Raw genomic sequence first — 135,000 nt, 5'->3', positions numbered from 1 at the left:
CAGATAGAAAAAATCAAGAACTGTATGATTTCATTGATATGTGGTATATAAAACTGAAAACAACAAAGGAACAAGAGAAACAAATGAAGAAACAAAAAACTCATAGACACAGACAATAGTTTAGTGGTTACCAGAGGGTAAGGGGGGTGGGGGGTGGGGGGTGGGAGATGAGGGTAAGGGGGATCAAATATATGGTGATGGATGGAGAACTGACTCTGGGTGGTGAACACACAATGGGATTTATAGATGATGTAATACAGAATTGTACACCTGAAATTTATATAATTTCATTAACAATTGTCACACTAATAAACTTTAATTTAAAAAAAAAGAAAGAGATGATTTATTTTTCAATTGTTAAAGTGAAGCTCAAAGGGCAAATACACAGGATGTGGTGGGCAGTGTCCTAAGACCAGATTGCACCGTCCACAGGGTGTTGTCACACAGGAAGAGGACCAGCTTCTTCTCACCCTAAAAATAACAGGTGCCGAGGATCTGACTTGAGCTACATCACTGAACACACCCAATGTCTAAGGCATCACATTTAGTTTTTCTAAACTCTACAATCATATAAAGATTTTAACATAACATATTTTATGTCTATTGAAAGTCATAACAATTAACATTTACTATTTCCTGGCCAAGCTAATGTATAAAAATGGTTAATGATATGAAATTATTTTCTGAAGAAATATGATATCTGTCTCCCACCTAATATTTTTTAGGCCTAGTACAAGCTGTGTATTTCTTATTCTCCTTACAAACAGAGAACAGTGAGGTGGACAATTTGATTCTGCAATTCTAGAAGAGAATAAAACCTACAAAATCTGTTTTTTTGTTGTGTTAGCTGAAATCATTTCTTGTGTATGAGTCAGAATGCAGTTCCTTTTATCTCTATGGAGAGAGAAAGAGAGAGAGAGAGAATGAATTCGTTTGGCAAGCTTACCATAACAAATTACAACTAAGTGGGTGGTTTAAGACATAATAAATAAATAAATAAATAAATAAATAAATAAATACATAAATAAATAATAAAGCATTATTTTATTGTCTTAGAGTCTGGAGGCCAGAGAGATAGATATAGATAGATAAATAGATAGATAGATATAGATATAGATAGACAGACTGACACACACAGACAGATAGACATACAGATAGCAGATAGATACAGGATAGGTAGATAGATTAGGAATTCATTACCTTTAATACATTTATATATTAACACATTTATATATGCAATATGACCCTACCATATCATTAGCTAACACTTTCCTCATTTCACATAATTCTCATTTATTTTTTTTTATTTTTATTTTTTTCTAATCATAATGATTTTATTTTATTTTATTTTATTATTTTTTTTATTTTTTTTTTATTAATTAGTTTCAAGTGCACAAGACAAAGCAAAACTTAGACATTTATCATTTATATCCCTCACACTGTGTGAACCCCCCTCCCCCCATCCACTATCCCTCTGTACGTTCCCAAAACCTCTCACCTTCCCCTTATCCCCACCCCCCCGCCCCTCTAGCAACCCTCTGTTTTTTCCTCCATGTTTCCAAAACTGTTTCTGATTAGTTCATTCACTTATTCTTTTCTTTAGATTCCGCATATAAGTGAGATCATATGGGTTGCTAGAGGGGCGGGGGGATGGGGATAAGGGGAAGGTGAGAGGTTTAGAAAATAGTCGGTGACCACAAGATGGCCACGGGGCTTTGAAAATTAATTTGGGGAACGTACAGAGGGATAGTGGATGGGGGGAGGAGGGTTCACACAGTGTGAGGGATATAAATGATAAACGTCTAAGTTTTGCTTTGTCTTGTGCACCTGAAACTAATAATAATAATAAAAAAGATACAACCTCTTCACAACCGTCAAGTATATAATGCAGTATGTTAAGTGTAATCACCATGCTGTACATTAGATCTTCAGGAGTTGTTGATTTGTTGATCTTATAAGTGGAAGTTTATACTCTTTGGTCAATACCTCCCCATTCCCTGCCCGCCCCCAACTCGTGGTAACCACCATTTTATTCTCTGTTTCTGTGAGTTTGGCTATTTAAGATTCCAACTGAGATCATACAGCATTTGTCTTTCTTTGTCTGACTTATCTCACTTAACATAATATCCTCAAGGTCCATCCATGTTGTCGCAAATAGCAGGATTTCCTTCTTCCTCCTGGTTGAATAATATTCCATCATTTCCATATCTTGGCTATTGTGAATAATGCTTAGTAGGGGTGCTAATATCTCTTTGGGGTCCTCTTTACATTTCGTTTGGATATATACTCATAAGTGGGATTGCTGGATCACATGATAGTTCTATTTTTAATTTTTTGAGGGATCTCCATACTCAGAAGACAAATTAATGGATAAAAATTAGTTGAGAATCACTCTGCCAAGATGTAATGAATCAGGCTGCAATATAATTATGAACAGTGCTGAGAATTTCTTTAACTTTTGATTAAGCTCTTTAAAAAATTAAACATAATTCAAATACTAAACTGAGTTCTGTGATTCATAAAAATTGAGTTATAAGATGAGTGATATAGACATGGATGCAAATATATCAGGATGGATGTCAGTAAGTGGAGTCTATTGTAAAGACATTCGCCAAAGATATACAAGAAACAGGCGCTTGGTTACAATGATGGTTTTATTGAGGGAAAATGTAAAGAGGTTATAGACTTTGCTAAAACTTATAAAGGTGTTTTTTTCTGCAGGAAAATTTGGGCAATGGTGTGTATGTATTTGAATCAACATACAAATATGTGAAGTATAAATGTCCAGAATGACAGAGTAAAGGGGTGGCAAACTGTTTCCCTAATAATCAACTGTAAAGTTGGACAAAATGCTTCAAAGAAGCACGTCAGGACTCCAAGAGCAATACATAGTGATCAGCGTTCTTTCATGGACTCAACTGAATTTGAATATTGATAGTGATTTCAGGGCGTTTTGCTGGGTGCTCTGCTGTGCCCTGACAGAGTGCATTACCTGCCCTGCCAGGAGGGGCACCCTTCATCTGGAGGGAGGCCATTTGGGGGCATGTGTGAGCCTATTGGCTTTTCAGGCTTGGAGCCAGGCACATATCTCTTTTGGAATCGTGGCAAAACCCTTTACAAAATGCGGGTTCTGCAAGATTTACCTCAATGGGCTGATGTTCAGGGTTCCCAAGTTTACAAGCATACATTGCACTCAAGTCTGAGGTGGGTTGTGAGGATCCACTGAGAAGGAGGGTGGTCATAGGAGCTGGGAGCATTTGGTGATGGGGTTGAGCTCCCGAGTCCCATCTCCAGTTCAGACTCTGGTGGGAGACACTTGCCCACCCTGTTTCCCCAGGCACTGTGCCCAGGGAGCAGTTTGAGGAGGACTCAGTGACCCCATAATGTCTCTGTTTGCCTACAGATCCTGTCACATTAAGCTGCATTTAGAACTAAATATATGGATTACTCATTAACTATTCGTAAAACCTGTTTAACCAAATGCCTTCCAGTTTGCGGCCTCTGAAGCACCTGCCCAGGTGTCAGGGTCCTGACTCTTACACTGAGAATGCCTCCAGATGTCTGGGTGCAGGTATGAAGGAGGTATGAGCAGAGGGTCTGTGGTCCTGTGCAGGTCATCACACCCACCCCAGGACCAGTCTGTCCTTTAAAGGACTATAGCCACAGAGTGTTCCTTGTACTAGAACCAGGCTGAGGTGAGCTCTAGTGGACACCACTTTTCCAGGCCAAGTAGGGGATGCATTCGAGGTCCCTAGCACCACTGCAGCTCAGGATGCCTAGTTGTGGGGCCGAGGAGGAGGTGACAGGGTCTTACAGAAACATCAGGTCCCCAGGCTTGTATTCCTAGGGCATCGACTAGATGTCTCGCCACTGACATGGTCACATGGACAGAGAACCATGCTCTCCCAGGACCATCTGCTATATTGTGCCCAGACGCATCCCCTGCCTTCCACATACACCCATGTATGTATGTGCACGTGTGCACACACACACATACACAGAAACACGGACACACAGACAGACACTCACACCAACACCCAGTCCTACATATGCATCCAGTATAAAGCAAGCTTACTTTTTCCGTGGTTTTACCTTTAAAGTAAAAATAGAGATGTTTGTAGAGAGTTCTTTCTGTGGGGTTTCCTCTGTGAACACAGAGTAAACTGTCGTCCTTATAAAGTACACCATAATTTCTGAAAATGTCACTCCTCAGAGACAAGGGATTTGAGTGTACACTGTCATTTACAGTAAGTTTCCACAAATGCCTTTAATAATGAAATTACTCACGTCCCAGCACTGCGTGCACTTCCTTCCAGTTTAATATCACAGATCACCATACGAGGCATGTAACCCAAAGTGGGATGAGTTCCAGGTCATGCTGTGCTTGGTACTAAGCTCCGGGCTCTGGTTAGACCCCAAATAGGAGACTTGCTATTCCTGGATGGGATGCGCTCACGGGGTTCGTTCAAATAGTCTGTTAAGGCAGATGATGGGGCAAAGAAAAGATGTTAAGATTGCCAACATCTTCTGAAAAACAGTTACAGGACCCAACTGCTTTTTCTAGAAGGTAGGCTAATAAACCAATAAAAAAGTGAAAGGAGATTGCAGTAAAATAGCCATCGTGACTTAGAAATGCTCCGTGGAGAGATAGGCAAGAGTCTGTCTCTGGGTAGCTGATAATAAACCGCTCCCCTCAGCACGGTCAAACCCACATGGACCATTTTAAAACGTTTCCCTTCTAGAAAATTTAGGGGCATCTGAGATACCTGCTCTGGGTGGAATCACTCAAAACTTCCGTTTCACCCCAAGCCCGTCCTATAGCTGACAGGTGAATCTGAGCTCAAATTACACAAAACGATTCTGCCGAAATGTGAGATTCCAGACTGTGATCCATATTTTGGGCTTCCTCTTTCTAGCAATTGTGTCCAGTCAACCTGTTTGTTTTGCATTTCAGCAATGGTGGACCACGAGCCCTCATGCACATCCCAGGGAAATGAGAGTGTCACACTGCTCACTGATCCCCTCACCTCAAGGTTTATTTGCTGCAGGGCTATTGATTTTGTGTCTTCCCAGAAGCCTGTGGGGAGTCAAGATGTTTACTGCAGCAGTCAGCAAAGCTCAGAGCACAGCAATTCCACAGGAAGAAGGGGAACTCGGGTGTATGAACACTCCTGTGTCCTGATGAAGTGAGAGTTAGCAGGGGTCCCACCTCTGGGGAGAGAACATGTACAGAGAGATTCAATCAATGGCTATCCCTTGCATCCCAGGTGTGTTAAGAACTTCTGCTCACTGGACAAGCCCTAAACTTGACAGGAGCTTGGTAACTTCAAAGACCTCCACATTCAACCTTAGAGCAGAACATGTTTTGTGTGTCTTTGTAGCTGGCAATGCTGGATGCACTATGCCTATGTTTACCTCTGTGTTAGCCTGGACCCCAAAGACCCCACACTGGTCCCACCAGAAGGATTCACAGGCAGAGGTGCTTCTGGATCACAGAGTCTCAGAGAGTAGTCATACTCCTCTTTCAAGAAGTTCATGGTCCAGACATGACATACCAGTAGAGAGCCAGATATTACAGCTCAGAATATTGTGCATGTAGCAGTAGTGGCACCGACACTGTGGGGACAAAAGTGCCATGCAACTAAGACCATGAGATAAAGATGCTGGTATGAAAGTGGTGTCTACATTGAAATGTTCAAGAAATCCAGGAATTTGCCCAGTGGAGGAATATCTGGGTGACAGTTTAATTTTTAAATTATTTTTTTATTAGTTTCAGGTGTACAAAACAATGTAATAGTTTGACGTTTATATCCCTCACAAAGTGATAACCACCCACCCAGTCTACTGCCCCTCTAACATCATATATAGCTGTTATAATTCCGGTGACTATATCCCCTACGCTGTACTCTACATCCTGTGACTCTCTCTCTCTATTTAATCATAGTTGACATTCAATATTACCCAACTTCAGGTGTATAGTGCAGTGATCAGGCACCTACACAGTCTATGAAGTGGTCTCCCTAATAAGTTCAGAGTCAATCTGGCACCCTACCTAATCTTTACAACATTATTGATTATATTCCTCAAACTGTCTTTCATATCCCCATGGCAATATTGTGGCTACTAATTTGTATCCCTACCCCCCTCCAATCTAGCAACCATCAGTTTTTCCCCCCTATATCTCTGAGTCTATTTCTGTTTTGTTTGTTCATTTATCTTGTTCTTTAGATTCCATATATAAGTGAGATCATATGGTATTTGTCTATCTCTGTCTGATTTATTTCACTTAGCATAATATTCTTTAGGTACATCCATGTTGTTATAAATGGTAAGATTTCTTTTTTTTAAATTTTAATTAATTAATTAATTTATTTATTTATTTTTAGTTTTACTTTTTAAAAAAAATAATTGGGGTGACGATTGTTAGTGAAATTACACAGATTTCAGGTGTACAATTCTGTATTACATCATCTATAAATCCCATCGTGTGTTCACCACCCAGAGTCAGTTCTCCTTCCATCACCATACATTTGATCCCCTTTACCCTCATCTACCACCCCCCACCCCCCAACCCCCTTGCCCTCTGGTAACCACTAAACTATTGTCTGTGTCTATGAGTTTTTGTTTCTCATTTGTTTATCTTGTTCTTTTGTTGTTTTTGGTTTATACACCACATATCAGTGAAATCATATGGTTCTCTGCTTTTTCAGTCTGACTTATTTCGCTTAGCATTATACTCTCAAGATCCATCCATGTTGTCACAAATGGTCCTATTTCATCTTTTCTTATAGCTGAATAGTATTCCATTGTGTATATATACCACAACTTCTTTATCCATTCATCTATCGAAGGACATTTTGGTTGTTTCCATGTCTTGGCCACCGTAAACAAAGCTGCAGTGAACATTGGAGCACACGTGTCTTTATCTCTAAATGTTTTCAGATTTTTTGGGTAGATACCCAGAAGAGGGATTGCTGGGTCATATGGTAATTCTATTCGTAATTTTTTGAGGAACCTCCACACTGCCTTCTATAACGGAAGTCTGCATTCCCACCAACAGTGTATGAGGGTTCCTTTTCATACCACAGTTTCTTTATCCAACATCTATTGATGGGCATTTTTGTTGTTTCCATGTCATGGCTATTGTGAGCAGCCCTGCAATAAACATGGGGGTGCATATATTTTTTTGAATTATTATTTTTATTTTAAAGTATGCATCTTTATTAATTCATCAAAATAAGAAGATGTAGCAACAGGTCTAGCAATAACCATAATGGTGAGTGCAACTGTTTTTCACAATGTCTGCACACGGTTATCTAAAATCCAAATACCTGTAAATTGTTTGGCTGACAGAATTACAGTTGTTGCTGATTCCTGTGGATTCTTTTTTTTTTCCATTTTATTATGGCAAAATATACATAACATAAAATTTACCATCTTAACCATTTGTAAGTGTACAGTTCAGTGGTATTAAATACATTCATAATGTTGTTCAACTATCACCACCACCCATAACTGTTACACCTTGTAAAACTAAAAGTCAGTACTCATTAAACAATAACTCCCCATTCTCCCCTCCTCCATTCCCCTGGCACCCACCATTCTACTTTCTATCTCTATGAATTTGACTACTCTAAGTGCCTGATATAGGTGGACTCATACAGTAGAGTTGACCCTTAAACAACATGGGGGTTAAGTGAGCCAACCCTCACACAGTCAAAAATCTGCATATAACTTGACTCCCCCCAAACTTAACTACTAATAGCCTACTGTTGACTTGCAGCCTTACTGATAACATAAACAGTTGATTAATACATATTTTGTATGTTATGTGTATTATATACTATATTCTTACACTAAATAGTCTGGAGAAAAGAAAATCTTATCGAAATCACAAGGAAGAAAAATACATTGATAGTACTGTACATATTTATTGAAAAACATCTGTGTATAAGTGGACCCATTCACTTCAAAGCCGTGTTGATCAAGGACCAACTATATATGTCTTTTTGTATTAGCTTCATGTTTACAAAACACTGTAATAGTTAGATATTTATCATTTATACCCCTCACAAAAAGATAACCCCCTACCCCCAATCTACTATCCCTCTGACATCGCATATAGCTGTTACATTTCCACTGTCTCTATTCCTTATGCTGTACTCCACTTCTTGTGAATATATATATATATATATATATATATATATATATATACACATATATATATACATATATATGTATATATATAAAATTATAGTTGACATTTATTATTATTCAGCTTTAGCTTCAGGTGTACAGTGCAGTGATCAGGCATCTACATCATCCCTGAGGTGGTCTCCCTAATGAGACAAGTATCCATCAGATACCCTACAAAATCTTTACAACATTATTGATTACATTCCCCAAATTGACTTTCGTATCCCCGTGGCAACCTTGTAGTTACCAATTGTGCTTTCTAATCCCCTCACCTTTCCCCTTATCCCCACCACCCCTCCCATCAATTATTTCCATATTTATTTTCCATCTGGAGAACCTGTCCCTTGTAGTCAGAGGTGTGTTGAAGTCCCCTAGTATGATAGTGTTACTGTTGATCTCTGTCTTTATGTCAGTCAATATCTGCTTTATGTATAGGTGCTCCTATGTTGGGTGCATAGAGGTTTACTAGGGTTATGTCCTCTTGTCGGATCGATCCCTTTATTATTGTATAGTGCTCCTCTTTGTCTTTTAATTCATTCTTCATTTTAAAGTCTGTTTTGTCAGATGTAAGTATTGCTACTGCAGTTTTTTTTCTCATTTCCATTTGCATGAAATATCTTACTCCAACCCTTCACTTTCAGCCTGTGTGTGTCTGTTGATCTGAGGTGAGTCTCTTATACACAGCATATGCAAGTGTCTTGTTTTCTTATCCACTCAGCCACCCTTTGTCTTTTGATTGGAGCATTTACTCCATTTACATTTAAAGTGATTATTGATAGGTACATAGTTATTTTCATTTTGTTACTATGGTTAGATTGTTTTCATCTTTCTTCTGCTTACAGAAGCTCTTTTAATATTTCCTGCAATGCTGGCTTGGTGGTAATGAATTCCTTTAAATTATTCTTTTCTGGGAAGCTCTTTATCTCTCCTGCAATTTTAAATGATTGCTGGATAAAGCAATCTAGGTTGTAGGCCTTTGTTTTTCATCACTTTGAGTGTCTCCTGCCACTCCTTTCTGGCCTGCAAAGTTTCTGTAGAAAAGTCATTTGATAGTCTTATGGGAGTTCCCTTGTATGTAACCTGACGTCTTTCTCTTGCTGCTTTTAGGATTCTCTCTTTGTCTTTAACTTTTGCCAATTTAACTATAATGTGTCTTGGTGTGGGCCTGTTTGGGTTCATCTTGGTTGGAACTCTCTGCACTTCCTGGGCTTGTATGTTGGTTTCCTTCACCAGGATAGGGAAGCTTTCAGTCATTATTACTTCAAATATGTTCTCAATCCCTTGCTTCCTCTCTTCACCTTCTGGTATTCCTATGATGCGCATGTTGTTGCGCTTGATATTATCCCAGAGGTCTCTTAAACCATCTTCATTGTTTTTTATTCTTTTTTCTTTTTGTTGTTCTGCTTGGGTGATCTCTGCTAACTTGTCTTCTAAGTCGCTGATTCGATCCTCTGCCTCATTTAACGTGCTGGTAATTCCTTCAAGTGTATTCTTTAGTTCTAACTTGTTGTTCATTAAGATTTCTCTATCCTTCTTTATGCCGTCACTAAGCTCTTTAAACATTCTTATAATCAGTGTTCTGAACTCTGTCTCTGATAGGTTGGTTACCTCTATTTCATTTGGTTCCAATTTTAGATAATTCTTCTGTTCTTTTATTTGGGACGTGTTTCTTTGTTTCCCCATTCTGGCTGACTCTCTGTGTTTGCTTTGGTGTATTAGGTAGATCCCCTAGGGTTCTCGGTCTTTGCTGGGTTATTGTATGTAGTATGTGTCCTTTATATTTGACTTGCACCACTTCCCTATTCTGTGCATGTGCTACAAAGGTGACCCTTGTGTTGTGTGTATTCTCCTGTTAAAGTTGAGCTTTAATTGCTTTTGTCTTGTCAGTAGATGGGATTCACTCTTAGGCTGACTAGTTGTGAGAATTGGCTCTGCCGACAGTGGATGAGCTGCTGCGTGAGGGTTGACCGCTCAAAGGAGGCTTGGCCCCTGTGGGCTCTTGTGCCTGTAGAGAATTCCCTCTGCGTGTGTCACCTGTAGGTCAAACCAGGTCATACTCTGGATTGGTCTGGAGTTGGCCTCTGGATGTGTTGAATCTTGTGCTTCTTGGGCTGGGCCCTGGTGTAGGACAATTTCAGAACAAAACAAATCAACAAGCACAAGAGCAACAACAACAACAAAGAAAAAAACAGATACACTCACGTGGAAAAACAACCGATAACAAACATTCAACACAGTCAAAAATATCAAAAATACAAAAAAAAAAAAGCTGCGCCAGTCTTGCCTTAAGTCCACCAAATAATCTCCAGGTTGTCCTCTGCTGTACAGAGAGTCTCTGCATCTTGTGGAGGCACAACCGGCCACCTGGTGCCGAGCGTGACCCTGGCACTGCAATTCTAGATGAGTGGGGCTATGGGGTGTGAATGGTAGTTTTTACAAAGTCAGTGCAGCTTCTGCTCTTGCCTGCACATACGTGCACTGAGAGTACCACAGCCAGCCCTGTGCCCAGGTCTCCTGCTCTTAGGGCACTTCTTCTGTCAGGGGCAGGGTGTTTGTGTGGTGGGTGCAAGATTTCTGAGCTGCTAAAAGAAGGGCTGCCTCTGCCACCTGCTGTTGACCTCGGCCTGTGTCTCCATAGCTGTAATTGTCCTGTGCTGCAGCCCAGAAAAGGTGGGGCTGGGAAGGGTGGTGTCTTCCATTCCCAGCCCAGTAGTGTCACACTCTTCCCAGCTTCTTCCCTAGGTCACAGGTGTAAAGCGGCTTTTTCTGGGTCCTAAGCACTACAGCTCCTCTGTAATCTGACAGTACTCTTCAGTTCAGGGACCAGCTTGAGACTCTGGAAGGGTGGGGGTAGGATTGCTGTGGGAGAGTGGGGGGAGGGGCCCAGGGATGGAGTTTGCCTTTTGTCTTTTTTGTCTGACCTAGGGCCCAGCTGGAGATTTCAGCTGAGGTCACTGCCTCAAAGGCTGGATGCGCTGCTCAGCAGGAGAGATCAGCTGTGGGCCACAGTGAAAGAGCCCACCTCCTGGCTCTTGTGATCTCTGGTTTGTGTCCTGAGGCCCCTGAGGCCCAGCTGCCACAGATGCTGGCTGCGTCTCTGTACCGCTCCCTTCCTTTTTCCCCTGTTCACCCGGTTTGCCCACCTTCAAGAAATCCAACTCCTACGAGTCTCTTAGCTGTTCTGTGTGATGAGCAGAAAATGCTTTGATGGGTTATAGATGTTCAATTTGTGGTAAGTTCTGGAGGAGAACTCAAGAAGACCACCTCGCTGCCACCATTACTATCTTGAATAAGTGTTTTGGATTTCTTTGGATAGATACCCAGGAGTGGAATTGCTGGGTCATAAGGCAGTTTGATTTTCAGTTTTTTCGAAGAACTTCCATACTGTTTTCCATAGTGGCTGCACCAATCTGCAATCCTACCAACAGTGTATGAGGGTTCCCTTTTCTCCACATTCTTGCCAGCACTTGTTGTTTGTTGATTTATTGGTGATAACCATTCTGACAGGAGTGAGGTGGTATCTCATTGTGGTTTTTATTTGCATTTCTGTAATGATTAGTGATGTCAAGAGTTTATTTTATGTAGCAGTTTGTGGCTTGTTTGTGTAAATACTGATTTGATTAGAAATTAAAAGAATAAAGGTAAGATGGAGAGATCAACAGAAGCCAACACCCCTATGTATGCTGTTTGCTAAGAATAGATGTGTGATTTCTCTCTAGAAGACGATGGGTACAAAGAAAATGTGCAAGCAGGAGGTGGTAATCTCAGAGTTTGGGTGATACTATAACTGGGAAAATTTTTCATGAATTTAAGAGGTGATAAGACATTTCAGCAGGAGATTCAGCTTGTTACTTAATATCCACTACACATGGTCATCTCGTAATAGATGGCAAATACTCTTATTACCTCTACCTCTCTTCCGTCAGACTGAGATCCATGAGAGTATGGACTCTTTCTTTAGATGGGCATCATCAGTTGAGAATAACTATCACATTCTGCAATGATAAAAATATTGTGTATTTGCTCTGCGGTATATGGCATTCAGCAGCTATGTGTAGCTCCTGAGCATTTAAATTTAGGCAAGTATAGCTGGGGAGATGAGTTTTAAAAAATTATTTTCAGTTGTACAAAACAATGTAACAGTTAGATATTTATACCCCTCAAAAAGTGATAACCCCCTTCTCCCAATCTATTGCCCCTCTGACATTGTGTATGACTATTACAATTCCATTGACTCTACTCCCTATGCTGTACTCCATATCCTGTGACTATATGTATTTAATTATAGTTGACATTCAATATTATTCAGCTTCAGCTTCAGGTGTACAGTGCAGTGGTCAGGCATGTACACCGTCCATGAGTGGTTTCCCTAATAAGACAAGTGCCCATCAGATACCCTACAAAATCTTTACAACATTATTGATTATATTTCCCAAACTGTCTTTTGTATCCCTGTGGCAATCTTGAGTTTTTAAATTTTAAATTATTCAATTTGAGTGTTTACCCAAAGAATGGGAAACACTAATTTGAAAAGACATATGCACCCCCATGTTCACTGCAACATTATTTACAATAACCAAGATATGGAGGCAACCTAAGCATTTATCAGTGGATAATTGGATAAAGAAGATGTGGCAGATATATACAATGGATGTTACTTGTCCACGAATAAGAATGAAATCTTGCCATTTGCAACATGGATAAGCCAAGAGGATATTATGCTAAGTGAAATAAATCAGACTGAAAAAGCCAACTTCATTCTTTTGCATTTTTTTTTTCATTCAGTTATCCAACACCATTCATCAAAGACACCAGATCTTAGTGATAATGTGTCTGTTTTTCAAGGATAAGCATCCAGTGCATTTCCTCTGGGAATGGTCATGACAAGGCTGACCTGAGTGTCTGGCACTGCCTGCACACAGCTGTCTCTCTCTGATTCCTTTTCAGTGGGCTCCAAGGAGAGATCAGGCATCCAGAGTATTGTTAAGTCTGTAACCCAAACCTGTGTGATCCCTAAACCTACCTGATGAAGCTGAACCCCACCTCTGAAATAACCCCAAGTCCATACTGGTGTCCCCCAGCTTCAGTGGGTTCTCTCTGTCCCAGGGTGCTAAATTTCCTTCTTTATCCAGATGGAACTCCTGGGTCCCTAGGGTTCCCTGAAACCAGATGGTCATGGTGTCACCCAGAGGATCACAGAGCCTGGCTCAGTCCATATGGTGGGTTTAGGGAGGGTTGCTGGAAGAAAACCAGAGTCTGGGTCACAGACATTTCCCACCTCCAGTCTCCAGTTCTCAGCTCTAAACCTCCCAGATGTCCCCAACCTGTCAGCCCAGAACTGCTGTTCTTTATACCCTGTTTTCTCATTGTGGCCCCTTGTCCCCCATGAGGCCATGTGAGGACAGACTCACCTGCCTGCACTTGCGTCCTCAGCCCCACACTCAGTCCTGGAAGAGAGACCCTGTGAGAGATTTGCCCTGAGTCCTGAGCAGAGCCCTCCTCCCCATGAGCCTCTTGAGTCCTGGGGTCTCCTGACTGACCAGGGCCTGGCTGTGGGTGGGGTCCCTCCCAGACCAGGGCTTCCATCCTTTCCTTATTCTCACTGAGACGGAACAGGGCCATGACAGTGGGGGTCATGGCATCTTCTCCTTCTGGTCCCCGCTGTGCAGATGGAGGAAACCACACAGCCCTCAGAAAACGCAGACACACAGGTGTGGCCACTCAGAGGTGGGTCCTCTAGGGCACAGGGTTTTCATGTCAGCAGCTCCACATGAAGAGGAACAGCACCTCCCCAGGAGCCTGGCTTTCATTTCCATGATGGACCTACTAATAGACCTGGTGACTTCCTGGATGCCCCTTCCAGATAAAAGTGACCCAGGGTACGTCCTTTCCTGTCATAGCCTCCCCTAGGGGTCTCCTTCATCTTCATCCTATCTATCAGCACCTCCTTGTGGGGTCCTCACCATGGAACGTGGTCACCCAGGTCCCTGGTGATACTTCAGGAAGATGCAAGTTTTTACTGCCGTGTTCAGAGCAGCAGATACACATATTTACCACCTCACTGTGCAGTTCAGGGAGCATCACTGTGACAATAAACACAAAGCGGCAGGTCAGATGGGTGGCTCAGTTGGTTGGAGCGCGTCCTCTCAACCACAAGGTTGCCAGTTCGACTCCTCAACTCCTGCAAGTGATGGTGGGATGTGCCCCCTGCAACTAACAGCGGCAACTGGACCTGGTGCTGAGCTGCGTCCTCCACAAGTAAGATTGAAAGGACAACAACTTGACTTGGAAAAAAGTCCTGGAAGTACACACTGTTCCACAATAAAATCCTGTTCCCCTTCCCCAATAAAATCTTAGGAAAAAAAGGCCAAAAAAACCACACTACACAAACAAACAAACAAACAAACAACAAAAAACACACACCAACAAAGCGGAAACACAGGGATATAGGGAAGAAAACACAACCCTTCTCCTGGACACAGAATATGGATTTCTTTCTATCACAGTCTTCTCTTTTTCTTAGTGACAGGATCCACTCACATTCCTGGGAATAAGCCTCTGGGTCATTCCTGCTTCTCAATGCCCCTTGTCCCTCAGGCAGAGCTGTCCTCTCACTCTGTGACCCTCTGATTTAGGGATTAATGAATGGATTAGTGCTCTAATTTTGGGGACAAAGCTGATTCTTATTTAAATATTCTTCCACCATGCACTGCCTGTTTGACTTTGAGAAGTAATGTCCAATTCTGAGCCTCAGTATCCCCATCTGCAGCATGTTGTCATGAACCCCACTCCTTAGAGAGTTTGTGGGGTCAATTTGACTCAGAAGATGAAGAGATCAATCCTTGTTTAATTTCCAGAAGTGACTAACACATTTGGTGAGACACGAGAGGATCAAGACATCTGACTCCACAGGCAAGGTGGGTGATAGCTGTGGTCATGCAACAGCCCCCATCTGCACCTGAGGTGGAGAAATGCTATTTATAATATTCATGATATACCCAGTCACATTCAATCCAGAAAAAGAGAAAGTTTCCAAAATCCAGAGGCATCCACAAGAAATAAAGGAGGCCAAAGCTGAGTGGCCCCTGGTATCTGGGTCCAGCAAGGGGTTATTAGAGTGGAGGTTCCACTTCTGTGTTAACATGAGAGGTGCTTCAGGGTCTTCACACCTCCAGAGAGAGGATCTGAACTCAAGATGAAAGTTGGAAACAGTGTCGCCCCCTCCTCATGTTTTGGGGATGGGCACTGGGACATCTCTGCACACTGGCCCAGCCCTTGGACACAGCACTGAGCTGTGCCCTCTCTGTGTGTGTGAAACAGATTCAATCCTGTCTATTCCCACTCAGGCATCCGTCCAGGTATGAGTGTGAGGCTCACATTGGCGCCGTCCCTGCCGGGCACATCACAGTCAGATGCTAAGATTGGGAAGGTGGATGCCATGGGTCAGGACAGCTGTAACTATCCACCCCTTTCAGGCCGGGACGTCAGGACAGCCCTGGGAGAAACTCTGTATGAACAATCAGGTGTGTGGCAGGTGAGCTCCCAACAGGAATGGACATCAAAGTGAAAGCCTCATCGTGACAAATAATGCTATTAAATACTGTCTACAGTATTAATGAATGGGGTTATCATATCTGAGGAAACAGAACACTAGGAATATATGAAACTCATTCTAATTTAAGCATGTTTAAATATCTGAAAAAATAAAGAAGGAAATTGATGTAACTTTTCTTGGATCGAGGATTACCACAATTAACATACACTGTTCATTCAGTGTGTACTCTAGGTAGAGATATTAATAAGAAATAAGCAAAGAGATAAAAGATAATATTTAGATAGACACATAAACAAAGATACAGATATCTATAGACATAAGATAGGTTCTGATAATTTTTTCTTATTAGTTTCAAGTGTACAAAGCAACATAATAGTTAAATATTTAAACCCCTCATAAAGTGAAAACCCAACCCCCAAGCTATTACCCTTCTGACATCTTATATACCTGTGTCATTCAGGAATTTGTGCAGGGTCTCTGGTCCCTCTCCCCACATAGGAATGCAGGACATGGTGAGGCCAAAAAGGAACACCCACGGAGCCATACATAGGGGAGTCGTACCACTATATTCTCGCTGGCGGCCAGGTGAGACACACGCAGTAGGATCCACACCATCCGCAGTCAGCCATTCACTTTTTCTGCCTGCCAACCAACCAACCAATCAATACACTCCTGGCAGTTATATCAATAGCCAATTGGCTAACCAGTACAGCTGACAGCCAACCAATCACAGTCAATGGTCATTCACCACCCGAGCCAGCACTTCCCCACCTGAGGCCAAGAGCCTGGGACTTGCTCTCTGGGACTCTGTCTCCACAACCTGTTACAACACCATCGACTATCTTCCCTATGTTGTACTCCACATCCTGTGACTGTATATACCTACTGTGTCTCCCCCAAAATAAGACCTAGCCAGAAAAGAATCCCTAGCATGATTTTTGATAAGCCATCCCCTGAAAATAAGTCCTAATGTGTCTTTTTTTTTTTTTTTCCTAATGTCTTTTGAAGAAAAACTTAATATAAGACCCAGTCTTATTTTCAGGGAAACATGGTAGGAACTTATTTTCAAGGGATGTCTTATTAAAAATCATGTTAGGGCTTATTTTCCAGTTAGGTCTTATTTTCAGGGAAACATGGTATATGTTTAGTTATAGTTGACATTCAATATTATTCTACTTCAACTTCAGGTGTATAGCTCATAGATCAGGCATCTACACAGTCTATGACAAAATCACTCTGATAAGTCCAGTGCCCATCTGGCACCTTACATGATCTTTACAACATTATTGATTATATACCCCATACTGTATTAACTACCAATTTGTATTTCTTAATGACTTCACCTTTTCACCCTGCCTGCAACCCCATTCCCACCTATCACCCTGTTAGATCTAGTACCTATCTGGCACCATACCTAGTTATTACAATATTATTGACTATGTTCCTTATCTATACCCTACATCCCCATGACTACAGTATGACAACCAATTTGTACTTTTTTTTATTAGTTTCAGGTGTACAAAACCATGTAATAGTTAGACATCTATCATTTATATCCCTCATAATGAATGTCAACTACAATTTTATATATATGTGTTTATATATATATAAAACCCCTCCCCCTTTCACTCATTCTTAACCCCCCCTCCTATCTTAAAGAAGTTACTCTATAATTCCTTCTAATACTAGGTTAGTGATGATGAATTCCTTTATCTTTTTCTTGTCTGGGAAGCTCCTTATTTGTCCTTCAATTCTTTTTTTTTTTTTTTTTTTAATTTTTATTTATTTATTTATTTATTTATTTAATTAGTTTCAGGTGCACAAGACAAAGCAAAACTTAGACGTTTATCATTTATATCCCTCACACTGTGTGAACCCCCCTACCCCCATCCACTATCCCTCTGTACGTTCCCAAAACCTCTCACCTTCCCCTTATCCCCACCCCCCCGCCCCTCTAGCAACCCTCTGTTTTTCCTCCATGTTTCCAAAACTGTTTCTGATTAGTTCATTCACTTATTCTTTTCTTTAGATTCCGCATATAAGTGAGATCATATGGTATTTGTCTTTCTCTTTCTGACTTATTTCACTTAACATAATGTTCTCTAGGTCCATCCATGTTGTTGCAAATGGTAAGATTTCTTTCTTCTTTATGGCTGCGTAATACTCCATTGTATAAATGTACCACAGTTTCTTAATCCAGTCATCTACTGATGGGCATTTCGGTTGTTTCCAGGTCTTGGCTATTGTATATAGTGCTGCAATAAACATAGGAGTGCATAAAGATTTTTGAATTGGAGTTTTGGATTTCTCCGGATAGATACCTAGGAGTGGGATTGCTGGATCATAAGGTAGTTCCATTTTCAGATTTTTGAGATATCTCCAAACTGTTTTCCATAGTGGCTGCACCAATCTGCATTCCCACCAACAGTGCACCAGCGTTCCCTTTTCTCCGCATCCACGCCAGCACTTGTTGTTTGTTGATTTATTGATGATAGCCATCCTGACTGGGGTGAGGTGGTATCTCATTGTGGTTTTTATTTGCATTTCTCTAATGGTTAGTGAGGTTGAACATTTCTTCATATGTCTGTTTGCCATCTGTGTGTCCTTTTTAGAAAAATGTCTCTTCATGTCCTCTGCCCATTTTTTAATTGGGTTGTTTGTTTTTTTGGAGTTGAGTTGAGTGAGTTTTTTATAAATTTGTGATATTAACCCCTTATCAGATATATCATTGGCAAATATCTTTTCCCAATCAGTAGGATCCCTTTTTGTTTTATTGATGGTTTCCTTTGCTGTGAAAAAGCTTTTTAGTTTGATGTAATCCCACATGTTTATTTTTCCTCTTACTTCCCTCACGCGAGGGGATATATCAGTAAAAATCTTACTCCGGGTAATGTCTGTGAAGTTTCTTCCTATATTTTCTTCTAGGAATTTTATGGTTTCAGATCTTACATTTAAATCTTTAAGCCATTTTGAATTTATTTTTGTATGTGGTGTAAGGAGGTGATCCAGCTTCATCTTTTTGCATGTGTCTGTCCAAGTTTCCCAGCACCATTTATTGAATAGACTGTCTTTACCCCACCGTACATTCTTGCTTCCATTGTCATAGATTAAATGGCCATATAGGCATGGATTTATTTCTGGACTCTCTATTCTGTTCCATTGATCTATGGGTCTGTTTTTATGCCAGTACCATGCTGTTTTGATTACTGTAGCCTTGTAGTATAATTTGAAGTCAGGTATTGTTATACCTCCCACTTTGTTCTTATTTCTCAAGATTGTTGAAGATATCCGGGGTCTTTTGTTATCCCATATAAATTTTAGGATTATATGTTCTATTTCTGTGAAAAATGTCGTTGGTAGTTTGATAGGAATTGCGTTGAATATATATATTGCCTTAGGCAGTATGGACATTTTAACTATATTAATTCTTCCTATCCATGAACATGGTATGTGTTTCCATCTATTTGTATCTTCTTTCATTTCTTTCTTCAGTGTCTTATAATTTTCTGAGTACAGATCTTTTACTTCTTTGGTTAAATTTATTCCCAGGTATTTTATAGTCTTTGGAGCAATTGTAAATGGAATTGCTTTTTTAATTTCTCCTTCTGATGTTTTATTATTGGTATATACAAATGCAACTGATTTCTGAATATTAATTTTGTATCCTGCTACTTTACTAAATTCATCTATCAGCTCTAATAGTTTCTTGGTGGAGTCTTTAGGGTTCTCTAAATATAGTATCATATCATCTGCATATAATGACAGTTTTACTTCCTCCTTACCGATTTGGATGCCTTTTATTTCTTTTTCTTGTCTGATTGCTGTGGCTAGAACTTCCAGCACTATGTTGAATAGAAGTGGAGAAAGTGGGCAGCCTTGCCTTGTTCCTGATTTTAAGGGAATGGTTTTAGTTTTTCCCCATTGAGTATGATGTTAGCTGTGGGTCTATCATATATGGCCTTTATTATGTTGAGATATGATCCCTCTATTCCCACTTTCTTAAGGGTTTTTATCATGAATGGCTGCTGAATTTTATCAAATGCTTTTTCTGCCAATTGATATGATCATATGATTTTTATTTTTCATTTTGTTAATGTGGTGTATCACATTAATTGATTTGCGGATGTTGAACCACCCTTGCATACCAGGGATGAATCCCACTTGATCATGGTGTATGATCTTTTTAATATATTGCTGAATTCTGTTTGCTAGTATTTTGTTGAGGATTTTTGCATCTATGTTCATTAGCGATATCGGCCTGTAGTTTTCTTTTTTGTGGTGTCTTTGTCTGATTTTGGGATCAGGGTGATAGTGGCTTCGTAAAAAGTGTTTGGGAGTCTTCCCTCCCTCTGGATTTTTTGGAAGAGTTTGAGGAGAATAGGTGACAATTCTTTTTTGAACGTTCTGCAAAATTCACCTGTAAAGCCATCTGGTCCAGGGCTTTTGTTTGTTGGGAGATTGTTGATTACTGATTCAATTTCCTTGGTGGTAATCAGTCTATTCAGGTTTTCTGTCTCCTCTTGAGTTAGCCTTGGGAGGTTGTATGCATCTAGGAAATTGTCCATTTCTTCCAGGTTGTCAAATTTGTTGGCATACAGTTGCTCATAGTAATTTCTTAGGATTTTTGTATCTCTCGGTGTCTGTTGTCACTTCTCCTCTTTCATTTCTGATTTTGTTAATTTGGGTCCTCTCTCTTTTTTAATGAGTCTGGCTAAAGTTTTGTCAATTTTGTTTATCTTCTCTAAGAACCAACTCTTGGATTCATTGATCTTTTGTATTGTTTTTCTGGTTTCTATTTCATTTATTTCCGCTCTGATCTTTATTATCTCCTTCCTTGTACTCCTTTGGGCTTATTTTGTTGTTCTTTTTCCAGATCCCTTAAGTGTGAAGATAAACTGTTGATTAGTGATGTTTCTTGTTTCTTTAGGTAGGCCTGCAGTGCTATGAACTTCCCTCTTAGGACTGCTTTCGCGGCATCCCATAGATTTTGGGTCGTTGTATTTTCATTTTCGTTTGTCTCGAGATATCTTTTGATTTCTTCCTTGATCTCCTGTTTGACCCATTCATTATTTAGTAACATATTATTCAGCCTCCATGAATTTGTGTGTCTTCCAGTCTTTTTCCTGTAGTTCATTTCTAATTTCATAGCACTGTGGTCAGAGAAGACAATTGGTATGATTTCAATTTTCTTAAATTTATCCAGACTTGCTTTGTGGCCTAACATATGGTCTATCTTGGAGAATGTTCCATGTGCGCTTGAGAAGAACGTGTATTCTGCAGCATTGGGGTGGAATGCTCTGAAAATATCGGTTAAATCCAAGTGGTCCAATGTGTCATTTAAGGCTGTTGTTTCCATATTGATTTTCTGTCTGGAAGACCTGTCCCTTGTTGTCAGAGGTGTGTTGAAGTCCCCTACTATGATAGTGTTACTGTTGATCTCCATCTTTATGTCAGTCAATATCTGTTTTATATATTTAGGTGCTCCTATGTTGGGTGCATAGATGTTTACTAGGGTTATATCCTCTTGTCGAATTGATCCCTTTATTATTATATAGTGTCCATCTTTGTCTTTTAATATTTTCTTCATTTTAAAGTCTATTTTGTCAGAGATAAGTATTGCAACTCCAGCTTTTTTCTCATTTCCATTTGCATGGAATATCTTACTCCAACCCTTCACTTTTAGCCTGTGTGTGTCTTTTGATCTGAGGTGAGTCTCTTGTATACAGCATATACAAGGGTCTTGCTTTCTTATCCATTCAGCCACCCTATGTCTCTTGATTGGAGCATTTAAACCATTTACATTTAAAGTGATTATTGATAAGTACATAGTTATTGCCATTTTTAAATTTGTGGATAGATTGTTTTCGTCTTTCTTCTATTTACAGAAGTCCTTTTAGTATTTCTTGCAATGCTGGCCTGGTGGTAATGAATTCCTTTAGCTTATTCTTTTCTGGGAAGCTCTTTATCTCCCCGTCAATTTTAAATGATAGCCTTGCTGGATAAAGCAACCTAGGTTGTAGGCCTTTGTTTTCCATCACTTTGAGTATCTCCTGCCACTCCCTCCTGGCCTTCAATGTTTCTGCAGAAAAGTCATTTGATAGTCTTATGGGAGTTCCCTTGTATGTAACCCTCTGTCTTTCTCTTGCTGCTGTTAGGATTCTCTCTTTGTCTTTAATCTTTGCCATTTTAGCTATAATGTGTCTTGGAGTGGATCTGTTTGGGTTTATCCTGGTTGGAACTCTCTGCACTTCCTGGACTTGTATGTTGGTTTCCTTCATCAGGTTAGGGAAATTTTCAGACATTATTACTTCAAATATGTTCTCAATCCCTTGTTTCTTCTCTTCACCTTCTGGTATTCCTATGATGCGCATGTTGTTGCGCTTGATGTTATCCCATAGGTCTCTTAAACCATCTTCATTGTTTTTTATTCTTTTTCTTTCTGTTGTTCTGTTTGGGTGATCTCTGCTAACTTGTCTTCTAAGTCGCTGATTCGATCCTCTGCTTCATCTAACCTGCTGTTAATTCCTTCAAGTGAGTTCTTTATTTCGGTAACTGTGTTCTTTAGTTCTAACTGGTTGTTCGTTATGATTTCTACATCCTTCTTGATGTCCTCTCTAAGTTCCTTAAACATTCTTATCATCAGTATTCTGAACTCTGTCTCTGACAGTTTGGTTACCTCTGCTTCATTTAGTTCCATTTCTGAAGGTTTCTTCTGTTCTTTTATTTGGGATATGTTTCTTTGTTTCCTCATTCTGGCTGACTCTCTGTGTTTGCTTCAATGTATTAGGTAGATGCCCTGGAGTTCTTAGTTCTTGCTGGATTAGTATATAATAAATGTCCTTTATATTTGACTTGCACTACTTCGTTCTTCTCCTCGTGTGCTCTAAAAGTGACTCTTGTGTTGTGTATATTGTCCTGTTAAAGAAGATCCTTAATTGCTTTTCGCTTGTGAGTAGGTGGAGTTAACTCCTAGGCTGACTAGTTGTGAGACTTGGCTTTGCCCACGCAGGGTATTCTGCTGCGTGAGGGTTGACCGCTTAGATGTGGTTTGCCCTTTGGCCTCTATGTGCATGTAAAGAATCCCCTCTGAGTGTGTCACTTGTAGGTCAACCCGGTAGTACTCTGGCTTGGTCTGGAGTTGGCCGCTGGGTATGTTGAATCTTGTGCCTCTTAAGCTGGGCACTGGTAGGGCAATTACAGAACAAAGCAAATCACCAAGCACAACAATAACAACAAGGAAAAAGTCAAATACATTCACATGTAAAAAAAACAATCGACAACCCCCACTCGACATAGGCAAAGATGTCAGAAATATAAAGACAAATCAAAACAGAACAAAAAAAAACAGCGCCAGTTGTGGCTTAAGCCCACCAAGTAATCTCCAGGTTGTTCTCTGCTATAGCACAGAGTCCCCACTCGACACAGGCAAAGATGTCAGAAATATAAAGACAAATCAAAACAGAACAAAAAAAAGCAGCGCCAGTTGTGGCTTAAGCCCACCAAGTAATCTCCAGGTTGTTCTCTGCTATAGCACAGAGTCCCCACTCGACACAGGCAAAGATGTCAAAAATATAAAGACAAATCAAAACAGAACAAAAACAAACAAACAAAAAACAAACAAACAAACAAAAAACAAACAAACAAACAAACAAAAACCACAGCGCCAGTTGTGGCTTAAGCCCACCAAGTAATCTCCAGGTTGTTCTCTGCTATAGCACAGAGTCCCCACTTGACAGAGGCAAAGATGTCAAAAATATAAAGACAAATCAAAACAGAACAAAAACAAACAAACAAAAAACAAACAAACAAAAAACAAACAAACAAACAAACAAAAAACACAGCGCCAGTTGTGGCTTAAGCCCACCAAGTAATCTCCAGGTTGTTCTCTGCTGTAGCACAGAGTCCTCACTCGACACAGGCAAAGATGTCAAAAATATAAAGACAAATCAACACAGAACAAAAAAAAACAGCACCAGTTGTGGCTTAAGCCCACCAAGTAATCTCCAGGTTGTTCTCTGCTATAGCACAGAGTCCCCACTCGACACAGGCAAAGATGTCAAAAATATAAAGACAAATCAAAACAGAACAACAACAACAAAAAAGACAGCGCCAGTTGTGGCTTAAGCCCACCAAGTAATCCCCTGCGTATTGTGCAGGTAGAGCCGGTCACCTGATGCCCAGAGTGACTCTGAGGCTGCAGCTTTAGATGCGTGGGGCTGAGGGGTCTGGACAGTAGGTTTTACAAAGTCAGTGCAGTTTCTGCCCTTGCCGGCACATATGCACACCGAGAATAGCACCACCAGCCCTGTGTCCAGCTCTCCTGAGTCTTAGGGCACCTCTTCCCTGTGTGTGTGTGTGGCCGGCAGGGAATTCCTCAGCTGCTGAAAGCTGAGTGCTGTATCTGCCACTTACTGCTGATCCCTGGGAGTGCCTCCACCGATGTAATTGTCCCGCCCTAGGCAGGCCAGAAAGGGTGGGGGCTGGGGATGGAAAGAGGGGTCTTCTCTTTCCCAGCCCAGCTGTGTCACACCCCACCCACAGGCCAGAAACGGTGGTATCTGGGGGTGGATGAGTCTTCTGTCTCCTAGTCCAGGGCAAACCACACTCTTCTCAGCCTCTTCCCTGGGCCAGAGCCAGCGGCCAGTCTTCCCTTAGCCCAAACCCCAAGGCTCCTCTGTAATCTGACACTGCTCTTCAGATCAGGAGCCAGTTCAAGTCTCTGGAAGGGTGGGGGTAGGATTGGAAGAGCGGGGGGAGGGGCCCAGGTATGGAGTTTAATAGCTTCAAATGCTAGATATCCTCTCTCTGTGGGTGGGAGAGGTCTGCTGTGGGACGCAAAGTAGAGTCCGCCACCTGGCTTTTGTGTTCTCTCTTTTGTCCTGGGAACCCCTGCGTCTCTGCAGCTGGGGATGTGTTTGCCCCGCTCTAGGCTGGCTAGAAAGGGTGGGGGCTGGGGATGGAAGGAGGGGTCTTCTCTTTCCCAGCCCCGCCACCCACAGGCCAGAAACGGTGGTATCTGGGGTGGATGAGTCTTCTGTCTCCTAGTCCAGGGCAAACCACACTCTTCTCAGCCTCTTCCCTGGGCCAGAGCCAGCGGCCAGTCTTCCCTTAGCCCAAACCCCAAGGCTCCTCTGTAATCTGACACTGCTCTTCAGATCAGGAGCCAGTTCAAGTCTCTGGAAGGGTGGGGGTAGGATTGGAAGAGCGGGGGGAGGGGCCCAGGTATGGAGTTTAATAGCTTCAAATGCTAGATATCCTCTCTCTGTGGGTGGGAGAGGTCTGCTGTGGGACGCAAAGTAGAGTCCGCCACCTGGCTTTTGTGTTCTCTCTTTTGTCCTGGGAACCCCTGCGTCTCTGCAGCTGGGGATGTGTTTGCCCCGCTCTAGGCTGGCTAGAAAGGGTGGGGGCTGGGGATGGAAGGAGGGGTCTTCTCTTTCCCAGCCCCGCTGTCTTAACACTCTTCCCGCAGGCCAGAAAAGGTGGTGGCTGGGGGCGGAAGATTCCCAGCTCCTAGCCTCCTCCCTGGGCCCGCCTGTCTTCCCGGAGCCGGGGCTCCAAGGCGCCTCTGTAATCTGCCGCTGCTCCTTAGTGCAGGGGCTAGATCAAGTCTCTAGAAAGGCAGGGGTAGGGTCGGAAGAGCGGGGGAAGGTGCCCAGGTACGGAGTCTGTGTTCCTTGTCCGGCCCAAGGACCAACTGAGGTTATTAGCTGAAGTTAATGCTGGATATGCTGCCCCTGCAGCGTGAGAGGTCCGCTGTGGGACGCAGGGCAAAGCGCCCACCTCCTGGTTTCCGCGCTCTCCTCCGTCCTGGGATATCCTGCGTATCTGTAGCCGTGGGTGTGGGCTGGAATTTCACAGGCACAGGTGCGGAGCAGATTTCCACAACCCAAGGGTGGGGGCCGAATTTCTACCGCCACAGGTGTGGACCGCGATCCCAACCCGCGTCCCCACCGCCGCCGCAGGTGCGGCGTGTCTCCGCTCCGCTCCCTTCCTTCTTCCCCTGCTCGCCCAATTTTTCCCCACCTGCAAGAAATCCCTGCGCGAGTCTCTTCGCTGTTCTGCGTGATGAGCAGAGAGTCCTTTGATGGGTTATAAGCTTCCCGTTTCTGATAAGATCCGACGGAGAACTCAAAAAGTGTGCCCCGCTGCCGCCATTCCTATGATGTCACCTGTCCTTCAATTCTAAATGATGGCCTTGCTGGGTAAAGCAATCTTGGTTGTATGCTGTTGCTTTTCATCACTTGGAATATTTCCTGCCACTCCCTACTGGCCTGCAAAGTTTCTGTTGAGAAATCAGCTGACAGTCTTATGGGGGCTCCCTTGTAGGTAACTAACTGCTTTTTTCTTGCTGCTTTTAAGATTCTCTCTTTGTATTTGACCTTTGGCATTTTAATTATGATATGTCTTGGTGTTGGCCTCTTTGGGTTCATCTTGTCTGGGACTCTATGTGCTTCCTGGGCTTAAATGTCTACTTCCTTCACCAGGCTAGGGAAGTTTTCTGTCATTATTTCTTCAAATAGTTTTCAATTTCTTGCTTTCTCTCTTCTCCTTCTGGTACTCCTATAACATGAATGATGCTATGCTTGATATTGTCCTCGAGGCCCCTTAAACTCTCCTCAATGTTTTGGATTTTTTTTTCTTCTTGCTGTTCTGGCTGGGTGTTTTCTGCTACCTTATCTCCTACATTGCTGGTTGGATGCTCTGCTTCATCTAATCTACTATTGATTCTCTGTAATATATTCTTCATTATATCTTTATTTCTGAGTCTTTTTTTATGGTTTTCCTCTCCATATTTATGCTTCTTATCTCTCTGTTGAAGTTCTCCCTGAGATCACTGAGCATTTTTATATAGTGTTTGAAAATCTGCACCTGATAGATTGCTTATCTCCATTTTGCTTAGTTCTTTTTCTGGAGTTTTGTTCTGTTCTTTTATTTGGGACGTGTTTCTTTGTCTCCCCATTTTGGCTGCCTCCCTGTGTTTGTTTCTATGTATTAGGTAGGGCTGCTATGTCTTCTGGTCTTCGTAGAATGACCTTATGTGATAGGTGAGCTGTGGGGTTCAGTGATGCAGTCTTTCTAGTCATCTGAGCCATGCACTCCAGGTGTGTCCCTTGTGTGGGTTGTGTGTGCCCTCCTGTTGTAGTTGAGCCTTGGTTGACATCTGCACATCACTGTGAGGGACTGACCCTTGGGCTCAGTTGTTGTGAGGACTGGCCTTCACTATAATGGAAGAGTTGTTGTGCAGGGGCTGACCCTACCGCTCCATCTCATTTTGAAGCAGGTCACTGGGGTGCCAGCCCCAGGACCACCTTGGAGGGGATCTGTTGTAACTCTACTTCAGCCACAGCCTTTCCCCCACTCAGGACCACTCAGTAGGAGCCAGGAAGAAATCCACAGATGGCTGCTGCTGTGCTGTGCTTGGAAGCACCTTGAGGGGCCAAGCCACAAACCAAGGCCAGCTGCTTCTTGTGCCAGCTTAGGGCTGCTCGAATCACACAGGACACACTCAAGCCAGATGCTGCTTGTCTGGGTTCCGTGAACCTTTGAGAGTCTAGGAAACTCTGCAGCTTGAGTCAAGGCAGGTGATCTGCATTAAAAAGCCACTGGAAGCGGCCTGGGTTTGCCTGAAGTTTGGGCGGGGTGGGGTCTCGAATCACCTGGGCAGGGCGAATGAACTGCAGAGACTCAGATACGGCAGCCACCTGTGTTCACATGCCAGGAAGGGGGAGGGCACAACAAAGAAAAAATGGCCTCCACCAGTTCCCCCATCCAGGAGAAAGCTGTCTCTCCAGCCCCCATCCCAAGCTAGACAACTCAATTCCCCACCATTTGTCTCTGCTATCTTTCAGCCACTGCCCCAGCACTGGAGCTCAGAGTGAGTGATTCCACTGGTGGGTAAGTCTGCATGCAGTCCCTTTAAGAGGAGCATCTGTGGGTGAAGCTATATTCAGTCTAACTCAGTCACAATCTCCACTGGTTTTCACAGCCAGAAATTATGGGGACCTCTCTCCCCAGCACTGGAACCCTGGACTGGAGTGGGGCTTGGATCACTTGCCCTTCTAGGAGATGAGGGGGACCCCCACAGCCAAAATAGCCCTCCCGATTTGAATGGTCACATGTGAGTATGGGACCAGCCTGTTTCATGTCTCTGGCCTTCCTACCAGTCTGGAGGTGCACATTCTTCTGCATGTCCTTAGCTGAAAAACTTCAGTTCAGCTTGATTTTAGGTGATTCTCAATAATGGTTGTTTTGTACATTAGTTGTAATTTTGATGCAGTTGTGAGAGAAGGTAAGCACAGTGTTTATCTACTGCGCCATTTTGGTTCCTCTGAAGTTGACCAGGCTCTGATAATTTGACAAAAGAAATACTAGGAAATGCCAGAGAGCTCTAGCAGTGGGAGGGGAACTCTAACACGAGTTTTTTGTTGTTGTTGGTGTTGCTTTTCTTTTTCTTTTTTTTTATTAGTTTCAGGTGCACAAGACAAAGTAATACTTAGATGTTTATCATTTATATCCCTCACACTGTGTGAACTGTGTAATTATTGATTACATTCCCCATATTAATTTTCAAAAACCCGTGGCAATCTTGTGATTACTGACTGTTTTCTAATCCCCTCACCTTCCCCCTTATCCCCACCCCCTCCCCCATCTAGCAACCCTCAGTTTTTCCTCCATGTCTCCAAAACTGTTTCTGATTAGTTCATTAAATTATTCTTTTCTTTACATTCCACATGTAAGTGAGATCATATGGTATTTGTCTCTCTCTGTCTGACTTATTTCACTTACATAATGTTCTATAGGTCCATCCATGTTGTTGCAAATGGTAAGATTTCTTTCTTCTTTATGGCTGCGTAATACTCCATTGTATAAATGTACCACAGTTTCTTAATCCAGTCATCTACCGATGGGCATTTCAGTTCTTTCCATGTCTTGGCTATTGTGTATAGTGCTGCAATAAACATAGGGGTGCATAAATTTTATTTAATTAGAGTTTTGGATTTCTCCGGATAGATACCTAGGAGTGGAATTGCTGTATCATAAGGTAGCTCCATTTTCAGATTTTTGAGATACCTCCATACTATTTTCCATAGTGGCTGCACCAATCTGCAATCCCACCAACAGTGCCAAAGGGTTCCATTTTCTCCACATCCGCGCCAGCACTTGTCGTTTGTTGATTTACTGATGATAGCCATTTTGACTGGGGTGAGGTGGTATTTCTTTGTGGTTTTAATTTGCATTTCTCTGATGGTTAGTGAGTTGGAGCATTTTTTCATATGTCTGTTTGCTATCTATATGTCCTTTGTAGAAAAATGTCTCTTCATGTCCTCTGCCCATTTTTAAATTGGGTTGTTTGTTTTTATGGAGTTGAGTTGAGTTAGTTTTTTTTTAAATAAATTTGTGGTATTAACCCCTTATCAGATATATCATTGGCAAATATCTTTTCCCATTCAGTAGGATACCTTTTTGTTTTATTGATGGTTTCCTTTGCTGTGAAAAAACTTTTTAGTTTGATGTAATCCCACATGTTTATTTTTTCTCTTACTTCCCTCACGCAAGGAGATATATCAGTAAAAATCTTATTCTGGGTAATGTCTGTGAAGTTTCTTCCTGTATTTTCTTCTAGGAATTTTATGGTTTCATATCTTACATTTAAGTCTTTAAGCCATTTTGAATTTATTTTTGTATATAGTGTGAGGAGGTGGTCCAGCTTCAGTTTTTTGCATGAGTCTGTGCAGGTTTCCCAGCGCCATTTATTGAATAGACTGTCTTTACCCCACTGTACATTCTTGCTTCCATTGTGTAGATTAAATGGCCACATAACCATGGATTTATTTCTGGACTCTCTATTCTGTTCCATTGATCTATGGGTCTGTTTTTATGCCAGTACCATGCTGTTTTGATTACTGTAGCCTTGTAGTATAATTTGATGTCAGGTATCGTTATACCTCCCACTTTGTTCTTATTTCTCAAGATTGTTGAGGCTATCCGGGGTCTTTTATGGTCCCATATAAATTTTAGGATTATATGTTCTATTTCTGTGAAAACATCGTTGATAGTTTGATAGGAATTGCGTTGAATATGTATATTGCCCTACGCAGTATGGACATTTTAACTATATTAATTCTTCCTATCCATGAACATGGTATGTGTTTCCATCTATTTGTATCTTCTTTCATTTCTTTCTTCAGTGTCTTATAATTTTCTGAGTACAGATCTTTTACTTCTTTGGTTAAATTTATTCCCAGGTATTTTATAGTCTTTGGAGCAATTGTAAATGGAATTGCTTTTTTTAATTTCTCCTTCTGATGTTTTATCATTTGTATATACAAATGCAACTGATTTCTGAATATTAATTTTGTATCCTGCTATTTTACTAAATTCGTCTATCAGCTCTAATAGTTTCTTGGTGGAGTCTTTAGGGTTCTCTATATACAGTACCATATCATCTGCATATAATGACAATTTTACTTCCTCCTTACCGATTTGGATGCCTTTTATTTCTTGTCTTGTCTGATCGCTGTGGCTAGAACTTCCAGCACTATGTTGAATAGAAGTGGAGAAAGTGGGCATCCTTGTCTTGTTCCTGATCTTAAGGGGAATGGTTTCAGCTTTTCCCCATTGAGTATGATGTTAGCTGTGGGTTTGTCATATATGGCCTTTATTATATTGAGATATGATCCCTCTATTCCCACTTTCTTAAGGGTTTTTATCATAAATGGCTGCTGGATTTTATCAAAAGCTTTTTCTGTGTCTATTGATATGATCATGTGATTTTTATTTTTCATTTTATTAATGTGGTATATCACATTAACTGATTTGCAGATGTTGAACCACCGTTGCATACCAGGGATGAATCCCACTTGATCATGGTGTATGATCTTTTTAATATATTGCTGAATTCTGTTCACTAATATTTTGTTGAGGATTTTTGCATCTATGTTCATTAGCGATATTGGCCTGTAGTTTTCTTTTTTTGTGGTGTCTTTGTCTGATTTTGGGATCAGGGTGATAGTGGCTTCGTAAAAAGTGTTTGGGAGTCTTCCCTCTTTCTGTATATATTTTTTAAAATTTATTGGGGTGAAAAATTTTTAGTAAAATTACATAGATTTCAGGTGTTGGAAGAGCTTGAGGAGAATAGGTGACAATTCTTTTTTGAATGTTTTGTAAAATTCACCTGTAAAGCCATCTGTTCCAGGGCTTTTGTTTGTTGGGAGATTGTTGATTACTGATTCAATTTCCCTGGTGGTAATCAATCTATTCAGATTTTCTGTTTCTTCTTGAGTTAGCCTTGGAAGGTTATACGCCTCTAGAAAATTGTCCATTTCTTCCAGGTTGTCAAATTTGTTGGCATATAGTTGCTCATAGTAATTTCTTAAAATGTTTTGTATTTCTGCGGTGTCTGTTGTCACTTCTCCTCTTTCATTTCTGATTTTATTAATTTGGGTCCTCTCTCCCTTTTTTAAAATGAGTCTAGCTAAAGGTTTGTCAATTTTGTTTATCTTCTGTAAGAACCAACTCTTGGATTCATTGATCTTTTGTATTGTTTTTCTGGTTTCTATTTCATCTATTTCCGCTCTGATCTTTATTATCTCCTTCCTTGTACTCCCGTTGGGCTTATTTTGCTGTTCTTTTTCCAGATCCCTTAAGTGTGAAGATAAACTGTAGATTAGTGATTTTTCTTGTTTCTTTAGGTAGGCCTGCAATGCTATGAATTTCCCTCTTAGGACTGCTTTTGCAGCATCCCATAGATTTTGGGTCATCGTGTTTTCATTTTCGTTTGTCTCAAGATATCTTTTGATTTCTTCCTTGATCTCCTGCTTGACCCATTCATTATTTAGTAACATGTTATTCAGCCTCCATGAATTTGTGTGTCTTCCAGTTTTTTTCCTGTAGTTCATTTCTAATTTCATAGCACTGTGGTCAGAGAAGACAATTGGTATGATTTCAATTTTCTTAAATTTATCAAGACTTGTTTTGTGCCCTAACATATGGTCTATCTTGGAAAATGTTCCATGTGTGCTTGAGAAGAACGTGTATTCTGCAGTTTTGGGGTGAAATGCTCTGAAAATATTGATTAAATCCAAGTGGTCCACTGTGTCATTTAAAGCTGTTGTTTCTATATTGATTTTCTGTCTGGAAGACCTGTCCCTTGTTGTCAGAGGTGTGTTGAAGTCCCTTACTATGACAGTGCTACTGTTGATGTCTGTCGTTATGTCAGTCAACATCTGTTTTATATATTTAGGTGCTCCAATGTTGGGTGCATAGATGTTTACTAAGGTTATGTCCTCTTGTCGGATCGATCCCTTTATTATTATATAGTGCCCATCTTTGTCTTTTAATATTTTCTTCATTTTAAAGTCTATTTTGTCAGAAATGAGTATTGCAACTCCAGCTTTTTCCTCATTTCCATTTGCACGAAATATCTTACTCCAACCCTTCACTTTCAGCCTGTGTGTGTCTTTTGATCTGAGGTGAGTCTTTTGTATACAGCATATACAAGGGTCTTGCTTTTTTATCCACTCAGCCACCCTATGTCTCTTGATTGGAGCATTTAATCCGTTTACATTTAAAGTGATTATTGATAGGTATATAGTTATTGCCATTTTTAAATTTGTAGTTAGATTGTTTTCGTCTTTCTTCTATTTACAGAAGTCCTTTTAGTTTTTCTTGCAATGCTGGCTTGGTGGTAATAAATTCCTTTAGCTTATTCTTTTCTGGGAAGTTCTTCATCTCTCCATCAACTTTAAATGATAGCCTTGCTGGATAGAGCAATCTAGGTTGTAGGCCTTTGTTTTCCATCACTTTGAGTATCTCCTGCCACTCCCTCCTGGCCTTCAATGTTTCTGCAGAAAAGTCATTTGATAGTCTTATGGGAGTTCCCTTGTATGTAACCCTCTGTCTTTCTCTTGCTGCTGTTAGGATTCTCTCTTTGTCTTTAACCTTTGCCATTTTAACTATAATGTGTCTTGGACCTGTTTGGGTTTATCCTGGTTGGAACTCTCTGCACTTCCTGGGCTTGTATGTTGGTTTCCTTCATCAGGTTAGGGAAGTTTTCGGACATTATTACTTCAAATATGTTCTCAATCCCTTGCTTCCTCTCTTCACCTTCTGGTATTCCTATGATGCACATGTTGTTACACTTGATGTTATCCCAGAGGTCTCTTAAATGATTTTCATTGTTTTTTATTCGTTTTTCTTTCTGTTGTTCTGTTTGGGTGATCTCTGCTAACTTGTCTTCTAAGTTGCTGATTCAGTCCTCTGTTTCATCTAACCTGCTGTTAATTCCTTCAAGTGAGTTCTTTATTTCAGTAATTGTGTTCTTTATTTCTAACTGGTTATTCATTATGATTTCTCTATCCTTCTTTGTGTCGTCTCTAAGCTCCTTAAACATTCTTATCATCCGTGTTCTGAACTCTGTCTCTGATGTGTTGGTTACCTCTGTTTCATTTGGTTCCATTTCTGGAGGTTTCTTCTGTTCTTTTACTTGGGACATGTTTCTTTGTTTCCCCATTCTGGCTGACTCTCTGTGTTTGCTTCGATGTATTAGGTAGATCCCCTAGAGTTCTTAGTTCTTGCTGGGTTATCTTATGTAGTATGTGTCCTTTATATTTGACTTGCACTACTTCGTTCTCCTCTGTGTGTGCTCCAAAGGTGACTCTTGTGTTGTGTATATTGTCCTGTTAAAAAAGATCTTTAATTGCTTTTCACTTGTGAGTAGGTGGGGTTAACTCCTAGACTGACTAGTTGTGAGACTTGGCTCTGCCCACCGCAGGGTGTTCTGCTGCGTGAGGGTTGATCGCTTAAATGTGGTTTGGCCTCTATGGGCTCTTGTGCCTGTAGAGAATTCCCTCTGGGTGTGTCACTTGTAGGTCAAACCCTGTAGTACGCTGGTTTGGTCTGGAGTTGGCCTCTGGGTATGTTGCCTCTTAAGCTGGGCCCTAGTAGGGCAATTTCAGAACAAAGCAAATCACCAAGCACAACAACAACAAAGAAAAAATCAAATACATTCACAGGTAAAAACAATCGACAACCCACACTCAACACAAGCAAACTATCAAAGATAGAAAGACAAAACAAAACAAAACAAAAGCAGTACCAGTCTTGGCTTAAGCCCACCAAGTAATCTCCAGGTTGTCCTCTGCTGCACCGAAGAGTCCTCTGCGTATTGTGCAGACAGAGCCGTTGCCCCGAGTGACGTTGGGACTGCAGATTTAGATGCGTGGGGCTGAGGGGTCTGGATGGTAGTTTCTACAAAGTCAGTGCAGTTTCTGCCCTTGCCTGCACATATGCTCACTGAGAGTAGCACCACTAGCTCTGTGTCCAGTTCTCCTGAGTCTTAGGGCACTTCTTCCATGTGTGTGTGTGTGTGTGTGTGTGTGTGTGTGTGTGTGTGTGTGGTGGGCGGGAGATTTCTGAGCTGTTGAAAGCCCAGAGCTGTGTCTGCCGCTTACTGCTGATCCCTGGGAGTGCCTCCGCAGTTGTAATTGCCCCGCCTATGCAGACCAGAAAGGGCGGGCGCTGGGAATGGAGGGGTTTTCTCTCTCCCAGCCCAGCTATGTCACACTCTTCCCGCAGGCCAGAAAACGGTGGAGGCATCTCTTCTCTCCTAGCCCAACAAAAGTCACACTCTTACCAGCCTCTTCCCTGGGTCAGAGCTGCACACCAGTCTTCCCAGAGCCTGAGCACTAAGGCTCCTCTGTAATCTGACACTACTCCTCAGTTCAGGGGCCAGTTTAAGTCTCTGGAAGGGTGGGGTAGGATTGGAAGTGTGGGGGGAGGGGCCCAATTATGGAGTTTGTTGTCCTTTGTCTGACCTAGGGTCCAGCTGGAGGTCTCACTGAGGTTATTGCCTCAAATGCTGGATATGCTGCTCCCTCGGCGGGAGAGATCAGCTGTGGGACACAGGGAAAGAGCCTACCTCCTGGCTTTTGTATTCTCTGTTCCGTCCTGGGATCCCCTAAGTCTCTGCAGCTGCAGATACCGGCAGCGTTTCCACCACCGCAGACACGGGCCACGTCTCCTTAGCCTCGGATGCGGGCCGTGTCTCCACTCTGCTCCCTTCCCTCTTCCCCTGCTCGCCCAATTTGCTCACCTTCAAGTAATGCTTCCATGAGTCTCTTAGCTCTTCTGCGTGATCTAACAGAAGTTTTTATGGGAGATGTTTTAGAGGATGAACTGATTCAGCTGACAACCTGGTGTTCATGGCAACTGGGTAGAAATCCTGCCTTATTCTTTGTTCCCCCACATAATGACAGTGGTTCCTGGAAGAGTCAGTACGTGCTCAGAGTAGGCTGCAGTCTGTGGAGAAGATTTTATGGACCTTCTTCCACAGAAATTCCCTGACAGAGAATTAAGATCTAATTGAAAACTTGGAAATCCAGGACAGAGTTCTGATTTGATAGATAAGAGAATACATTTCCAGATATGGATAGAATTTTGTCATTGTCTCAACCAAGGCAGGCTGAGCAAACTGACTCCCAGTGAATCCCCAATCACCCTGACCCAAAATAAGAGGTCCCCTTTACTCTACTCTAAATATATTAGCCTGATTCCACAGGTGCCATGATGACTCTCAGGGGCCCTAGAATCAGCATCACATATAGCGGCAGGCATTGCATCTGCTCTTTTCTCCCTACCTCAGCTGGGCATGTTCCCCTTCATGCCTTTCCTCTCACATTGCCCACCCGACAGACAGCAATGATTTCTGTGCTATTTGAACATGAGGCCCCGTCCTTTCATCTCCACCTCGCCCTGTCAGGTACTTTTCAGAAACAGTTGTATATGTACATGTTTGAAATGTCAACGGATAAGCTGAGAAGTTCAGGCCAGGAATGGGGAGATGTGTCTTCTCAAAGCTAAGCAAATTCTGTTATTCAACAGACATGAAGTTTGTTCACGTGGGAGAGTGTGTGAAGACTCCCAACCGCTGCATGAAACAGGTACAGGAGGGGGATGTGAGGCTGCACCTACCTCTCCATGCTGTCTTTAGTCTCATCTCTTTTCCCCAAAGGTCAGCCCTTCACACTATTCAGTCTCCCTGCACATACCCAGCATGACCTGGACCCTCAGGTGAGGTAAGGCATGGTAAAGGGTGTGGGACTCCCCATCTTTTCCATCTCTCCATGCAGAGGGATCCCCCTCTGGGTGACCTTCCTATTGCTCCTTCCTTTCCATCCCAGCCCAGAGCTCTCCTGGGACACGCCTGTGAGCTGAGAGTCTGATGTCTCACTGGACATAGGGTGAGAGCTCCTCACCTGACACCATGAGCTCCAGGGTGTCACTAGGGAGTGACAACAGGTAGGGAGTGGTGCTGTGTGAGCTTCAGTACCTGTGAGTCCTCGCGTATTCTGAAGTCACATGATGGTGAAGTTAGCCAGAAAGGGTACAGCTGTTTTGCAGATGAAGGTGCTGGTGACCCTTTCTTGTGTAGATGGAAGATATCAAAACAGATCTCAGAGCGACCCACTCTTGGCCAAGAGGGACGGTTTCTCATATATTCCTGGGGGAAAGGAAAATTTTGGGGTGTAGAGAGCCACTCTCTCCCACTTGCCCTTGACCCTGAGTTGCGGGACCACATCCCTCTCCAGGGGTTCCGGTTGTGAGCCCATCTCAGCTCCTCTCAGTCCCTCTGGGTGGGGCTCTTATCTCCATGTCCCTTACTCCCCTTTTCTCACTCCCTCTCCCTAGAGCACACCACATCTCAGCCTCCGCTCCTGGACTCTCTCCCCGCACCCCATCACCACCAGGTGACCCTGGGCACAGCGCCCTGAGCCGACTCTCATGTCCTGGGGCAGGCAGGGCCCCCACTTGTGATCAGCATGTCCAGGGGGGCGCTGGGGGCCGACCATGCATCTGACAGGCTGTGTCCACTGTAGCATCTGTACCGGCCCCCGTGGGCACGTGTCACACGGCCCAGGGGGAAGTCGGGGCTGTGCTGCCATCAAGGCGCTGGGGGTGTGTGAGCCCCATGTCCTTGGTCAGAGCGAATCTGTCATAGCCGGCCTCCGAGTGACACTGGAGGGTCAAGTTGTCTCCAGGCAGAACCAATGGGCCTGGCTGGGCCGAGAGGGTGGGCTTCCTGTACACGCCTGGGGAGAAGGGGACAGTGGTATCAAGGGGACACACCCCACATTGCCCACTGGGCTGCAGTGAGAGTTCTCACTGGTCCCTCCCTAAACCTGTGCTTCTGGCCCCAGGATATGTGCTGACAGTCCCCATCATCCCAAAGGCTCCACTGGGCACACGACTAAGGTCAGTCATTTTGGGCACAGGAAAGAATTGAGGCTAGGTATGGGCCACCTCACCTGTGACCTCCTGAGGCAGAGTCACTGGGGTGTCACCTGTTGTTGGGGTAGGAGCTGGATGAAATGTAGCATCTATAGGTTCCACCCCTGGGTGGTATTCACGTTGCTGACAGGGAAGTGAGCCTACTACCCCCCAAGATCCTTGATTCCACGTGTCAGGGCGGGTCAGCTCCTCCGACCTTCAGCAGACGGAAAGTGCCTGATGTAAACTGTGAGCTACATGAAAAGTACATGTTCCCTCCTGAGACCACCACAGGGCCTGGGTGGGCTGAAAAGAAGGGTGCGCTGTACACATCTGAGGGGGGGGGGTCTGTGTTACATGGGGACCATCAGCCCATATATCCCCCTGGTATGGACTCTGAGGGATGAGGTCTCCTTGAGGCCATACTGTTTCTTCTGCTTGTAAGGAGGAGCACACAGGGGGAGGAGGCCTGGCTCCTTCTTCTTACCTGTTGTCACCAGGTCTGGGGGGCCACTCACTGTAATATATACATTTGTACCGTCCTGCAGTCTGTGAGCTCATGGATGCAATGGAGACATCAGTCTTGTTGCTGGAGTCCTGTGGGGTCCTCATTTCTGATGGTCCAGTGACACTTTCTTTATATAGATGGTAGACATAAGCTGCAGAGACCCCTGATACCACATGGTCATAGGACTCTCCTTGGTGACCATGGGGCCTGGGTCAGACAAGATGGAGGGTTTGGGGAGGACTCCTGGAAATGAATCAGACATGAAGTGTCAGGGGTGCCCTTCTCCCTCTGTTTTCCAGCTGTTACTCCAAGGCCCTTCCCAGACTGGTCATCATCAGCCCAGACCCTCTGCATTTCCCTCAGCTGCCCAGGGGGCTTATTGCTCTGAAGTAGGTCTTGGGGGTGGGACTCACCCACCTGTACCTATTCCCACAGGATCTGACACAGCCCTGCAAGACAGTTCCTGTGAGAACTGACCCCCGCCCCCACACACCAACTGGCCCAGAGAAGCTACAGGCCTGGCCTGGCCACCTAAGTGCTGGGGTCAGATCTTGGGCTGAGAGTATCTCTCCTCCCCTCTTGAGCCTCTTGAATCCTGAGATCTCTCAGGGACCAGAACTTGAGAGAGAAGGGGATCCCATCCCTCTCTTTTCCCCAAAGCTCACCAAGGCAGAGAAGGGCAGTGAGAGTTGGGGTCATGGCACTGCCTTCCTTGGTCCACAGGAGTGCAGATGATATATAAAATGCACAGAGCCCAGTAGGACAGACAGATGCATGGGGTGTGACAAGGTCCAGACTCCATGTGACACATCACAGCTTTCTCATCAGCCCTCTCTGGTCTCCCTGAAGGATGGGCCAAGGAGACACCAGCCTCTGGGATCATTCAGACCAGACCTGAGTCTCACCAGAACACACACACTCTGCCTCCACTTCATGCCAAACCCAAATCCAGAGGGGGACACTGGTTCCAGAACATGAGGGAGAGGACGCAGGGCAGGAGATGAGCCAGCCCAATTTCTGTTCCAATTCTGACTCTGTCTTTTCTAGAACCTGTGTGACCTTGGAAAATCTACTTTCCTTTTCTGAGCTTCTGCAAGTGTTATTCATTCATTCCTTCTGTGATCTAGTCAATCAACTGATGTTTATTGAGCAGTTACCATGTCCAGCTATGGTACCAGTCTGTAGAGGGTCATAGTGAAGGAGAACAATCCCTTTCCTGGACTTGTGGAGCTCAGATTAATGAAAACAGACATCACAATTATTTAGATCAGTTTGGGCCTGTTTTAGAAAGTGATCAAAGCATGGGAATTTAGATTTAACAACAGATGAGCATCCTACATCTGAGTCGTGGGAGAGAGGAGGCCTTCTTGGCGATGGAGAGAGGCCCATGGCACGGCTAGTGGACAGCCCAGCATGGTGCTAATCATAGGGTATCATGGAGCAGAAAGCGCATGGTGTGTCCTAGGAGTTTAGAGCACTCTGGGGTATACTGCGTCCTGCTCACAGAACTTTGTTCACCGGGCACGTATTTGGATTTTATGTTCCAGGGAACAGGTCACTTGTAAAAAAGGGAGTGTGGAAACAGACTTCAAGTTTTAGTGACCGCCGCTATGCATGCAATGGACTATAGGAGGAATACACTTATACTAATCCATAACAGCAGCCCAATAGTCATCCAATGCATACATGATGTGCTTCTCAGTGTTCTAAGTGGTTGATGGGGACTGCTCTGTGACACCCTCATACAACCCTATGACACAAATACGTGTACAGCTGAGTGGGACAAGGCAGGAAGACATTTTGTCATTATCATCGTTTAGGAGGTTGGAAAGGGCTCTGCTATGTCCAAACTGGCTCAGTGGGCAGTGTAGAGAAGGCACAAACACGTTGACTAGCTCAGGTTGTTTGCGTGAGTATCAGGGAGGGGGAGGTGGTCAACTGTGGTAAGTTTGGTTGAGGAGCCGGGAGCCGGGTTTGCTGGCCCTGGATAGTGTATCTCGGGCAAGCTCATCATTTGCCTTGAATGTCAGATAGAGGAAGTTGGACCCCTTTGCGCATGGAGAGTCAGGCCAGATAGGGCTGTTAGAAGAGGCCCCTAGAGGTAGTGAGAGGAATGAACTGGAGCAGGGACTGGGAGCCTGGATTAGGGCAGGAGAGACACCGACGTGACCGCACAGACTAGATATTTTGCGTCTTCAACTGGGCGTGGCCTGTGGTGATGGCCGGGGGACATGGATAAGGAGGGTTCAGAGGACAGAACTTGAAATTTAATGATTGGATGTAAAGGAAAAGAGGATGAGGGGTTGAGCATTTCTCCAATCTCTTCTTTGTTTCACAGGAGGGGCCAATGGGGCCATTCCATAAAGGATGACCCCACCGGCAGACAGAGGCAGGGGGAGATGCTTATTAGACTGTTAACCGACTTGGAGAGGAAAGCAAAACCTTCCTCCGGGCCTGGTCTCTTTCCCCCAAACACTTCCCTTCAGTGACTTCCTTGTTCTGTAAGTACCCCCTCTTTCTCTTCATCGCCCTCCTTCTAAATCTCTGAGTCATTTCTGCCCCTTCAGTCATTTCTGCTTTTTCTCTCGGGTAGAACGCTTCCTCTGGCACTGAACTCTCTCCACACAATGCATGAGAGACAATTCAGATTTTAATTAAAATTAAAGTTGTAACGTTCATGGGCTGCCCATGATGAGCAGGAGTTTCCCTTTTCTGAGCCTCCTTTCCCTCCCTCTAGTAAGACGACAGTGATGTCTGCACTCAGCGCTGCTGTGAAGAAGCAGTGGTCCCTGAGAAACACAGGGGTTCAGTGTGGCATGGATTCAGGGGCCAAGAAAGACACATGCAGGTGGAGACACTGAGAGGATCCTGGTGTAGACATCACACGAAGGGGCTGATTGCAGGCACAGCCCACGGCTCATTTCTACTCCAAATACGTAGAAATGCTGGATTATTGTTTGTAAAACATGTGGTCACAGGCAGAACAAATGAGAGAATTGAAAGCGACAGAAAGGAAGGGGTAACTCGTAGGAATAAGCAGAGGCCTATAGTGAGTGGGCCTCGGTGGTGTGGGACCAGAGAATGGGCCACAGAGCCAGGTTTACTAAATCTGCAGATACAGGGGGTGAAGTTCCTGGGGGCAACACTGGATTCCTGGTGTGAAGCCTCCACTTTACCACACCCCAAGTTGGGGACTCCTGTTGGCGTTGAATTGGAGGTGACGATCTTTGGAAGACAGTGTCAATACGTTCCTAGCCTGATAAAATGTGTTAGGGTGTATTTCTTCTTTTTCTATTCTTAGGAAAAGTTTGTGCAAGTTTGGTGTGTGTGTGTGTGTGTGTGTGTGTGTGTGTGTGTGTGTGTGATAGTGTTTTGAAGCAATCTCCAGTAAAATATCCTGAATAGGAGTTCAGTTGTGGGGCAATTTTTGATCACAGAGTCAATGTATTGAATCTATATATAAGGTGATACAGATTTTCTTTTTACCATGTCTGTTTACAAATTGTACATTTGAAGGCGTCCATTCTAAATACATTTTCTAATACATTGGCATCAAATTGTTCAGAACATCCTGTTGCTATCTTTTCAGAGTCTGTAGGATTTGTAGTGCTGTTTGTCTGCAATTTCATTTTTAGTGTTAGAAATGTGCACATTCTCCCTTTTTCCCTTGGGCCGTGTGGCTAAGATTTATGAGTGTAATTAATGTTTTCAAGAGTAAATTTTTGGCTTTATTGATTTTCCTCTGCTTTTTTTGGTTCTTCATTATAGCTACACTTGTCATCATTACTTCCATTCTTACACCTTCATTTAGAATAATTTGCTATTCTCTTACTAGTTCTATTTTTAACTAAAGATAGTTTTTATTGAAATCTAGTTGGCATACAGTATTATATTAGTTTCAAATGTATAGCACAGTGACTAGACGTTTATGCACCTTGCGATGTGAGCACCACACGAGGCCTAGTACCCATCTGTCTCTGTGCAAAGTTCTCACACTGTTATTGACTATATTCCCTTCACTTTTCACCCATCCCTCTACCTCCTCCCCACTGGCAACCATCAGTTTGCTCTGTTTCTGTGAGTCTGTTTTGTATTGTTTTGATTGTCCATTTGGTTTGATTTTTTTTGTATTTTTTAAAGATTTTTATTAAAATATAGCTAACATACAGTATTATATTAGTTTCAGGTTGTGGTTTTTTCTTCCTGAATTTTAATTATTTATTCATTTATTTATTGTTTATTTTTTTATTGTTTTCAGGTGTACAAAACAATGTAATAGTTAAACATTTATCATTTATATCCCTCACACAGTGATAACCCCCGTCCCCCATCTACTACCCCTCTGATATCGCACACAACCATTACATTTCCACTGTCTCTATTCCTAATGCTGTACTCCGCTTCTTGTAACCATATATATATAATTGTATTTGACATTCATTACTGTTCAGCTTCAGCTTCAGGTGTACAGTGCAGTGATCAGGCATCTACATCATCCCTGAGGTGGTCTCCCTAATGAGACATGTGTCCATCAGATACCGTACAAAATCTTTACAACATTATTGATTACATTCCTCAAATTGACTTTCGTTTCCCCATGGCAATCTTGTGGTTACTGATTGTGCTTTCTAATCCCCTCACCTTCTCCTTTATTCCCACCCCCCCATCTAGCAACCCTCAGTTTTTCTTCTATATCTGAGACTGTTTCTGATTAGTTCGTTTATTTATTCTTTTCTTTAGATTCCACATATAAGTGAGATCATATGGTATTTGTCTTTCTCTGTCTGACTTATTTCACTTAGCATAATGTTCTCTAGGTCCATCCATATTGTTGCAAATGGTAAGATTTCATTTTTGTTTATGGCTACGTAATATTCCATTGAGTTTTTTTATGTTAGAAATAGTTACAGAAAAGTTTCAAAAATAGCAAGAGTTCCTGTATACCTTTCACTCGTTGCCCTTAATGTTAACATTTTAGGTAACCATGCTGTGTTTATCAAAGCTAGGAAATTTCTGTTGGTTCAATATGACTGAACTATGGACTTTATATGAATTTTCTGTTTCCCCTAAAGTCTATTTTTGTTTCAGGATGCCACATTGCTTTTATTTGTTGTGTCTCCTTAGTCTCCTCCCATCTGTGACAGTTGTTCAGTCTTTCCTTGTCCTTCATGACCTTGACACTTCTGCAGAATACTGCTCATTATGTTGTAGACCAGCTTTCAGTTTGGGTTTGTCTGGTGTTTTTTGTGTGTTTGTTTGTTTTGTTTTTCATGTGTACAAAGCAATGTAATAGTTAGACATTTAGACATTTATACCCCTCACAAAGTTGTAACCGCAATCTACTACCCCTCTGACATCACATATAGCTGTTATAATACCATTGACTATATTCTCTGTATATGTATATATATATATATATATATATATATATATACACACACACAGAGGGTGCCAAAAATTGTATACATACCTTAAAGGAAAACACTGACCCTTAGCAACCACCGATCTGATTTCTGTCTTTTTACATTTGCCTTTTGCAAAGGAATCATATTTTAGGATTTTCATATTATAAATAAAATAATAAAATATGTAATTATTCATATCTGGCTCCTTGCACTTAGTAGAGAAGCCTTGGAAAATACCCACATTGTTGCATGGTGCTGTTGGTAAATGGTATATACATTAAAATTGGTGAATTTTATTTTGTGTAAATTATACCTCAATAAGTGTTATTTTTTAAAATAGAATGTACGACAGAAAAAAAGAAAGGAAAGCACTGCATTAAAATTGTAATACTCAATATACTGGGGGTGCCAAAAAATGTATACAAGTGGACACTTTGGTCAACGTTGCTCAAGCGGTAGTTCGCCATAATCAGAAGTGTCTATGAGTTTCTGTTTCTCATTTGTTTGTCTTGTTCTTTTGTTGTTTTGGTTTATATACCACATATCAGTGAAATCACATGGTTTGGTGGTTGTCAGAGGGTAAGGGGGGTGGGGAGTGGGGGGTGGGAGATGAGGGTAAGGGGGATCGAATATATGGTGATGGAAGGAGAACTGGCTCTGGGTGATGAACACATAATGGGATTTATAGATAATGTAATACAGAATTGTACACCTGAAATCTATGTAATTTTACTAACAATTGTCACCCCAATAAATTTAATAAAGTAAAATTAAAAAAAAAAAAAGAAGTGTCTAGATGCTGATGGTAACCACTTTGAGCACCTCTTGTAATTGCAGACGTCAAACATGACTTGTATTCATCTTTTGTTACTGGTGTATATTGAGTATTACAGTTTTAGTACAGTTTTTCTTTCTTAAAATATGTATACATTTTTTGGTGCCCTTTGTATACTGATGACAAAAGATGAATACAAGTAATGTGTATACATTTTTGACACCCCTGGCATATATATTTACAGCTGACATCCAGTACTATTCTACTTCACCTCAGGTGTACAGTGCAGTGGTCAGGCAGCTACACCGTCCAGGAAGTGGTCCCCCTGTGCCCATCTCATATCCTTATTAATCTTTACAACATCATTGATTATATGCTCCATATTGTATTTCACATCCTTGTGTCTATATTGGACTACTAATTTGCGTTTTCTAATTCCTTCACGTGCTCCCCCATCCCCACCCCCCTCGTATCTAGCAGCCATCAATTTTTTTCTCTACATCTCTGAGTCTATTTCTGTTTTGTTTGCTCATTTATTCTGTTCTTTAGATTCTGCATTATAAGTGAGATCATATGGTATTTGTGTTTTGCTAAGTGAAATAAATCAAACTGAGAAAGATAGGTGTGTGATTTTTTTTGAATTCCACATATAAGTTAAATCGTATGTGATTTGTCTTTCTCTGTCTACTTATTTTTCTCAGCATGATACTCTCTTGGTCCATCCATGTTGTCGCAAATGGCAGGATTTCATTCTTTTTATAGCTGAGTAATATTCCATTGTATATATGTAACACATCCTCTTTATCCAATCATCTATAGAGCTATGGATTCAATGAAATCTCTTTATCTAAATTCTTGATATAATAGTTTAGGCCATTGATTCTTTTATGTTTTTTTCCTTTCTAATACATTAATTAATAGTTTTAATTTTTTTATTTTATAGGTTTGATGTGTAATATTTACATTATCATTCAGTTTAAAACATTCACTCACTTCTTTTTTGGTTCTCAGTTCACACACTGATTATTGAGAAGTCTGACTCTGTTTCCAAAACATAGGCATATAATTTTCTTTGACTGCAAAATCAGGTGACTCCCAGAGGCTCCAGAAGCTCCTGGAGGTCCACAACAGGCCTCCAGGCTACGAGGGTCACAAGCTGTGTCTTCATGAGGGCAGATCCTGGGCCTTCCAGGTCCCTGCAGGCCCCTCCCTGGAGTGGGGTCTGTGCCCTTCCCAGGCTAGTGGATGGCCAGAGCAGCGTACACACTGGGCTCCTCTGGGGGCTCCTCTGATGGGGAGGAAGGGGATGCACTTGTCTCCACTCTGAGGGTCAAGTGGCTGAGCTGGGCATAGGTCACGTCCTGGGGGTCATCAGATGATGCAGCCTGGAGCAGGGGGAGAGTGACAGGGAAGGTACGTGGTTGGTGCTGGGGGAGACCTGGGGCGTGGAGAGGATGGGACCCACCTGACTGTCCATTGGCCTGTCCTCTTCTGCATGTCTGTCCTTCATGTCCAGCAAACCCCCCTGACAGGAGAGAAGGAGGGGTGGCCACTCCCCACTTGAATCTTGATCTTGAGACGTTCGCCTGGTCAAACGTCACTCCCTGGGGGTCTTTATTGTGCCTGTTCTGCTGGAGAGACAGTGAGACAGAAACAGTGTCTCCTTGATTCCATTGCTGACATCCTCCAGTTTCCACACTGTTGCCAGTGATTCTTTACAACTTTACATCAGATTAGTTGTAATCTGACGGAATCCTCAGGGACTTCCTAACCCTTAGGGCCCCTGGATGCTTCTATGGTTCTGACTGGTATCCTAACACACTACCTCTTGCTCATTTGGCTCCAGCCACGTGACCCACCTTCCTGAGAAAGCATGTCCCACCTCAGTCCCTTTGCACCTGCTGTTTCCCCTGTTCCCCACCTACCACGCACTCTGTCCCGTCCTCTTGATTTTCCTTAGCAGCACTTTGCTCTCTAGGACTCTATCCACTTGTTTGCATATTTTCTCCCTCACCCACCAGGTGAGCTCGAGGAGTGTGGACACGGGCTTGCTCGCTGCTGCACCACGGCACTGAAATGGAGCCGGGAAACAGTGAGGACCCTGTCATACCTGCTGGGTGAATGAATGAAGGGGAGACGAGGGACCTGTGGGTGATTTACTGAGTCAGCCTCCTCTTGGGTCCTGGGGCTGCACTCCAACAACCAGAAGGTCAGTCAGAGGATGAGGAGCCAGCAAAGGGGACCATAGGAGGGAAGATGAGGTGACAAGGAAGCCAGGAGGGGTGAAGTCACAGCAGGACGACAGGTGCCCAGGGCAGAGGTCAGTGTGGGTCACTGCTGAGAACGGGGTGAGTGAGGGCAGGGACGTGTCCGTTGCATTAAACTGGCCAGAAGGACGGTCCTTGGTGTCCTGGACAGGAGCAGGGGTCTCACCTGGGGGTCCAGCTCCATGGCCTCCTCAGGCTGTGGGACCTTCATGGCAGCATCTGTGGGGGCAGAACAGGGGGTGTGTCTCCTGGCAGGGTTCCCCGAGATCTCAGGGCTGCAGGTTCCAGCCTGCTCCCAGAAGGGCCACTAACCCAGGGGTGAGGTGAGGTGTCAGGTCACACACAGTGTGGGTTTCAGTCCTTACCCTGACCCCAACACCTTCCCAGCCTGTCCCCTCCCCCATCGCCTCCTGAAATCCCTGTGGCCCCCCCCCAGGGTGTCCCTTCTTCCTCTTACATGAGGTCTCTTCCTGGGCATCAGCTGCTGGGCTGGAGCTGGAGCTGGAGCAGGGTGGGGGGGGGGGTAGACAAGAGTGTCAGGGCAGAAATGGGGCCACGGGCAGTGGGAGTCTGGGGTCTTCGGGGCAGCAATCACCTGTTCTGCAGGCCTCTGTCCTTGGGCTCTGGGTCTGCGGCCCCTGCACGAGGTTGGAAATGAGCCTCTCTCTGGGCTGGTCAAGAGGGACAGTCCCAGCCCTGGGAGGTTAGGACCACCCGCCCTCCCTGTGCGACTGCAGAGGAAAGACAGAAAGCTTAACACACTCATGCGTGTGTTCCAATATTTCATGAGACTGAAAACAATAAAAGACTATCTTAAATTTGTACATTTGTGCTGTTCTGTTTTACGTCTACATTCTGTGGTTTGAGATTCTGGAGGTGTTCTCAGCGGACCTTCCATTTCTATTTGGTTTCGCTCTGGGAGGTGCCCGAGCCCACTCATCCTGTGACCCAGGGCACCCTCTGCCCTACTCACCTGACATCCTGAGTTTCCTCTGATGCCGGTTGGAGGCGGAGGGAGAGCAGCACGATGAGGGCCACCGAGACCCCCGTCAGGATGTTCAGGTACCTTTTGGGAACTTGGGCAGGAGTGACATCCTGAATAAGCCAATAATGCCATTTAACCGAGTGTCTGCTGTGTGCCAGGCATGTGCTGGCATCTGGCATTCATGTTTGCTAATCCTCACAACAGTCCTGCACCAGGTGTTGCTCACCACACTCCTCCCATTTCACAGAGGAGGAAACTGAGGCACAAAAAGGTTAATCACGTTCTCCAGGTCACCCAGCCTGGCAGTGGCAGGGCTGGGACTGGAACCAAGCATTGTGGGTTCCCTGTGCTCTCCTCATGCTCATCCCCAGGCGGACATCAGCTTCGTGTTGTGGGGTCTTCATGGGCAGGGGGCTCTGTCCCATGTCTTACCTGGGGCTGACTGTCCTTCCTTATTACCCTCCATCACTAGCACAGTGGGCACAGGAGAGGGGCTTGGGTGTGGGGTGGACTCCTGTCTCCCCAAGGATCCATCTCCACCCTGCAGGGCCCTGACACCCGAGGAAAGGTCAGCTAGGGGCTCTGCCAGGCCTGTGAGCAGGACAGACAGGGAGCCTCACAGACATGAATCAGACACTCAGAGAAGAGAAGGGACCCCTGGGCCCCACAGCAGGAGCAGCTGAAGTGGAACTGACTCAGGCCTGACTCCAGCCCTGCTCTCTTTTATGACCTGAGCACCTGAGCTGAGGCGAAGGGCCTGAAACCCCAGGCGACTGTCCTGCCTGTCCCTTCCCACACAGTGTCACTGTCACTGCTGCAGAAGGGGCAAGTCCCATTAAATCACATCCTGGGGGGCTTCCCTGTGAGGCTCCCTTCCCAGGAGGTCAGACCCAAAGCCATAAATGAAAGGAAATCTAAGCTCTGTGTCACGATTCTCTCCTTTTATGTGTCGAGAAACCAAGGCCCAGACAGTGGAAGGGCGTGTCCAATTCAGCATCTGCAGAGGAGCCTGAACCCAGGGCACACCTCAGCCCCTACCCTCATAGACCCATCCACCACTTCCCCACAGAGCCTCACCCCTCTGTGGGCTTGACTCCATGGTGGTAGGGGTCTGATGCTCAGAGCCTCCTGGGAATCCAGACAGGGAGGTGAGGGGAAGGGGCTTCCTTCTCCCCAAATCATGCAGCTGCTCTTTCCAAAAGCCAGGCCCCAACACCTTCCTCTGTTATGACCAGTTACTTGTCATCTGCCTTCCTTAGAGCCCCTGAAGCCCTGTGGTCCCCCAGCATCTCTGCCTGACTCCCAGCTCCCTTGGGACACAAGCCCGTCCTTGAGTATCTGAGGGACATTAGATCCTCTGAGAGACTCAGAACTGCCCTGGGGTGGTGTGTGTTCCCTCTGAGCAGAGGTCCCAATGACTCACCAGCTGTGGAGATGGACCCTGTGGGTGGGGGGCTGGTGTCACCAGAGGGTCCTGGGGATGAGGATATGAAGAGGGGTGTAGATGAACCTGGTGTCTTCACCTCACGCAGACTCTTCTCCTGTATCTGCCCTGTGGCCTCCTCTGGACCTTCCTGTTGCTCACATACCAGCTTTCAAACCCAGGTGAGGGGAAGGAAGGGATGGGTAGGCAGAGGTAGGGGTCCTCTGAAGGACAGACGTTCTCTGGGTGACCATCTCTAAACCCCCTGATTCCCATCCCAGCGCAGAGCTCTCCTGGGGACCAGGCACTAAGTTGACTCTGCTCAGAAGGGATGGAGTGAGGGGCGTCTCACCTGAGACCAGGAGCTCCAGAAAGTCACTGGCGTGTGACCACACCTGGGGGGTGTTCCTGTAAGAGCCATAGCATCTAAACTTCCACCTGTGTCTGGGGGTCACAGGGCCCACAGGGAACAGGGCCTGGGAATCCCCACTGAGATGTTGTTGTGAGTCGAGGGTCCAGGGAGGCCTGTGTTCTCCTTCCTTAGTCAGAATGAACTGGTCAAATACCTGCCATGAGCCACACAGGAGGGTCACATTTCCTCCTGAGGTCATGACAGGGCTTGGCAGGGCTGAGAGGTAGGGTTTGCTGTAGAATCCTAGGAGAGAAGGAGGCAAAATTTTAAATGGGGCTCACATTCCCAAGGGCTTAGCTGTGAGGTGTGACCCTGAGAGCAGACCCCATTCCTGAGGGCAGAGGCTGAGGCTGGGACGCTGTGTGTCATCTCACCTGTCACCACCAGCTCCAGGAGGTCACTGAGCTCTGAAGAGCCAGTGGGGCTGAGATAGTAACAGTGATATATCCCTGCATAGATGTCTTTCCTGAAAAACTTGGCCTTGTCCCCAGGCTCCACTGGCACCTGACAGTCCCAGGGTGCAGGTTTTCCTTCTCTATACAGGTGAAATTGATGGCCCTTCTCGGCCCCCTGACACCAGAGGGTCACAGGCGTCTCCCAGGGGATCACAGAGCCTGGCTCAGCCCAGATGGTGGGTTTAGGGAGGATCCCTGGAAGGAAACCAGAGGCTGGGTTACAAAGAGCTTTCCCACCCCTCACACCCAGCTCAGCCCAATGACCTCTGGTTTTATCACTTCATCCAAGAACTGCTGTGCTCCCTCCTGAGCCCCAGAGGCTGAAGGATGAGGTGGGACATGGAGCCGGGGGAGGACTTACCTGACGGCACCCGGGTCCTCTGGCCCAGACTCAGCCCTGGAAGAGAATTCCCTGTGAGAGATTTGCACCCGGACATCAAAGCTAATTCTCTTTTTAACAGGTCCCTGTCCACTCAAGCTGTCTGAGCCTGAGGTTCAATTTGAACAAGGGGGTGAGAGTCTCCCCATCCCCTCATGCTGTGCCCGCCCCTCTCCACAACTGACCGAGGTTGAGAAGAGCAGAGAGGATGCACATCATGGCACCCATTTCAAGCTCTCCCACTGTGCAGATGGAGGAGTCCCCACGGCCTGGGGGACAGACAGGCACACAGGATGTGGTGAGTCAGGAGCTGCCACCGCCCTTCCGGGCTCCCACAGCTGTGGACCCACAGTGAGAGGACAGCCCCTCCCTGGGCCTGGATGAGGGCTCAGGAGGGCTTCAGGCCCTAGGAGACACTCACCCCAGGTCTGACGTCTCACCTGAATCCCAGAACTCCCTGCCTGGTCTAAAGTCCAGGTCAGAGAGGAGAGACGTGGGTTCTCAACCTGAGTCAGCCCCGGAGAGGCTGGCTCTAAATAGGACTCACCACTTATTTCCTCACCCTCCACTAATGGAATTTGCTTTCTGTCTTTGACGAGTCCATAAAGAAATACTTACTGACCACCTGCTTCTTGCCAGGTATTTGTACCAGAACCGAAAGTACATCTGTGACCCAGGAGACCCATTTACTTCATTTTGAGAACTCTGATTAGTCTGATTAGACTATGGGCATACAAATGCAAATATTTCAATTAATTTACTTACAAAGGAAAAAAGAGAAAAATATGAGAACTGGGGACCATGACTAAGCTGTGATTGGGGAAATGGCTGTTAGAGAAGACTGAAAAATAAGAGGTGGAAGTGAGAGCATTCTAGCGAGGAAAGAACATTCTAGAGAACCCATGAGACTTAGAGACTGTGGGAAAGAAGGGAAGAGAGTGGGAGGTGGCAACTGGTCATGGGGGTGCTGTCCCCCAGTCAAGGATGTCGGATTTTGTCTTTGAGACGAAAGGAATATGTAAGAAATGGAGTGTCAGTGTAGGATTGCCTCTGGATGAGCATATGTACCACAGTATTACAAATGGACTAGAGAAATACATGTTTGTAAATAATAATAAAGTATCCAGAGTAATTGAACTCCAATATTGTATGTCCAACTATGTTGCATAAACAGCATACATGGATTTATTGTGCAATCATCACATACGCCTCAGCAGTCTCAAACACATTTGAGAAGGAATCTTGGCGTTACATTTTTCTCCCGTGTTTTTAGCAGTGGGTTTGAAAAGGATTTGGTAGGTCTAAGTGGCTCTGAAAAAGCAGATATGATAAAACACGGAAGTTTGAACGGCCTGCTATGTGCATGCGTGCGTGTGCCTCTGTTTGGGTGTGAATGTGTGTTCTTATGTGAGTGAGTGTGTGTTCCCATTCTAATGGCACCAGTCTGGCTGGAGGGAAAGAGAAGTGAGGCTGGAGGGTCACGTCTGGATGATCATGAACAGCCTTGAGTTCAGAAGGAAGAATCTGGATTTACCCTGAAGACAGTGAGGACCATGGAAGAATTTTGAGCAGAAAATGGATAGATCCTGAAATGGAAGTTAGTAACGCTGACTTGAAATGTGAATTGGAGAAGGGAGTGAGTGAAGGCTTGGAGCTCAGAACCCAGAAAGGTGGTGGATGAGATTTGGGTCTTGGTGGGTGGGAAGACAGACCGTCCCTCCATGCCTTGGGTGACTGAAGACACCAAGGTGCTCACAGAGACAGTGACCCCAAGGTTGGGAGGAGGCAGGAGCCTGAGGGTTTCTGCAATAGGCTTCAGTTCCCACAGGAAAGCTCAGTCCTGCTTCCTGGCCCCGGGACATGAGTTTTCCTTCTCAGAGTTCCCATCTGACTTTCTGTTTCTGTGACCAAAAGAATCTCTCTCTCTCCATTTCTTTGGGGTAAGTCATTTTTGCATCTTCAGAGCACCTATGATGCTGCGTGTGTGTGACTCTCCACTTCAAACTGTGGAGAGTGAAGAATCCAGACTCTTCAGAATTCAGACAAGATTGACATTCATGAGAATTCCTTTTGATGGCAGTAACACACACACACACACACACACACCCCACACACACACACACACTTTAAGTATTAGTTGGCCCTACTGCTTCCTGAATGATTGAAGGATACTTGAGCAAGCTGCTTCCTTTCTTGGTCCCACTTCCCTCCTGTGTAACACAGTGATAACCGCCCCACTCCCACAGATGTCATTAGAATACACCTCGCCTGAGATATGGAGGGGAAAAAAACTGACATTCACAGAACTAGATGGACATGTTGGAGGTTTGAGGAATTGAAAACAAGAGGTACCTCATCCAACAGAGTAGAAGAAAAAATGGAGACTTAGTCACATATGTAGAGTCACCTGAATCCTGACAAAGGTTCTTACAATTCAGTATGGAGATGATGGTGTTTTCAACAGTTATTGTTGGAACAATTGGGTAAGTCTATGGAACATAGGAAGTTTAGTGCCTGCTTCACACCATATACAATCATTGATGTCCAGTGGACTACAGATCAAAATATGAAAAGTGAGTCAGTTACTTCTTTTACAAAAAACTTTGGAGACTATGTTACTAGTTTCCTTGGAGGCAAAATGTTGCTTCAAATGGACACACAGACATGAACTGAGTGTAAATATGGATACATTGGAATACACTAAAGATAAGAACTTCTGTTCCTCATAGACACCAGCAAGAGAGTGAAAAGAAACCCGCACAATGGACAGTGGGAGAAGATGTAACGCCTAAATGGGACAGTGGACTTGTACTCAGATCATTTAAGAAAACTGCACAGGATTGTTAAGAGTCTAAATAAATCAATACACATAATTCACAATAGGAAAAAAAAAAGAAAACTGCACAAATCTGTAACATTACAGTAGACAGCAATAGAAAAACAAGCAAAAAAATTAACAAACTACTTACAAACAGTGATATCCAAATGTACAGTAATCTTTGTAAAGTTCCTCAGCATCATATATCTTCAGGAAAATGGACAGTAAACCACATGTGGTATCAATACATATGCAGAATAGCTAAAATATGCAGTCAGAATCACTGAGCTTTGACATGAATGTGAACCTACCAGGACCCTCACACACTGGTGATAGGAGTGAAAATATTATGCCCACTCTGTGAAACTGCTTAGCAGCATCTTATAAAAATGAGCATCCTTTCTCCATTGCTTGGCCTGGGCACTGTTGTCAAAAATCAGTTGATTATGTTTGTGTGGGTCTATTTCTGTTTTTTTTTTTGTTGTTGTTGTTTTTTGGGGTGGTGTCTATTACTTAATCTCCATTTTATTCCATTGTTCTATGTGCCTATCCTTCAGCCAAAGCCATACTGCCTTTATTTCAGGAGACTTATAGTAAGATTTGAAATCGGATAGTATTAGGAGCTGTGGGTTTGTTTTATATCTCTGAATGTTTTTAATTAAAGTTTATTGGCGTGACACTTGTTAGTAAAGCTACATAGGTTTCAGATATACAATTCTGTATTACATCATCTATAAATCACATTGTGTGTTCACCACCCAGAGTCAGTTCTCTTTCCATCACCATGTATTTGATCCCCTTTACCCTCATTTGTTTTATTGAGTTCTTAATCTCCAGAAATTCTATTTGGTTCTTTAAAAAATTTTGACTCTCTGATAAAATGTTCATTTTGTTCTTCGATTGTGTTTCTGAGTTCATTAAACTGCCTGTCTCTGTTTTCTTGCATCTCGTTGACTTTTTTTAAGAACTGCAATCTTGAATTCTCTGTCATTTAAGTCACATATTTCCATGTCTTTACGTTCATTTTCTGGAGACTTTTTATTTTCTTTCTGAGCTGCCTTGTTATCTTGGTTATTCATGGCAATTAATGAATTATTCTTTCTCTTCTTAGGCATGTAGTGGAGTGGGCTCCGCAACAGGCTGATAGGAAGAGGTCTTTCTTTAGCTTTCCAGTAGGTGCTGGTGGAACGTTTTATTTTCTTTCTAAATGCAACCTTTTATTGTCTCTCATGCTGTAGCATTATATTTTCTTTGCACTGTTCCAGCTTCTCATATGATGGGGGGTGGTTCCCTGGAAGGTGGGTTTCTCCTCTGTGAGCAGATCTCCTGGGTCTGAGGGCACTGCCTCTGTGGGGGGATGTGGAGAGCTTCTAAAGTCCCAAAGCTCTTTCTGCAACCAGATTCAGGTCCAGTGTGTTTCAGCGGCTCTGTTTACCCTGAAAGGATCCTCCCAGATAGGTGGGGATGGGGGCGAAGTGGCTTGTGAGAGGTGGCTCTGAGCAATGGCGGCGACTACCATGACAGTTATTTTGCCCCTACAATTCCTTCCCTTTCACGTGTATTAGTTGCACTGTGAGTCTGTGGCTGTGTAGCTGCAGTTCTCAGAGCTGTAAATATTCTGTTTTTTTGACCTGACACTGCTACTGTTCCACTTCTAGCACTGGGAAGGTGGGGGTGGGGTGAGCTCTGGGAGGGTAGAGAGGGGTCAGCCAGGCCCCGTGTCTATGTCTTCCACCCTCTGCTCGGCAGTGAGGGCTTAAACCAAAGACTCACCCTTGTTCCCTCAGTCTTTGCCCCGAGGTCTCTGCCATGAGGATTGGGTTCGGCCGTGTTATATGCTGATCCCTCAGGCAGGACTGTGGGCCATAAGGGGAGCACTAGCAGTCCAAGTTCTTCCCTCTCCCATGACTGCGGTAGCTCTGGGATGCAGGGAGCTCCGGTCTGAATCCTGTAGCCTGCTGTCCAAGTCTCCACACTTCCCCCTTCCCTCCTCCCCTGCTCGCCCCACTTGCCCATCTTTATTTGACTCCAGTTGCATGTCTCTCAGGCTTGCCTGTGTGACACACAGGTAGTCCTTTGTGGAATTATAGCTGTTCAATTTTTTGTAAGTTCCAGGGGAGATTTCAAGAGGCTCTCCACATGCTGCCATTTCTATAATCCCAAAACACTAATTTGAAAAAACATATGGGCCCATATGTTTACTGCAGCACTATTCACAATAGCCAAGATATAGAAACAACTGAAATGCTCATCAATAGATGAAGAAATTGTGGTACATTTATACAATGGAGTAGTGCACTTCTATAAAACAATGAGATCTTACCATTTGCAACAACATGGATGGACCTAGAAAATAGCATAAGTGAAATAAGTCAGACTGAGAAAGACAAATACAATATGATCTTACTTATATGTGGAATCTAAATAACAGAATAAATGAGCACACAAAACATAAATCGACTCATAGATACAGACAAAATATTAATGGTTGCTAGATGGAAGGATGATTGAGGGAATGGGAGAAGGTGAAAGGATTAGAAAGTACAAAATGGTAGTCACAAAATAGTCACAGGGGTGTGAAATACAATATGAGGAATGTAATCAATAATGTTGTAAAGACTATGTAGGATGTCAGATGGGTACTGGATATGGGGGGCATCACTTCATAGATTATATAATTATATAAATGTCTAACCACTACGCTCTACACCTGAAACTTATATATATATATATATATATATATATATATATATATATATATACACACACACACACATTTATGGGATATAAAGTATAGCATAGGGAATACACCGTAGTCAATAGTATTGCAATAGCTATGTACGATGTCAGAGGGGTAGTAGACTTGGGGAATTATCACTTTGTGAGAGGTGTAAATGTCTAATCATTATGTTGTTTTTTGCACCTGAAACTAATAAAATAAATAAATAAAAAGAATATAAAATATCTCGTGTAATTGTTGTGTTAAATGCTATGTAATTAACAAGCATTTACTATAAGCAAATGAAAATGTGATTTAAAACAAATGTTTTTTTAAAAAATAACTACGAATTGGTAGTTACAGAATAGTCATGGGGATGTAAAGTAAAGCTTAGGGAATATAGTCAATAATATGGTAATAGCTATGTATTACCATATTATTCATATACCCAGGTGGGTATAAGACTAGTCAGAGGATCACTTCTTAGAGTATGTAAATGTCTTACCACAATGCTGTGCACCTGACACTAATATAAAGTAGTATTGAATGACAATAGTAATTGAAAAATTTTTAAACAGGGTGAAAAGGTGAAGGGGAATAAGAGGTTTAAATTTCCAGGTATGAAACAAATAAATTATGGGGGTGTAATATACAGCATAGGGAATATAGTCAATAATATTGTGATAGTGTGGTGTGGCATGAGGTGGTTGCTTGACTTATCCTGGTACATAAATGTTGAAAGACTATGGTGTACACCTGAAACTAATATAATACAGTGGTACCTCTGTTTTCGAACATAATCCATTCTGGAAGACCGTTCGAGTTCTGAAATGTTTGAAATCAGCCGACAGCTAGGCCTCAGGATCTTGCACTCAGCAGAAGCCACGTGACATGTTCAACTTCCAAGGCATATTAAAAAACCGAAGCATTTACTTTCTGGTTTACAGCCTTCGTAAACCAAAATGTTCATCAACAGAGAAGTTCGAAAACCGAGGTACTACTGTATTGTATATTAGCTATGTTTTAAGAAAAACCTTTTTTAGCTTTTTTTTTTTTTTTTTAATTAAATTTATTGGGTGATGGAAGAAGTGACTCTGGGTGATGAACACACAATGGGATTTATAGATGATGTAATACAGAAAAACCTTTTTTAAAGTAGTGAAGGTGAAAATTTTATCAGTGAGTTAATTGCTAAGCACTAAGGCACTTAGGGCATCTCTGACCTGGTGAGAGTCCAGCTGCCATAAAACTTATCAAGGATCTGGTGCAACTTCCAAGGTATAGGGGTCTCTCGGGTGTCATGTCTTTTTTACTTGCAATTCTTTTTATTGATGTAAAAGCCACGTAACATAATATCAACGCCTTTAATGTATACAATGAACCTGGAATTCAGTAAATTCACAATGTTGCACCACTTCTATCTAGTTCCAAGAGATTTTCATGACTCCAGAAGAATCCACAAAGTATTCAGTCTCCATTTTGTCTTCCCGTTGAGCCCCTGACAAATGTTATTGAATCTGCTTCCTGTCTCAGTGATTTCCTTCTGAATAATTTATATAAATGGAGTCACACGAAACGTGATCTTTTCTGTCTGACTTCTGTCAGGTAGCTGCATGTTTTTGATGTTCACCCACATTGTACTACGTATCAGTGCTTTGCCCTTCATGGCTGGATAAAAGCCCAGTGTTATGGAGACACCACATTCTGTTTATATGAAAGTGGTCCAGGAGGAAGGTGTGTGTAGACGTGGATCCAAACTGCCACGTGGGATGGACCCTCATGTCACAGGGTGAGATTCGAAGGGCAGTCAAGGAGAGTCAGTGATGGTAGAGAGGGAAACCACCATGTTTAATGGAGGAAGAGTCCTCTACAATAACATGCACACATTCCCTGCCCCAAACCACATCTCCCCGCTGCCCCAAAGGGCACTCTCCCCAGACAATTCCCTGACTTATGGTCCAGATGTTCTTTCACACCTCCTGGGTCATCAGATGAGTTCCAAGACTCCACCACTCTGAACAGTGCATTGTTCCTTCCTGGGGACACCTCCTGGCTGCATGTGGGTCTTCAATGGGCCATGTGGAGCCTGAAACAGCAACACCCCAAGGGCCACCAGGATCACGGCAGCCACGCCCATCCAGATGAGATTCCCCACTGTGTGGTCCTGGAGGAGGGAGGCTGGGAATTGTGGACACAGATGTCACAGAGGTGAGTGCAGACCAAAACCATCCCAGGTCCCCTGGATGTCCCCAGGGCACCTGCATTTCATCAACAGGACATGACCCTCAGAGCCCAGCCCGTGACTGAGGATTTCTCCCACTCACCACTCTCTGGGTCTGACGTGTTTTGTGATGGGCTGATGGTGTCAGCTGCTCCTGAGAATCATGAAATGAGAGTGTGAGTGAGCACTTGGGGAGACATGAGTTTCCCTTCTGTGTCTGTGCTCCCAGATGCCTTCAGTTATTCTATCATATCTTTTTACACAGAAAAATCTGGAGCTTTTTTATCCATTTATTTTTTTCATTAATTCATTTTTCATATAATTAGGAATAAATGCAATGGTTGATAGATTTAGCAGGTGAAAAATATGGGTATATGGATGAATATTTGTGGTTATACTTGTAGATATATAAATTTAGTATTTATATAATAATAGATAAATATGTAACGACATACAGATAAATATCACATATACATTTTGTATGTAATGTATTATAAAATATATATCTGTACGTGTAGTTGCACAGATATCTACTATTACATAAATATGAAAATTATAGGTCCACATGTATATCTACATATATTTGTGCTGTACCTATGTGTATAATATATATGTACATGTATTACATATGTGAATTCATCCATACATACAGGGAAGGTCAATTACTTGAAATAAACATGTGACAAGGAGGCGTGTCCCCAGAAAAGTCAGAGTCTGGTCTTCAGTAAGGAATAAAGTCGTGTTTGTAAGTTGGGGGCGGGGAAGAAGAAAGGGGCAGCTGAGACCCTGGGGCCTGGTCAATTGGTGACAGGTCAGGGCTACTGCCCAGAGGCGATGCACTGTCAGCATCTCTCCATGTCGGACAAACTGTATAAAGCCTGGGAAGCTTTCATGGATGGATTGCTAATCATCTGATTTTTATCCCAAAAGAAAACCTCTTACCTCTCTTTGTCAAAGGCGAGAAGCAAATAAGTCCACAGTTCACTTTTCAAACTCTGTTACTTTAAGGAACAGAGAAAATCAGCAAAATTGTAATATTGAGTGACTACAAAAAATAGGAAGTGAGGCAAATCTATTACCCAGTTTTGATATAAAAACCAAGATGGTAAAATAAAAGAAAAACAATTATTGACAATCCTAATTACAAGGATCCCTGCCCACAGTGTCCAGGGAGAAGCCGGCCTGAGACAGCCCAGTTTGGAGCTGACGGTCAAGGTTCTGGGGAAGATCACATCCCCCTGTCTTGGACAGAGTGAATCATAGCCAACATCAGAGTGACACTGGAGGGTCCGGTTCTGTTCAGAGGCCACGACTGGGCCCTGCTGGGTCAGAAGGGAGGGCTTCCAGACACACCTGGGACAGAGACCAGTGTGGATCATGGGGCTGGTTCCTCCCATAAACCACCTTCTTCCATCCTGAACCCCTGGCCTCACTGTCTCTCACTCTTTGTGTTCCTCAAATAACCCCCCTTCTCCCATTCCTGAAGGCAGAGTCTGAGGCTGGGACCCTGGGTGTCCTCTCACCTGTCACCACCAGCTCCAGGGGGTCACTGCTCTCTGACCAGCCAGCAGGGCTGAGATAGTAACAGAAATATCCCCCTGCAGTGCGCTCTGTCATGTGTGGGATGGAGAACTTGGCCTTGTCCCCGTGCTCCAATGGCTTCCTTCTGTCCCAGGATCCTAGGATTCCCTTTCTATCCAGGCGGAACTCCTTGGCCCCCAGGGCCCCCTGACACCAGATGGTCACAGGGCTCCCCCAGGGGATCACAGAGCCTGGCTCAGCCCAGGCGGTAGGTTTGGGGAGAGTCCCTGGAAGGAATCAGAGGCTGGGTCACAGACATTCCCAATACCTAGCCCCAGATGTCAGCCTCAAACCTGCCAGATGACCCATCTGTCAGCCCAGAACTGCAATTCTCCATCCCCAGCTGCCGTTATCCCCAGAGAGGAGACACCTGGGGACAGACTCACCTGCCTGCACTCGGGTCCTTGCCCCCACGCTCAGTCCTGGAAGAGAGACCCTGTGAGAGATTTGCCCTGAGTCCTGTGACGGGCCAGCCGTCAAGAGTCGATGGGTTCCCGAATGGGGGAGTGGGAATGAATAAAAGACACTCTCACATATGATGGCGATCGCGGACTTCAGTGATCCTGAAGACACTAAGTTTATTTTACTGCACCCATATAAGCAGTTTGAGCACGTGCAAGTATGTATTAACATAACAAATGTAAATTCTTTAGCTTTCACATAGAGGATACAAAATTCACCGAAACTCACAAGTAATTATCTTATCAATTGCCCTGATAGGCATCAGCCTTCTGTGTCTGGGAACTGGCCGCTCCCACCAAATTCCTCAGCAGCTTACAAGCTCAAGATCCCCTCAGGTGCAGGCAGAGACAATTGCCTCAGGGGGAGGAAACAGGTAGCATAAACCGAGCCATTCTGCAAAGCTCAGAGTTTCCTGTAACCATGGCTCCCCACATCTCCCCCTTTTTTATTTTATATGAACAAAATCCATCCAGTCAGGATGGCGAGGTGACGGTGCCTGTCTTAGGTGTTTTAGGACGCCTGCCTCAACTTACCCGTCATTGGTACTCATATTTTATCATACAAGCCCTGTCTTAGGTGTTGAAGCGGCTCCCAAGTATTTGCCCGTCCTTGACTAACCCGTCCCTCATAAATGCACAGGGGTGAGAGTCTTAAGACTTGCCTTAAGCTCAAGCGGATGGATGTCTAATGAGGATGGGGAGTAGGCACAGAACCAAACAGACACAGAAGCCCAATAAACCTACTCAAAGCATACTCAATTTCTTTAAAAACCTGCAAACTTCTTTCAGCATACCAAGGTCCAGAAATATTAACAGGAAGCATAACAAAAGATGGTTGTTTAAGTATCATAACATGAGTTCCTAATGGTACCCAAGAAATACAATTTGCTAAAGAACAATTACTACAGGATACACTAAATTGATTTCCTATAAAGTGTACATTAACATTTCCAATCAACAGTGCATAAGGAGAAGGAACACAAGCAGATATATTAACAGTCTTAGCAACAGTAGTCCAATCTCTAGTCCCATCTTGACTGGTTACTTCTTGACCAGTTAATGATGTATCTGCCTGTTCCAGGAATGTCATAACGAACAGGATCATTGCCAGGATAGTCTCTCCATGGGACAGTCTCAATATTTAATTTCAATCTTTTATTGCAAGATGGATGTGATTGAGGGACGGGCAGATTTATTCTGCGTCCTCCTGACCAATCACCTAGCATGTTAAGACGAACAGTCCATCCAACTAAAGAGTCATTAATGTGCATAGTGACAGGAGAACTACGCAAGCACCCAGATGTTGACCTATTATTTGCAATACAAATAGGCAAACCTGTTCCTATACCATTATAAGTGAAATTCTTCTCTAGTTGTTGTTTTATGTGTCCATCAGAGGGCAATCCTAAGCGCCTGAGTATCATTAACATAGACTGGAATCTCAGGACCGTCCCACACAGCGGGGTGGAGGATTGGTGGATCAGGTACATAGGCCCAATACATCTGGTCAGGTTCCGCTTGGCAAAGCATCAGTAGCATCATCAATGGGCTGAGGGTCCACATGTCGCACTAATCTTTCTGGCAGCCACCGAGGGCCTTCTGCATCCTGTGGAAAAACACATACATGTCCTCGTCCCCATATGAGGACTGGATCTGGGCCTTGCCAAGAGCCCGTAAGTGGGTCTTTCCATTTGACCAAAGCCTGAGGAGCAGTAGAAGGATGCCAAAAGCGCTCTGCAGCACTCTTGCCATGGGCATCCAAGGTCAAAAAATTTTGAATAAAGAGAGAATGAGACAAATAATTATGAGGCGTCAGGGGATATAACTCCCCCTTTTTTATTTTTTGTAAATTAACTTTTAATGTACCATGAGTACGCTCAACAATCCCTTGTTCTTGGGGATTGTAAGGAATGCCAGTAACATGATTGATCGAAAATTGCTGGCAAAATAGAACAAATTTTTTGCTGGTATAACCTGAGCCATTATCTGTTTTAAGTTTTTTAGGAGTTCCAATCATGGCAAAAGCAGCAAGACAACTGTTAGTAAACTGCATCAGGCCTTGAATCTGTGTTTTTGTAAAAGGAATAACAATAGAATTTGGCTCCTTTCCATAATATTTTCGAGCTTCCAAGCGGCTCTCTTGAATTAAACTGGCCACAAATTTATAATAAGGTGTAAGATTTTTTTGTGCAGCCACATGGAGGTGTATCCATCTAAGTGGCCCTTTTTGCCACAACACTGCTGTGGGTGTATGTTTGGTGTCTAAAACATACACATATAGAGGTTTAGAATAATCTAAAAAAGAAACATGCTGTTGCTGAATGGCTTCCTCAACCTTAGAAAGAGCCTTCCGTGCAGGCTCAGTAAGAGACCTGGGTGAGGTCGGATCAGAATCTCCTTTTAAAATTTTAAACAGTGGTTTAAGATCTCCAGTAGTTAATTCCAAAGAAGGGCGCAGCCAATTAATATCTCCCAACAGTTTTTGAAAATCATTAAGAGATTTAAGATGATCTTTCCTAAGCTCTATTTTTTGTGGAGTGAAATACTGAGCCAACAACTGAAATCCCAAGTAAGAATAAGGCTCACTTTTCTGTACTTTCTCAGGTGCAATAATAAGACCTGAGGCTAGAAGGTTCTTTTTTATATCTGCAAAGCAAGCTAACAACATTCCTTCTTTCTTACAAGCCAATAAGATGTCATCCATATAATGAATGATATACACAGAAGGAAACTGTTTTCTGGTGTTATCAATTGCTTCACTAACAAACTTCTGACATAAAGTGGGGCTGTTTGCCATGCCTTGGGGAAAGGCAAGCATGAGCAATAAGCTTCCAATCCTCTGGAGGGGTGGCTTCAGTAGACAGAACATCCAAAATTGCCATGGTGAAAGGGGCAATAGGTCCATACTGTACACAAGCCTCTTTCAATTCTTTTATCTGCTTCCACTGGAAAGGCCTCCAATCCCTAACCCTACGTCCTGCCTGATCATATCTTTCAAAAATAGGATATACGCCAAACTGCTCTGTAGATTCCCCTTGCTTGTGAGCCTCTTCACAAGCTATTTGAAGAGGGGATAGTACAACAGAGTCCGATCCTGGCTTAACATAACTTGGCGAAGGCTCTGCAGGCATGTCCCAAACCGGGGACTGCAGCGGAGGTCTCCACCTACAGGACTCCTCAGGAGGTGGTGCAGAGGGATCAACTATGGGGGGATCTTTACCCCGAGGACAATTTCCTCCGTCTACAGCAACTTTAAGTTCTATCAACTGTCCCTGAATCTTTTTATTTGATCTGCAAGAGAAAGTGCAGTATCTGCAAGTTGCTTGTCCTCCCGAGCCACAGCCACTAAAGGAGGGTTTTTGTCCCTATCATATTTGGCTCCCTCATCTTCTAATTTTTCCTGATCCTGAGGTTTTAAATCTTCCCGGTGCTCGACCGGAGTTTCCTGATAAACAGGCTCTTTATTAACCTTCAGAACTCCCTCTAACAACTTTGCGCTCTCTCCCTCCTCATCACCGGCTTGTTTCACTTTCTCTAATTTGCATTCCTCATGTTTAAGGTTCAAACAGTCTCGGATCAAAGTCCACAGTCCAAATGTTTCCACAGGGACCCGCTGAGGTCCGTGGACAGTGTAAAAATCCTTTAACTGTTTTCCCACTTTCTGCCAGGTTCCCAGACTGACAGTGCCTTCTTCTGGAAACCACGGACAAACTTCTTTTACAAATTCTAAAAACTTATCTAACTGTTCTCTGCTCACCCGACAGCCACGGGCGGCAAGCAATTTCTTAAGTCCTCTAACATACAGGTCCTTGCTGCTGGCGTGACCCATTCTTTTCCCTAACTCGGTCCTTCTTTCAAACAAAGAAACAATCAGGTGCCCTTCTGGATTGGGGCCCAATCAAGCTCCGTGACAAAAAGTCGTGGAACTATCAATCATTCACACATTCATTCGACCGAGGGGATCGTGTCTCACTCACCGTGCATCCACTGATTCAGCTCTTATACAAGCCGGGGCCCTTTCCACGCGGTGTTCCTCACTGTTACCCCCGTATTCAGGCCCCACGTTGGGCGCCAAGTGTGACGGGCCAGCCGTCACGAGTCGATGGGTTCCCGAATGGGGGAGTGGGAATGAATAAAAGACACTCTCACATATGATGGCGATCGCGGAACTTCAGTGATCCTGAAGACACTAAGTTTATTTTACTGCACCCATATAAGCAGTTTGAGCACGTGCAAGTATGTATTAACATAACAAATGTAAATTCTTTAGCTTTCACATAGAGGATACAACATTCACCGAAACTCACAAGTAATTATCTTATCAATTGCCCTGATAGGCATCAGCCTTCTGTGTCAGGAACTGGCCGCTCCCACCAAATTCCTCAGCAGCTTACAAGCTCAAGATCCCCTCAGGTGCAGGCAGAGACAATTGCCTCAGGGGGAGGAAACAGGTAGCATAAACCGAGCCATTCTGTAAAGCTCAGAGTTTCCTGTAACCATGGCTCCCCACAAGTCCTGAGCAGAGCCCTCCTCCCTGTGAGCCTCCTGAGCCCTGGGGTCTCCTGAGTGACCAGGGCCTGGATGTGGGTGGGGTCCCTCCCAGACCAGGGCTTCCCTTCCCTTGTCAATCTCACCAAGGCAGAGCAGGGCCATGACGGTGGGGGTCATGATGTTTCCTTCCTCCAGTCCTTGATGTGTAGATGGAGGAAATCACGGAGCCCTCAGATAGACGTACGGGGTGTGGCCACTCAGAGGCTGTCCCTCCCTGTCATGGGGTTTTCACATCAGTGGCTCCACAGGAAGGGGAACAGCCCCTCCCCAGGAGAAGAACAGGGCTCAAGGTGAAATTTGGAAGCGGTGTCGCCCCCTCCTCATGTTTTGGAGATGAGCACTGGGACATCTCTGCACACTGGCCCAGCCCTTGGACACAGCACTGAGCTGTGCCCTCTCTGTGTGTGTGAAACAGATTCAATCCTGTCTATTCCCACTCAGGCATCCGTCCAGGTATGAGTGTGAGGCTCACATTGGCGCCGTCCCTGCCAGGCACATCACAGTCAGATGCTAAGATTGGGAAGGTGGATGCCATGGGTCAGGACAGCTGTAACTATCCACCCCTTTCAGGCCAGGACATCAGGACAGCCCGGGGAGAAACCCTGTATTAACAATCAGGTGTGTGGCAGGTGAACTCCCAACAGGAGTGGACATCAAAGTGAAAGCCTCATCGTGACAAATAGTGCTATTAAATACTGTCTACAGTATTAATGAATGGGGTTATCATATCTGAGGAAACAGAACACTAGGAATATATGAAACTCATTGTAACTGAAGGTTGTTGACATGTCTGCAAAACTAAAGGAGGAAATTGAATAATTGGACCAAACACATGGGTTATATTTTAAAAGTATAAAGGATTTTAGACATGAATTACATAAATCTCATAGAGGTGAAAATAATAAAAATGAAAACAAGTTTGATTAAACACACTCCAAATTTTTTTCCATCAAGGACAAGATAAAGCTAAAGATAGAATTATGGAACTGGAATATAATATTGAGGAAATTTTGTAGGATGCACTACAGAGAGACTGGATTTAGAAAACTAAGGTACATGGGGAATAGAAGGAGACGGGCCGATTCAGGAGGAAAGCAGTGAGCATGGCGTTGCTACAGTCCTGCAGGCCAATGGCTGGACATTTTACAGAGAAGCAGACAGAACATGCAGTGTCAGGACGCATGGCTGTGTAAATAAAATGTGTGTCTTCATATGTCTTGGCAAGTGGATGAAATTGATGGGAGCTCACTTTGAAACATAAAAAAAGGCCCAAGATATGGGGAAAGTATATTTAAGGTATTAATGGACAGTGAAGAATATAATACACACCCAAGTTATTATTAAGGGCCAAGGTACAAGTGCAGGAAAGGAGAAGTTCGTAAGTAGGAGGAGACTGGGGCACGTCTGACCTGTTTGAATTCATGTCTCACATATTAAACCCACCACGGCAAGCTCCGTCTTCAGGAGAGATGAGGAGGGTTTGGGGGTCTGTCCTTAACCCTCAGAGAAATTCTCCTTTTTGTATTTGGATTACATTTTTTACTTGAAGTAAGAAAATGTTTTTAAGTATCTTAATAAAAAGAGTGAAAATAAGACATTTGCGAACATACAAGGTCTCAGATATTTTGTTTACTCACTGACTGAAAAGCAATCCTAAAATATGTGATTAAGCCAAAGGAGTAATATATCAAAAATAGAGAAAGTGAGATGGAACAATGAAGACTAAAAATGCCCCCACTAAGAGTGTTGGAAAACTGTATTTGTACAGAGTGCACATACACATTTGTATTTAAGGAAGCTGAATCCAAATATTTCTGGTGTGTGACATCAAGAGAGTGAGAATTTCTGAAAAAAAGTAAGTGCTAAGACTTCAGCTAATGTGTAATGTTCTTCTTATCTAAAGGAAAGGATAAATTTAATAATTGTTCAAAATCATAAATGTTAATACATGCATTAATAAAGTAACTACTAAAATAGAAATGCAATGTATAATGTTCAAACTGACTAATACAATTACACAAAACAAAGAAATTTTGATATAACCAAAAGTGGACTGGATAATAATGATTTTAAAAAGCTGCTTAAAAGGCAATTACACTTAAATGAAAGGTAGCAATAATTGAAAATTTTTCATTTTCTACCGAACATTAAAAGATTAATTGATCAACTCAAGAATTAGATTGTGCTTTCTAATCTATTGCATTGTTTTGTACACCTGAAACTAAAAAAAAAAAAAAAAAAAAAAAAAAAAATTAGATGAAAGGACGCTGCTCAGATAAAAAACATATTTATACTGCATTAAATCATGTGGGGACACAGTCTCAGAGAGCAGTTTCCAGGCTCTCGTCCTCATATGGAAAGGTGCTGGCTCGGGTAGTGGATGGCCAACGGCTATGACTGGTTGGCCGTCAGCTGTAACCAGTCAGCCAATTGGCCGCTGATATAACTGCTGTGGCCATGTTGGTTGGTTGGTTGGTTGGTTGGTTGGCAGGCAGAGAACCGGATGGCAGATTGTGGATCGTGTTGATCCTATTTCCTGTGTTTCGCCCGGCTGCCAGCAAGACTGGGGTGCAGGAAGACCCCTTGTTGGGGGACTGGCGGATGTTTGCTTTCGTGTCCCCAACCTAGCCGCCAGGAGAATATAGTGGTATGACTCCCCTATCCATGGCCCCATGTTGTTCCTGTTTGCCCTCACCATATTCTGTGTCCACCTGCCAAGAGCGGGACTAGAGACCCTGCATGACACATGGCGCAGTGAGCAGGGTGTGGTGCCGGCCAAACTCTCCGAAAGGTGGTAGAGTAGCTTGTGCATATGGGCGCTCAGTTTTGGGAAGCCCGTGAGGAGCAGGCCAGGAACAGGAGGCTCTATCTGCTTGGGAGAAACGTGACCGTTGGTGAATTGGGGGGCCTCTCGAGCCTAAGGATGTCATGCTACTCTGTTGGCTGTGGAGGGCGTCACCTTCCTTTTGGTGGTCCACTGCTGCCGTGGGCTCCTAGAGTGGTGGGCATCTTGCGCAGGGGCCACCACCCACTCAGGTACCTGGCACGGCAAGCAGGATTCCCGCCAGACGTGGAAATAGATCCCTGGATATATTAAAATTTTTTTTTAAAAGATTTTATTGGGGAAGGGGAACAGGATTTTATTGGGGAACAGTGTGTACTTCCAGGCCTTTTTTCCAAGTCAAGTTGTTGTCCTTTCAGTCTTAGTTGTGGAGGGCGCAGCTCAGCTCCAGGTCCAGTTGCCGTTTTCTAGTTGCAGGGGGCGCAGCCCACCATCCCTTGTGGGAGTCGAGGAGTTGAACCAGCAACCTTGTGGTTGAGAGCCCACTGGCCCATGTGGGAATCGAACCAGCAGCCTTCGGAGTTAGGAGCATGGAGCTCTAACCGCCTGAGCCACCAGGCCGGCCCAATCCCTGGATATATTTGATGAGAGATTACACCCACTCACATGAGAAAAGGTTCCAGAGGAACATTTTAAATGTGATCCTGAACACCAATTAGTTACAGATTTGTTCAGCTCTTTTTAGTGCTACATGGCTGAGAGTTGATTGTGCAATAATAAGTTTGATTAAATGGCAGTCGTATATGGAATTTACTCAAATCATCCGTGAAATGGGTATGAGACATGCGATTTTCAACCCTAATGTGCAGGGGCCGGATGATGAGCTTTTTACAGCTAGCATGAGAGATCTGGTTTTGGAGACTGCCCCTGCAAGTGCTTTAGGATCCTTGGTTGCCATTCTTACGTCCTATGTGGGGCGGCGGATCCATGAAGTTACCATTGCCATGACCACCCTAGGGGATGTTGAAAGCCGGAGGCAAAGGAAGTTAAGACAGGAGGTCCGAGTAGTTGAGACCTGGAAGCCCAAGCCAAAAGTAAGGGGACAAAGTCGCGGGCCTCAGAGAGTGACACGTGCACAGATGTGGCGTGATCTCGTGGCAGCAGGGGTTGATCGGGAACATATAGACTGACAACCCAATGCACTCTTGTTGGAACTCTGGAAACAGTTGCTTCTGGAACAACAATTCTGGCAAAGCCTAAAGGAGAAGTCCGGGAAAGCACGACCCGTGTCCCTCCAGGACTTCATGCGGCTGCTTGAGGCCGACTCCTTTCAGCTCGACTGGGGGTGGGGCCAAGGTACCCGGTCAGAGGGGACGAGCGGGGACCAGAGGCCCCACGTGGAAATGTCCATACATTCGTCCCCTTCTAACGTACAGAGGGTTTTGGCCCTAGTTGACAATGGCTCAGACTGCAGTCTTGTTTATAGGAACCCAGAACTGTTCCCCAGACCAGCAATGTGCATTGATGGCTACGGGGGCACGACTGTGACAGTAAAAGCTGTTTCCTTACCACTGGGTATAGGAAGGCTTCCTCCTCGTACCTACAAGGTGTATGTCTCCCCCATTCCGGAGTATATTCTAGGGGTGGACGTGCTACATGGCCTCAGCTTACAGACGTCGGGTGGAGAGTTCCGTCTACGGATCCGGGTGGTGAAAGCGGTGACACGCGGGCATGCTCACCACCCTCCTCAAGTGTTGCCACAGCCCTGGTGCGTGGTTACAGTGTGACAGTACTGCCTGCCAGGAGGGCAGGAGGAGGTTGGTCGTACAATATTGGAATTGGAGAAGGCACATATTGTGAGGCCAATGCACAGTCCCTTTAACTCCCCAGTATGGCCTGTCAAGAAGCCAGATGGGACCTGGCAAATGACTGTGGACTATAGGGAGTTAAATAAGGTGACGCCACCTTTGCACGCGGCAGTGCCTTCTGTTGTCACATAGTAGCATGCCCGTCTGTCCCCTCGTGCCTACCCCTAAAAAGAAGGAAGAGTCTGTGAGACTATTCCTTTCAGGGACATTGCTTCACCTTTATGCCATCTCTTATTTGGCCCCAAAGGATGGCTGGCTGGCCAATGACGGGTAAGAGTCCTCAAGAGAGGAATGACCTAAGACAGGCACAGTCATGTGGGGACCACCAGGAGAATTCACGGGGTTGATAGAGGAGGGCATAGACCACCCACCTTCCCCCGTCTAAGGAGAGCTTCTGCCTCTGTGGCTGTATTCCTTCCCACAACCTGCTTGGGAAGTGATTCTAGATGTGGTAACATCAGTTCTCCATCTCAGTAAGTTTCAGCATAAAGGTTTTGTACCCTGGGGAGGTACAAGCAAAAATTATTTATACATCATGGGACTTTCGACAGGCAAGGGTGATTGGTTTGAACCAGTTTTCTGGTATGATGTATGAGACTCACAGACCATAGAAAACACAATGCTACTTCCTTTTATGTGCATCAATAAAAGCCACCAGGTGGCCCGATTCAGGGCTCTCAGTCCTTTGAGGCTGTGAGACCCTTGGCCCCTGTTTCAAAACTTTCTTGAGTTCTGTTTCTTAACCCTTCACCGCCCCTCCTCGTTCCCTCACTGCCCATGTTGTGCTGGAAGCGACAGCCTTCAATTCACGATTTGATGGATCGTCTGACTATCGCCTGGGAACGTATCACTATGTAGTGGACTTGGCCAATGCTTTTTTCTTCATTGACATTGCACCCGAGTGTCAAGAGCAGTTTGCTTTTACTTGGGATGGGCGGCAGTGGACCTTTCAAGTCCTTCCACAAGGATACTTGCACAGCCCCACTATCTGCCACAGGCTCGTGGCCCAGGATTTGGCACAGTGGGATCACCCATCCGCTGTGGCCTTGTTGATGGTATTTTATTAACATCTGATTCTCTTTCAGATTTAGAGCAAGCAGGTCCCTCTCTTCTCTGCCACCTGAAGTCATGTGACTGGGCGGTGAACGAGGAAAAGGTCCAAGACCCTGGCTTATCTGTCAAGTTTTTGGGTGTTGTGTGGTCAGGTAAGACAAAGGTCATACCTGAGGCAATTACTGACAAAATACAGGCCTTTCCCCGGCCGACCAAGGTCTCCCAACTGCAGACGTATTCGGGTCTGCTGGGATATTGGCGGGCGTTTGTACCCCATTTAGCACAAATGGCAAGGCCCTTGTGAAACATGATAAAAAAGGGGGCCTCATGGGATTGGACAGAGGCTACAGAGCGAGACTTTGTTGCCACAAAACGGGCAGAGCAGCAGGCACAGGCTCTGCAAGTAGTGGACCCCAGCCGCCCATTTGAACTTGATGTTCACGTAATCCAAGAGAGGTATGGATGGGGTCTCTGGCAATGGCAGGAGGGTCTCTGGCAATGGCAGGAGGGTCTCGAGTTGCCAGTGGGATTTTGGTCCCAATTGTGGAAAGCAGCAGAAGTCCGCTACTCTCTAATAGAGAAACAGCTAGCTGCTGTGTATCCAGCTCTAGTGGCCACAGAAGCCATCACAGGAACAGCACAGGTGTTGGTTCGAACACCCTATCCTGTCCAGTAGTAGGTCTGTACATGGACACAGGGACCCAAACAAGGATTGGCACAGAGCACCACCCTCACCAAGTGGGGTGCCTACTTGGAGCAACGTAGCACCCTTAGTTCAACCCCTTTGAGCACAGAGCTACTACAGGTCCTGGGGCCTGTGGAGCTTGTAGCCCAGGCTGAGCCAAGCGCTCTGCCTAGAGGGGAGGACTTGGAGCCCTCGCCCTACAGAGAAGGACAGTCCCCAGTACCTGAGGTGCCTGGTTTACCGATGGTTCTAGCCGAGGAGCTACAGCCATTTGGACGGCTATTGGTGTGCAGCCCCAAACAGACACCATTTGGTTTGATACTGGGATGGGCCAGAGTAGCCAGTGGGCTGAATTACGGGCTGTGTGGATGGTAATCAGCCACGAGCCTGGGCCCCTGGTTATTTGTACTGACAGATGGGCGGTGTTCCGGGTATTGTGGCTCTCTACGTGGAAACACCAAAACTGGTTGGTGGGACACAGTCCACTGTGGGGTCAAGCCATGTGGCAGGACCTCTGGGACCTAGGGCAGAAAAAGGAGGTGATCCTAATGCATGTCACAGGTCACTCTGCCTTAGTGTCCCCAGGTAATGATGAAGCAGATACCCTAGCACGGGTCCGATGGTTAGAATGGGCTCCTGCCACTGATGTGGCCCATTGGCTGCATAGGAAATTGCAGCATGCTGGAAGCCGAACCATGTGGCAGGTGAGCAGACGCTGGGGTCTGCCTTTGAAATGGCAGTAGATAGCAGATGCCTGCTATGACTGTGCCATCTGTGCCCAGGACAGCCCCCAAAGGCGGAGGCTCCCCTGGGAGACACAGCAGATTACGCGAGGGAGAGTGCCCCTCACTCTCTGGCAGGTGGATTACATTGGACCCCTGCCTAAGGCCCGCAATGCGATATACACATTTACAGCAGTGGACACTGCTACGGGGTTGATGTTTGCTTGGCTGTGTCTGGCTGCGGATCAGCCACATACAGTGGTCGCTCTTATACAGCTGTGCACCTTCTATGGGCACCCCCAAGTCATTGAAAGTGACAGGGGTACCCGTTTTACGGGGCAAGAAGTACGGCACTGGGCTGCCAGGATGGACATGCAATGGTTGTTTCATATTCCGTACAATGCACAAGCAGCCAGCATGATTGAATGCTACAATGGCCTTTTGAACAAGGTCTCCGGGTGTCAAAACACCCTCCCACGATGCGTGACTGGGCCTCGGGTCTATGGGACGTCCTGAGAGTCCTGAATCAGAGACCATGGAAGGGAGGCCTGCACCAGTAGAAGCTCTGCTACATCGAACGGCCGCTCCCATTCAATTACAAGTTACCAAAAGTGAGACTGTTAAAGCCAGGCTACGGCAGAAATGGAAACATTTTGCTGCCAGCACCCACATGCTTGAAAGCAGGGGAATGGCAGCAATGGACTTGGCCCTGGCAGGTCAAAAGCCCCCACTGTCGGTGGTTGGGCCTGATAGCCCCATGGGGGGCCGGTTTGACTCATGATTTGCAAGTGACGCCAGGGGTGGTGGCCCAGTTGCCACCGCAAGTGACTGTGGTATACGGAGGTTCTGATGCCGGGATGATTTTGCGGGGAACCTATGTGCTGTCGCTATGGCCTATTATGGGGTCCCCTGTTCTGTTACATGTTGAAACTATGCAAGGGACCTCAAGCACCACCATAAAGGTCTGGTAATACAAACCGGAAAAGATGCCAGTGGCAGCGACCCTCCTTTCCCAGGACGAAAAGCTGGCATGTATCCTCCCAGATGGAAGGGATTTGCCATTGTTGGTTCCTAAGACTACTGTTCCTTTCTGCCCATAGGTGCCTATTAGCTAATACAGCACAGGGCCCCTCGCGGAAGTCTCTTGTCGCATAGATTGTGAGGCGAGACCCTATAGCAGTGGATTGTGGGGACAGAGTGCCAGAGAGCAGTTTCCAGGCTCTCGGCCTCACGTGGACAGGTGCTGGTTCAGGTAGTAGATGGTCATCGGCTGTGACTGGTTGGCCATCAGCTGTAACCAGTTAGACAATTGGCCACTGATATAACTGCCAGGACTGCGTTGATTGGTCGGTTGGTTGGCAGGCAGAGAACCGGATGGTGGATTGTTTTGATCCTATTTCTTGTGTCTCACCTGGCTGCCAGCGAGAGTTGGGTGCAGGAAGACCCCTTGTTGGGGTACTGGCGGATGTTTGCTTTTGTATCTCTAACCCAGCTGTCAGGAGAATACAGTGGTATGACTCCCCTATCTATGGTCCCATTGTTGTTCCTGTTTGGCCTCACCATATGCTGCGTCCACCTGCCAATAGCGGGACCAGAGACTCTGCAGGACAAATCTCATCTAAAACAAAATCATTAAAGAGTATTTTAAATGAATAAAGAATGTGTTGCCAATGTGATATGTTGGCAGATGATGCATTACAGAATTGTACACTTGAAAGCTATGTAAGTTTGCTATTCATTGTCAATGCAATAAACTTTAATAAAATCATGTGTTGCTATTATTTAAGAAAAGTAGCTGATAGCTTATAAATATTCAAAAAATTGAGTATAGCGCAAAGTGTTTATAAAAATTATTTTATCTTTTGAAATAATATTTTGCTTAAATATAGAGCACTCATAACCAGATGTTCATCTAATCACGTATCCTTGAAGTACATAAAGTCAGTAAATAAGTGGAGATTGAAAGAAACATTTATAATATTGATTAAGTGGGTGAAGTGTGGGGAGCCATGGTTACAGGAAACTCTGAGCTTTGCAGAATGGCTCGGTTTATGCTACCTGTTTCCTCCCCCTGAGGCAATTGTCTCTGCCTGCACCTGAGGGGATCTTGAGCTTGTAAAGCTGCTGAGGAATTTGGTGGGAGCGGCCAGTTCCCGGACACAGAAGGCTGATGCCTATCAGGGCAATTGATAAGATAATTACTTGTGAGAGTTTCGGTGAATGTTGTATCCTCTATGTGAAAGCTAAAGAATTTACATTTGTTATGTTAATACATACTTGCACGTGCTCAAACTGCTTATATGGGTGCAGTAAAATAAACTTAGTGTCTTCAGGATCACTGAAGTTCCGCGATCGCCATCATATGTGAGAGTGTCTTTTATTCATTCCCACTCCCCCATTCGGGAACCCATCGACTCGTGACGGCTGGCCCGTCACAGTGAAGAGATATTTTTATGAGAGCAAGTGCCACAGAAAGGCTTGGCCTAATGTGTACACATTATAAAGCTTTGTATTACGTATATTGTATAACCATGCATAAAATTTTTTGTGGTAAATAAATACAGTCTTATGTATATACCAACAAGGAAAGGACGCACATACTTAAGGTCCATATTGTACCTATAATGTTTAGCATTTAATAGACTAAAAAGCTAGTATTTTCATAGCTTTTCAACTGGATATCCTACACTTTATGTACTCTGAGTAGATTGTAATTTAATTAGCAGTCAACAATAAGAAGATATGAAAAACCTCAATACTGCCTGAAATAAGTAAAATCCTAAACTGTGGAATATTTGCTTGAATTTGTGTAATATTAAGGAAGAGAATGATGAAGTTATATCATATGCAAACTTGGAGAATGCCAGAGGAAATAAAGCAGACATCTGACAGATGTGAGCAGGATGGCGGATAAGAGTTTTCTGCCATTGGGCCCCCATTCAACATGAATTCTGACAACCCAGATGAGAGAGTTCCTTTGTGGAAACCCGAATGTCTAGCAGAGAAGTTACAGCACAGTGTTGGAGCAAAAATTTGAGAACAGACCCACTAAATAGGACATGAAGAGCAGTTTCATTTGGAACCATGCCTGGTCTGGAACCAATCCTGGGCTGTGACCCCAAACCACCACCAGGTGGGGTTGAACCCAATCTTTGAAATCACCTCCAAGTCCATACTGACCTGGAAAGTGGCTCGTTGTCTGATTGGACTCAGGTGGGGCTGACCAGGAAGGTGAGGTCATGTTTGGTGGACACACAAAGCCCCCATGTGAAGTATTTGCTGTAAAGTTGTCAGCAACACGTTGTTGTAGATGTGGTCACTTGTGTAGGCTGTGGCCTTCACCTCCCGATTTCATCCTCCCCTCACCGAATTGTATGGAAAATAGTGATGGTTATAAAACAGTGTGGGGACAGAGTCCCAGAGAGATGTTTCCAGGCTCTCGGCCTTGCATGCAGGGGTGCTGGTTCGGGTAGTAGATGGCCCTCAGCTGTGGCTGGTTGGCCATCAGCTGTAGCTGGTTGGTCATCGGCCACTGGTGTAACTGTGGCTAAGTCAGCAAGCACGGATTGCAGTGAGCAAGTGGGGTCGGTTGGCAGCTAAGTGGCCGGCGGATTGCAGATCGTGTGGCTCCTGCTTCCTGTGTCTCCAACCTGGCCACCAGTGAGGATATAGTGGTATGACTCTCCTATCTACGGCTCTATTGGTGTTCCTTTTTGGCCTCACCATATCCTGTGTTCTGGTGCGGGGAGCAGGACTAGAGACCCTGCATGACAAACAGGAAAGCACTGTCCACCAGTGGTGACAATCAGACTCCAGTTGAGAAGAACCTGAACAGTATTCTGGAACATTCTGTGGTTTCCATCTTGAAGAAAATGTTCCACCATTGCCTAACTGGTAACTACCATCATGGATTTCATGAATTCTTTATTTGCAGCATTGATCGTAGGTATACATTCGTGAATAATGCATGGTGTCTCCTTTTTAACTGTAGGTAAATGGAATAATACTAAACACGTAGTTTTTTTTTTTTTTTTTTTTTGGATTTTTGGTGAAATTTATTAGTTTTTCTCACTTTTATTTACAACAGTATCTACATTCCAAAATAATAACAAACCATTATTACAATGCAAACACCACTAATTCAAAGACCAACGACCCACAGCCCCACATGACTGGGCTAGCTCCATAACCCCTCACTGGTGTGCACTTAATTTTAGAATAAAGGACTTTTAAGAGAAAGCTCTGAAAAGGTAGATGGCTAAAGATTCCCTGGTGTTTCTCTGAGACACTTTGCAAAATGTACTCTAGACATGTTTTATCACCGTATCAGTAAACACATAGTTTTTAATCATCTTATTTATTCACCATCACATTTGAAGATGGGTGTACATGACCATGTGGAATTTTAATTTGTGCATTTTCACTGACAAAAAAATTTGCCTTTTTAACATAGAACAGCGAATTCTCTCTCATCTTTTTTGGTGCATGTAACTTTGTCATGGTCTGTGGCTCACATCCATAACTCTCTTGTCAATGTCCTGTGAGTGATGCTTATGTACATGTTTTCTCTATGGCATGGACTCGAAGATGTCGCTGTGTGTCTCTCACTTTAACCAGAAAAGTGTAATCCACTCTCTACATTGATGAGCGTGTAGTCTGCCCTCCTACCAGTAATGCACTCGAGTTCTATGGGCTCACTGTTCCCTCTCACCACTGACATGAGGGTTTCTCATTTGCATCTCATCTGCATGTGCTGGGATTGTGGTTTTGTGTTTTCACTGAAAGAGCGCCACAAAACTGAAGTGGAAATGATCATTACCCATAAAATGCAAGGCGATTCAGGTGCACTTTGGGGTTCTCGGAGCAGAACTAATGGTGTCCGACATTGGCTCGCATTGTTTTGTGCAAGTCAGTTCTGGGCATCACTCCCCTAGTTTGCATCAGGACCACACATGGACGCTGTGAAGATGGCCATGAACCGAGCAAATGGCACAGCCATGAACCAGTGTCTGTTTTTGCATCTACACATTGTGTTTATTTACAAACTACAGTTGACATTCAATATTATTTTACTAGTTTCAGGTGTACATCATAGTGGTTAGACATTTATAAAATTTACAAAATGATCCTCCCAAATTTACAAAACGATCCCCACCAGGCACCATATGTAGTCATCACAATATTGGTGACTGTATTCTCTGGACTGTACAAGGATCAGTGTTTTTAACTGGGTTTCTCAGAGGCAGTACAGACCAGGTGATCCCTTCAAACAACAATGTCTCGATTCCAAGTGGAGACATTTCTGAAGAAACTATACAGGTAGCATCTGAGGAAAATGACAGGCTTGGAGTTCAGAGAGAATGTTAGGACACCATTTTGGATCTCTCTCTCTCGGGCTAGCTCTTTGTTATGCCAACTTACAGATTTATTAAAATAGACTGCATGCTCCGAACCGAAGACTTGGAGAATCCATAAGTACATTAAAGTTTGGGTAATGAGAAATAAAGGGAAACATGCTCCATGAAAGTATAAGGAGGTGTGGACCCAAATCTGTCATGTGGGGATAATGCTGGTGGCACAGAAATGGGGAAAATGAAGAGCCAGTCAGAGAGCTCAGCAGTGGTCAGGAGAGAAAGTGGCAGAGTTTCATGGCAGAAGGGCCCAGACCTTGTCCCTGCCCGAGAACAGTGGGTTGTCCACCCCCAGCAAGCTGCAGACAGGTCACACAGCACATGCCCCACATGCTCATTCAGAATGTCCTGGGCACAAGGATTCATCTCCAAAGCTGCACCACTCTGAACAGTGCGTTGTCCCCTCCTGTGGTCACATCCTGGCTGCATCGTGGGTTCCTCTTAAGCTGTGATGAGCTTGAAACAGCAGCACCCCAAGGGCCACCAGGATCACGCCAGCCACGCCCATCTGGATGAGATTCCCCACTGTGTAGTCCTGGGCGTGGGAGGCTGGGAATTGTGGACAAAGATGTCACAGAGGTGAGCGCAGACCAAAATCACTCAGGTTCCCTGGATGTCCCCAGGGCACCTGCATTTCATCGACAGGACATGACCCTCAGAGCCCAGTCCCATGACTGAGGATTTCTCCCACTCACCACTCTTGGGGTCTGACGTGTTTTGTGATGGGCTGATGGTGTCAGCTGCTCCCGAGAATCATGAAATGGGATTGTGAGTGAAGACTTGGGGAGACATGAGTTTCCCTTCTGTTTCTGTGCTCCCCGATGCCTTGGTTCTGTTGAAAAACCATGGAAAGTTGGAGAATCAGTGGTAAGTTAATAAACATAAAATTAATACAATTAAACTAGTATCATTGTTATGTGTACTTAATAAGTACTTAGACAATGTAAAGAAATTAAAGATCTTACTTATCAACTAATAACATAATTGAATAATTCTTAAGTTGTGAATGTAGAGTATTATATGAATGAAATTTCAAAATGTATCTGAAGTCAAAAGTAAACCCTTTAAAGTATCTTTTATAAGAAAACTTCACAATAATGAGAAGTCATTGTCCATAATAAATATATAAAGTGAATCTATTCCTAATGAAAATAAAATGAAATTACTTATTTTTGAATTTTGAATCCATATAACAAATCTAATTTATAAGTATACATTTACAAGTATTGCTTAAAAGTTCTCAAAAAAGAGACGTCATCAAAATGGCTGCGTGAGGTGAGCCTCTGTAAAGCTCCTCTGGAATTTACAACGAATTGAACAACAAAAACTCCACAAAGCACTCCCTACACAGCAGACAGGCAAGACGAATGGCCCACTACCGAGGTCACCTATAGGTGGGCGAATCGCTCGGGGGAGGAGGAAAGGTAGAACTGCAGAGATGGAGCCCTGCAGGCGCAGGACGGAGACCTAGCTCAGTGCTCCAAGCTCGCTGCTTCCCGGATATACCGCAGCTGCGGGAGAGGGAAGAACTCAGACTGCTAGGGCTCCGCTCATGGCCCACAGGGCTGAGGGGGCAGCATATAACACAGCTGAACCCAACACTCATGGCAGAGACCTCGGAGAAAAGACTGAGGGAAGAAGGCTGAAAACGGTGGTCTAAGCCCTCACTGCCGAGCAGAGACCAGAAGCCTTAGGCACTGAGACTAACCGCCCCCTTCCTACCCTCCCAGAGCTCGCCCCACCCCCACCTGCCCGGTGCTAGAAACAGAACAGTAGCAGTGTCAGAGCAAAAGAACAGAATATTTGCTGTTCTAAGAACTGTGGACGGCAGACACAAATTCGCAGCCCAACTAGTTCTGGCAAAGGGAAGGGAGCTGTGGAAGCAGGACGGGCTGTGGTGGTGGTCGCCGCCATTGCTCTGGGCCACCTCTCACAACTCACCCCGCCCCTGGCCCCACCTATCTGGGTGGATCCCTGCAGGAGTAAACAGAACTGCTGAAATATACGGGCTCTGAATCTGGAGCTGGAAGAGCTTTGGAACATCAAAAGCTCTCCGCATACCCACTGGGACACTGCACCCTATGACCTAGATGAACTATTAACAGAGGAGAAGCCCGTCTCCCAGGGAATCCCCCCATTGTGTAAGAAGCAGGAATAGTGCAGAGAAAACATAGCACTACCGTGTGGGAGAAGAAAAATAAGCTGCAGTCGGAGAAAAACTAAAACATTCTACCAACAAGTACTGGAAAACAAAAGAAAGACGGCTTCCTATCAACCTGTTGCAGAACCCACTCCTGTAGATGTCTAGGAAGAGAAATAGTAAACCAGTAATCGCCATGAATAACCAAGGCAACAAGATAGCTCAGAAAGGAAGTGAAAAGTCTCCAGAAAAGGCACTTAAAGATACAGAAATATGTGACTTAAATGACAGAGAATTCAAGATTGCAGTTCTGAAAAAACTCAACGAGATGCAAGAAAACACAGATAGGCAGTTAAATGAACTCAGAAACACAATCAAAGAACAGCATGAGCATTTCACAAAAGACATTGAAATTTTAAAAAAGAACCAAATAGAATTTCTGAAGATTAAGAACTCAATAGAAGAAATTAAGAACGAAATAACCAGCTTAGGTAATAGAGTTGACCAGATGGAGCAAAGAATCAGTGACATCGAAGATAGAAACCTGGAAATTACACAGATGGAAGAAGAAAGAGACTTGAGACTCAAAAGAAATGAAAGAACTCTACAAGAACTTTCTGACTCCATCAGAAAGAGCAATATAAGAATAATGGGCATACCAGAAGGAGAAGAAAGAGAGAAGGGAACAGAGAATATATTCAAACAAATTGTCGATGAGAACTTCCCAAACTTGTGGACAGAACTGGACCCTCGAATCCAAGAAGCAAATAGAACACCTAGTTACCTCAATCCCAACAGGCCTTCTCCAAGGCACATTGTATTGAAGCTGTCTAAAATCAACGACAAAGAAAGAATCCTCAAGACAGCCAGAGAAAAGAAGACGGTAACTTACAAAAGAAAGCCCATTAGATTATCATCAGATTTTTTCAGCAAAAACTCTACAAGCCAGAAGGGAGTGGACCAAATATTCAAACTATTGAAAGAGAGAAATCATGAGCCAAGAATAATATATCCAGCAAAGATATCCTTTAGATATGAAGGAGGAATAAAGACCTTTCCAGACATACAGAAGCTGAGGGAATTTTCTAATACACGACCTGCACTACAAGAAATACTAAAGGAGGCTATTCGACCACCATCAACAGGGACAATTTGTGGCAAACAAAACATGAAAAGGGGGAGAGTAAAGGCCTGAACCAGAATATAGGAATGGAGAAAGTAAGTGTGCTGAAGAAAATGGCATACTCTAAATATCAAACTTTCTTTTACATAAACTTAAGGGTAACCACTCAAAGAAAATCCAGAACTGAAATATATACTGAAATAAAAGAAGAAACAGAGGGAAACATCATAGAATACCACCACACAGAAATAATAGACAACAAAAAGGCAGAGAAACAATGGAGACACAGACCTACCAGAAAACTAAACATAGAATGACAAGAAATCCTCACATATCAATAATCACCTTAAATGTAAATGGACTGAACTCACCAATAAAAAGGCACAGAGTAGCAGATTGGATCAAAAACTAAACCCAACCATATGCTGTCTCCAAGAGACACATCTCAGCTACAAGGACAAGCATAGACTCAAAGTGAAAGGGTGGAAATTGACACTCCAAGCAAATGGTACCCAGAGAAAATCAGGTGTAGCCATAATGATATCAGATGAAACAGACTTCAAGGTGAAAAAGATAACAAGAGACAAAGATGGACATTTCATAATGGTGAAGGGACTGTACAACAAGAAGACATAACAGTCATCAATATTTATGCCCCCAATCAGGGAGCACCGAAATATACCAAGCAACTACTAACAGAACTAAAGGGAGAAATTGACCAAAACACAATTATACTAGGGGAATTAAATACATAATTGACAGCTATGGATAGATCATCCAAACAGAAAATAAATAACAAAATAGCAGCCCTAAATGACACATTAGATGAAATGGACATAATTGACATTTATAGAGCACTTCATCCTAAAACATCAGACTATACATTCTTTTCTAGTGTACATGGAACATTCTCAAGGATAGACCATATATTGGGACATAAAATCAGTCTCAACAAATTTAAGAAGATTGAAATCATACCAAGCATATTCTCTGATCACAAGGCTTTGAAATTGGATATCAACTGCAAAAAGAAAGCGGGAAAAAACACAAATACATGGAGTTTAAACAACATACTTTTAAAGAACGACTAGGTCAAAGAAGAAATAAGAGGAGAGATCAAACGATACATAGAAACAAATGACGATGAAAATACATCCTACCAAAATTTTGGTGATGCAGCTAAAGCAGTTTTAAGAGGGAAATATATCTCATTACAGTCCTATCTCAAGAAACAAGAAAAATCCCAAATAAATAACCTCATGTTACACCTTAAAGAACTAGAAAAAGACGAACAAGTGAAACCCAAGGTCAGCAGAAGAAAGGAAATAACAAAAATTAGAGCAGAACTAAATGAAATAGAGAACAAAAAGACAATAGAAAAAATTAATGTGACAAAGAGCTGGTTCTTTGAAAAGATTAACAAAATTGACAAACCCCTGGCTAGACTTACTAAGATAAAAAGAGAGAAGACACTGATTAACAAAATCAGAAATGGAAAAGGGGAAGTTATCACGGACACCACAGAAATACAAAGGATCATCCAAGAATACTATGAAGGTATATGCCACCAAATTCAACAACCTAGAAGAAATGGACAAGTTCTTAGAAACACATAGCCTTCCTAGGCTGAACCATGAAGAACTGGAAAATCTAAACAGACCGATCACCAGTAACGAAATTGAATCAGTCATCCAAAACCTTCCCAAAAGCAAAAGTCCGGGACCAGATGGGTTCACTACTGAATTCTACCAAATCGTCAAAGAGGATCTAATACCATTCCTGCTCAAACTCTTCCCAAAAATTGAAGAAGAGACAGTACTCCCTAACTCATTTTATGAGGCAAACATTACCCTGATACCAAATCCTGGTAAGGACAACAGAAAAAAACAAACTACAGACCAATATCTCTGATGAATACAGATGCAAAGATTATTCATCATGACCAAGTGGGGTTCATCCCTGGGGCACAAGGATGGTTCAAAATCTGCAAATCTATCAGTGAGATACATCACATAAACAAAATAAAGGACAAAAATCATATGATTATAGCAATTGATGCAGAAAAAGCATTTGACAAGATACAACATCCATTTATGATTAAAACACTTAATAAAATAGGTATAGAAGGAAAATACCTTAACATAATAAAGGCCATATATGACAAGCCCTCAGCTAATCTCATAATTAATGGTGAAAAACTGAAGCCCTTTGCTCTACGTTCAGGAACACGACAGGGATGTCCCCTATCACCTCTGCTTTTCAACATAGTGTTGGAAGTCCTTGCCAGAGCAATCAGGCAAGAGAAAGAAATAAAAGGCATCCAAATTGGGAATGAAGAAGTTAAATTATCACTCTTTGCAGATGACATGATGCTATATATAGAAAACCCTAAAGACTCCACCAAAAAGCTATTAGAAACAATCAACGAATACAGTAAAGTTGCTGGCTACAAAATCAACGTACAAAAGTGCATTGCATTCCTATATACTAACAATGAAATCTCAGAAAAAGAAATACAAACAACAATTCCTTTTGCAATTGCAGCAAAAGGAATAAAATACCTAGGAATAAACTTAACCAAAGATGTGAAAGACCTATATGCTGAAAACTATAAGACATTTTTGAAAGAAATTGAAGAAGACACAAAGAAATGGAAAGACAGTCTATGCTCATGGATTGGAAGAATCAACATAGCTAAAATGGCCATATTACCCAAAGCAATGTACAGATTTAATGCAATCCCTATCAAAATCCCAATGGCATTTTTTTAAAGAAATAGAACAAAAAATCATCAGATTTGTTTGGAACCACAAAAGACCCTGAATAGCCAAAGCAATCTTAAGAAAAAAGAACAATAATGGAGGTATCACACTTCCTGACTTTGGCTTGTACTACAGGGCTACAATAATCAGAACAGCATGGTATTGGCAGAAAAACAGACACATAGACCAATGGAATAGAACTGAGAACCCAGAAATAAAACCACATAAATATGGACAGATAATTTTTGACAAAGAATCTAAAAACTTACAATGGAGGAAAGACAGCCTCTTCGATAAATGGTGATGGGAGAATTGGATAACCACGTGGAAAAGAATGAAACTGGACTGCTATCTGTCACCATGTACCAAAATTAATTCAAAATGGATCAAAAACTTAAGCATAAGACCTGAAACAATAAACTGCATAGAAGAAAACATAGGTATTAAACTTATGGACCTTGGGTTCAAAGAGCCTTTTATGAATTTGACTCCAAAGACAATGGAAGTAAACAGTAAAATAAACGAATGGGACTATATGAAACTTAAAAGCTCTGCACAGCAAAAGAAACTATCGACAAAATAAAGAGGCCACCAACTGAATGGGAGAAGATTTTTGCAAACAGTGCCTCTGATAAGGGGCTAATATCCAAAATATACAAGGAACTCATGCAACTCAACAACAACAAAAAAACAACCCAATTGAAAAATGGGCAGAGGACCTGAAGAGACATTTCTCCAAAGAGGACATACAAATGGAAAATAGACATATGAAAAAATGCTCAACATCACTGATCATAGGAGAAATGTAAATAAAAACCACAGTGAGATATCACCTCACCCCAGTCAGAATGGCTATCATCAACAAGACAAATAGTAACAAGTGTTGGAGAGGCTGGGGAGAAAAAGGAACCCTCATACACTGTTGGTGGGAATGCAGATTGGTGCAGCCGTTATGGAAGGCAGTGTGGAGGTTCCTCAAAAAATTACGAATAGAATTGCCATATGACCCAGCAATCCCTCTCCTGGGTATCTACCCAAAAAATCTGGAAATATTTATCCATAGAGACATGTGAGCTCCAATGTTCATTGCAGCTTTATTTACAATGGCCAAGACATGGAAACAACTGAAATGTCCTTTGATAGATGAATGGATAAAGAAGTTGTGGTATATAGACACAATGGAATAATATTCAGTGGTAAGAAAAGATGAAATAGTACCATTGGTGACAACATGGATGGATCTTGAGATTATAATGCTAAGCAAAATAAGTCAGACAGAATAAGTAGAGAACTATATGATTTCACTGATATGTGGTATGTAAAACTGAAAACCAAAAAAGTACAAGACAAAAAATGAAGAAACAAAAACTCACAGACGTAGACAATAGTTAGAGGGTAAGTGGGTGGGGGGCTCTAGAGAGGGTAAATGGGGTCTAATATATGGTGATGGAAAGAGAACCGACTCTGGGTAGTAAACACACAATGTGAGATATAGACAATATATTACAAAATTGTACACCTGAAATCTATGTAACTATACTAACAATTGTCACCCCAATAAACTTTAATTAAAAAAAAAAAGAAGCCACGTCGAGACTGTTAGGGGGGGTTGAGATGTGAAAGAGGCCCCAAACCTCTGTGTGGCACTTGAGAATCAGGAGGGATATCTCAGCCACAGTGGTTTCCCCCAGAGGAATGAGGAGCCCCAGCCCCCTACACCAGGCTCCCCAGCCCAGGGTACTGGTGCCAGGTAGAGGAGGCCCCACAACATCTGGCTATGAAACTCAGCGGGGATTCAAACCATTTGGGTGGGACAGAAGGCTTTGGGAAACCCAGATTTTCTCTTAAACAGCCTGGGCACAGACTCACTCTCTCTCAGCACTCACCTTGGGCTCCAGGAGAGGGACAATGACTCTGAGGGGCTCAGAGACATACAGGGGCCAGACAGAGGTATGTGTTTTCAGGGGGAGGAATGGAGGACAATTGATATTATCCCAGTGAGTTGTCCTCTTCTGATGCAGCAGGCAGGCAGGGATCATCTTTCCTGTGTTTAGCCCTCCCCCACAGACCAAATCTGAATCTGACTGGCTTGTGAGCTCCACTGCTCCACCCTGCTGACCCAACTGGGACCCTGCCCCACCCAAGGCAATTTCTCTGAGAGCAGCCAGCCCCACCCACACTCTTTTTTGGAAAACTACTGGAATCCACAGTCCCCAGCTGGGCAGTGACTAGCCTCAGTGTGCTCTGAGGTTTTTGCTGATTTGTTTTAGGTTCAGCACTGGCACTCGACCAGAGTCTACATTAACCTGGTAAGCACATCTCTTCCCACTCTAGTGATTCCCTGAGACCCTGCCTCATCCAACTCATGTACAGCATGATGCTTTATCAGTTGCTGAACCTTAAGGGTGGGAGCAGGCCTCCGGGTGTCCTGGCTTTTTGTGGAGTGACCTCAGGCCTGGTACTGGTGGCAGCCATCCTCAGTTCACACCGTGGCCTCTCTCACGTGCCTCCAGTTTTAGCACAGACAAAGAACAACTGCAGATCACTTTTTAGCTCCTACCAGGTAGCTGCCAGCCAGTCAGAGGCAGTGGCTGACCTGGGCCTGCACCACAACCCCTCTCAAGAGGCCCCATAACCAACATACTTGGCGGTTGGCTTCAGACCAGAGCAAAGCATAACCCAATTAGCCCCACAAGTGGCATGCCCAAAGGGCGGTCTCAACAGGCACCAGAGCCCACTGGGACAAATCCTACTCAGTGTGGTAAGCCTCCCACACAGCAGCCCATAAGCTGTGGATGTGGCCAAATCCCACAGCCAGTCAACCTAAGGGTCAATCACACCCACTGTCATGCCAATAACAATCGAGGCTCAACCACAACAGAAGAACACACACAACCAACACAAGGTCTCTCCTGGAGCACCCAGAGCAAATGACCAGGGACACTGTGACACTGGGCCCCACAGGACACCTACAACATAAGGCCACCCTGCCAAGACTGGGAGACATAACAGATCTCCCTAATATGTAGAAACAAACACAGAGAGACAGCAAAATGAGGAAACAAGGAAATGGGTCCCAAATGAAAGAATAGGAGAAAAATCCAGAAAACGAACTAAAAAAAATGGAGGCAAGCAATCTACCAGATACAGAGTTCAAAACAATGGCTATAAGGATGCTCAAGGAACTTAGTGAGAATTTCAAAAAACAGATTGCAAGAATGAAAAAAAAGGACATAGAAACCATAAAAAAGAACCAGTCAGAAGTGAAGAAAACAGTAACTGAAATGAAGAATGCACTAGAAGGAATTACCAGCAGACTAGATGAATCAGATAATCAAATCAGTGATTTGGAAGAGGGGTAGCATAAACTATCATTTTAGGATAGCAAAAAGAAAAAAGAATCCAAAAAAACGAGGGTAGTTTAAGAGATCTCTGGGACAACATCAAGCACAATAACATTTACATCATATGGGTACCAGAAGGAGAAGAGAGAGCAAGGGATTGAGAACCTATTTGAAGAAATAATGACTGAAAACTTTCCTAACCTGGCAAAGGAAATAGACATTCAAGTCCAGGAAGCTCAGAGAGTCCCAAACAAGATAAACCCAAACAGGACCACACCTGGGCACATTATAATTAAAATTGCAAAGGTTAAAGGCAAAGAGAGAATCCTAAAAGCAGCAAAACAAAGGCAATTAGTAATTTATAATGGAGCTCCCATAAGATTGTCAGCTGATTTCTCAACAGAAACTTTGGAGGCCAGAAGGGATTGGCAGGAAACATTCAAAGTGATGAAAAGCAACGACCTACAACCAAGACTACTCTATCCAGTAAGGCTATCATTGAAAATCGAAGGACAGATCTTTAAAGAGCTTCCCAGACAAGAAAAAGCTAAAGGAGCTCAACACCACCAAAACAATATTATAAGGAATGTTAGAGGGATTCTTTAAGATGGAAAAAACCTTCAAAATCATGAATAATAAAATGGCAATAGCTACATGTATATGAACAATTGCTTTCCATGTAAATGGATTAATGCTCCAACCAAAAGACATAGGAGGGCTGAATGGATAAGAAAACAAAACCCTACAAAACATTTGTAGACTCCTGACCATTGTCCTGTACACGAGAAGCTGAAGCTGAATAATATTGAATGTTAACTATAATTAAATGTATGTAATTATCTTTATAATAAATATTTATACTTATTATAATAAATACTTATATTTATTATAAATATACATATATAGTTATGGGATGTGGAATACAGCATAGAGAATAGAGTCAATGGAATTGTAACAACTATATACGATGTTAGAGGAGTAGTAGATTGGGGGAGGGGGTTATCACATTGTGAGGGGTGTAAATGTCTATTACATTGTTTGGTACACCTGAAACTAATTTTAGAAAAGAAAACAAATCCCTTACATATGCTGCCTACAAGAGACTCACTTCAGATTGAAAGTAAAAGACACATTGAAAGTAAAAGACACACAGAAAATAAAAGGTTTGAAAATGATATTTTGGTAGATGAGGGTAAACAGGGTCAAATATATGGTTATGGAAGTAGAACTGACTCTGAGTGGTGAACATGCAATGTGATACATAGACAATGTATTACAAAGTTGTACACTTGAAACATGTAATTTTACTAACCATTGTCACCTCAATAAATTGAAATTTAAAAAAGGAAAATGATATTTCATGAAAATGGAAATTAGAAAAACAAAAAAAGCTGGTGTAACATTACTTATACTTGATGAAATAGACTTTAAAACAAAGTATATAAGAAAAGACATTGAAGGACCCAGTAATTCCACTTCAGGGTATTTATCCAAAGAAACCTAGAACACTACTTCGAGGGGACGGGTTGTGGATTGTACGGAGTATGGGACAACCATTGTATGTCCATCCTGGCAGCCCATCACTGCACTGCTTGCCCCGTAAAGTGAGGACCCCTGTCACTTTCGATGACCTGGGGGCTACTGTACAGGGAAGACAGCTGTGTTAGAGCGGCTGCCATATGTCGCTGATTGGCAACCAAACACGGCCAAGCAAACAATAACCCTGTAGCAGTGTCCACTTCTGTGAACCCATAAGTGCATTCCAGGCTTTGGGCAGGGGTCCTATACAATCTACTTGCCAACGAGTGAGGGGCACCCTCCCTCGCGTAAGCTGCTGTATCTCTCAAGGGAGTTTTCGCCGTTGGGGGCTGTCCTGCGCACAGACAACACAGTCATAGCAGGCATCAGCTATCTCTTGCCATTTCAAGGGCAGACCCCACCATCTGCTCACCTGCCACATGGTTCGGCTTCCAGCGTGCTGCAATTTCCTATGCAGCCAATGGGCCACATCAGTGGTGGGGGCCCATTTTAACCACCGGACCTGTGCTAGGGTACCTGCTTCATCATTACCTGAGGACACTAAGGGGGAGTGACAAGTGACATGCATTAGGGTCACCTCCTTTCCTTGCCCTAGGTCCCAGAGGTCCTGCCACATGGCTTGACCCCACAGTGGACGGTGTCCCACCAACCAGTTTTGGTGTTTCCATGTAGGGAGCCACAATGTTAGGCCCCGGAACACCGCCCAGTTCTCAGTACCAATAACTAGGGGCCCAGGCTCATGGCTAATTACCATCCACACAGCTCATAGCTCAGCCCACTGGCTACTCTGGCCCATCCCAGTATCAAACCACATGGAGTCTGTTTTGGGCTGAACTCCAATAGCCGTTCAAACAGCAGCAGCTCCTCAGCTAGAACCATAGGTAAACCAGGCATCCTCAGGGACTGGGGGCTGTCCTTCTCTGTAGAGCGAGGGCTCCAAGTCCTCCCCTCTAGACAGAGCGCTTGGCTCAGCCTGGGCTACAAGCTCCACCAGCCCTAGGACCTGTTGTAGCTCTGTGCTCAGGAGGCTTGAACTGAGGGTGCTACATTGTTCCAAGTAGGCTCCCCACTTGGCGAGGGTTGTGATCTGTGCCACCCGTTTTGGGCCCCTGGGTCCATGTACGGACCTAACCTTGAACGGGTTAAGTTGTATGAACCAACACCTGCGCTGTTCCTGTGGTGGCTTCTGTGGCCACCAAAGCTGCGTATACAGCGGCCAACTGTTTATCAGGGAGTAGTGGACTTCTGCTCCTTTCCACAATTGGGAGCAGAACCCCACTGGTGATCAGAGACGTTCCTGCCATTGCCAGAGGCCCAACTGCACCCCTCCTGGGTTACGTGAACATTGAGTTCAAATGGGCGACAAGGGTCTACCACTTACAGAGACTGCCTGCTGCACTGCCCTTTTTGTGGCAACAAATGCTTGTCCTATAGCTTCTGTCCAATCCTGTGGGGCCCTCTTCTTCACCATGGAATATAAGTCTCTTGCCATCTGTGCTAACTGGGGTATAAACACCCACCAATATCCTAGCAGACCCAAATATGCTTGTAGTTGGGAGACCTTGGTCAGTTGGGGAAATGCCTGTATTTTATCAATAACAGCTTCTGGCATGACCTTTGTCTTACCCGACCACACAACACCCAAAACCTTGGCAAATAAGCCAGGGCCCTGGAACTTTTCCTCATTCACCACTCAGCCACATGACTTCAAGTGGCAGAGGAGAGAGGGAGCTGCTTGCTCTAAACCTGAAAGAATCAGATGTTAGTAACATGTCATCAACATAGTGAAACAAGATCGCAGAGGACGGGTGATCCCACTGTGCCAGTCCTGGGCCATGAGTCCACGGCACATAGTGGGTCTGTGCACGTGTCCCTGTGGGAGGATGCCAAAGGTCCATTGATGCCTGTCCCCAGTAAAGGCAACCTGCTCCTGACTCTCAGGTGCAATGTCAAGAGAAGATGGCATTCACCAGATCCACTACATATAGTGGTACGTTCCCAGGCATACAGTCAAGCGGTCCATCAAATCATAAATGGAGGCACTGCCGCGTGCAAAGGTGGCCCCACCTTGTTCAGTTCCCTATGGTCCACAGTCATTCGCCAGGTCCCGTGTGGTTTCTTCACTGCCCATACCAGGGAGTTAAAGGGACTGCACATGGGGTGCAAAGGTGGCCCCACCTTGTTCAGTTCCCTATGGTCCACAGTCATTCGCCAGGTCCCGTGTGGTTTCTTCACTGCCCATACCAGGGAGTTAAAGGGACTGCACATGGGTCTCACAATATGTGCCTTCTCCAGCTCTAATATTGTGCCGCCAACCTCCTCCTCTTCCTCCAGCGGGCAGTACTGTCTCACTGTAACCACTCGCCAGGGCTGTGGCAACACTTGAGTGGGATTATGAGCATGCCCACATGTCACTGCTTTCACCACCCGGATCCAGAGGCGGAACTCTCTGACAGATCAGCAAGCTGAGGCCCCGCAGCACGTCCACCCCTGGAATATGTTCCGGGACGGGGGAGACATATACCGTGTGGGTCCGGAGGGGAAGCCTTCCTATACCCGGTGGTAAGGAAACATCTTTTACCATCACAGTCTTTCTCCCGTAGCCATCAATGCAGATTGCTGGTCCAGGAACAGTTCTGGGTTCCCATAAACAAGACTGCAGTCTGCGCCGGTGTCACCCGGGGCCAAAACCCTCTACACATTAGAAGGGGACCAATGTATGGACAGTTCCACGTGGCGCCTCCAGTCCCCGCTCGTCCCCTTTGACTGGGTACCTTGGCCACCCCCTAGTCAAACTGGAAGGAGCTGGCCTCCAGCGGTCTCATGAATTCCTGGAGGGACACAGGTCGCTGCCATAGGGACGGAGGTACCATCACAGAGGTTAGCTTTTCCATTTCGCCTGGGGAGCAGAAATGCTGTCGCTCCCTTGTCCCACAAGCACAGCAACCAAGGCGGCAGTGGCTCTGCAGGGTGTTGCCGGCACTGCTTCCCCAAGTCTCACAACAACGTGGGCGTATAGGGAGTGTAAGTTGTGAACTCAGTCACTGCTGGGAGGACGGCAGCAACGCCCCTGGGCCCCAAAGTTTGTTCATGTTTTACCTTTTGCTGCGCAATGCGCCAAACATAGGGGTGTGGGATGTCTTCAGGCTCCCCAACGTCTTCCATCGGGAACTCCGGGGGACCGTCTGTTTCAGACCCCCCACCATGGAGGTCCCCCTCGAGCTGACGGACTCGGGCCTCCAGCACTTCCTCTTGAGACTGCAGGTCCCCATACAGGCTGCTTCAGCGAGCACTTCCTCTTCGGTGCTACGCAGTGCAGTGAGGGACGTCCAGCCACATGGCCGGCAGTGACTTTCGCCTGTTCCAGGAACAGCTCAGTAAAAACCTCTCAGGCCTTTTCTATGCTGACTGGAGAACCATCCATATCTTCCCACCCCTCCACGGGGCCCAGCTCCTGAGAACAGCAGCCACTGGATACCGCACACTCTGTGGGGGCCATATGTTCTCTTGTCCCGGGACGGACAGCTCTCATATCCGGCCAGGACCCTGCCCGCTGTGCCAGGTGTCCGAGTGGGTGAGGGGTCCGCGGCTCTGGGAGCTAGAAGAAGATGCGTGGAACCGAAGGCAAAGCAGACATACTTTACTCAGGCTTATTGGGCACAATCAGCCCCATCACAGGATGCAGCCAGCAGCCCCGTCCTGTCTCAGCAGCCCCCTCATGAAACACCAGCCCCCTTTATACCATCCAGAGACAAAGGTGGCTCACAGCCAGGGTGCTTACACGAGGATACTTACAGTATGTCTGCAAGATGGACGGGGCCTGCATGGCTTTCCATCTCATCGGACTGGCAGGTGGCCAGGTCAGGCCAGCAACTGGCTGGGAGGGAGCCTGACCAAGTCTATTTTCCCTGTAGGGCCTCCTGAGACCATAGAGTGTCGGATGCCAGGCGTATGAGCCCCCTGCTCTGCTGTGACAGGTTAGCACAAGCGTGATGGCTCACAACACGCTTTATTCTCTTACGGTTCTGGAGGTCAGAGTCCGAACCGGGCCCACTGGGCTGAAATCCAGGTGTCTGCAGGGCTGTGCTCTTTCCTGGGGACTCCAGGGCAGAGTCTGTCCTTGTCTTTCCAGTGTCTAGAGGCCCCACATTCCGTGACATGTGGCCCTTCCCTTGTCCTCAAAGCCACCCCTGCCGGGCCATCCTTCCCAGGTGGCATCACTCTGACACTGAGCATCTGCTCCGTCCCCACGTTGAAGAGCCTGGTGATGACACTGCCTATCGTGACTACTGCTGCTGTGGGCGTGAGAGCACAGACGTCAGGTTCTGCTGGCATTTCTTCGAGTGTGGACCATTCCTTCGCTGAGTTGTGTGTTGATTCTGGGCTCAGGTTTCCAGGAGCTGCCACATCACCTTCCGGTGGCTTCACCGTCCTGCAGTCCCACCAGCAGGGCACACGGGTTCCGATTTCTCCAATTCCTTGCCACATTCATCCTGATGAGTGTGAGGTGATATCTCACTGTGGCTTTTGTTTGTGTTTCCTTCCCTGGACTTTTGATCGAAGACACTGGGAACCGAGGAGACCACAGATCAAGGAAGGCAGAGACCATTCCAGAAAGGGAAGAAGTGGGCACAGGGAGGCCCAGGGCAGGTGTAGTTTGAGCCCCTGGGTAAGGCAGGTGACAGTTGTGAGTCTTGGAGCCCTGGGGAGGTCCCTCCTGGGACGCTGGGATCTAATCTCTCTGGCGGGCGCCCTCCTGAGTTCTGTGTGGGGACGTGCACTGGCTGAGCCCAGCTTCTGCCAGAATCGCCACCAGGATCAGCAAGACCACACCGGCCAGGCCGAGGCGGATACAGTTCCCCGCCATGTACTTCCGGGAGGCAGGGGCTGGAAGCAGAGGACAGGAGTCACTACCAGGTGGACAGACCCCAGCCCAGCCCTGGTCCTATGAGAAAGGAGCTCTTTGTCCTTTGGGCACAGAGCCTGTCCTGCCCAGCGCTCCCCCTGGACACACTCCCAGGTGACCTACCTGTCTGGGAGCCCACTTCTGTGGGCAGGGGAGTGACTTCACCGGGGCCTCCTAGGAGTCAGAAAGAGTGGATGGATGTCTCATTCAGCCTTGTCTTCACCCCGTTCTCAGGTTGACCTGCCTCCTGAGCCCTAACTAGGTCCCTGCCTCCCCTGAATCCCTTCACTCCACCCCCACCCCAAGAACCCTGACTCACAACCCCAGGTACCAGAAACAGTCAAGTTTGATACAGGGCAAATCTCCCCCCTCCTGGCTCTGAAACCCCCCAAGAATGAATAGGCCTTCTGCTGTAGGAGGATGCAAGATTCCACTGCCCGCTGAGTGTCCACTCAACCAATGGGAGAAGCGGGACCCCTGCCCCACTGCCACCACACTGCCCACTCCCCAGCTGAGCCCCTAGGTGTGGACACCCAGAGTGAGAGGTCTCTACTCCCCAGCCCAGGTCGGGGCTCAGTGTGGGGAGCTGAGGGGGCCCTGTGAACGGGACAGGAGAAGGGCTGAGCCTGAGCTCTCTGGTCATTTCAGCTATTTCTGGCCCCTCACTTCCTGCAGCATCCACACCTGGCCTCTTTCTCTCCACCGCTCAGTATACATGACACCGTCTGGTCTTCCAGAATAGCCGACAGGGAGACGTGGGGGCACAAGGATGGCACTCTCTCTGCTTCCACTTGGCTGAGGGTCTCAGCTGAGTGTCTGAGGAAACTGAGGCTCAGAGAGATAAATCTGATGACCTAGGTCACCCAGCCTGGAAGTGGCAGAGCTGGGATTTGAACCCAGGACTGTGCTCTCCTCATGCTGCTCCACTGGGCAGACACCAGCTTCATGCTCTGGTGGCTCTTTCTCTGACTGTAATGGCCTGTTCCCTGGTCCCTGTGTGCTCCAGCTCTCTCCTGTAGCTAGAGCTGAATGCACTTCTGCACTGTCACTCCCACTCAGCAACCCATCAGAGACTTTGGGGGACCTAAATAGGACCACTCAGAGCCATGGCCTGTGTGGGATGGACTGTGACATCACCAAACCTCATGTCTTGCCAGGATCTATCCTCTGTCCTGCTGACCCCACACTCCCACATGGGATCTGCTTGGACTTTTCCATGTGCATATCTGGGAGGGGACACAAGGATGGATCTGCCATTTCTTGAGCACCATGCTGAGGGCTTCCGCTTCTGGGGTCTCACCTAAATCTTTCAGCAAACCTGTGAGGGAGGTGGTAGGGGACACGTTCCATAGACAATGAAACTAGGACTCAGAGAGAGAATGTGGCCTGTCAATGGTCCCACAGCAGGAAATCAGCAGAGGTGGGATTTAATCTCCTATACAGCCTGGTCTCCAAGCCCTTGTTTATTTTTGTTTGATTTTGATGTTTCTCCTTCGATAAGAACAGGCTGAGCACCAGAGGGCTGACAGGAAAGTGCTCGGGACATCACCTGTGTCATTGCTCTGATCTTCCCTGTCACCTCAAACACCCAACGTTGCCCGTTCTTTACTTCTGCACACCTGAGGTGGTGTCCTGCATGGACAGGACTGAGATGTCCTTTGAGATATACTGTACTACACAGGGAGAAATGAGACCCAGATAAGAAGGGACCTGTGCAACATCACCACCTCTGGGAGCAGTGAGACCCACTCTGCCCGTGGATCACGCCCCATATATCTCCCTCTACCTTGACCGCCCCACCCACCGTCTGTCAGCATCAAAGCCCCTGGACTGTTCTGGTGCCGCCTGCCCTGGGTCTCTCCCCAGCTCGCAGCCGCCCAGGAGAAAACCAGGTACTTGAATATCTAAGGGACATTATATCCTCTGGGAGACTCAGAACTAACCTGGGGTGGTCTGTGATCCCTCTAAGTAAAGAGGTCCCAGGTACTCACCAGCTGTGGAGGTGGGTCCAGTCAATGAGGAATTGGGGTCCCCTGGGGTCCTGGACAAAGGACAAGAGAAGGATGAGAGCCTGGTGCTCCCCACAGAGACGCTGTATTTGTTCCCACTCTTCTCCTGCCCTGTGGCCTCCACAAGGCCCTCACTCCAAGACCTGAAGAATTCTGGTGACAGGTGTGTGGAAGGGGCAAGGCTGGGAGGGCCCTGTTGTTCTCCATCCCTCTCAGGGGCAGATTCCTATTGGGTGACACTCTCTTAGAACCCCCTCACTCCCTTCCTAGATGGGGGCTGACCTGGGTAGGGTCCTGAGCTGACTGTACAAACACAAAGTAAACAGGCTTGGGTTCCTCACCTGAGACCAGGAGCTCCAGAGTGTCACTAGGGTCTGACCACACCTGGAGGGTGTTCCTGTAAGAGCCATAACATCTGAACAACCACCTGTGGCTGGGGATCACTGCGCCCACAGGGAACAGGGCCTGGAAATCCCCACTGGAGTGTCGCTGTGAGTCCAGTGTCCAGGGGGGCCCATGTTCTCCTTCCTTAGTCAGAATGAACCTGCCAAATCCCTCCGGTGAGCCACACAGGAGGGTCACGTTCCCTCCTGAGGTCACAACAGGGCTCGGAAAGGCTGAGATGTAGGGTTTGCTGTAGAATCCTAGAAGAAGAGGAGGCAGAGTGTTAAATGGGGCTCACACCTCCCTCATACCCCCTAGGGCTGGGCTGTGAGGGGAGGCACCCTGAGAACAGACCCCCTTCCTGAGGGCAGAGGCTGAGACTGCGACCCTGAGTGTCCTCTCACCTGTCACCACCAGCTCCAGGGGGTCACTGCGCTCTGACAAGCTGGTGGAGCTGAGGTAGTAACAGCGATATCTCCCTGCAGTGCGCTCTGTCATGTGTGTGATGGAGAATGTGGCCTTGTCCACGGGCTCCAGTGGGTTCTGTCTGTCCCAGGGCTCTGTGCTTCCCTCTTTGTCCACACGGAACTCCTGGGCCTTCAGGGTCCCCTGACACCAGATGGTCACAGGGCTCCCCCAGGGGATGACAGAGCCTGGCTCAGCCCAGATGGTGGGCTTGGGGAGGGTCCCTGGAAGGAATGAGAAGCTGGTTAGAGACACTCCCCACTCCCACTTCCCAGCTCTCCACCCCAAACCTCCCATACATTCCCCATCTGTCAACCCAGATCTGTTCTCCATCTCCAGCTGCCCATGGGATGGACCCTTGTCTCCAGTGAAGAGATGGGAACGGGGACACCTGGGGACAGACTTACCTGCCTGTACTCGGGTCCTCAGCCCCACACTCAGTCCTGGAAGAGAGACCCTGTGAGAGATTTGCCCTGAGACTTGAGCAGAGCCCTCCTCCCTGTGAGCCTCCTGAGCCCTGGGGTCTCCTGACTGACCAGGGTCTGGTTGTGGGTGGGGTCCCTCCCAGACCAGGGCTTCCCTTCCCTTGTCAATCTCACCAAGGTAAAGCAGGGCTGTGAGGGTGGGGATCATGGCCTCTCCTTCCTCTGGTCTGGGCTGTGCAGATGGAGGAAAGCACAGAGCCCTCAGGACAGACACACGCACAGGGTGTGGTCACTCAGAGGCTGTCCCTCCCTCTCATGGGGTTGTCATGGCAGTGGTTCCACAGAAAGAGGAACAACCCCTCCTCAGAAGTCTTTTATCATTTCTAGGATGGAGCAGCAAATAAACCTAGTGAGTTCCTGAGACACCTCTCCCAGGTGAGGTGACCCAGGGCACGTCCCTTTCCTGTTATAGCCTCTCCCATGGGGTCTTCTTCATCCTCAGCTTGTCCACCAGCACCTCCCTGTGGGGTCTTCACCATGGACCATGGTCACCCAGGCCGTTCCTGCTGCGGAGCTCAGTTCAGCAGAGACACACATTTAACATCTCACTGTGCAGTTCAGGGAGCATCACTGTGACAATGAGCACAAAGGGAAACACAGGGAGATAATGGGAGGAAACGTGACCTTTCTTCTGGCCCAGAGTGTGGTTTTCTTTCTATTGCAGCCCCCGTCATGGACTTCTCCCTTCTCTCAGTGACGGCATGTACCCTGCCTTCCTGGAACAAACCCCTGAGTCATTCCTGCTCCTCAGTGCCCCTTGTTCCTTGGCAGAGCTGTGCCCTCATCCTGTGGTCCCACAGGTAAGGTTTAGGGGACTTATATTTGGCTTAGAGTTTTAATTTTTAAGAGAAAGATGACCTTTATGTCAGTACTTATCTATCACCCACTGCCTGTGTGACCTGGACAATAACACATTATCTACCTCATTGTCTGTTTCCTTGCTTGGATCACATCGTCATAAATCCCACTCCTCAGCAACTCCAGGTGTCACTGGTTCCTGGTTCATGACAGGGGATCAATCACTGTTGACCCTTAGGCCAGGTCATGGTGTCAGACTTCAGTAAAGATGGATGTTCGTTGTGTTCACTCCAGAGACCTTGTCTGCTTCAAATACCAATAAACGCTACTCAGTATTTCTGAAATATGTAGAAATAATCATTTGCAGAAAAAGAGAAATGAAATTTCCCCAAATAGACAGGAGACCACAAGAAAGAATAGAGAACAAAGCTGAGTAGCTGCCTGTACCCGGGGCCATCAAAGGGCCATAGAATGGAGGTTTCCAGCCGTGTGGACACAGAGAGGGACCCCAGATCCTTACAGGAAAGGAGGGTCAGGGCTCAAGTGAAGGTTGGAAGCTGTGGTATCCCCTACCTAGTGTTTGTGGGTGGGCACAGGAATATCTCTGCTCACTCATCCAGGCCCATGGTCAGCACTGAGTCACCTTCCTGTGAGTGTGTGTGGAACAGATTCATTGCGACTTCTGCTGACATGTGAGCACGAGGCCAGCAGTGATACTTCCCTGTCTAGCCCTGAGCAGGGGCTAAGTCTGAGAGAGTGGACACTACAGAGCAGGAGAAGCTGCAATTTTCCCTCCTGTGCAGCCTGACTCCCAGGGCAGCCCTAGAAGAAACGTTTCTTGGAAGATCATCTGTGTGGGAGGAGTGCCGTCCAACAAGAATGGACAAGAGAGAGTAATCCTAATAATGACAAACAGGGCTATGGACAACAAGCTGCTGATAATGGGGATTATCATGTGCAACGAAATATAATCAATAGGAAGATATGAGAGTTACTTAGAATTAAGCATGTTTAAATATCTGGAAAAATACATGAGGGTATTGAATTTTTGAGACAATACTATGGATTAAATTACAGAAAAGTAGGCAGTTATTGAAATGATTTAGAAATATTAGAGGTGAAAAATCCAATAGAATGAACACAGTAAAAAGGCATTCCAAAAAAATTAAAAACAAAACAAAAATGCATTCCAAGAGATTCCAATATGGCAGAGTAGATAAACACTGTGCCTGCATCTTTCTGTGTACACATTAAAATTACAACTGAACTATAAAACAATCAACTTGGAGATCTATCTGAAGTCTAGCTGAACAGAAGTCCTACAATTAAAAATATAAAGAAGAAACCACATAAAAATGGCAGCTTGAGGTGAATCTCTTGAAATCTCCCCTGGAATTTACAACAAATTTAACAGCTATAACTCCACAAAGGACTCCCTGTGCAGCAGACAGGCAAGACTAAGAGACCCACTACTGAAATCACCTAAATGTGGGCATATTGTGCAAGCAGGGGAGGAGGGAAGGGAGAAGTGCAGAGATGGGGCCATATGGGCCAGGACGCAGACCTAGCTTGATGCTCTGAGCTCGCTGCATCCAGAAACTACCGCAGCTGCAGGAGAGGGAAGAACTCGGGCTGCTAGGGCTCCACTTATAGCCCACAGGGCTAAGGGGATAGCATATTACACAGCTGAACCCAACACTCATGGCAGAGACCTTGGAGCAAAGACTGAGGGAAGAAGGCTGAAAATGGTGGATTAAGCCCTTACTGCAGAGCAGAGAGTGGAAGCCTTAGCCATGGAGCCTAGCCGACCCTTCCCTACCCACCTAGAGCTTGCCCTACCTCCACCTACCCAGTGCTAGAAGCAGAACAGTAACAGTGTCAGATCAAAAGAAGAGAATATTTGCAGTTCTGAGAACTGTGGTCCACAGACACGGACTCACAGCCCAACTAGTTCTGACAAAGGGGAGGGAGCTGTGGAAGCAGGATTGACTGTGGTGGTGATCACCCCACCCCTGTTCCCACCTATCTGGGCGAATCCCTGCAGGAATAAACAGAGATGCTGAAATATATGGTCTCTGAATCTGGTGCAGGAAGAGCTTTGGAACGTCAGAATCTCTCCACATAGCACAAAGGAGGTGGTGACCTATGACCCAGGTGAACTGTTCACAGAGGAGAAGCCCTCCTCCAGGAAATCCCCCCATTGTGTGAGAATCTGGTATAGTGCAGAGAAAACATAACACTACAGTGAGAGAGAAGAAAAGGCTACAGTTGGAGAGAAAATAAAACATTCTACCAACACGTACTGGAAAACAAAAGAAAGACCTCTTTCTATCAACCTGTTGCAGAGCCCACTCCTGTAGATGTCTGGGAAGAGAAAAATAAATCATTAATAGCCATGAATAACCAAGGTAGCAGATAGCTCAGAAGGAAAATGAAAAGTCTCCAGCAAATGAACTTAAAGACTTGGAAATATGTGACTTAAATGACAGAGAATTCAAGATTACAGTACTTAAAAAACTCAACAAGATGCAAGAAAACACCGACAGGCAGTTAAATGAATGGAGGAACACAATCAAAGAACAAAAGGAACATCTTACCAAAGAGGTTGAAATTTTAAAAAAAGAACCAAATAGAATTTCTGGAGATTAAGTACTCAATAAAAGAAATGAAGAATGGGGGCCGGCCCGGTGGCTCAGGTGGTTGGAGCTCCATGCTCCTAACTCTGAAGGTTTCGAGTTCAATTCCCGCAGGGGCTCTCAACCACAGGTAGCCAGTTCAACTCCTCGAGTCCCAGATGTGGGCTCCGCCCCCTGCAACTAAGATTGAACACAGCACCTTGAGCTGAACTGTCTCCCAGATGGCTCAGTTGGATGGAGCATGGGCTCTCAACAACAAGGTTGCTGGTTCGACTCCCACAAGGGATGGTGGGCTGCACCCGCCTGTAACTATCAATGGCAACTGGACCTGGAGCTGAGCTGTGCCCTCCACAACTAAAACTGAAAGGACAACAACTTGACTTGGAAAAAAAGCCATGTAAGTACACATTGTTCCTCAATAAAGTCCTGTTCCCCTTCCCCAACAAAAAAAAAAAAAAAGAAAGAAAGAAAAGAAAAGAAAAGGAAGATAGAAAGGAAGGAAGGAAGGAAGGAAGGAAGGAAGGAAGGAAGGAAGGAAGGAAGGAAGGAAGGAAGAAAGGAAGGGAAAAAAATAAATTAAGAATGAAATAACCAGCTTAGATAATAGAGCTGACCAGATGGAGGAAAGACATCAAAGATAGAAATCTGGAAATGACATGGATGGCAGAAGAAAGAGACTTCACTTAAAAGAAATGAAAGAACTCTACAAGATCTTTCTGACTCCATCAGAAAGAGCAATATAAGAATAATGGGTATACCAGAAGGAGAAAAGACAGAAGAGAAGAGAGAGTATATTCAAACAAATAGTTGATGAGAACTTCCCAAACTTGTGAAAAGAACCGGATCCTTGAATCCAAGAAGTAAATAGAACACCAAGAAGTAAATAGAACACTAATTACCTCAATCCCAACAGGCCTTCTCCAAGGCACATTGTATTGAAGCTGTCAAAAATTAACAACAAAGAAAGAATCCTCAAGGCAGCCAGGGAAAAGAAGACGGTAACTTACAAAGGAAAGCCCCATAGATTACCATCAGACTTTTCAGCAGAAATTCTACAAGTCAGGAGGGAGTGGAAACAAATATTCAACTATTGAGAAAAATTATGCCCCAAGAGTAATATATCCAGCAAAGGTATCCTTTAGATATGAAGGAGGAATAAAGACCTTTCCAGACATACAGAAGCTGAAGGAATTTTCTAACAATGACCTGAACTACAAGAAATACTGAAGGAGGCTATTCGACCACCATCAACAGGGACAATTTGTGGCAAACAAAACATGAAAGGGGGGAGAGTAAAGGCCTGAACCAGAATATGGGAATGGAGAAAGTAAGCGTGCTGAAGAAAATGGAATACTCTAAATATCAAACTTTCTTTTACATAAACTTAAGGGTAACCACTCAAAAAAAAAATCCAGAACTGAAATATACAACCTAATAAAAGAAAAAACAGAGGGAAACATCATAGAATACCACCACACAGAAATAACAGACAACAAAAAGGCAAGAAACAATGGAGACACAGTCTTACCAGAAAACCAAAGATAGACTCACAGGAAAACCTGACATATCAATAATCACCTTAAATGTAAATGGACTGAACTCACCAATAAAAAGGCACAGAGTAGCAGATTGGATCAAAAAACTAAACCCAACCATATTCTGTCTCCAAGAGACACATCTCAGCTACAAGGACAAGCGTAGACTCAAAGTGAAAGGGTGGAAATTGACACTCCAAGCAAATGGTATACAAAGAAAATCAGGTGTAGCCAAACTGATATCGGATGAAAACAAACTTCAGGATAAAAAAGGTAACAAGAGACAAAGATGGACATTTCATAATGGTAAAAGGGAATATACAGCACGAAGATATAACAGTCATCAACATTTATGCCCCCAATCAGGGAGCACCAAAACATACCAAGCAACTACTAAGAGAACTAAAGGGAGAAATTGACCAAAACACAATTATAGCAGGGGACCTAAATGCATCATTGACAGCTATGGATAGATCATCCGAACAGAAACGTAATAAAGAAATGTCAGCCCTAAATGACACTTTAGAAGAAATGGACATAATTGACATATATAGAGCACTTCATCCTAAAACATCAGACTATACATTCTTTTCTAGTGTACATGGAAAATTCTCAAGGATAGACCATATATTGGGACATAAAATCAGCCTCAGCAAATTTAAGAAGATTGAAATCATACCAAACATATTCTCTGATCACAAGGCCTTGAAATTGGATATCAACTGCAAAAAGAAAGCAGGAAAAACCACAAATACATGGAGAGTAAACAACATACTTTTAAAGAAAGACTGGGTCAAAGAAGAAATTAGAGGAGAGATCAAAAGATACATATAAACAAATGACAATGAAAATACATCTTACCAAAATTTTTGGGATGCAGTGAAAGCAGTTTTAAGAGGGACATTTATATCATTGCAGGCCTATCTCAAGAAACAAGAAAAAGCCCAGATAAATAACCTCACAGTACACCTTAAAGAACTAGAAAAAGAAGAACAAATGAACCCCGAGGTCAGCAAAAGAAAGGAAATAACAAAAATCAGAGCAGAACTAAATGAAATAGAGAACAAAAAGACAATAGAAAAAACAAATGTGACAAAGAGCTGGTTCTTTGAAAAGATTAACAAAATTGACAAACCCTTGGCTAGACTCACTAAGATAAAAAGAGAGAAGACACTAATTAACAAAATCAGAAATGAAAAAGGGGAAGTTATCACAACACTACAGAAATACAAAGGATCATCCAAGAATACTATGAACGACTATATGCCACCAAATTCAACAACCTAGAAGAAATGGACAAGTTCTTAGAAACATATAGCCTTCCAAGGCTAAACCATGAAGAACTGGAAAATCTAAACAGACCGATCACCAGTAACGAAATTGAATCAGTCATCCAAAACCTTCCCAAAAGCAAAAGTCCAGAACCAGATGGCTTCACTAGTGAATTCTACCAAACCTTCAAAGAGGATCTAATACCAAGCCTGCTCAAACTCTTCCAAAAAATTGAAGAAGAGACAGTACTCCCTAACTCATTTTATGAGGCCAACATTACCCTGATACCAAAACCTGGTAAGGACAACACAAAAAAAGAAAACTACAGACCAATATCTCTGATGAATACAGATGCAAAAATCCTAAACAAAATTCTAGTAAATCGAATACAACAATGCATTAAGGGGATCAAACGTATGGTGATGCAAGGAGAACTGACTCTGGGTGGTGAACACACAATGGGATTTATAGATGATGTAATACAGAATTGTACACATGAAATCTATGTAATTTTACTAACAATTGTCACCCCAATAAATTTAAAAAATAAATAAATAAATAAAAGATTTTCATTACGACCAAGTGGGGTTCATCCCTGGAGCACAAGGATGGTTCAACATCCGCAAATCCATCAATGTGATACATCACATAAACAAAATAAAGGACAAAAATCATATGATTATATCACTTTATACAGAAAAAGCATTTGACAAGATACAACATCCATTTATGATTAAAACACTTAATAAACTAGGTATAGAAGGAAAATACCTAAACATAATAAAGGCTATATATGACAAGCCCTCAGCTAATCTCATAATTAATGGTGAAAAACTGAAGACCTTTGCTCTACGTTCAGGAACACGACAGGGTTGTCCCCTATCACCTCTGCTTTTCAACATAGTGTTGGAAGTCCTTGCCAGAGCAATCAGGCAAGAGAAAGAAATAAAAGGCATCCAAATTGGGAATGAAGAAGTTAAATTATCACTCTTTGCAGATGACATGATGCTATATATAGAAAACCCTAAAGACTCCACCAAAAAGCTATTAGAAACAATCAATGAATACAGTAAAGTTGCTGGCTAGAAATTCAATGTACAAAAGTCCATTGCCTTCCTATATACTAACAATAAAATCTCAGATAAAGAAGTAACAAAACAGAATTCCTTTTGCAATTGCAGCAAAAAGAATAATATACCCAGGAATAAACTTAACCCAGGATGTGAAGGACCTATATGCTGAAAACTATAAGACTTTTTTTTTAAATTAAATTTATTGGGGTGACAATTGTTAGTAAAATTACATAGATTTCAGGTGTATAATTCTGTATTACATCATCTATAAATCCCATTGTGTGTTCATCACCCAGAGTCAGTTCTCCTTCCATCACCATATATTCGATCCCCCTTACCCTCATCTCCCACCCCCCACCCCCCGCCCCCCTTACCCTCTGGCAACCACTAAACTATTGTCTGTGTCTATAAGTTTCAGTTTCTCATTTGTTTGTCTTGTTCTTTTGTTGTTTTGGGTTTATATACCACATATCAGTGAAATCACATGGTCCTCTGCTTTTTTTGTCTGAGTTGTTGAAAGAAATTGAAGAAGACACAAAGAAATGGAAAGACATTCCGTGCTCATGGATTGGAAGAATCAACATAGTTAAAATGGCCATATTACCCAAAGCAATATACAGATTTAATGCAATCCCCATTAAAATCCCAATGGCATTTTTTAAAGAAATAGAACAAAAAATCATCAGATTTGTTTGGAACCACAAAAGACCCCGAATAGCCAAAACAATCTTAAGAAAAAAGAACAATAATGGAGGTATCACACTCCCTGACTTTAGCTTGTACAACAGGGCTACAATAATCAAAACAGCGTGGTATTGGCAGAAAAACAGACACACAGACCAATGGAATAGAATTGAGAACCCAGAAATAAAACCACATAAATATGGACAGATAATTTTTGACAAAGAAGCTAAAAACATACAATGGATTAAAGACAGCCTCTTCAATAAATGGTGCTGGGAGAATTGGATAGCCACGTGCAAAAGAATGAAACTGGACTGCTATCTGTCACCATGTACCAAAATTAATTCAAAATGGATCAAAGACTGAAACATAAAACCTGACACAATAAACTGCATGAAAGAAAACATAGGTACTAAACTTATGGACCTTGGGTTCAAAGAGCGTTTTATGAATTTGACTCCAAAGGCAATGGAAGTAAAAGCTAAAATAAACAAATGGGACTATATGAAACTTAAAAGCTTCTGCACAGCAAAAAAAAAACCATCGACAAAATAAAGAGGCAACCAACTGAATGGGAGAAGGTTTTTGCAAACAGTGCTTCTGATAAAGGGCTAATAACCAAAATATACAAGGAACTCATGAAACTCAACAACAAAAAAACAAACAACCCAATTGAAAAATGGGCAGAGGACCTAAAGAGACATTTCTCCAAAGAGGACATACAAATGGCAAATAGACATATGAAAAAATGCTCAACATCACTAATCATCAGAGAAATGCAAATCAAAACCACAATGAGATATCACCTCACCCCAGTCAGAATGGCTATCATCAACAAGACAAATAGTAACAAGTGTTGGAGAGGCTGTGGAGAAAAAGGAACCCTCATACACTGTTGGTGGGAATGCAGACTGGTGCAGCCGTTATGGAAGGCAGTGTGGAGGTTCCTCAAAAAATTACGAATAGAATTGCCATATGACCCAGCAATCTCTCTCCTGGGTATCTACCCAAAAAATCTGAAAACATTTAGAGATAAAGACACGTGTGCTCCAATGTTCATTGCAGCTTTGTTTACGGTGGCCAAGACATGGAAACCACCAAAATGTCCTTCGATAGATGAATGGATAAAGAAGTTGTGGTATATATACATAATGGAATACTATTTGGCAGCAAGAAAAGATGATGTAGGAACATTTGTGACAACATGGATGGATCTTGAGAGTATAATAGTAAGCGAGATAAGTCAGACAGAAAAAGCAGAGAACCATGTGATTTCACTGATATGTGGTATATAAACCAAAAACAACAAAAGAACAAGACAAACAAATGAGAAACAAGAACTCATACACACAGACAATAGTTTAATGGTTACCAGAGGGTAAGGGGGGTGGGGGGTGGGAGATGAGGGTAAGGGGGATCAAATATATGGTGATGGAAGGAGAACTGTCTCTAGGTGGTGAACACACAATGGGATTTATAGATGATGTAATACAGAATTGTACACCTGAAATCTATCTAATTTCACTAACAATTGTCACCCCAATAAATTTAATTAAAAAGAGAAACACAGACACACACATTAAATAAATAAATAAATACATAAATACATACGTACATACATAATAAAATAAAACATGCTTTTACCCCAGAAACCCAGAAAATATAAGATATAAATAACCAAATGTGTGCCTACATATTTACACACACATGTTTACTATAACTTTGTTATGCTCTGACCCAGAAAGAATCAGACTAAATAAACTATATTTCAAGAAAAAAAACAAAAACACAACAGTGTCATGGGAAAGGGAGGAGGGATGTGTTCACAACACAACCCCACGGTCAGTGATCCAGGGGTCAGGGAGGCATGAGGGCGGCTCCCACGTGTGGAATTCAAGAGGGCTGGGAGGACTTGACACCATGTAATGTGGGACAGAGATGAAGAGCAGAGTCAGGAAAACGGGGGAATCTGCTTTGTGCACCCCACAAAGGTGGGAGCTCTGGGCCAACAGCCTCCAAGGCAGCTACACCCCTTCTCTGGACCACGGCTTTCTCACTGTCAGAATGTGTGTGATTAGGAGAGCGTAACTATTACAGCCAATGGACCCCAAAATCTAATGACTCACTTGGGAGAGAAGGTTTAAAATAGTGTGATTAATAGGAAATTGGAGGGATCGGCTGACAAATCAGGAGACAATGGCCGTTGAAGACAGTCTGTTACTCACAGTTCCCAGGAGGAGGGGACACTCAGGGAAGCACCAGTGTTGGTCAGTAGCAGGGGAGGGGAAATCATAGGCAAGGGCCTGTCAGGTGGTTTCCAGAAGAAGAAATGGGCAAGACAGGGTAAGTGGGCTTAGGGATGTCTGGTTTAATTGTTTCAGAGGGCTCTGGAGTGCAAGGGTTGGTGCTGCTTGTCTGGTACCTGGACGTGGGGTGATAACAGCCAGCAGATCATGGCCCAGAGTGTGACAGCCCCACAAAGGAGGTGGTGGGGATGTGGGCAAAAGATTGGCTGGGTTATATTTGAAAAGTGACTCCAAGAAGAGGTCACTTGCTCAGGAGGGGCGATGAGGGAGGCAGGAGGCCAATGCAAAGTGATTGGGGAATATCATAGGGTCTTCTAGGACAAGGCGTGTCTGGCATGTACCTGGAAGACAGATGTTAAAGCATCAAGTTTACAGACACCTGAAACGTGGTGAATTCAAATGGGAACAGAGACTCTGCTGCATAATCATCCTGGGAACCTGGTGCCACCTCTTATGTGAGGTTTCCAGGATCACCCAGGACATCAGTATCCACTAGCAAAGGGAAGAGCAGTGAGGACCTTATGTGGATGGGTTTATGGGCCAGGGCTGGAAGCAGCTGAATCAATCCTGCTCACACACTGGCTAAAATTCATCCCTGGACACGCCCAACGCCAGGGAGGCTGGAAAGGTGGTCTTGCTGGAGCCCAGGAAGGGAGGACACCATGCTGGTGAGCAGCCACAGTCCTGTCACACAGGACACCTGGGGGTAGGCATTTCCCATCTCCACTGCCTCTTACCCAACCTCCTCTTAGTGGAGGTCCTAAGGACACAGCAATTCATCAGACTCTCAAACATCTGACAGTTCACAAGCTGGTGTGAGAAGGAAACACTGCAGGAGAAAGTCAGAATTCACAGAGAAGTGTTCAAGCCCAGAGGAAGCCCATGGGCGGACGCAGTGTTGAGGTTGGACACTGAAGACAGAATAATGTCCCCCAGAGGTGTCCAAGTCTGATCCCTGGAACCAGCTGGTGTGTTACCTTATGTGGCCAAGGGGTCTTTGCAAGTGTGATTGAGTCAAGGATATGGAGATGGGAGACCCTGGATTACCCAGGTGGGCCCAGTGTCATCACCAGGGTCCTATGAGAGGCAGGCAGGAGGGTCAGAGACAGAGGGAAGGAGATGTGATCACGGAAGCAGGAGTCCTAGTCAGAGAGTAGGGTTTGAAGAAGCTGCAGTGCGCCTTGAGGATGGAGGAAGGGGGCACAAACCAAGGAACCACCTAGAAGCTGCGAAAGATAAGGAGATGGATTCTCTCTGGAGCCTTCAGAGGGAGTGCAGCCCTGCGGACACCTTGATTTTGGCAAGTGAAACTGATTTCAGACTTCTGATGTTCTGACCAATAAGACAATAAATTGTGTTGTTTGAAGCCACTAAGTGTGTGGTAATTTGTTACAGCAGCCACAGGGAATTAATACTCTCATTGTAGGGGAGGAGTTTATTGCACGCTTATTGGGAAGAACAGCATCCAATCCCAGTCTTGAACTTCGTTTCTGCACATCCAGAAAAGCTGGGGCTCTTAGGGGTCAGACGAGGATGTCCCACATTGGCTGTTGTTGGTATAACAGCTTTCACAGAGCCTGGCACAGAGTTAGTCAAACATGTTAGTGCTGTGTCTTGGGCCTTATGAATGTTAGTGACACCCAGTGCCCTGAGGGTGGCAGCCCCTTGCTGTGGCCCTTCACAGTCCCTAATCCTAGCCTAGGGCAGAGGGCTGGGCCCTGGAGCCTGAACCCCAGCAGAGGCATTCCCCCTAACCCCAAAACCTCTGCAGGCCGAGGTCTCTACTCACCAGCGGAGGAGGGGGTCGCTGTGTGTGTGAGGGGGGTGGAGATGCCGCCTGTGGTGACTCCTGTGAACAGGGGCAGGAGAAGGGTTGAGGTATGTGAGGGCTGCCTGGGGTCCGTCCCCCTCAGCCTCGTAGTGGGGAAATTCCGTAAATCTATAACATAATGAGACTTAGCCAGTTTGCAGTTTAACTCACTGCATAGCTCGCTGCCTAGCCACCTGTTATTAGACTTAGTTTGTTTGAAGTTTGATCCATCCTGATGTTCATCCGTTTGCTCTTTGTTTCTCCCCTCGCTGATTAACTGAAGAACTCTGTCTGTTCCCTTTCTCAAGGCCACCCATATCTCATTTATTAACAACATCCTAACCTAAAGAGAGCAGTTTCTTAATCCTCAGGCGCCTGGACATCAGACACTGGAATCCAATCTGCAACTTCTTGCAGTTTTTACTGGTGACACATTAAAGTCCCCAGACCTCGATGGCTGAGTCCGAGTCCAGAGTCTGGAGATAACATCATCTTCAAACAGACCAGACCCCAGGAAGGATGTCAGCCCTCAAACCTGCCTGACCGACTCCCTATTTCCCATATAAGAAAAAGCTAACCTGCAGTTAGTGCAGCTGTCCACTCTCAGACTCTGGACTCTGCCCTGGCGACTCCCCACCCCACCAGTGTTTCTCTCCTCACAACTTGTGGCAGTGTCATCTTTGGACACTGCCATGGGCATTCTCTCTCTGCCCTAACTTTAATAAAAACTTCCTTTATAGATTCTGTGAACGCTTTCACCTTTTATGAATGACCAGGGGTTAATTCCACACCACAACAAGCCTGGCCTCTCTGCACACTGAACGTCCACTCACAGGCCACATGTGGCCATCACTCAGTCCCAAAAGAAACCCTGAGATTCCTCATAAAAGGAGAAGGGCAGGAGGCAGGAAGATCCCTCTGTGTACACATCACTGCCTGTGCTTCCCTTTATGACATTCAGCACAGTATATATATATTACAGTTACATTTGCGAACTCACCCTAGAAAAAGTGCCACATACCTTTTGCTGAATATCATTATGGTCACCTTCAAAATACTCTCCTTGGGAAGCTATGCACTGACACCAGCACCTAGTCCACATTTCAAAGTAATTTTGGAACTCTTTTTCTGGAATGGCCATGACAGTTATCGTCCTATTACGCTTGATATCTTGAAAGTCATCAAAATGTCTTCCCTTCAATATTTCCTTTATCTTCAGGTAAAGAAAGAAGTCACTGGGGGCCAGATCAGGTGAGTAGGGAGGGTGTTCCAATACAGTTATTTGTTTACTGGCTAAAAACTCCCTCACAGACAGTGCCCTGTGAGCTGGTGCATTGTTGTGATGCAAGAGCCATAAACTATTGCAAAAAGTTCGAGTCGTCTAACTTTTTCATGCAGCCTTTTCAGCACTTCCAAATAGTAAATCTAGTTAACTGTTTGTCCAGTTGCTACAAATTCATAATGAATAATCCCTCTCATATCAAAAAAGGTTAGCAACATCATTGCAACAAGTTTGTAAACTTAATTGTCAGACCTTCATGTGTGTATATCATATATATATATATATATATATATATATATATATATATATATACATATACATACACATATGCTGGAGGGGTGGACACCCCTCTCACCTCCCACCACCATGCTCCTCTTTACCTCCCAGATTCAGCAAGGAACAGCTCCTCTGAGTCCCTGGGAGGACTGGAGGGGTGTCGGAGTGTCCCCGATGGACCCTGAGTTTAGACCATCTCGGGGGCTGACCACACACAGGGAAGGACAGCCTCAGCCCAAAGGGGCCCGAAAGCACTGTCCTGCTCTAGTCAGGGCCCCCCTGGACCAAGTGAGTTGCCCAGTGGATGGGGGACCTCACCACAGGGGACATGTGGCCTGGGCCCCCACAGAGTGGGACTCAGGGAAAAGGAGGGTTTAACATCATCCTGAGCAAAAGGACACATGCTCCCTTGAAGGGGGTCTGTCCCCACCTGATCTCTGGAAGCCCACTCCCCACCCAGCCCAGCAGGGCCAGCTCCCTGCCCACCCTGATCCTGGGCTGAGTGTCCAGGCCATCACGGTGTCCAGATGGGTCCAGGACTCCAGGGCCCTGAGCCTGGTGTGAAGTCCAAGGGACACGTGTGCAGACGGGCAGGGGAGCCAGAGGGCTGGGGCTCCCCAGGAGGGCAGGGAGCCTGTGGACAGAGGACACAGCTGGGGACAGCATCCAGGGACCTGGCACAAACCTGAGGGTAGAGCGGGGACTTCCTCACCTGTCAGCACCAGTTCCAGGGCCTCACTGCGCTCAGACCCTTTCCTATAGGCACAGCGATAAGGCCCAGCAGTGACGTCACTCACTGCACGGATGGGGAATCGGGCCTCCGTTCCTGGGGATCCATATTGAGACGTGATTTTCTGATCCATGTATGCAGATCTGTTCTCCTTCTGCTCCAGGCGGAATGTGTGAGCCCCAGCAGGGCTCCGGCACAGGATGGTCACAGGCCACCCCCAGGGGACCTCAGGGCCTGGCTCGGCTCTGAGGGAGGGTGGGGGCAGGGGCCCTGGGAGGAAGCAGAGCAGGACCTCAGGTGCGTTCTGAGGAAACCGCCACACCTCACAATTCACCCATTTTAAGTGTGTTCGATCTGTTTTAGCAACTGTACAGAGTTGTGCATCCATCACACTCCAATTTTGGAACATTTCCATTATCCTCCCCCCAAAACCCCCCAAGCCCATTACAGGTGGGTGTGAATTCTCATCACTGGAGAGTTATTTCCCCACAGGACAAAAGGACCCCTAGTCTTGGTCACATCTTGGACTTTTCTAGGGTGCAGCGGTAGGTGTCAGAGCAGCCTGGGGGCCTGGTTATATCTCCCTGCGCACGGCCTCTTTCTAGGGAGACAAAGAGGGCTGGGAGGAAGGCACAAGATGAGGACGGCCAGGTCATTGGGGCGAAAAGGAAGCAGGAGTCTGAGTCAGTAGGAACGATCTGGGCCTCCTGTCTCCAGGGCAGGTCCTCTGTGCCTTCCTCCCACCTCTGTTCCCTCTGTATTGTCTACCTTCTTCTCAGCCTTATTTCCATTTCCTTGTAATAAGGCTTTTGAAAAGCCCATGTGTCGCAACTAGGCTGGGGTAGGGGGTGGGGAGGAAGAGAGGCTTTGTAGCCCTGAAACAGGAAGATGGCATCAACGTTATGCAGTCCGGGATAGAGACAGGCAGGAGCTGGCAAAAGTTCGTTCATTCATTCATTCATTCATTCATTCATTCTGTGTTTCCTCCATGTCTTACTTCCTATCTCCCCAGTCATGGATGCCCTCCATGTGCCATTGGGTCCACAAGCACGAGAAACACACACAGGGTCCCTGCCTTCGTGGGCTGAAACACAGAAGCTGATTAAAGAATTGTGCAAATCCACAGCTACGCACTGTGATACGTGCCCGCGGGTGAGTGTGGGAATATCAAGGCTGGTGGAGGCAGAGCTCCCATCCTCTGGGAGTCAGAGGGAAGAGGCACTGAGCTGACACCCAGGGCCAAACGTGAATTACCCAAGCTGAGCGATAGGGGGCGCCGGGCACTCAACAGGGAGATGTCACCCTGGGAGGAAGCCTGGAGTCTAGTGGGGAAAATGGTGTTTGTGAAAGTGAAAGAAAGCCAAGGTTTCTGAAGATAAGTGAGTCAGTCCACGTGGGGACAGACAGATGCAGACAAAGAGATCTATGGGTCTCATTTTATCTGAAGATAAACCGTGAGAGGACTCTAGGGAAAATAATATTTTTCCTGAAACTAAATATATATATATGAAAAACGAAATGATTAAATGTAGACTCACCATTTTGCATGTGAATCATCTGGCCCAGGCAGGGCGCTGGAAGAGAAGCTCAGTGAGGAAAACGCCCAGCCCCTGGTTTCCTCACAGGGCTGCAGACAAGGGGCATTTGATGGAGCCGGACGTGAGCCCCCCCGTAGCTTCCAAACCACCCTCCTCAACATCGTATCTAAGCACAGTCTTTCTCCTTGCCCTGAAAGTCTCAAGATAAACCCCCAGTCTCCTCTTCCAAGCAGGTCCTCCTCCCCAGTCCTTCTTCCAGTCTGAAAAAGTCCCCACACCCAGAAACCAGCATCTAGGGCTGAACCTTCCATGGTCAGACTTAGGTCTGGGCCACAGCTGAGGGGGCAGACCCACGGAGGGGACCACTTTGCTCCCCTAGGGTCCCAGAGTCTCCTGGACTGGACTGAGGACTGAACAAGGACACAGACTCTTCCCCAAATCCCACCCCCTCTGTCCCTGGAAAGCAGCCCCTCCATTCCAGACTCACCGAGGCCCAGGATGGTGGTGGGGTGAGGGGCCATGGCCACCCCTGCTGCCTGTGCCGTCCTGGAGCCGGTGGGTGCAAGGACGGAGCCTGCAGCTGACAGAAGAGGACAGGATGTGTTGGCCAGGGGCCGTCTTGGGGTTTCTACATCAACTACCTCACCCAAAGGGGAAGCACACTCTCCCATCCTGTCCACTCTTCCTGCTGATGAGACAGAGGAGGGCCTTGGCTACCATTTCTTTCCTCCATGCTCAAGTAAGGCCGATCTCATCTCTAATGAACCCCCTGGGTGTGGACCTCATTGCCATCTACTGGGCAAGGAAGAGCGTGGGTTTGTGCCACAAAGTGACTTTACCGTCAGTCCCAACTCCGCAAACTAACCATCTGCTGTTGGGCATGGTGACGCTACTTTATGCCAACCTGTCCTCATATTAAAATGGAAGTCTAAACGCTCCCTCCAAGCATTTAATGTCCCAGCAAGGTAATGAGTGCACTGAAAATGTGCTACTAACACGGGTTCTTTCCCCACCTTCTCCCAGTGGCATTAGAAGCAGAGGAATAGGGTGGCCCATCAGCATGTGCAGAATCCTAAGGGCATTGATCAGTCTGGAGAGAGACCTTGGGACCTGGCCCCGGGGTTGGGGCCAATGGGGCACCCAGCTGGGTGCTGGGATAAAAGTCCAGACCAGGGAGGGTGATGGCGTTTGTGCATCACAGAACTACAATGACAATCACATTACAATATAAATGCATCAAGTCAATACGTTGTACACCTTAAACTTACACAATGTTCTATGTCAATCATATCTCAATTTTAAAAAAAGGTGAGTCGGCATCAGAATAGTTGACATATTGCAGAGATACTCTGGCTTGGTCACTCCATGTTGACCAGTCCTCCTTCTAGGATGTGATGGGCCTGCCGTCGACTCTTGTGGGTAGACTGGGTTCTTGAGCTGGACCCTGGACCCATCTGCATGTTACAGCCCTGGGTCTTGCCCTCATTACATGGAGTAACTGATGAGATCTCAAAGACCCCTGTTTCTGAGCATCCCCAGCTTGGCTCAGCCAAACGGGAGTGTCTGCAGTGGGGTCTACAGGACAGAATCTGACTGGGCCTAGAATGCCCAGGGATCTCTGCTTTGGGTGTTTCCAGTTCAACTGCAAAGCCCTCCCTAAGCTGTCTGCGTTAGCCCATGCCTCTGTGCCCCACTCCTCCTGCTAGAAGACCTTGGTGTTCAGCCCAGAAAACAACCTAGGGCAGGGCTGGACTCACCTACTTGCATCTGCATCCTCTGGCCTTGGTGGAACCCTGGAAGGAAGCCTTCATGACCGGTGATGCCCCTTCATCTGGGTCCTGTCATCTTGGCTGTAACCCTTGGCAGCCTGGCCTGGGCTTGGACAGTGGATGAACTTGGCTTTCCACAGGGTCCCACCTTCAGCTCTGCATTGTGGAAGGCCACGTCTACAGGACAGGATTTTCCACTATCACCCTCTCCTCTCATCTGTTTCTGGACTCACTGAGACAAATACACAAGCAATGAATGTGGGAGATGCAAATGGCTTTGGCTGCACCCAAAGAAGGAGCCAATCCAAACTAGAAAGCGCACAGGATGTGGCGTGCTAACACATTGCAGTTTAAATAACAACCATACATAAAAGCGAGCCGTTTTCCTCCCAGTCTGTATAGGTCTCTGATCTTCCCCAGATTGGAGCAGAGAAGGGAGCACAGCTTCCTGACATTTTTCTACAGGAGACCCAAGGCCGTGTTAGGCAACCCCATCACCTAATAAGTGCCCAACACGAATGCATTGTGCCCCAAGCCTCAGATACCAAATGCTCACATTGTGGTTTTACCAAACTCACATCGAAGCTCAAATATTTTTACTTTCCTTAACTACAAGGTCTTATTATTATAATACAAAACATTCCTCCACCAACTAAATATGCAAATATTTTATTCTTGTAAAATAAAAGGAAACATTTGAAACTCACAAATTCAAATGATTACTCCCACTAGAAGTTTGACTCAGTGTCACTTACAAAGATATTAATCTTCCTTATGGAGCTCAGTGAATCACTGAATGCACCTTAGAATTCCATTTAATAGAACAGTATGATACATATAGAAACTGTTTCTTGAGGCTTTTATGAAAAATCCTCTTGTTTGTTGGCCAAATAAGATTTCCCTCTCCCTCTCGTCCCTCTTCCTCCCCTCACCTCTCTCTCTCTCATCGTCTGTCTAGCTTTCTCTCGTGTGTCTATATGTATTTATCATTTATCTGCATCTATGTGTTAAACATCATTATTGTCTCTCATCTCTCTGTCATTTATCTATATTGTGTTTATGTATCAATATCTATGTATCATCTAAGTATCATTTGTCTATGTATCTTCTATCTATCTATCTATCTTCTATATCTAGCCTCTCTCTCTCTCTCTCTCTCTCTCTCTCTCTCTCTCTCTCCCCCCCTCCCTGCCTCCCTTTCTCCCCCTTTTCTTCCCTCTTCCTGATACCTAAACTTTATTTTCCTTAAGGACAGCCCTATGGCTCTGGGCCCTTGGAGTAACACAATTTTTCCTTGACTTAATGCTACAGTCTGTGGTGTACTGGAGCCAGCCAGCTCAAACCGGCTCCCAATGCCACTTTCAATGGTGCCCCTTTGTAACTGGAAATCAGCAATGATGTGAGTATTTACACTACAGAAATTGGCAAATGCTACAAATCAGATATTTTTCTCAGAAATCTGACTGTTGCACATTTAACACCACGGTGCCGGTCAATGTCCAGAGACCAATTTAGAGAAAATTAAACGGAGCATGTAAAGAAAACCCCTGTGAAATCAACATCCTTCAGGAGAACTAGAAAACTGATGAAGTCATATCTGTGTCTGTGGTGTACCCCTTCCTGCCCCATTCCTTCCTCACCTCAGGTAAACAGCATCTGAAATCTCATGCTCAAATTTCCATTGCCTGTGTGTAGATACAGTGCTACCACATGTATACGAGTATTTGTATGCATGTATATACATATCCAATGTCATTTTTAACTTTATGACAAAGTAAAATGATTTTTTAAACCTTGTCAAATATAGAGTGAGCATGTGCCAATGATATATTAATTCATTAATAAATATATAAATCATTTAGAATTTCTGTCTTTGTCAAATATTTGCCTTTTCCACTGATTTCCTCTTTTCCTGCATTCTTTGTTTCCATAGGTATTATTTTCCTTTTTCCTGAAATTTTATGCTTTTGGCACCTGTCTGTTGGTGGTGAATACAGCTTTTTGTTGCCTGAAATGTCTTTATTTCACCCCCATTGTTGAAGGGTGCTTTCTCTTGCTGTAGAGTTCTTGGCTGACACTTTCTTTCAGCTCTTTAAATACAACCTCACCTGGTTGCCAGCGTTAATCAATTTTGTTGTGAGTAAAATGTAAATCTTATGGTTGCTCCTTTGAGAGTGTGTTCTTTTTCTTTCAGCACTCTTAAGATTTCGTCTTTGTGTGTCAGCAGTTTCACTATGGTGTGTCTCAGGGTGTGTGTGTGTGTGTGTGTGTGTGTGTGTGTGTGTGTGTGTGCTGAACTATAACAGACAGAAGACGCCCGAGTCAGAGGCCCAGCTGGATGAAGGCTCCCTACCTGGGCACAGCCACGTCAGCACCATCCTGGTTCCTAAACGGAGCATTTCCAGCTCCCCCTTTATTCTGCTTTCCAGTAATTTCTCTCCAAGGGCAATGACTACCTGACTTCTAACAGCGTGGCTTAAATTTGCCTGTTTGGGTTCTTTACACAAATGTGAATATACTCTGTCTTTCTGTGTGGTTTCTTTTGTTCAAACAAAGGTTTGTGAGGTTTAGCCAGAGCGATGCATGTGGAGGTGTCGGCCATGGATCCTCCTTCTTTTCGAGTATCCTGGTGTGTGGATATCCACAACATACACTTTCGTTCTAGTGTTATTGGGCCTTCTTTAGCTTCTAGTTTAGGCTCTGAGTCATAGTGCTGCTTTGCATGTCTTACTGCATACCTCCTGATGAGTGGATATGAGCATTTCTGCTGGAATACACCTAGTAGTGTAATTGCTGTGTTTCGTGCTGTGCAAGCATTCAGTTTTGGTAGGTACTGCAAAACAGTGTTCAAAGTGACTGTATCAGTTTATATCCAGTTCATTTGAGTGCCCTGAGTGTCCTTACCAATTCATCAAGCTGTCACGTTTTTATTTTAGCTACGCTGGTGTGGGTAGTGGTATCCTGTGGTTTCAGTTTGCATTTCTCTGTTGACTAATGCAATTGGGGACGTTTTCATATGGTTTGGGTTATTTGGATATTGTTCTTATTTTTGTGAAATGTCTATTTGAGTTTTTTTCTTACTTCCCCATTAAAAAATGGGTTGACTGTATGTTTTTAACAAAACAGTAGGAAGATTTCTATTTTTCTTGTTATACGTGTGAGTTCTTTGCCAGATACAGTCACTGTGAATATCACTCTAGCTGAGGTTTCACTCTCTTTTTTTATTAATTAAAGTTTATTGGGGTGACAATGGTTAGTAAAGTTACATAGGTTTCAAGTGTACAATTCTGTAATACATCATCTATATCTCACATTGTGTGGGGGTGTGGGTGGTAGATGAGGGTGAACAGCATTAAATATTTGGGGATGGGAAGTTTCACTCTTGTATTGGCCAATTTTGAAGAACAGAATTCCCAAATCTCATTATAGCCCAGTTGACCTATATTTCTATTTTATATTTAGTGCTTTCTTTGGTGTTCTGATTGAGAAATAACTGCCTGTAGCAAAGCAGGAAGAAACGCTGTGTGTGCCTCCCAAGTCCTGGAGTTCTAACACAGCACGGGGGCTGCAGTCGAGAAAACTGTGGTGTTACTTCCCAGTTGCTGAGGGACCAGATCTTCAGTGTCTCCACGACAGAGAAAGAAATGATAATCATAGGATGTGATGGAGGTGTGAGCGCATGCTGCGGGGTAACCATGTTGCAGTATGTAAGTGTATCAAATGACCACGGTGTTCACCTGTAAACAATAATATAAACGGAGCCACTTCAACATGGAGCGGGGGTGCCATCCAGAGGAACGGCCTTGCACGTCTTGTGCCTCAAACCTTTGGAATGTTAAAAAAAAAAAAGGGGGGGGCAAAATAAATTTGGACTGGGCCTAAAGAAACATTGTGTCCCAAAGAACTGTTTGCCAGGACAGCAAGAAAGCAGGTATTATGACTGATGACTACTGGACTGAAAACTAAAAACATTGCTTAGAGTACCATTGACTGCCTTCCTTATGCTACACTCCACCTCTCCTAAGCATAAGGCCTCTCACTGTGAAGGGCCTTTTGTTTTCAGGTCAACACACCTTCAATTTACCCAATGTTATCTGTCAATCATATCTCAATAAGAATAAATAAATACGTAAAGAAATGACACGAAAGGATGGTGTCAGACAAACCACTGCACTGTGTACGTCTCCAGTGGCTGAAATCACAGTGTACAGAAAGCCAGTCTAGCACAGTCTGTCAAGCAAGACACGGAAAGTGAGCTCATCCCTCCTGGGATGAAAACATAGGTCAGACCAGGTCTCTGAGGAACGCCTCTTGGTCATATTCTCTCCTGAGATTGGAGTCTGCTTTAGGGGAGCTGTCCATTCTCCTGTGTCTTCCTTAGAAAGAAAGCGTGTGTGCTGTTAAAGTGGTAAGTTGACTCTAAACCAGTACTGACCAAGAAAAATATAATTTAAACCACAAATACAAGCCACATATGCATTTTTTAATTTTCCTAGCATCCACATTAAAAAAGTAAAAAGAAACTGGTGGGAATTGATTACAATAATGTGTTTTATTTAACTCAACCTGCTTTATTTTTATATTTCATTACAGTGGACTTCAATATTGTATTAGCTTCAGGTGTACAGCACAGTGATTAGACGTTTATATAATTTATGAAGTGATCACCCGATAAGTCTAGTACCCTCCTGGCACCACACATAGTTCTTACAATATTACTGGTTGTATTCCCTGTGCTGTATTTTACATCCCATGACTATTTTGTAACTACCAATTTGTATTTGGGAAGCTGAGCACCATAACTAACAGCGAGGACACGCCCTGCTCTAAGTAGGACGCAGGGTCCTGTAGGTGCCCCGGGTGCAGGAAGAGCCCTCGCTCCTCCCTGAGACTGATGCACAGTCGGGAGCAGAGAGGGTTCTGCACAGTTGCTGACGAGGGGAACCCTGAGTGAGGGCAGTGAGCTTTCCCCTCACATTCTCCTGTCTGTGTGGGGACAGGGACGGGGTGGGGGTCACCCTGCACGGCCCTGCTCAGTACGAGATGCAGATGACTGGGGACTTGTCCTTAATCCCACCTCCCGGCCACACAGGGACCCAGTGCTGGTACAGCTCACCCTTGGCAGTGCCTCACAGTGAAGCCGCGGCCTCCACACCCCAGAGCCCACTGTGTGCTCGGCTGGGCTTCCCACTCTGGTGGTCAGAGGTTTGAGGAGACGTCAGGGGATGGGGTCAGAGTCTGCCCCAGAACCAGTTTCCAGAAGCTTGGGGGCTCATGAGACCAGTGTCAGATGCCAGGCATATGAGCCCCTTGCTCTGCTGTGACAGATTAGCACAAGCGTGATGGCTCACAACACGCTTTATTCTCTTACGGTTCTGGAGGTCAGAGACCAAACTGGGCCCACTGGGCTGAAATCCAGGTGTCTGCAGGGCTGTGCTCCTTCCTGGGGACTCCAGGGCAGAGTCTGTCCTTGTCTTTCCAGTGTCTAGAGGCCCCGCATTCCGTGACATGTGGCCCCTCCCTTGTCCTCTAAGCCACCCCTGCCGGGCCATCCTTCCCAGGTGGCATCACTCTGACACTCAGCATCTGCTCCGTCCCCACGTTGAGGAGCCTGGTGATGACACTGCCTATCGTGACTACTGCTGCTGTGGGCGTGAGCGCACAGACGTCAGGTTCTGCTGGCATTTCTTCGAGTGTGGACCATTCCTTCGCTGAGTTGTGTGGTGATCCTGGGCGCAGGTTTCCAGGAGCTGCCACATCACCTTCCGGTGGCTTCACCGTCCTGCAGTCCCACCAGCAGGGCACACGGGTTCCGATTCCTCCAAATCCTTGTCACATTCATCCTGATGAGTGTGAGGTGATATCTCACTGTCGCTTTTGTTTGTGTTCCTTCCCTGGACTTTTGATCCTAGACATTGGGGACCTGAGGAGACCACAGATGAAGGCTGGCAGAGACCATTCCAGGAAGGGAAGAAGTGGGTGCAGGGAGGCCCAGGGCAGGTGCAGTTTGAGCCTCTGGGTAAGGCGGTTGACAGGTGTGAGTCTTGGAGCCCTGGGGAGGTCCCTCCTGGGACGCTGGGGTCTATTCTCTCTGGCAGGCGCCCTCCTGAGTTCTGTGTGGGGACGTGCGCTGGCTGAGCCCAGCTTCTGCCAGAATCGCCACCAGGATCAGCAAGACCACACCGGCCAGGCCGAGGCGGATACAGTTCCCCGCCATGTACTTCCGGGAGGCAGGGGCTGGAAGCAGAGGACAGGAGTCACTACCAGGTGGACAGACCCCAGCCCAGCCCTGGTCCTATGAGAAAGGAGCTCCTTGTCCTTTGGGCACAGAGCCTGTCCTGCCCAGCGCTCCCCCTGGACGCACTCCCAGGTGACTTACCTGTCTGGGAGCCCACTTCTGTGGGCAGGGAAGTGACTTCACCGGGGCCTCCTAGGAGTCAGAAAGAGTGGATGGATGTCTCATTCAGCCTTGTCTTCACCCCGTTCTCAGGCTGACCTGCCTCCTGAGCCCCAACCAGGCCCCTGCCTCCCCTGAATTCTTACACTCCACCACCACCCCAAGAACCCTGACTCACAACCCCAGGTACCACAAACAGTCAAGTCGATCCAGGGAAGGTCTCCCTCCTCCTGGCTCTGAAATCACCCCCCAGAAATGAACAGGCCTTCTGCTGTAGGAGGATGCAAGATTTCATTGTCCACTGAGTGTCCACTCAACAACTGAGAGAAGCAGGACCCCTGCCCCACTGCCACCACACTGCCCACTCCCCAGCTGAGTCCCTAGGTGTGGACGCCCAGACTGAGAGGTCTCTACTCCCAGCCCAGGAGGGGGCTCAGTGTGGGGAGTTGAAGGGGCCCTGTGAAGGGGGCAGGAGAAGGGCTGAGCCTGAGCTCCCTGGTCATTTCAGCTGTTTCTGGCCCCTCACTTCCTGCAGCATCCACACCTGGCCTCTTTCTCTCCACTGCTCAGTATACATGACGCCGTCTAGACTCCCAGAATAGCAGACAGGGAGACGTGGGAGCACAGGGATGGCACTCTCTCTGCTTCCACTTGGCTGAGGGTCTGGACACCCCTCAGAACACCCCACGCCACCTGTTAAATTAGCACCAAGCAGCTGGTCCCTGGTCCATGGGCAAACAGGACGGGTGGCAGCCACCTCACCAGGCCACAGGGTCAGAGGGTCCCGGAGGCTGACCCCACCTAGCAGGATACTGTACCCACAGTGCCCCAGGTCAGTCACAGGGTCAGGATAAACTACGCAGAAACCCCCCAGGCCTGGACGATGAGGGCCACGATGGACACTGTGCACTGACCCAAGGTATGCCTGAGTTACAGCAGGATGAGTAAAAAAGGGAGAGAAGATACTCAGCATTAAAGGAAGAAGTTCCCCCTCCCACCATCCCTCCATGAGGGGTGTCACCCTCCTCACTGAACCCTGACTCCAGGAGACATCTCAGGGGCTGACCACACAAAGGGAAGGGCACCCGCAGCCCAAAAGGGCCCGAAAGCACTGTCCTACCCTAGTCAGGCCCCCTGGACCATGTGACTTGCCCAATGGATGGTGAACCACACTGCAGGGGACATGTCGCCTAGGCCTCCCACCAAATGGAAAGGAGGGTTTAACACCATCCCGAGCAAAAGGACACATGTTCCCTTGAAGGGGGTCTGTCCCCACCTGATCTCTGGAAGTCCACTCCACACCCAGCCTAGCAGGGCCAGCTCCCTGCCCACCCGATGCTGGGCTGAGTGTCCAGGCCATCATGGTGTCTAGATGGGGCCAGGACACCAGGGCCCTGAGCCTGGTGTGAAGGCCGAGGGACACGTGTGCAGACGGGCAGGGGACCCAGAGGGCTGGGGGTCCCCAGGAGGGCAGGGAGCCTGTGGATAGAGGACACAGCTAGGGACAGTGTCCAGGGACCTGGCACAAACCTGAGGGCAGAGTGGGGACTTCCTCACCTGTCAGCACCAGTTCCAGGGACTCACTGAGCTCAGACCAGCGGGACCCTTTCCTATAGACACAGCGATAAGGCCCAGCAGTGACGTCACTCACTGCACGGATGAGGAATCGGGCCTCCGTTCCCGGGGATCCATGTTGAGACGTGATTTTTCTGATCCATGTATGCAGATCTGTTCTCCTTCTGCTCCAGGTGGAATGTGTGAGCCCCAGCAGGGCCCTGGCACAGAATCGTCACAGGCCGCCCCCGGGGGACCTCAGGGCCTGGCTCGGCTCTGAGGGGGGGTGGGGGCAGGAGCCCTGGGAGGAAGCAGAGCAGGACCTCAGGTGCGGACCTCAGGTGCGTTCTGAGGAAATAGCCTTTCCTTCCCTGTAGGGACAGGAGGGAAACAAGGCCGAGACTGCCGTTGACTCCACATCTGCACTAACATCGTCATTTGAGTCAGACCATCACTTTAGAGCCAGGCCCAGTGCCTCAGGGAACAAAAAACGACACCTGCCCCCTGCCCCCCAGGACTAGTTCTGTGCAGCCATGTGACGATGTCTGCCCGTGAGATGGAAGGAGCCCTGTTGGTGAGGTTCCCAGGAGGGCAGCTTAAAGGTTGGTAATTAAGTCTGGAGGCCCCTTTCGTATTTCGCCCTTCTTTGCCACCCAGCCTGCAAACATAAAATGGTTGGCGCTCTGGCTGCCATGTTGCATCAGGAGGTGACCTTAGTGCTGGTGGCCATGAACTAAAGTTGTGGAGCAGAATGAGAAAGCCTGCAACCCAGGTGACACACTGGGGCTGCCACCCTGTCTCTGGCCAAACTCCACAGAGGCTGCATGTCCACGCACGAGAGAAATAAGATGCCAGACACTTCTATTCTATGCAGCGATGTTGGGGGATAACAGGGAGTGATGAGAGAGGCCTTGATGCAGACAGAGCTGTGATAAGTGCCCTGAGGTATAAGGAGAGCACATAATAAGGAGACTCTTCCCCATCTGAGGAGTTGGGGAGACCCTTGGGGAACAGGCGTCTGAGCTGAGATGTGATGGACAAGTATAATAGCAAGTAGCTCGGCCGAGCAGATCAGGGAAGCTGGGATGTGGGTGGAGAACTCAGCGTGTGAGATGGTCCTGAGTGCGTGGCGAGTACAGCATGTTTCAGAAACGGAAAGAAAACCAAAGCATGTGTGGTGATAAGCACACAAGACAGAGCAGGGCAGGACATGGCCCCAGACAGAGCCAGAGGAAATACTTTGATAAGGGATCTGATGCAGCCTAAATTCAAGCAGTGGAGGGTTTCAGCTGGGAAGTAAAATCATCAGGTTGGAGTTGTCTAAGTTCACCTGCAGGAGAGAACGGGGCAGAGCCGGCAGGAAGAGGCCCCTGGAGGCCCCAGTAGCTGCTGTGGGGGCGAGAGCTGCTGGAGCTCAGACTGGGGAGACGGCACCCAGGGGGACATGGGCACATGTGAGGACACGTGGGGTTCTGTGATGGAGTAAATATGGGGGCGAGCCAAGGGGGACCAAGGAGGACTGTGCTGTCTAGTCCTGGGCCAACGACCTTCACCAAGAGGAGGGGCTGATGAATCAGGTCTGAGAGGGTGAGTGTCAGGGGTCCAGTTTCAGATCTGTGGCTCTCAGGAGTCTGGAAGTCAGTGGTGACGTCCTGTGGGTGTTTGCAGCTGTCAGGAGAGACTGAGGAGGGACCTTCGTGGGGTGGAACTGAGGTTGGATCCCTCTGGGAACCCACATGAGCTGCCCTTGAGGTGGGAGGGTTGGGAATCGCGCAGAAGTGACTCACCGGTCTGCATGTGGATCCTCTGGCCCAGGCAGGGCCCTGCAAGGGAAGCCAGTGAGGAAAACACCGCACCTGGTGGCCCTCAAACGGGGTCAAGGTCAGTGTGCTGCCGGGAAAGCCCTGTCCACTGTAATCCCCACACCACCTTCATCAGCGTGACTCCCAGTGGGCAGCTTCCTTTCCCCACAGCGGGTTCCAGCCAAGTTCCCAAGTGACCTCCCAACCGGGCCCCACCCTGCGACCTTTCTGTATCTGACCTGTGCCCGTCCCTGTGTCCAGGACATGTTAGAGACCCTGGTCCCTCCACGGTCAGCTTAGTGGGAAGGTGACACAGCGTAGGCAGGGCTGCAGGGCTGACTCTCTCCCCAGGGCTCCGAAAGTCTCGGACTAGAGGCTGGATTGAGGCGGGGCCTGGGCCCCACCCAGAGTCTCCCACCCCCTCTGACCCTGTGGTTCTCCCCATGTTCCCACTCACTGAGGCCCAGGAGGGTCGTGGGATTGGACGACATGGCCAGCATCTCGCCGTCTGCTTTGTCCTTGCCCTGGGGATGGGAGGACAGGACCCTGCAGTCAGGAAGAGTGTAGGATGCGTTGGCAGGGGCCACGTCATGAGGCTCATTTCTGTGGTCTCACAGGAAGGGAGGAAGGCTGCTCCCTGACCCAACTCTAGTTTTCCTATTTCGGTCCAGAGAGGACTTGGTTTCTGAAGGCATTTGCAGTGAGATATTTCATAACCATGTCCAGATGAAACCCACAGAGTATTAATTCAAAACAAACAGATAAAGCACTATAAATAGAGAGGTGATAAATAGATAGAAATATAGATACATACATATGTACATACGTACATACATACATACAATACATACTTAGACATATACTTAGATACATAGATATAGAGATAGGTACAGATATTTAGATACCTAGATACTTAGATATATAGATACTTACATAGATACATATATAGATACTTAGATACATAGATTGGTAGTTACATAGCTACCCAGAAAAATAGGTTGATAATTACATAGATACTTAGATACATAGACACTTAGATAGATACACAATAGACAGACAGAAAATAGGCAAGGAAACTTACTGGCTTGGCTTCTGGTCCTAACAGGCTGACTGCTCCAAAACCACACATTTCCTCATGCAAACACTTCGGTTTCTCACGTGCAAAACAGGGAACCACAAAACTCCCCACAACTTCATGTTGTTACGTGGGCGGTGCACAGAGAGGTGAGTGGCACGTTGGAAGGACACTCAGTTGGGGCCCCTCATGCCGTCCAGGGCAGGCGGCACCTGGCTCAGGCACGATGCCCTTGTCTCTGTGTCCCTCTGTGTCCTGGGACCCTGGGCTGCCCTTCTCTCCCTCCCCCAACTCCCAACCAGTTCTGGTTATTTCTGAACTGAACGCCCTAAGTCTACAGAAGGGAATGCACTAAACAAACAGTTGTGTTGTCCAAATGGTGGGCGGGGCTTCTTGGACTGTTGGCTTTGTGAAGAACCAGACGGGTCTGGGCTGGTGGCTGGATTCCTGTCTGAACCCTGATGGGTGTCCCTGAGTCCGTTTATGGCACAGAACACAGGCACTGTGATAGGGAAGGTGGTCTTGTAGCCCCTGTCCCTGACAACATTGAGTCATACCGTCATGACTTCCCAGGGGAGGGGTCGGCCCTGTGAGGAGGAGATGGATAAGTGAATGGGACATGGAGGGAAAGACCTGAGGTTTCTCAGGGTCACAGCCCAGGGAATGGCTGCTGAGGCCACAGCACCAGGCAGGCTCTCGGGCAGGGCTGGAGTCATTGGGAAGGGACTTCCTCACGGTGCTGGGTCAGCCAGGTAAGGTCTGATGGGGGGGTCTGCCCCTCCGGCTGTCGTGTCCTCCTGGACTGGGTGGGGCTCAGCCTCTCCCAAGGCTCAGACCTGTGGCTCTCCCCGGACCTAGATCTCAAGCCCCGGGGTGATCCAGCCCAGTGGTCAGTGTTGCTCAAGGAGAGGAGAGTCAGGCTCTTGGTGTCTGCCATCCCTCTGGGCACCAGGGCCATGTGCTTTATGATTCTTGGCCTGACCCCCAACTGCCCAGACGTCCACGTTCCCCAGCCCAGATGACACAACACCTCTAGGACACGGAAGGTCTGGACCAAGGGCTCTGCCCTGGGACAGAACCCAGGAAGTGGCCCTGCAGGTTGGGGACCTTAGCAGTGTGACCTTAGCGGACAGCGTCCCCCATGTGCTGCAGGGAACCTGGGGTCAGTGGTTAGAGCCACTGTCCTCAGAAAAGCATTTCTCTTTCTATATAAAAACAACCTCCCTCGATTTCCAAAGAAACAGGAAGAAAAGGCGGCACCACCCCCTGTGCAGAGACCAGCACAGCAACTGCCCAGTGCCACTCACTGCCCTTTAAGTGGCCGTACGTGCTTTTGTGGTGTCACCCAGGTGGGAAAGTGTGGGAGGCAGAAGGAGGGCACATTGCGGACGAGCCAAATGTCTACCCAAGAGAGGGTTGTGCTCAGGGCTGAGCTGTAGACCTAAGAGGGTGCTGTGGTCACAGAATGTGTGCAAGGGACGCAGATGCAGCTTAAGGGACAGGACAGCTTAAAGGAGCCAATGACTTCTCATGCTGGGGAGGAAAAAGTGATACATATGCTCGAAAAATCTGAGAGCAGTAATGACAACAGCCAGCAATTGCCTAGCTTTTTCCAGTGACAGTATGTTGCTTTATTTCATTGAAGCACTGTTAAAAGCACTACAGGTATACGCCATTTCTGGGGAAATGAAACCTGCAGAAGTTACAGAGTACTGTGTGTCAGTAAATGGACCATCACAGGTCTGCAGTGGGTTGTGTAAGTGCATGTGTGTCTGCGTGTTTGTGTGTGTGCATGTATGTTTGTATGTGTATGTGAGTATAGGTGTGTACGTGTGTGTGTGTGTGTGGCAGAACATGATGAAATGCAGTTAACCAGAAAAAAACAGTCTTTGTTTTGTCCATAATTGGTCTGATCCTACTCAGGAACTGCCCCACTTAATAAGAGAGGGCACACACACACACGCAGACACGCAGACACACAGACACACAGACACAGACAGACAGATACAGTTTCTCTCTCTCTCGCTCACTCTCTCACACACACACACACACACACTCACACAAACACACACACAGCCCTTCCCAATCACTGCAAACACTCCTTCAGTTAAATTCTGTCTTCCAGGGACTCCTCTCCTTGCTGCTTCCCAGGATGCGTCCAGGGTGCAGGGATCAGGTGGCCAATGTGACTATTGGGGGATGAACGACTCTGTGTCCTCCCGCTGGACCCTGGGTCTGAGCTGACTGGGCCTGTGCAGTCTCTTCTTCAGGTTGTTGGAGGCCCCGCTGATGTCTGTGCCCAGAGGTCATGGGGTCCACTCTCCGTCTGCTCCCTCAGGACCTGGGGAACCTCCTGGTCATCTCAATGTCCACTGTATCCCAGGGGTTCAGAGGACGTGTCCGAACATTCACTCCTGCCCCATCTGATCTAGGTCAGATCTTCCCTCCCACCACACGGGACCCCCTGACGCCCCCTGGCGTTCACCCCAACACACCTCAGGGGATTTGGGGGTCCCAATGCACAGTAGAGCCCCCTCCACCTGGCCATGCTGAGCCACCAGGAGTGCTCATCATGGCTTGTCCTCCAGGTGGCACCTGGGGCCACGGAGCAGGAGGGACGTCCTTCCAGACAGGAATGTCCCTGCATCCCATGGCCCTGTCCTGCCTCCTGTGTCTGGCAGGTCAGAGGGTCAAGTAGAAAAGACTAGTCCTGACCTGGGCTCTTCTGTCTTCTCCCTGAGACCCCTCCTCTCCCCACCAATCCCACGAGATGGGAGAGGTTTCTGTCTTATTTTAAATTTCTCCCAAACCATGTCTCTTCCCACTGTGTCCTTGCTGCCTGGACTCAGGACGTCTTTTCACTGAGCAGACATGGACCTGGTCAGCCTTCCAAGTCAGACAAGCCTGAGTTTAGGGAAAATGCACCCATCTAACTGTGATGGTTATTTGATGTATCAACTGACTGGGCTCCGCAACCCTGAGAGCTGGTAAAACACGATTTTTGGGTGGGGGTACAGGGAGTCCCCACATGGACCAAACGGAGCAGGAGTGGATTTTCAGACACGTCCTCTGAGCCCCTGGGATAAAGCAGACATTGAGATGACCAGAAGGTTCTCGAGCACGTCTTTCCAGGGGCTTCTGGAAAGACGGAATTAAACTTACAGAGACTAGCATTTGATGCAGTGGAATGAGGAGACCGGCCCTCCCCAATGTGGATGGCATCACCCATCCCCTAGGGCCCCAATGGAACAAAAAGGGGAAGGAGCTGGGATGTCCATCTCTCCTGCCCTCTGACATGGAGCTCCTGGTTCTCAGCCCTTTGGACTCCAGGACTCGCACCAGCTGCCCGTCAGTTCTCAGGCCGTGAGACTCGGAGTGAGTTACACCACCTGCTCTCCTGGTTCTCAGGTGTGCAGACTGCAGATGGTGGGACTTCCAGCGTCCATAACCCGTGAGCCTATTCCTGTACTAAATCTCCCCTTATATGTATCTATGTAACCTGTATATCAGACGATTCTGTTTATCTGGAAAACCCTATTAATACACTAATAGTTTGTAAACCAAGGAAAAAAACGTAAAAACTGTAGTTAGGAAGCAGATCTCTGGAGGAAATTCACTGTCATGCCAGGCAGCCTGCGGGTCCTCTGGTCCCGCTCCCCACATAAGAACACAGGACATGGTGAGGCCAAAAAGGAACACCCAGGGAGCCATAGATAGGGGAGTCATACCACTATATTCTCTCTGGCAGCGGGTGAGACACACACAGTAGCAGCCACAGGATCCGCAGTCCGCCATTCATTTCTCTGCCTGCCAACCAACCAACCAATCAACGCAGCCCCACAGTTACATCAGTAGCCAATTGGCTAACCGGTTACAGCTGATGGCCAACCAATCACAGTCGATGGCCATTCACTACCAGAGACATCACCTCCCCACACGAGGCCAGGCCGAGAGCCTGGAAACTGCTCTCTGGGACTCTGTCCCCATATTCACCTTTTGTACCAATGGAAAAATAAAGATCAGTACAAATTAAAATTGAGTAGGGAGGCCGGCCACCCACCCTGTCTAACTCAGGATAGAAACCTCCCGGCTAGTGAGATGTAGCCTGTCCTGAGTTCAGGACAGTGAGCCAGGCCCCCCACACCTGGATGCACCCCTTGCCACTTAGAACTGGCTGAGTTTGGACATGTCAGTTAATGTTCCAGCCCTTAGTTTTTTTCCCCAGTAAAATGGAGAAAAGAGTAGTACATGTTGTAGAGGGTTTGTAAAAGGATTCAATGTGCATAGAACTAAAATAGCAATTTGAACATTGTAAGAGCTGGCTGAGGTTTTGTTGAACTTTAAAGAATAGTCTTGTAATATATAATAACATTTTAAACGCCAGGACTGTAACAGGCGTGCAAGTTTCTTACTTTTTCTATTAAAAAAAAAAAAAAAAAGACACAAAGTTTAATCAGAACGAGAAGTTGGCGCCCCCTATCGGTCTTCAGTGTAACGTTCCGTTTAATTCTGACGGGGCTGCGGGTCTGACCCGCTACGTGGCAGGAGACAGACACGTCCAATCCACAGCGGGCTCAGAGCTCTCCTGGCGGTGGAGTTCTGCTCCGGGGACGTAGTGGTGCAGATCCCAAATGTTTCTTCGTGCAGCCTTGTTTAAGATCTGTAGCGGTCAGCAATGTTATTAGGTAACCAAGTGGACAGTTGTGGGTGGGACCTAAATCTGTGTGAACAGACATTAAGAAATAACACAAGCCAAGACTTAAGAAATCCAAAATGGTGGAATAGAAATACACACACACACACACACACACACACTCAATAAATAAATAAATAATAAAATAAAACATGCTTTTACCACAAAAAGGCAGGAAAATATAAGGTATAAATAACCAAATGTGTGCATACATATATACACACATATGTTTACTGTAATTTTGTTATGCTCTGACTCAGAAAGAATCAAACTAAATAAACTACATTTCAAGGGGAAAAAAAAGAAAATAATTGGGGACATGGGAAAGGGAGGAGGGATGTGTTCACAACACAACCCCACGGTCAGTGATCCAGGGGTCGGGGAAGCATGAGGGCGGCTCCCACGTGTGGAATTCAAGAGGGCTGGGAGGACTTGACACCATGTAATGTGGGACAGAGATGAAGAGCAGATTCAGGAAAATGGGGGAATCTACTTTGTGCACCCCACAAAGGTGGGAGCTCTGGGCCAACAGCCCCCAAGGCAGCCACACCCCTTCTCTGGGCCAAGGCTTTCTCACTGTCAGAATGTGTGTGATTAGGAGAGCGTAACTATTACAGCCAATGGACCCCAAAATCTAATGACTCACTTGGGAGAGAAGGTTTAAAATAGTGTGATTAATAGGAAATTGGAGGGATGGGCTGACAGATCAGGAGACAACGGCCATTGGAGACTGTCTGTTACTCACAGTTCCCAGGAGGATGGGACACTCAGGGAAGCACCAGTGTTGGTCAGTAGCAGGGGAGGGGAAATCATAGGCAAGGGCCTGTCAGGTGGTTTCCAGAAGAAGAAATGGGCAAGACAGGGTAAGTGGGCTTAGGGATGTCTGGTTTAATTGTTTCAGAGGGCTCTGGAGTGCAAGGGTTGGTGCTGCTTATCTGGTACCTGGACGTGGGGTGATAACAGCCAGCAGATCATGGCCCAGAGTGTGACAGCCCCACAAAGGAGGTGGTGGGGATGTGGGTGAAAGATTGGCTGGTTTATATTTGAAAAGTGACTCCAAGAAGAGGTCACTTGCTCACGGGGGGCAATGAGGGAGGCAGGAGGCCAATGCAAAGTGACTTGGGCATATCATAGGGTCTTCTAGGACAAGGCGTGTCTGGCATGTACCTGGAGGACAGATGTTAAAGCATCAAGTTTACAGACACCTGAAACGTGGTGAATCCAAATGGGAACAGAGACTCTGCTGCATAGTCACCCTGGGAACCTGGTGCCACCTCTTATGTGAGGTTTCCAGGGTCACCCACGACATCAGTATCCACTAGCAAAGGGAAGAGCAGTGAGGAGGGTTTTTTGGGCCAGGGCTGGAAGCAGAAGCATCACTCCTGCTCACACACTGGTTAAAATTCATCCCTGGACACGCCCAACTGCCAGGGAGGCTGGAAAGCTGGTCTCGCTGGAGCCGAGGAAGGGAGGACCCACATTGGTGAGCAGCCACAGTCCTGTCACACAGGGCACCTCTCACTTTGGGAACCTGGGGGTGGGTGTTTCCCATCGCTACTGCCTCCTACCCAACCTCCTCTTACACGGGAGAAGGAAACATTCCTGCAGGACAAAGTCAGAATTCACAGTGAAGTGTTCAAGTCCAGAGGAAGCCCATGGACAGACACAGTGCTGAGGACGGACACCCACTCAGGTAGACAGAATAATGTCCCCCAGAGGTGTCCAAGTCTGATCCCTGGAACCAGCTGGTGTGTTACCTTATGTGGCCAAGGGGTCTTTGCTAGTGTGATTGAGTCAAGGATATGGAGATGGAAGACCCTGGATTACCCAGGTGGGCCCAGTGTCATCACCAGGGTCCTATGAGAGGCAGGCAGGAGGGTCAGAGACAGAGGGAAGGAGATGTGATCACGGAAGCAGGAGTCCTAGTCAGAGAGTAGGGTTTGAAGAAGCTGCAGTGCGCCTTGAGGATGGAGGAAGGGGGCACAAACCAAGGAACCACCTAGACGCTGCGAAAGATAAGGAGATGGATTCTCTCTGGAGCCTCCAGAGGGAGTGCAGCCCTGCGGACACCTTGATTTTGGCAAGTGAAACTGATTTCAGACTTCTGATGTTCTGACCAATAAGACAATAACTTGTGTTGTTTAAAGCCACTAAGTGTGTGGTAATTTGTTACAGCAGCCACAGGGAATTAATACTCTCATTGTAGGGGAGGAGTTTATTGCACACTTATTGGGAAGAACAGCATCCAATCCCAGACTTGGAGGGCAGTGGCCAGGTGAGGGGTGAAGGTCAGTCAGATCAAGGACGATATCCGAGAGGTGGATCGGTCCTGTTGTGTTTGGAGAATGTATGGTGTCCAGTGGGGATGAACCCAGGGTGTGGATGGGAAGTGGGAACTGCCATGTTCCTCCGAGTAGGCTAAAAGCCTGCGGGCCTGTCCTGTGCAGTCGTGGCCTTGCTAATCCCTTGCCCAGTTCACACATGTGTCCATGAGTGTGCACGTGTGTGGGTGTATGCATTTGTACAGTGTGTGCATGTGTCTCTGTGTGTCTGCATGCATTCATGGGTGTGTGCATGTGCATTTGTAGCTGTATGTGTATGTGTGCAGATGTGTTACATGTGTGTGCATGCATGCATCCATGGGCATGCGCAAATGTATGTTTATATAGTGTGTGCATGTGTGTCTGTGTCTGCATGCATTCATCGGTGCGTGCATGTGCATTTGTACCAGTGTGTGCATGTGTGTAGGTGTGTTACATGTGTGTGCATACATGCATCCATGGGCATATGCAAATGTATGTTTATACAGTGTGTGCATGCATGTTTGTGTGCACTCATGCATTCATGGGCATGTGCATGTGTATGTGCATTTGTACCAGTGTGTGCATATGTGTAGCTATGTGTACATGTGTTTGAGTGCATGCATTCATGTGCATGTGCATGTATGTGGGGTGGGTGGGGTGTACACTCTGCACCTTCACCAGCCACACATCCCCTCAGACATCTCCCTCACTCATCCCTGAGACCCAGACTCAGATCAGAAAACACCGATGACTTTTTTTCTGTCTTTTTTGCCTCACTAAGTTTTGAGCATCTGTGGAGGCAGAGACTGGGGAAGAAGTACCTGTGTACCCTGTCTCCTCATGCAGGGCTGCTGTGGCTGCGTCTGTGAAAACATTTATTGATGAACAAGGTGAAGCAGGATTCAGAAAAATGGGGCCCCAGCTATGAGTTGCATAAGTACAGCCCTACAGCCCATGTTCAAGGTCAACAACTGGACTCGAGGAAGGGCTTCAGAGTCAGCTGAGGAGAAAATGGTTAAAACAGTCTCTGGGGAAAGCTGGGGGTTCACAGGGCATGTCTGGAATCAGCTGGGTGACTGTAGGACTGTATCTGTGTCTCTGGAAACAGCCAAGTGACTGCAGCTGGGTGTCTGGAAACTGCTGGACAACAGCAGCTGGATGTCCGGAAACAAGTGCTACATGGGAGATCCAAGCAGCTGGTGGATCCCAGGAGGGGCTGCCTGGTTAATGAATCTCCTAGATGTTCATTAGGTCTCCAAACTCCAGCTCTCGTCTCCAGGAGAACTGACTGGAGGACATTCCAGGAAGGGATGGGTTCATAGGGAAGCCCTGCAAGTGGCTACTTCAGACTTTTTCAAGAGCGACTTCCTGTGTCTCTAGGTGCAGAATACAGGTGGGCCTGAGATCAGCGTCTGGCAAGGGCTGCATATGTGTCGGAATCAGCCGTGGGCTCCGTGGCCTGTGGGGACACAGCTCTGGCCGCCCTCAGTGTGAGGGCCCGGTGGTCCAGCTGGGCATATGTCACCTCCTGGGTGTCTCCTGCAGCAGGGCTCTGAGGGAGAGACCCAGTATGGCCGAGGGTGAGGGGAGGGGGCTGTGGGAAGGGAAGATGGTGGCAGCCAGCCTCCAGGTGCACCCCTGCCCCTGTGATCCCACCACTGTGATGAATCACCATTGTGTAGACCCTCCCACATAGAATCAGAGTTGGTCTGTGACCAACAGATACAGCAGAAGTGAGGGCATGTCACCTCCATGGAGAGGCTACAAAAGACATTGTGGCTTCTGTCCTTCCCTCTCTGCGATGCCACCCTTTGGGGGAGGCCGGCTGCCATGGAGAAGCTCATGGGAAGAGGAACTGAGGCATCCTGTCCACAGCCCTAAGAGTACTCTGTCTTGGCAGTTGAACTTTCCAGCCCAGTCAAGCCTTCAGATGAATGCAGCCCTGGTCATCATGACAGCAACCTCATGAGAGACCATGAGCCAGAACCACCCAGCAAATCCACTTCCAAATTTCTGGCCCAAGAAGCAGGTAATTTTGTAAACCTGCTAAAGTTGGGGAAGTTGGTTACGCAGCAGAAGGTGACTCATACAAGGACTTACTGGGGTGTGCGTCTCCCTGTCCTTCTCAGGAAGGTGATCAACTGTGGCAATATCTGGAGGGGAAAGGACAATGGTCAGTTCTCTGGGGTGGAACTTGAAAGGCAATTTTGCTTGAAACCTCACACGTTCAGATTTCATCCCTGACCTCATCTAGAACATCATAGAATATTCCCAAATATTCCTCCTCCCCCATTACATCTTGAATGGCACTGAATGCCCACTTCCCCTCTCCCAGGCCTGTCCCTGCTCTTTGTCCCATTACCTGGTGTCCTCTCTACGATGTCAACAGCTGGGCTGAGCCTGTGTGGAAAGAACAAGTGAGCACGGGGCTCCTGGAGAAAGAGGACTGGGAGGGGGTCGTGCCCAGGGGCCTCACCTCTCCTGGGGCCTCTGCTCCTCACTCTTGTTGCTGAGGGGCCCTGAGGACAGTCAGAAGTGTGAATTAGGAGGGGGGGCTGTCTTTCCAGCGCCCCAAAGAGCCTGCCCAGGTCACCCCACCCTGTCCCTGAGACCTACCGTGTTTTCTCTGATGCTGACGGTGGACTAAGAGGAAGACCAGGAGGAGAAGACAAAGGAGGAAGGCGACAGAGACCCCAGCGAGAACATAAACATACTCTATCGGCAGGCCTGGGGGAGGAGGGAGGTTGGAACCAGAGAATCAATACTGCATGCATTGATTGAGTACCTACTGCATACCATGCATATGCTGGGTGCTTGTCATGTACACACACACATATATAGTCTCTCACACGCATGGTAGTCCTGCAACATGGGAATCATTATTCTCATGTTACAAAACGGGTCCAGAATGCTGACATCCTCTGCCAACAGGGCATTGACAGAGCTGGAATCTGACCATCACCAAAGCCCACGCTTTGCCCCCCATCCCCAAGAGGCACACACCAGGTCCATGGTCCATGCTCCTCTCTGCCCATCACTCACCATGATTGTTACTGTCACATGAACGTGTCTGCGTGTCTCTTGGGGTGAGGAATCAGGAGGACATGGGTCAAAGGCCCAAGCCGGACAAAGGAGGCTCTGAGTCTCCTGGTCCTCCCACAGGGGTCTTAGAGCCTTAGCTGCACCAGCCACGTTTCAAGGGCTCAGTGGCCACACCTGGGTAATAACAGTCTCACTGAATGGCACAGACAGACATTTCCTTTCTGCAAGAGGTTGTGTGGGACAGCACTGCCCTCCACCCTTTGGCATTTTATACAGACCGACACTCGGTAGGAATGGGGAGTGGGCACCTCCCTTTGCTGACCTCCTTCTGGTTCCCAACCCAAGTGCAGGAACCCCATCTCTGATTTCTTGTTTATCACAACGGCCTCTGATGAGGGTGGAACTGCCCTTCTGTGAGTGAGGCAGTCAAGACCGGACGTCCTTGTGTTGCCCCTGCAGTTAGCAGGTGAGTTGATGGAGGGAGCACCAGCCACGGTCTGGTCTTGGCGCATGCGCTGTACATCCATCACCTCCTTTACCATTCACCTCCTCTGCGCAGTGCGTATGACCACGTATTTCACAGGTGTCAGACGGAGGTCCTGGGGGCTCCTCCACACAGGGTTGGAGCCTCCGTGGTCCCTGTCTTGGAACGGAGTTCCCACCCCTCCCACTGGTCCAGGGGCTGAATTCTCAACATGCTTTAAGAAAGGCAGGAAACTTCACCTCCCTGAGTGCCCTTCTGTCAACACCTTGTGCTCGGTCCACAATC

At 45.8% G+C, this 135,000-nt stretch overlaps 3 protein-coding genes and 1 long non-coding RNA gene across 12 annotated transcripts in view; all 4 read right to left on the bottom strand.

The window, feature by feature from the left end:
• Positions 1-44,443: 44,443 nt before the first annotated feature.
• On the bottom strand, positions 44,444-64,095 carry LOC109438648 (leukocyte immunoglobulin-like receptor subfamily B member 4). Its single transcript, XR_012490497.1, has 18 exons — positions 64,062-64,095; positions 59,353-59,388; positions 58,892-59,193; positions 58,594-58,725; positions 57,211-57,328; positions 49,813-49,896; positions 49,610-49,645; positions 49,168-49,443; positions 48,734-49,036; positions 48,382-48,432; positions 48,036-48,086; positions 47,391-47,549; positions 46,569-46,644; positions 46,431-46,468; positions 46,039-46,192; positions 45,721-45,777; positions 45,172-45,419; positions 44,444-45,091 (listed from the first exon to the last, which is right to left on the bottom strand). It is a non-coding gene; the product is annotated as a leukocyte immunoglobulin-like receptor subfamily B member 4 (long non-coding RNA).
• An 11,200-nt stretch (positions 64,096-75,295) lies between these two features.
• On the bottom strand, positions 75,296-96,548 carry LOC109438641 (leukocyte immunoglobulin-like receptor subfamily A member 5). Its single transcript, XM_074315999.1, has 7 exons — positions 95,771-96,548; positions 95,579-95,614; positions 95,111-95,395; positions 94,664-94,966; positions 94,574-94,576; positions 77,195-77,242; positions 75,296-77,048 (listed from the first exon to the last, which is right to left on the bottom strand). Exons 1-7 carry the CDS (start codon positions 95,802-95,804, stop codon positions 76,912-76,914), a joined length of 846 nt encoding a protein of 281 aa, XP_074172100.1. The 5' UTR covers positions 95,805-96,548; the 3' UTR covers positions 75,296-76,911.
• Positions 96,549-105,308: 8,760 nt separating this feature from the next.
• On the bottom strand, positions 105,309-113,555 carry LOC141567001 (leukocyte-associated immunoglobulin-like receptor 2). Of its 2 annotated transcripts, XM_074315851.1 has the most exons (6): positions 113,354-113,555; positions 112,084-112,176; positions 111,597-111,632; positions 110,041-110,328; positions 107,750-107,809; positions 105,309-107,537 (listed from the first exon to the last, which is right to left on the bottom strand). In XM_074315851.1, exons 1-6 carry the CDS (start codon positions 113,367-113,369, stop codon positions 107,407-107,409), a joined length of 624 nt encoding a protein of 207 aa, XP_074171952.1. In that variant the 5' UTR covers positions 113,370-113,555; the 3' UTR covers positions 105,309-107,406. The 2 variants fall into 2 exon arrangements, with proteins under 2 accessions (XP_074171952.1, XP_074171951.1); XM_074315850.1 differs by lacking the exon at positions 113,354-113,555 and having other exon boundaries at positions 112,084-112,290.
• A 17,526-nt stretch (positions 113,556-131,081) lies between these two features.
• The window catches only part of LOC109438650 (leukocyte-associated immunoglobulin-like receptor 1), an 11,166-nt gene continuing 7,247 nt past the window's right edge, over positions 131,082-135,000 (bottom strand). For 7 of the 8 annotated variants that reach the window (XM_074315993.1, XM_074315990.1, XM_074315997.1 and 4 more), the window contains 5 exons: positions 133,806-133,916; positions 133,666-133,708; positions 133,552-133,589; positions 133,290-133,342; positions 132,050-132,741 (listed from right to left, as the gene is read on the bottom strand). In XM_074315993.1, coding sequence (XP_074172094.1) covers positions 132,595-132,741; positions 133,290-133,342; positions 133,552-133,589; positions 133,666-133,708; positions 133,806-133,916 — 392 coding nt within the window. In that variant the 3' untranslated portion in view covers positions 132,050-132,594. Of the gene's footprint in view, positions 132,742-133,289; positions 133,343-133,551; positions 133,590-133,665; positions 133,709-133,805; positions 133,917-135,000 lie in introns of all 8 variants that reach the window. The other variant, XM_074315991.1, reaches the window with a different exon arrangement.

Source organism: Rhinolophus sinicus, linkage group LG11, assembly GCF_036562045.2.
Source record: "Rhinolophus sinicus isolate RSC01 linkage group LG11, ASM3656204v1, whole genome shotgun sequence".
Classification (NCBI taxonomy): domain Eukaryota; kingdom Metazoa; phylum Chordata; class Mammalia; order Chiroptera; family Rhinolophidae; genus Rhinolophus; species Rhinolophus sinicus.
Note: the sequence above shows the minus strand (reverse complement) of the source record. Positions and strands in the feature narration are given on the sequence as shown.

Excerpts from the sequence above, each read along its gene's own strand:
- LOC109438641 (XM_074315999.1), bottom strand. The coding sequence starts at position 95,804 with ATGATCCCCACCCTCACAGCCCTGCTTTACCTTG. Across the intron at positions 95,396-95,578 it reads GAGGACCCGAGTACAGGCAG|GGACCCTCCCCAAGCCCACC; the intron begins GTAAGTCTGTCC and ends CATTCCTTCCAG. Across the intron at positions 94,967-95,110 it reads CCTGGAGCTGGTGGTGACAG|GATTCTACAGCAAACCCTAC; the intron begins GTGAGAGGACAC and ends CTCTTCTTCTAG.
- LOC141567001 (XM_074315850.1), bottom strand. The coding sequence starts at position 112,267 with ATGGGAGAGTGTGCTTCCCCTTTGGGTGAGGTAGTTGATGTAGAAACC. Across the intron at positions 107,810-110,040 it reads CCTGGAACTGGTGCTGACAG|GAGTCACCACAGGCGGCATC; the intron begins GTGAGGAAGTCC and ends CCCTGTTCACAG. Across the intron at positions 107,538-107,749 it reads AGCGACCCCCTCCTCCGCTG|GCTCTGTGAAAGCTGTTATA; the intron begins GTGAGTAGAGAC and ends ACTCTGTGCCAG.